Below are 144,179 nucleotides of genomic sequence, written 5' to 3'. Positions count from 1 at the left end.
TGATTGTGTAAGATCCTCACCTGTCTCGAACTCCGGTGTGACCAAAAAGGGTCCTTGTGGAGCAGCGGGACAGGTTACGCGTGTCTCCACTGATACACCAGATTCGACCCCTTTGCGAACCAACGCGGGAATGTGTTCATATGTGCGCCAGAGGGGAAGACCGCCGATGTCTCAGGGACAGGTTGTTCGGGCTACTGGCAGTACGCCGTTGCCGGGCTTGTCTCCAGTACCTCTTGCGGATTCCACTTCGGTGTCCATGTCGACGCGCTTGCGTACTCTCGCTGAGCATGTCAGGCGTCCGCGTGTACGCTCGAGAACGGGTTTGCGTACGCGCTTCCTATGCCCTTCGCCGACCAGTGATGGGAATAGCACCTGGCCACAAATTCAAAGTAGATTATGGGGCCGGCATTCGTCTAATTGGCCAATGAGTGGAGTGGGGAATGGACACTTGGCGCCCTGGGATTTGTTAGCAGGCACATAAAAGGTGGTTTCCACGGTCGGTCACTGCCGACTGTAATCCTTCCCTTTCCAGATACAGGTCATAACTACTTGTGCTAGTGACTGAAGGTTACCTGGACTCCGTCCTTTCCAGTGGGACCCAGGATCCGAAATCCCCCGTGACGCATCCTTTCGACTGGCAAGTGTGCACAGCGATTTAAAGCACAGATTGGGACTACACCTGGCTTCCCCTCGTTTTCGTATTCCTGTTATTTGTTACCAGTGAAGTTTGCCTGGACTTTGTTTATTTTCTTTAGAATAAACCCCTTACTTCATCTACACTGGTCTGTTTCGTTGGTGCCTTGCATTACAGATTGCTGGGGAAACGCTGCGTGGGGACGTGTGGGGACTTGTTTTTTCTTACAGCACGCTTCATTATTTTTGTATAACTGTCACACTTATCTAGCGCAATATGCTCTTTTTTGTATGATCCTATATTTATCTATTTATGTATTACCTCATTGTAGGGTTTGTATAGGTGATTACTAGAATAGGTACGAGGACAGGGAACCTCCACACTTAGGGTGTGTCCCTGGACTGAGGGTTAGTTAGGGTGGAATAAGGAGAGAGTAGTAAATCCTATACTCACCCTTATACCAACTTCGTATTTGTCATCGTCAAAGATCTATAGACTACCCTCGGTGATCAACAATTCTGTGGATTTATCAATGGTTCTACAAACCATGAGTAACACAGAGAAATGATGAGCCTTCGATTTCATGTGCTCGTTTATATCTAACATGATTTATGTGTTAACACACAAAATGCAATCGCACACTGCAACCAGCACTCTGCCTTGCCTTTATGCTGGATGTTGAATAAGGCATTGGTGTACATTTTGGCCAAAGCGTAATAAGCCACTCACCGCGTCAAGGTTGCCTTCATGAGTGGTCCCTAACACTAGTTCCTACCTTTTATGGGCCATGACAGCCACATAAAGTCCAGGGAGCGCAGGTACAGCATGCATGCCAAGCACACTCTGCTTTTAACCCCGTCCGGTGCCATTACAGCTTTCATCGGATCCAGGGATGCAAGTACTCACATGCATGCTGAGCCCACTTTATACTTCTCCTGGAACCTAATGGTTACTGGTAGGTGCTGTATAAGCAGACTCAGTTTTATACTGACTTTAAAACCAGCCTCCAGGGGGCAGATTCTGGACAGGTGTGCTTGACTGCTTGGAGATCGCCACGCCTCCAATACGTACTACAAAGAGAAAAATATGGAAAATTTCAGCCCGCGGGCTGAAATTTTCCATATTTTTCTCTTTGTAGTACGTATTGGAGGCGTGGCGATCTCCAAGCAGTCAAGCACACCTGTCCAGAATCTGCCCCCTGGAGGCTGGTTTTAAAGTCAGTATAAAACTGAGTCTGCTTATACAGCACCTACCAGTAACCATTAGGTTCCAGGAGAAGTATAAAGTGGGCTCAGCATGCATGTGAGTACTTGCATCCCTGGATCCGATGAAAGCTGTAATGGCACCGGACGGGGTTAAAAGCAGAGTGTGCTTGGCATGCATGCTGTACCTGCGCTCCCTGGACTTTATGTGGCTGTCATGGCCCATAAAAGGTAGGAACTAGTGTTAGGGACCACTCATGAAGGCAACCTTGACGCGGTGAGTGGCTTATTACGCTTTGGCCAAAATGTACACCAATGCCTTATTCAACATCCAGCATAAAGGCAAGGCAGAGTGCTGGTTGCAGTGTGCGATTGCATTTTGTGTTTTTACATGATTTATGTGTTGACAGTTTACCGTTTGCATCAGACTTATCAACTGTATATATATATTGTTTTTTGACCTGTGCCTTAGAGATTGTAGGGCCTGTTTTTGAGGTAAACTCAGCTTTTAGAGGTATTTATTAAAAGTTTAATTTTATATGCAGGAAGGTGTCAATATGTGGATTTAGTTTTTACATATAGCCTGTGCTCCAATGTCCTCCTCCTCTTCCAGTTCAGCCCCCACAGGGCTAATGTGGCCGTGAGATGTAGGCTCCACGTCTCCAGTCCCCGGACCAGCCATATTTACCAGCATCTGTTCCAGGACATGAAGCAGTGGAATGATATCATTAATCCCACAGTCCTGGCGACTGATGCAATAAGCAAGATGCAGGTAAACGCTGACGCCACTTATGCAGTTGGTCAGGATATGGGTGGTTAATAGTCTATAGTTTGTTTGTGACACTAATTGCAATGTGCGCAATGTACTATCACAGGGTCCTCCCAAGGAGTTATAACGCACGTCCCAGGTTAGAAATGCCAGAGTGGTGTAATGGCCTATAATGTCTCTATAGGTGGTGATAATGGTGTCAACGGTGTCTCCTACCTGGGTATGGCTGGACTCCTGGCTCCTGGCTCACTTGCAATAAATTCAGTGTAGTCATAGTAGAAGTAATAGAGGAATTTTGCAGCAGAAATGATGTCCAGACCTTTAGGGGAAGTTCAAACTTTTCTTTACTGATGATAACTTGAATCCAAACATAATACAGCTTTGGTCTTTGGTCACAGCAGGTTTTCAGCAATGGTTGGCAGGAAGAAATCTTCTGCACTATAAATCTGGAGCTTGCAGGATAAGACGTCTGCTTAGTACCTCTGTAACTGTGGCAGGAATTTGTCTTCTGCACTTCTTTTTTTCTTCTGCTTTGTGGGGACAGACTAGCTGAGGAGGAATATGGCTTCTCCTAGGTCTCTGGACTTTACTCACAGATAGGCTCACAGGGAATGCTTTCATCCTGGAACTCTGGAGATTGTCTGCTTGCTTGTCATCCAGCTGAGGCTGCAGGGCTCAGGCTGGGTATTATGATCAATGTCTCAGCCGAGAGAAGACCCTGGTTTTCTTCCGTACGCAGGGGGACTCCTGAACTCTATCACACAGCCTTCCCCAACAGGGGTGGCTGGCACACTGACCCTAACCTCCTTCTCCTCCCATACTCCAGGATGTGGGAACAGTCCACACCTCCACAGAGGGGAAGCTAAGCTGGAATGAACCATTTCAGCCTATATGTACTAAACTGCAACTAGTTCCTTACCAATTCATTGCTGCCACCTGCTGGTGAATATGGAAAATTACAAGGAAATTTACATTTAACATAGTTTTAAATGCACAGTTGTTACGACATGAGCAAAATCATATCAGGTGACAGAGAAAGGTTCTTAGGAGATAGTAGCGGGGTAGAGGCGTGTCGTAACACAACTCTGGGGTGTTACACTGACAAATAACATGGCCTACTCAAAGGGCCTGAGCAAACGGCAGGTGTAACGCATGAGCTGCCACTGGCTGACATCGAAGTTACACAGGGGAGTACTGCTGTCCGCTTGCATCATCAAAAAAATCTTTGATGGCCTTTCTCTGTTCGTATTGTTTGTCCAACATTTGGAGGGTGGAATTCCAACGGGTGGAAACGTGGCATATCAGCCTATGTTGGGAGATGCAGTTCTGCCGCTGCAGCTCAAGGAGGGTGTGCTTTGCGGTGTACGAGTGGTTGAAGTGCATGCAATGTTTCCTGCCCATTTTTAGGCTGTCTTGCAGATGGGTGGAAGACTTCAGGAACCGCTTGACAACCAGATTGAACACATGTGCCATGCAGGGCCCATGGCTCAGCCTTCCTTAATGCAGCATCAACATTTTCTTCCTGTTGTTGGTCACCATGGTTCCAATTTTCAGTTGTCGCAGAGAAAGCCAGGATTCGGTTTCTTGTTTCATCACACAGAGCGATTCCTCCCCTGAGTGATTCCGTTCGCCCAGGCACACCAGGTGCAGAACATCGTGACACCGCAGTGCCCTGCACATGTGGTATGCTGGAGGGGCACTGTGAAGTGTCCCTGCAGTTGAGGCTGAGGACATGGTGGAGAATAAGGAGTCAGGGGCGGACATTGTCGCAGGTCCAACGGTGTGAGAACGTGGAGGCGGAAGCGGTGTGACCTGGCCAAGTTGCTGGTGTGGCTGTGCAGGAACCACATTCACCCAGTGGACCGTAAAGGACATGTATTGTCCCTGACCATAGTTACAGCTCCACACGTCGGCACTGCCGTGCACTTTGGCAGACACCGACAGGCTCAAAGACTGGCCCACCTTCTGTTCTACATATTTGTGCAGGGCTGGTACTGTCTTTTTGGAAAATTTATGACGGCTTGGGACTCTCCACCTCGGATCGGCACAAGCCATTAGTTCTCTGTAAGGAGCAGAGTCCACCACTTGGAAAGGGAGGAACTGCAGCACCAGCAACATGGACAGAAGCAGGTTTAGCTTCTGCGCCGTTGGATGAGTGCATGCATACTGTTGTCTCTTGGCAATCGCTTCGGTGATTGATTGCTGACGAAATGACTAACGAAGAGTAGGAGGAGGAGAAGCAACGGGACCAGCAGATGATGGGACAGACAGACAGCTCCCTTCGGCTGAGGTGGTGGAGCCATGACTGCCTGCAATGGTGTGCGGTGTTCCACTGGGTGATGCAGCGGTTGCTGCGGCCGTCTAGACCACCACATCGGAGCTACGGTTGTCCCAGGCCACTTTATGGTGACGCTGTATATGTAACATTGGCACCCTGGCCACTCTTCACATTCTGCATATGGCCATGTTGACCATCTCTGGCGGCTTAAAAAAAACTGCCACACCGCTGAGTATTTGATTTTCCCTCCAACACTCCGCACTGACTGACTGCTACAGCCGCTGCCTCCGTGGACCCCTGCACCACTACTTCCCAGGCAGGTAGGCTGCTGCGAAGCTGGTGGTCTACCCCAGGGCCGTTTGGCTCCCGACCTCCCACTGCTGCCACCCTGCTGACTCCCAGCCATGCTACCACCTTGCTGGTTCAGACACTACCTCATGGGCAAGCTGCCACCCTCTTCTCCTGATGATGATGAAGCACCTTCTTCACCCGACTCCCAAGTGCGATTGGCTTCATCATCATCGAGTACTGTCACGAGTACTGAGCACGTCACTGATGTCCTCCTCAACGTTCTCTGGGTCAGGAGCTTGACCGCTCGCAACACCACCTCCCATGCCACTTTCCTCATCACTACTTGCCGGCGGATGTCTCCTCCAGATCTTGGCTGGGCAGTAGCTGCTGACTGTCCTCTAGTAGCTCGTCCTCGCTGTATAGTGGAGCTGAGCCCACAGCATACAATACTTCTCTGGCTGAGGGAACAGCAAAGGACAGAGGCAGGTTTAGGACAGGTGAGGGCACAGGGCCTGCTCCCGGGTCATACCAACTAAGGGTTGTGTCTAACAAACCCATGAAGTGGATGACCGAGTTAACCAATCAAGAACCGCTAGGTTGCTGGTCAAGACATGACCGCAAGATGACATCAGGAGCTCAGGCCTCTCGTTGCGACTCCCCCTTACTCTGCTGCGACCTCTGCCTGCGCCAGAAACGTTTAGACCTCTGCCACTCCTCTGTGCAGGGCCTGGCACTTCTCTGTCTGACATACTTTCAGCTGAACTAAATAAATGAAAAGCAAATTAATAGACCCCTGAAAGCGACAAATATGCAGCGAGTATATATCTTTCTGGTATTACTGAAATACGGTTCTATACTCTTTCAACAGAAATTACTGCAACAGTGCAGTGTGTATATATTTCTCTTTTTGTACTGAAATACGGCTCTAAACACTTTCCCCACATATAATTGCAGAAGTGAACTACATACTGTATATATTTTTCTTTTTCCATACATATAAGCCACTAAAGTCTTTTCAACATAGCACTTGCATCCCAAGAACAAGAACGGTTTGCTGGAATTACAGAGCTGTATAATGGCAATTTGGATCCCCAGTCAGTGCAGCAAGGTGTAATAGGATTGTTCCTGTTACCCAGGCTGTAACCTCCCCTATCGAACCCTGCTCTACATAAATGCAGTGAAATGATTCCTCCCTATCCTTTCCCTGCACCTTGAATAATCTTTCCCTGCACTTATTAATCGCTTTTTTTTTTTCACAATCAGGTTTTTACTATTACTGTCCCTAGTACCTGTCACGTCTCTCCCTCAACTCAGAACACAGGATTCTTGCCCCAAGAGGAAGCATGAAGCAAAACGATCGTCGGGTGGCTGCTCCAGACCAGGGTCAGTGCGACATGTGATTTCTTGTATTTCTTTTCCCTCGGCAGTTCAATCTTTTGTAGGGGTGCACGCAGGTTTACACCGTCAGGCATGGATTATGCTTACGTTGCATTGTTATTTACATCCGGTGTGCACTTTGCTATATGAGCCCCACTCATCTGATACTGCTTTAATTGTTGGGAGACTAGTCCCTTATGGCCTGGAGCCTACTCTGTTTTTAATGTTCAATATGAGAACGAATCTAAATCGCACATCCTCATAACTATGCTTTTGATGTAACAAACTTATCAAATATCAGCATGATAAGACATGGCTATACAGCACTAAACTTTCTGTAACACTGCTGTGTTCCCATGACCGCTGCTTTTTTGTAACTTTTTTACTAATGTTTTGTAAATGGATGTTTAATAAAGAACTTATTGATTATAATTACTTGTGTGGTAGCTTTTTGAGCTTTATAGGTGCTATAAAAAGACATCTTAGTTTCCTACTTTTCCATTAGACTTCCATGTCTGAAATCCCCATTTCAGACCTCAGACCGGAACCCCATTAGACTTGTCAGACCCCCCAAATATCAGACCTCAGATCAGACCCCAAATAGACCTCCATGTCAGACCCCCTAATATAAGAACTCAGATGAGACCCCCATTAGATCTGTATGTCAGACCCCCCCCAATATCAGACCTCAGTTCAGCCCCCAATATCAGATCTCCGATCAGACCCCCAATAACCTCCATGTCAGACACCCCAATATTAGACCTCAGATTAGACCCTTTTTAGATCTGCATGTCAGACACCTAATTGACCTCCATGTCAGACCCCCCAATATCAGACCTCAGATCAGACCCCCAATAAATCCTTATGTCAAACTTCCCCAATATCAGACCTCAGATCAGACCCCCCAAGAGACCTCCATGTCAGACACCCCAATATAAATCTCAGACCCGACACCCAATAGATCTTCATGTCAAACCCCCATAATTGTCACAGCCCCTCCCGTGACAGGTGTCAGAAGATCTGAGAGACTGGCTACACGTGATGTGATCTGACAGTCTCTTTGGTTTCACTTTCTTCAGTGTTGTTACTGGTAGCGACCACTTCCCTTGTCTCAGGTGTAGTTTAGTGGTCATTACACCTCTTCTATTTAATGTGACCCCACCCATCTTACCATGCGGTTGATTATTATTGCATCATTCTGGTATTGGAAGAGCTGGTGTGTGGTTCTCTGCTGAGTTCCTCCTCATCCATTTACTATAGAAGATAGGTGTTTCTATCCTTTTGTATTGTGTTGTTTTTCCCCTGCTGTTTGTAACTAGGCCTCAGGGAGAAACTTGTTCATTCATCTGGCAAGGTACAGGTCGTCTCATACCCTGTCACTATTCCTAGGGCTTTTCACGGTCTCCAGGGTCTGAGGTTCCGGTGTATGAACATTCCTACTTTCAAGGTCTGTTCATACGGATAGGAGTCAGGGCTAGGAATAGGGTTCCTCTAGGTGGTGACCGGTTTCCTTTCCCTAGCTTTGAGGCCTAGTTCTGTTTCCCTCGCCTCTTGTGTTTGGTGTGGATTTATCTCCCATACTTCTCCGTGACACCAATATCACACCTCATATCAAACCCCCATTAAACCTCAGATCAGACCCCCATTAGACCTCCAAACTCCCATATCAGACCAGACCCCAATTAACCCTCTCAGACCCCCCAAATATCAGACTTCAGATAAGATCCCCATTAGACCTCCAGATCAGAACTCAGACCAGACCCCCAATTAGACCTCTCAGATCCTCTAAATCAGACCAATCATCAGACTATTCATCAGAATATTTTTTTTAATTGTCTTTATTAATACATTATTCAATATATATAAAAAAAAAGTACAATATCAATTTTTACTTTAAATATCAAATTTCTAACATTGTAATATCCTTTTTAACCTAATTTCCTAAACTGGTAGGAGGAAAGCTGGAAAAAAAAAAAAAAAAAAAAAAGAACTCCATTCAGGCCATATTTTGGACCAATTTTCAGAATGTATTTTGTTTCCGTGTCTGTTCCTTTATTTATTTATTTTTTGCGGATTGGATGAAGACTCATTCATTTCAATGGGTCCGCAAAAAATGTATTGTCCGTTCCGTAGCCCCTCAAAAAATATAGAGCATGTCCTATTTTTGTCCATTTTGCGGACAAGGATAGGCATTGTTACAATGGATCCACAAAAAAACGGATGCAATACGGATGCCAAATGGACGTCATCCGTATTTTTTGCAGATCAGTGATTTGCGGGACGCAAAACACATACGGTCGTGTGAATGTAGCCTTATTCTGTGATTGAAACTTAATTTTTTCATAATTCTTTACTTTATTAATCAAGTTGATCCAGTTATTTACACAAGGTGCAGCTCTAGCCATCCACGGGCAGTAAAAGGACTTCATTTAACCTTGCTAGTTGAACAAGTAAGACTCGTTAGATCATTAAAGGCTACGGAATCAATATCAATAACCCCATATCTTACCGTAATGCAGCACATAATAAAATTGCACTTGTTTGTTTACTAGTATCAGCTTTGCTTCGCATGCTCTCAGAAATGCTCTTCTATGAGATTTGCTCACTGCTGTCATCTCCTGTGAGAATCTGTGGGCGTTCCTGTGGATTTCACATGCACCAGCAAAGCTCTGCTGCCCCGCCCCCACATCCTGTTACATAGCTCAGCCACGCCCCACATCCTGTTATACAGCACAGCTCTGCTGCCCCGCCCCCACATCCTGTTACACAGTACAGCTCTGCTGCCCCGCCCCCACATCCTGTTACACAGCACAGCTCTGCTGCCCCGCCCCCACATCCTGTTACACAGCACAGCTCTTCTGCCCCGCCCCCACATCCTGTTACACAGCACAGCTCTGCTGCTCCGCCCCCACATCCTGTTACACAGCACAGCTCTGCTGCCCCGCCCCCAAATCCTGTTACATAGCTCAGCCACGCCCCACATCCTGTTATACAGCACAGCTCTGCCCCCACATCCTGTTACATAGCACAGCTCTGCTGCCCCGCCCCCACCTCCTTTTACACAGCACAGCTCTGCTGCCACGCCCCCACATCTTGTTACACAGCACAGCTCTGCTGCCCCGCCCCCACATCCTGTTACACAGCACAGCTCTGCTGCCCCACCCCACATCCTGTTGCACAGCACAGCTCTGCTGCCCTGCCCCCACATCCTATTACACAGCACATCTCTGCTGCCCCACCCCCACATCCTGTGACATAGCTCAGCCCCCGCCCCCATATCCTGTTACAGAGCTCAGCCCCAGCCTCACATCCTGTTACAGAGCTCAGCCCCAGCCCCCATATCTTGTTACACAGCACAGCTCTGCTGCCCCGCCCCCACATCCTGTTACACAGCACAGCTCTGCTGCCCCACCCCACATCCTGTTGCACAGCACAGCTCTGCTGCCCCGCCCCCACATCCTATTACACAGCACAGCTCTACTGCCCCACCCCCACATCCTGTGGCATAGCTCAGCCCCCGCCCCCATATCCTGTTACAGAGCTCAGCCCCAGCCCCCATATCCTGTTACAGAGCTCAGCCCCAGCCCCCATATCCTGTTACAGAGCTCAGCCCCAGCCCCCATATCCTGTTACAGAGCTCAGCCCCAGCCCCCATATCCTGTTACAGAGCTCAGCCCCCACCCCCATATCCTGTTACTGTCACAAGTTATGGGGAAGGGAAAACACCAAATATACACAACAACAAATAGACAACAATCTAGGCCTCAAAAGCTAAGGAAGAGGGATGGTGACCTCCTAGTAATCCCTAGGCCTTTCTCTAAATCCTGCCAGTATGAGCAGATCCTGATGGTGGAAATACTCATACGCCAGATACCTAAAGCCCTGCTAAAACTGACGAGCCCTAGGATAGGTAGCAGGGGATGAGACAGCTGGTTCCTTCCCAGATGAAGGAAGCTGCGTCTCCCTGAGGCCTAGAAACAACACACACCAGAGAATCACAAACAGCAAAGGCAACAAGTACTTAGCTTAGAGATGTATAAAGAAGCAGGAGATCCAAGACAAACAAGCTTTAGCAACTCCAAGCAGAAACTATCAATCGCATGGTCAGAAGTGTGAGGCGGATCTAAATAGAGCCTCATCACCGATAACAAGCGGCACCTGAGGAGAGGTGAGAGCCTGCCAAACAACATCATACATAGAGGAAAACCGAGACCTGTCAGATAGCCTCACGTGCAGCAAGTCTATCCAATCTTCTCACCTCTCTCACAGGAGGGACCGTTACAGTTGCACAGCACAGCCCCGCCCCCACATCCTGTTACACAGCACAGCCCCGCCCCCACATCCTGTTACACAGCACAGCTAGCAGCCACTTGCATACAGACTGCTGGAACTTGCAAGTGACTTGGTAGTAAGATTTTATTCCAATCCACAACATGGTGAGTCTTACAGTCTGCTACAGCCTGTAATCAGCAGGTCTATTTCTCACTTTCCTTTCTGTAGAAAGTCCTTTATTTGTAGACACAATAGATATTTCTGCTGGTAACGTTAGTGCAGCGATCTACAGTCAGAACCAGGCGTTATATGCAGGATGTAGATCTCATTACTGACGCTTTTACTACCTGCACTCTCTTCTGATTACAGTATTGTGTGCGGTCTCTTCTGAATACAGTATTGTGTGCGGTCTCTTCTGATTACAGTATTGTGTGCGATCTCTTCTGAATACAGTATTGTGTGCGGTCTCTTCTGATTACAGTATTGTGTGCGGTCTCTTCTGAATACAGTATTGTGTGCGCTCTCTTCTGAGTACAGTATTGTGTGCGGTCTCTTCTGAATACAGTATTGTGTGCGCTCTCTTCTGAATACAGTATTGTGTGCGCTCTCTTCTGAGTACATTATTGTGTGCACTCTCTTCTGAATACAGTATTGTGTGCGGTCTCTTCTGAATACAGTATTGTGTGCGCTCTCTTCTGATTACAGTATTGTGTGCGGTCTCTTCTGAATACAGTATTGTGTGCGGTCTCTTCTGATTACAGTATTGTGTGCGGTCTCTTCTGAATACAGTATTGTGTGCGCTCTCTTCTGAGTACAGTATTGTGTGCGGTCTCTTCTGAATACAGTATTGTGTGCGGTCTCTTCTGAGTACAGTATTGTGTGCGCTCTCTTCTGAGTACAGTATTGTGTGCGGTCTCTTCTGAGTACAGTATTGTGTGCGCTCTCTTCTGAATACAGTATTGTGTGCGCTCTCTTCTGAGTACAGTATTGTGTGCGCTCTCTTCTGAGTACAGTATTGTGTGCGCTCTCTTCTGAATACAGTATTGTGTGCGCTCTCTTCTGAATACAGTATTGTGTGCGCTCTCTTCTGAATACAGTATTGTGAGCGCTCTCTTCTGAGTACAGTATTGTGTGCACTCTCTTCTGAATACAGTATTGTGTGCGCTCTCTTCTGAATACAGTATTGTGTGCGCTCTCTTCTGAATACAGTATTGTGTGCGCTCTCTTCTGAATACAGTATTGTGTGCACTCTCTTCTGAGTACATTATTGTGTGCGCTCTCTTCTGAGTACAGTATTGTGTGCGCTCTCTTCTGAGTACAGTATTGTGTGCACTCTCTTCTGAACACAGTATTGTGAGCGCTTTCTTCTGAGTACAGTATTGTGTGCACTCTCTTCTGAACACAGTATTGTGTGCGCTCTCTTCTGAATACAGTATTGTGTGCTCTTTTCTGAATACAGTATTGTGTGCGCTCTTTTCTGAGTACAGTATTGTGTGCGGTCTCTACTGAATACAGTATTGTGTGCACTCTCTTCTGAACACAGTATTGTGTGCGCTCTCTTCTGAATACAGTATTGTGTGCACTCTCTTCTGAGTACAGTATTGTGTGCGCTCTCTTCTGAGTACAGTATTGTGTGCGCTCTCTTCTGAGTACAGTATTGTGTGCGCTCTCATCTGAGTACAGTATTGTGCGCGCTCTCTTCTGAGTACAGTATTGTGTGCGCTCTTTTCTGAGTACAGTATTGTGTGCGCTCTCTTCTGAGTACAGTATTGTGTGCGCTCTTTTCTGAGTACAGTATTGTGTGCGCTCTCTTCTGAGTACAGTATTGTGTGCGCTCTCTTCTGAGTACAGTATTGTGTGCGCTCTCTTCTGAGTACATTATTGTGTGCACTCTCTTATGAATACAATGTTGTGTGCGCTCTCTTCTGAATACAGTATTGTGTGCGCTCTTTTCTGAGTACAGTATTGTGTGCGGTCTCTTCTGAGTACAGTATTGTGTGCACTCTCTTCTGAGTACAGTATTGTGTGCACTCTCTCTGAGTACAGTATTGTGTGCGCTCTCTTCTGAGTACAGTATTGTGTGCGCTCTCTTCTGAGTACAGTATTGTGTGCGCTCTCTTCTGAGTACAGTATTGTGTGCGCTCTCTTCTGAGTACAGTATTGTGTGCACTCTCTTCTGAGTACAGTATTGTGTGCGGTCTCTTCTGAGTACAGTATTGTGTGCACTCTCTTCTGAGTACAGTATTGTGTGCACTCTCTTCTGAATACAGTATTGTGTGCACTCTCTCTGAGTACAGTATTGTGTGCACTCTCTTCTGAATACAGTATTGTGTGCACTCTCTCTGAGTACAGTATTGTGTGCGCTCTCTTCTGAACACAGTATTGTGTGCGCTCTCTTCTGAATACAGTATTGTGAGCGCTTTCTTCTGAGTACAGTATTGTGTGCACTCTCTTCTGAACACAGTATTGTGTGCGCTCTCTTCTGAATACAGTATTGTGTGCGGTCTCTTCTGAGTACAGTATTGTGTGCGCTCTCTTCTGAGTACAGTATTGTGTGCGCTCTCTTCTGAATACAGTATTGTGTGCGCTCTCTTCTGAGTACAGTATTGTGTGCACTCTCTTCTGAATACAGTATTGTGTGCGCTCTCTTCTGAGTACAGTATTGTGTGCGCTCTCTTCTGAGTACAGTATTGTGTGCGCTCTCATCTGAGTACAGTATTGTGAGCGCTCTCTTCTGAGTACAGTATTGTGAGCGCTCTCTTCTGAGTACAGTATTGTGTGCGCTCTCATCTGAGTACAGTATTGTGAGCGCTCTCTTCTGAGTACAGTATTGTGTGCGCTCTCTTCTGAATACAGTATTGTACAGTATTGTGTGCGCTCTCTTCTGAATACAGTATTGTGTGCGCTCTTTTCTGAGTACAGTATTGTGTGCGCTCTCTTCTGAGTACAGTATTGTGTGCGCTCTCTTCTGAGTACAGTATTGTGCGCGCTCTCTTCTGAGTACAGTATTGTGTGCGCTCTTTTCTTAGTACAGTATTGTGTGCGCTCTCTTCTGAATACAGTATTGTGTGCGCTCTCTTCTGAATACAGTATTGTGTGCGCTCTTTTCTGAGTACAGTATTGTGTGCGCTCTCTTCTGAGTACAGTATTGTGTGCGCTCTCTTCTGAGTACAGTATTGTGTGCGCTCTCTTCTGAGTACATTATTGTGTGCACTCTCTTATGAATACAATGTTGTGTGCGCTCTCTCTGAATATGGCTCTCTTTTCTGAGTACAGTATGTGTGCGCTCTTTCTGAGTACAGTATTGTGTGCGGTCTCTTCTGAGTACAGTATTGTGTGCACTCTCTTCTGAGTACAGTATTGTGTGCACTCTCTTCTGAGTACAGTATTGTGTGCGCTCTCTTCTGAGTACAGTATTGTGTGCGCTCTCTTCTGAGTACAGTATTGTGTGCGCTCTCTTCTGAGTACAGTATTGTGTGCGCTCTCTTCTGAGTACAGTATTGTGTGCACTCTCTCTGAGTACAGTATTGTGTGCGGTCTCTTCTGAGTACAGTATTGTGTGCACTCTCTTCTGAGTACAGTATTGTGTGCACTCTCTTCTGAATACAGTATTGTGTGCACTCTCTCTGAGTACAGTATTGTGTGCACTCTCTTCTGAATACAGTATTGTGTGCACTCTCTCTGAGTACAGTATTGTGTGCGCTCTCTTCTGAACACAGTATTGTGTGCGCTCTCTTCTGAATACAGTATTGTGAGCGCTTTCTTCTGAGTACAGTATTGTGTGCACTCTCTTCTGAACACAGTATTGTGTGCGCTCTCTTCTGAATACAGTATTGTGTGCGGTCTCTTCTGAGTACAGTATTGTGTGCGCTCTCTTCTGAGTACAGTATTGTGTGCGCTCTCTTCTGAATACAGTATTGTGAGCGCTCTCTTCTGAGTACAGTATTGTGTGCACTCTCTTCTGAATACAGTATTGTGTGCGCTCTCTTCTGAGTACAGTATTGTGTGCGCTCTCTTCTGAGTACAGTATTGTGTGCGCTCTCATCTGAGTACAGTATTGTGAGCGCTCTCTTCTGAGTACAGTATTGTGAGCGCTCTCTTCTGAGTACAGTATTGTGTGCGCTCTCATCTGAGTACAGTATTGTGAGCGCTCTCTTCTGAGTACAGTATTGTGTGCGCTCTCTTCTGAATACAGTATTGTGTGCGCTCTTTTCTGAGTACAGTATTGTGTGCGCTCTCTTCTGAGTACAGTATTGTGTGCGCTCTCTTCTGAGTACAGTATTGTGAGCGCTCTCTTCTGAGTACAGTATTGTGTGCGCTCTTTTCTGAGTACAGTATTGTGTGCGCTCTCTTCTGAGTACAGTATTGTGTGCGCTCTCTTCTGAGTACAGTATTGTGTGCGCTCTTTTCTGAGTACAGTATTGTGTGCGCTCTCTTCTGAGTACAGTATTGTGTGCGCTCTCTTCTGAGTACAGTATTGTGTGCGCTCTCTTCTGAGTACATTATTGTGTGCACTCTCTTATGAATACAATGTTGTGTGCGCTCTCTTCTGAATACAGTATTGTGTGCGCTCTTTTCTGAGTACAGTATTGTGTGCGGTCTCTTCTGAGTACAGTATTGTGTGCACTCTCTTCTGAGTACAGTATTGTGTGCACTCTCTTCTGAGTACAGTATTGTGTGCGCTCTCTTCTGAGTACAGTATTGTGTGCGCTCTCTTCTGAGTACAGTATTGTGTGCGCTCTCTTCTGAGTACAGTATTGTGTGCGCTCTCTTCTGAGTACAGTATTGTGTGCGGTCTCTTCTGAGTACAGTATTGTGTGCACTCTCTTCTGAGTACAGTATTGTGTGCGGTCTCTTCTGAGTACAGTATTGTGTGCACTCTCTTCTGAGTACAGTATTGTGTGCACTCTCTTCTGAATACAGTATTGTGTGCACTCTCTCTGAGTACAGTATTGTGTGCACTCTCTTCTGAATACAGTATTGTGTGCACTCTCTCTGAGTACAGTATTGTGTGCGCTCTCTTCTGAACACAGTATTGTGTGCGCTCTCTTCTGAATACAGTATTGTGAGCGCTTTCTTCTGAGTACAGTATTGTGTGCACTCTCTTCTGAACACAGTATTGTGTGCGCTCTCTTCTGAATACAGTATTGTGTGCGGTCTCTTCTGAGTACAGTATTGTGTGCGCTCTCTTCTGAGTACAGTATTGTGTGCGCTCTCTTCTGAATACAGTATTGTGAGCGCTCTCTTCTGAGTACAGTATTGTGTGCACTCTCTTCTGAATACAGTATTGTGTGCGCTCTCTTCTGAGTACAGTATTGTGTGCGCTCTCTTCTGAGTACAGTATTGTGTGCGCTCTCATCTGAGTACAGTATTGTGAGCGCTCTCTTCTGAGTACAGTATTGTGAGCGCTCTCTTCTTAGTACAGTATTGTGTGCGCTCTCTTCTGAGTACAGTATTGTGAGCGCTCTCTTCTGAGTACAGTATTGTGTGCGCTCTCTTCTGAATACAGTATTGTGTGCGCTCTTTTCTGAGTACAGTATTGTGTGCGCTCTCTTCTGAGTACAGTATTGTGTGCGCTCTCTTCTGAGTACAGTATTGTGTGCGCTCTCATCTGAGTACAGTATTGTGAGCGCTCTCTTCTGAGTACAGTATTGTGAGCGCTCTCTTCTGAGTACAGTATTGTGTGCGCTCTCATCTGAGTACAGTATTGTGTGCGCTCTCTTCTGAGTACAGTATTGTGTGCGCTCTCTTCTGAATACAGTATTGTGTGCGCTCTTTTCTGAGTACAGTATTGTGTGCGCTCTCTTCTGAATACAGTATTGTGTGCGCTCTTTTCTGAGTACAGTATTGTGTGCGCTCTCTTCTGAGTACAGTATTGTGTGCGCTCTCTTCTGAGTACAGTATTGTGTGCGCTCTCTTCTGAGTACAGTATTGTGTGCGCTCTCATCTGAATACAGTATTGTGAGCGCTCTCTTCTGAGTACAGTATTGTGAGCGCTCTCTTCTGAGTACAGTATTGAGTGCACTCTCTTCTGAGTACAGTATTGTGTGCGCTCTCTTCTGAGTACAGTATTGTGTGCGCTCTCTTCTGAATACAGTATTGTGTGCGCTCTTTTCTGAGTACAGTATTGAGTGCAGTCTGCACAGTGAGCGCTCACTTCTCCCACACAGATTAGTACAATGTGACGACGCACAATGCTATGGAATCTGATTGGTTGCTATGGGCAACTGAGCCAGTTCTACATTACTCCAGTTTGATAAATTACATATATATATAAGAAATAAATGTCCGCGCTCTCGGACACTTTCTTCCCTCCTGTGGTCGCGATGTTTTCAGCTCAGTCACAGTCTCTTTTCAAGCTATGAGCTAAAACGTTGCGACTAGTGTTAAGTGATCTTGTGTTTCAAATACAAGGTTCAGGTTATCTAAGAATTCCATTATGGATTCCGCTACCACGAACCATACGGGTCCATTCACACGTCCGCAACTGTTTTGCGGTCCGCAAATTGCGGATTCGCCCAAGATGGACACCGGCCATGTGCATTCCGCATTTTGCGGACCGCACATGGCCGGCACTATGATAGAAATGCCTATTCTTGTCCCTGGGTGCGGACAAGAATAGGACATGATTTATATATTTTTGGCTGGGCTGTAGTGCGGATGCGGACAGCACATGATGGGAAAATGAATGGGTCCCCACCCCTTCCGCAAAATTGCGTAACGGATGCAGACCCATTATGCGGACGTGTGAATGGACCCTTAGTTATGGTCTGTGGTAGCAGAATCCATGGAATTCTTACATAACCTGAACATTGTACGCCAAACTTGAAACACAAGTTCGCTCATCCCTAGTTGCGACCATTGGGGGAAATAAAGTGTTTTTCTTTTCACGCATTTTTGTGAGAGCGCTGCCATTTTAAAAAATGCTGAAAGCCATATTTTTTTATTTTTTGGGGCGATTGTCTTAGGTAGGGTCTCATTTTTTATGGGATGAGATAATTGATAGGTTTGATTGATACCATTTTGGGGCACATATGACTTTTTGATCACTTAGTATTACACTTTTTGTGATGTAAGGTGATTTTTTTGGCACATTCTTTATCTAAAAATTTTTTTATGGTGTCACCAGACGTAGAGCAGGTTGTTACGGACATGACAATACCTAATATGTTAATTTTTTTACTTTATTTTCTACAATAAAAGCATGTTTGAAAAAAAAATGATGTTTTTGTGTCTCCAATTTCTGCAAGCCATTTTTTTTTACTTTTTGGACGATTTTCTTATGTAGGGGCTCATTTTTGCGGGATGAGGTCACTGTTTGATTGGTACTAATTTTGGGTACCTGTTACTTTTTTATCACTTTTTTTCTACTACTTTTTGAGGTGGGGAAAATTGCAATTCCATCATAGTTTTCTTTTTTGTTTTTTTTGGTGTTAACCGTGCAGTAAAAGTAACATGATCTTTTCATAGATCAGGTCCTTACGAAAGCGGCGATACGAAACATGTTTACTGTTTTTTATTTTTAAAATTTTTAACCAATTATGTGTGGATATAGGAAGGTTTTCCTATTTATTTTATTTTTATTATTTTGTTGTTTGACTTTTTTTTTTTTTGGGACCAAGACCCACTTGGTTCTTGAAGATCCAGTGGGTCTGATGCCTCTACAATGCACTGCAGAACACTGTATAGTGTATAGTGTACTGCAGTGTATTGCTATTCACAGTAAGCCTTATCAGGCTTAGATAAAACTCAGCAAGCCGGATGTCTGCAAAGGTGATGGTTAGTCCCTCCATGGACCGATGTTGGCCGTTTCAAGTAGAGTGTCAGCTGTACATTACAGCTAACACTCTGCCCCGTGGGGATGCTGCTCGCTCTGCATCTTGATGAAGGGCAGGAGGGGCTGCGTGCTCTGCATCTTGAAGGGGGGGGACAGAGGTGTTGTGTGCACTCTGCCATCTGTAGGTTGGGGGGTTTGCATCACCACCGCTCACCCATCTATAAAGGGGGGGCATTAACCCTTCAAGCATCGGGCCGCTGCCAGGGCAGAGCAGCAGCCCGATGATTAGCCCCTTCCAGAAAGCGGTCCCTAAGGATCATGGCATGGAAGGGGTTAAACAGTTATTTCAAGCACAGTGTCAGCTGTATATTACAGCTGACACTCTGCCCCACTGGTGCTCTGCCATCCTGAAGGGGGGAAGGAGTATGTAGAGGGAGACAGGGCGCGCTACTGTGTGCACAGAAGGAGTTACAGAGAATACATTGGATGACATATTCTCTGCAAACTCACTGAGAGCAGCCACTGAGCATAAGAAGCACCTGAGGCTGGAGAAGGAAAACGAAAAAAGATAGATAAACACAAAACACAATTAGAGAAATTATTTTCTCCACGAAAAAAAATAAATTAGTGTAAACACATATATATTTTTTTTACAAAGATGTCCATATCCTTTAAGGATGGCCACTTTCAGATCAGACTTTAAAACTAGATTTTTTGTATTCTGTTTCTCTTCGGTTCATTGGGGGAAACACGGCTTGATCTTGGGTATAGCTATTGCCACTAGGAGGCGACACTAAGCACAAGAGAGTGAGCTCCTCCCTCTAGGTCAAGCTCCCCCCTTCCTACAGGGACTAAGCTATAACAGTTTGTGCAAAAGCAGTAGGAGGAGCAAGAACACACAGGAAACCAAACAATGTACAAATCCAGAAACATGTACGCCACAACGAGGCACATAACCAAAAAAAAAAATGGGTGGGAGCTGTGTCCCCCAATGAACGGAAGAGATACAGATTTTACAGTGAGTACAAAAATCTAGTTTTCTCATCCGTCTGATTGTGGGGGGACAGGCTTGACCTTGGAACATTCTAGAGTAGTCCCATGGGTGGGTCATAAATGAAGACGCCAACTGGTCAATCAGAGAACCTCTGTCTGCAAAACTCTACGCCCAAAAGAAGCGTCAGAAGATGCAAAGGTGTGCACTCTGTAAAACTTGGAAAAGGTGTGCCCAGGTAGCCCCCCTGCACACCTAAAGGGCTGAAGCCCTGATGCACTGCCCAAGAGGCCCCCACTGCCCGAGCAGAATGAGCAGAAACCCAGAAGGGTGGAGCCCGGTTGGAGACTTGGTACGCTTCCACAATGGCAAACAAAATCCATTAGGAAATTGCAACCTTTACGCAGCCAGCCCACGTCTCGGTCCCTCGGGAGTGATGAATAAAGAATATGTTCGTCGAAACGAGGATATCTGGGACAGATAGATGCGGATGGCCCTAGTGTGGGTGGAGCAACTGCTCACAAGGATGAGATGGGGCAGGACAAAAGGAAGGGAAAATGATCTCTTCATTGAGCTGGAATGCAGACACAACCTTCGGAAGGAAGGACTGGACAGGGCGAAGGACCACTTTATCCTGGTGGAGAATAAGGAAGGGGGACCGACATGAAAGAGCCGCCAGCTACGACACCCTACGGATGGAAGTAATTGCCACCAAAAAGGCCACTTTGTAGGATAATATGCAAAGGGACACCTGCTGCAAAAGTTCAAACGGAGAGGACTGAAGAACGGTGAGTACCAAATTAAGGTCACCCGTCACCCCCTGTAGAAAGGTACGTACGGCAAAAAGAGATGCCAAATTTCATTGAAAGAGAATGGAAAGTGCCAAAACTTGCACTTTGTGGGAACTACGAGCCAATACCAACTCCATGCCTGACTGCAGGAAAGATAAGGGTCAAGGTAACGAGAACTGTACAGGAGACGACTGGTGACGCTTACACCAACTGAAATATGACTTCCAAGTTCGGTGATAGATCCGGGAGGACGACGGCTTCCTAGCACGAATCATGGTCTGGACAACTGATTCAGAGAAACCCAGAGCTCTTAGTACGGCGGATTTAGCAGCCATGCCGTTAAATGTAGAGACTCTAAATTCGGGTGGAAGATCAGCCCCTGTGACAAAAGGTCCTCCCAAAGTGGAAGACGCCAAGGTTGGTTAGGGAGGAGGGAGACTAAGGGTGCGTGCCACGAGAATGACGGGTAGACCTTCGGACCAGATTTTTCGGAGAAGACGCTGAATGAGAGGAAGGGGAGGGAACACGTAAGGAAATGTGAACTGTGCCTATGGGATCACAAGGGTGTCCAATGCCCAGGCCAGAGGATCCTTGGACCTTGCCACAAAGGTCTCCACCTTGCGGTTGAAGCGGGAGACCATGAAATCCACATCCGGTCAACCCCATCGCTCGTAGATCTCGGGGAAGATCTGTTGATCACTCGCCGGGATCGAGTTTTTCTCGAGTGAGAAAGTTAGCGATCCAGTTGTTGACGCCGGGGATGTGACCTGCCGCCAGCGCTAGGACATAGCTCTCTGCCCAAAAGAGAATGAGCGCTGTTTCCGACATAGCTGCGGGGCTCCTGGTGCCCCCCTGATGGTTTAGGTATGTGACTGCCGTGGCGTTGTTGGACTGAACTCGAACTGGATACCCCCGGAGGCGGTCCGTCCAATGGACCAGAGAGAGACGTATCGCCCGCAGTTCCAGAATATTGATCGGAAGTCGGCGCTCCTCGCGGGAGAAATTGTCCAGAACTCCACCCCCAGCCTTGGAGACTGTCGTCCGTCGTCAACACTATCCAGTGAAGGGGAAGGAAGGAGTGGTCCGACGTCGGCATTGGAGACCTCAACCACCACCAAAGGTCTCAGGGCGGAGAGCGGATAAGCTGATCAAGCGAATCCGGGGAGCAGTCCCAAATGGTCAGAATGCACTGCTGAAGAGCCCAGATATGGAACTGAGTATAGGGCACTGCTTCGAAGAAAAAGACCATGTGACCCAGAGCCCTCATGCACTGGCGAATGGGAAGAGGCTGAGGCTGTAGCAAGGAGAGCACCTGATGGGGGAGCGTATAGAGTTTGTCTAGGGGCAAGCGAATCTTGACCCGGTCCGTGTCAAAAAGCATGCCCAGAAATGTCAGCCACTGGGACGGATGAAGACATGACTTTGATAGGTTCAGAACCCATGCAAAGTGTTCCAAGGTATCCTGGACGTTACGAAGGCTGTCCGCCGTTGCCTGGAAGGACTGACCCTTGATCAGGATATCGTCCAAGTACGGAATCGCCACTATTCCTCTAGCATGGAGCAGAGCCATGACTGAGGCCAGAACCTTGATAAAGACTCTGGGAGCTGTGGCAAGACCAGATGGGAGTGCCACAAACTGATAATGATAAGGTCCCACTGCGAACCAAAAATATTTCTGGTGAGCAACGAAGATGGGAACATGGAGATAGGCATCTTTGATGTCTATTGAGGACTCACCCGGGTCAATGGACTCAATGACCAAACGCAGGGACTCCATGAGAAAGTTTCGGAGCAGAAAGAATCGGTTGAGGCATTTGAGGTCGCCCTCCTTTTTGGGGACTACAGAGAGATTGGAGTAGAAACCGCAAAAACGGTCGTGAGATGGAACCGGAACAATCACTCCCTGCCTCAGAAGGGAGAAAATCGCCTTAGAAAACGAACGGGTGGTGGTGGGATAGGCCGGAGGGAAGAGCGAAAAAAAACAGGGTGGAGGAGGGGACCGAAACTCCAGTTTGTAGCCCTCTGATATGACCTCTTGCACCCAGGCATCTGACACGTGAGCTAGCCAGACCTGCTAGAACAGATGAAGACGACCTCCAACCCAACTGGGAGGTGCCAGAGGCCACCTGTCATGCAGCGAAGGACTTGGGGGCATAGGACTTGGAGCCCTTCTGGGGAGGATGCCAATGGGGGCAAGGCTTAAAAGATGGCTTGTGCTTCTGCTCTGGAGCAGATTTGTCGGCTGGCCGCTTCAGGCTGGATGAACTCCAAAAGGACCGAAAAGGAGGTCTGCGCCTTTTTGACCTGTTAAAGCGTACTCTGCGGCAAATGGGTACTTTTACCCCTGGTCGTATCAGAGATAATGTCATCCAGACGCTTACCAAAAGGTCTGCCACCTACAAAGGGGAAGGACGTCAATGCCCGTTTCGACACATTATCCGCCGCCCAGGACAATAGCCACAGGGTACGACAAATAGCCACCAAAAGAGCTGAAGAGTGTGCCAACAGCCTGGCAGCGTCCAGAGAGGCCTCAAAGATGTAAGAGCTGGCATATGAAAGTTGTACTGCAATATCTGAAAGCTCCTCTGGAGAGTCCCCAGAGGTAAGGCCTTGACGTAGTTTATTTGCCCACTAGGTCATGTGGAGGTGAAAACTGGGCGAAGGGCAGTGCCGATAGCTTTAAAAAGAAGATTTGGCAAAGGACTCTACTTTCTTATCCTTTGGGTCAGAGAAGGCAGCCCCATCCGCCATAGGCTAGACGGGATACCAGAGGGTCAACAATAGGGGAGGACGACCACTTCTTTGTCAACTCCTTTGGGAAGGGATATAAAATGTCAAACCGTTTCGGAACAGTTAATGTGAAATGGGAAACTTCCTGTACCACCATGGCCTGGACCGGGGGGGGGGGGGGGGAAATTTAGACAGAGTTACTAGGAGGCGGCGCATGTTTTGAGCAAGAGGAGACGAGGGAATCAGACTGACCAGATGGAAATTTAGAGTGACAAGAAGCACATGCATAGTGCTACACAGAAGGGACCGCTAGCTTTGGTGCCTGGGAACTGGGTAGGGTCATAGTGAGTACCTGTAGTGAAGGTAGGAGGGTAAGCTTAGCCCTGTAGGAAGAAGGGGAAAGAGCATACCCAGCCTGCATCCCGTGCTGCCGCCTGTTCTGATACTTGAGACCGCGGAGGTCCTTCTAAGCAAAAGATGGGTGAAGATAAGAAAATGGCACGAAAGCTTGGCGCCAGGGAAAGAAGGGGACAAATATGCCCCGCCCCTATAATAGAGTCGGTCATCCGTGCGAGAGATCAGCTCTCTCCTCTTGCCTGTGCGCCATTAAGTGTTCTGGTTTCCCCCCCACGTGGCAGTGCCACCACAAAGAACCCCAGCCAAGCAGAGGCATTGGCCTGGAGATTGGATCTCAGGTAGGCGGCAATAGAAGCTGGGGCCTCGATTTATAGGGGACCCCGGCGGAGATGAAAATTTCATGAAAAACAGAGGGCTGGTGGGATACAACGACGGCGAGGCAGGTGGACGGGCAGGTGGGGGGTGCTGGCGGGTGAAGGGCTTGGGGTAGTATGGCTTTTCGAGCCAGAATGGGAAGTAGGAGAGCTTCCCTTCCCCCCAGAGGCCCCCACTGCCCAGAGAGCACAATGCTAATTAATAACCCTTTCCCCGCCTAGGAGGAAAGGGCTTGCTGGGGTCTTCCTAGAATAACTTGAGATGGGGAGAGGGATTGGAGCCAGGCATACTTACCTGTCTGGCATCTTCTGCCCACCTGGTTCCAGCCGGGTCACTACCTTTGGTGTGCATCCCCTTGGGGAGGGCCGCTATGCAGGAACAGGGGGAATTGCAGTAAGTGCTGTGGTGACCCGATGGCTGGTGGGCTACAGAGGTTTTTACAGGACCTCTGGTCCTCCTTTACTTCTGGAGAGTGGGAAGGAGCAGAGGGCTTGGTGACCGCTTGGTCTCCCGTCTCCTGGGTGGGAGTATTGGCAGACCAGACTGCCTGTAGTCCCGCTGAAAGAAATTAAAAAAATGTAAAAAAATAAAATGTAAAAAATAAAATAAAAAATCAGCAGACCTGCAAAGCAGGAAGGTGTGCCTCCTACAGACACTAAGATAAAACTGTTTTAGCTTAGTCCCTGTAGGAAGGGTATAGCTAAAGGGAGGAGCTCACTCTTTTGTGCTTAGTGTCGCCTCCTAGTGGCCATAGCTGTACCCAAGGTCAAGCCTGTGTCCCCCAATGAGACGGATGAGAAAATAAACGTACTTACCTCTCCTGCTCCGCCACCTCTCCTGGTCCAGCGGTCTCTTCTCGGGCCCCGCTCTGCACAGTCACCTGACTGCAGCGTCAGGTCACAATGCACTCTGTACGTCTTGACTAGGGATGAGCGAATCGACTTCGTATGAAACATCTAAAGTCCATTGGCATAAAACGTCGTTCTTATACTGTACGGAGCAGGAGCTCTTTACAGTTTCAGAATGTATTGGCTCCAATGAGCTGAAGTTATTGCTTTGCGAAGTCTCACAAGGTACCACCGAGTTCGGGAAATGTTTTTTTTACAGTACAAATTAATTTATGAAGTTATTGCGAGACTTTGCGAAGCAATAACTTTGGCTCATCGGAGCCAATACATTCTAATACTGGATAGAGCTCCTGCCCTGTACAGTATTAGAACGAAGTTTTATGGGAATCGACTTCGGATGTTTCATCCGAAGTCAATTCACTCATCTCTAGTCCTGACACTGTAGGGTTACAGCAGTGCGGGCCCCGAGAGGAGTGAGCAGGAGGAAGGGTAAGTACAGCGCTCACAGGGCTTCACCTCCTGCAGACTAGTGAGCACTGCCATAACGGTGGAGCACTGCATCTTATAAAGGGAAAAGGACATCGCTGCTGGCAAGGGGAGAGAACTACAACTCCCAGCATGTCCAGAATGTGATTATGGAATATCAAAGGGGAAACAACTACAACTCCCAGCATGTCCAGAATGTGATTATGGAATATCAAAGGGGAAACAACTACAACTCCCAGCAGGTCCATGCTGTTTTTATATCATAGGACACTATAGGGAAACAGTATAAAATAAAACCACAACTCCCAGCACTTCCTTCGCTCTATAGACAGAGAAAAAATACTCATCAATTCTACACTTTTTTTCTCCGTATAAGGCTGACACATGACGTGACATCATCACAAGTCCTTCCCCACCTCTTCTAGTGATGTCCGGTTCTTTTGAATGGATTCAGTTCAGTGAACCGGAGGAGTCGATTCCTCTGACTGAGCCGATCCGTGTGAAGCCGCTCAGTCAGATAGCAGAGCAGAGAGACGCCGCAGCAGGGAGGGAGGAGTGTAATCCGATCCTAGAGTGGAAGCCAGCCCCGCCCACCCCGGCCTGCAACCAATCAGAGCTAAGTCAGATAGCAGAGCAGAGAGACGCTGCAGCAGGGAGGGAGGAGTGTAATCTGATCCTAGAGTGGAAGCCAGCCCCGCCCACCCCGGCCTGCAACCAATCAGAGCTCAGTCAGATAGCAGAGAGACGCTGCAGCAGGGAGGGAGGAGTGTAATCCGATCCTAGAGTGGAAGCCAGCCACGCCCACCCCAGCCTGCAACCAATCAGAGCTCAGTCAGATAGCAGAGCAGAGAGACGCTGCAGCAGGGAGGAGCGTAATCTGATCCTAGAGTGGAAGCCAGCCCCGCCCACCCCAGCCTGCAACCAATCAGAGCTCAGTCAGATAGCAGAGCAGAGAGACGCTGCAGCAGGGAGGGAGGAGTGTAATCCGATCCTAGAGTGGAAGCCAGCCACGCCCACCCCAGCCTGCAACCAATCAGAGCTCAGTCAGATAGCAGAGCAGAGAGACGCTGCAGCAGGGAGGAGCGTAATCTGATCCTAGAGTGGAAGCCAGCCCCGCCCACCCCAGCCTGCAACCAATCAGAGCTCAGTCAGATAGCAGAGCAGAGAGACGCTGCAGCAGGGAGAGAGGAGTGTAATCCGATCCTAGAGTGGAAGCCAGCCCCGCCCACCCCGGCCTGCAACCAATCAGAGCTCAGGCAAGCAGCTCTGAGTCACACACTGTACAGGAGGGAGTCTAAGAATCGGATGAGTCACAGGTTAAAACTTCATTGATTCTTTGAGAACAGTTTACACTGAGGCCATGACCAGGCTGCAGCAGGGATAAGAGAAGTGACAGGACACAGTTTAAATTACAGGTTGAATTAACCCTTTAGGATCAAATTGGCTTCTCAAGGAGATATATATGTTAAAGGCATCCCTCCTTCTGTCTCATGCAGTAGCTCTATAACTGAGGGTGGGTTCACAGTAGTTATTGTCCTGTGTGATGTCTGTGCGGACTGTGGACTGTTTTATTATCAGCCAGTGTTACTGTTATCAGCACATGCTGTTTTCCCTGTGAATTCACTTCACTTGGTTGTACGGTCAGACTGTCACTGTGGGTGACGATGCACACCAGGCTCCTGAGTCCTGTCCGCTTCCCTTCCCTTCCTCATTCAGTCACAGCTCAGACCAAGTGCCAAGAGCCGACCCAGCGAGTCAGCAAGTGAATAAAAGCATCTGCGCATGCGCACCACCTAAGCTCTTCGGGTCACTTGCGCAGACATCCCAACCTGCAAAAACTCATTTCAGGGAGGTGCACTTCTCATTTCAGGGAGGTTTTCTTTTTTTTTTTTTTCCACGAACTTTTTATTACATTTTCCAAACATATGCAGTATCTGCACACTTTGCTCTATGGTGTGGAGGACCGGGCTCATTAACCTGCCCCAAATTATCCTATTTATATATATGATTAAAGCATCCAGGGGGTGTGAATTTAACACTGGGGTAAATAATATAATTAAAATGGAGGGTTAGGCTACTTTCACACTTGCGTTCGGTGCGGATCCGTCTGGTATCTGCACAGACGGATCCGCACCTATAATGCAAACGCTTAGATCCGTTCAGAACGGATCCGTTTGTATTACCATGAACAAAACAAAAAAATAATAATTTTTTTTTTCTTTTTGTTCATGATAGTGCAAACTGATCCGTTTTGACTTTACATTGAAAGTCAATGGGGGACGGATCCGTTTGAAAATTGAGCCATACTGTGTCAACTTCAAACGGATCCGTCCCCATTGACTTACATTGTAAGTCAGCGTTCAGGTGTCCGCCTGCTGAGCGGAGCGGAGGACAAACGGTGCCAGACTGATGCATTCTGAGCGGATCCGCATCCACTCAGAATGCATTAGGGCTGGACAGATCCGTTCGGGGCCCCTTGTGAGAGCCTTCTAACGGAACTCACAAGCGGAGCCCCGAACGCAAGTGTGAAAGTAGCCCTAAATGTGTAAATGTATTTTTTAAAAAATGCATCTCTCTCAATAGTTCTATAGCTACTGAATGAGACAGAAGGGATCCCTTTAACATATATATCTCCTTGAGAAGCCAATTTGACCCTAAAGGGTTAATTCAACCTGTAATCTAAACTCTGTCCTGTCACTTCTCTTATCTCTCTGCTCTGCTATCTGACTGAGATAAACCTTTCCGGGAGATATTGTTTCACATGCGGGTGTCAGGGAGCCGCTATCTAATAGCGGGAGACTCCCTGAACCTCCGGGAGAGTTGAGATCCCTGCTTGCGTCTCAGCTCGGCAGACTCAGCGAGTGAACCCAAGATTCGATTCATGAATCGGTTCATTTGATTCTCCTTTGCTGAACCACAACCCCTGCACTGATCACATGACAGTGACATCATCACTGATCCTTCACTACTTCCTCTCCCCACTGCACTGATCACATGACAGTGAGGTCACCCCAGGTCCTTCACCACCTCTTCTCCTCTCGACTGCTGAGCCCCGCCCCCTGCACTGATCACATGATGGTGACGTCACCACAGGTCCTTCAGCTCTGGCAGTGAAGCAGATACTGGGCAGGTCCTGGTCGGTAGTCAGGGCTCTTGTTCTCTCTGGTATCAGCCATTCCTCCAGCCTGCAGGTAAGATGAGCTGTGATGAGACAGTGTGGTGGAGAGCTCAGACATGTCACCTCTGGAGATTCTCCTCCATTACACACAAGGAATCCTTCTCCGCTCCTCAGCTTAGTATGATGGGGGGAGTAGTGGGGATAGTGGGGGTTGTCATCATTCGCTGGCCCCTGACTGTCCTGGTGAGGGGCCCCTGCATCCAAGAGGAGAATGAATGGAGCGGGGCCCGGCCTGAGCTCAGCTCTCTCCAGTCTCTTCTCTAGGAGTTCTGGACACAGCTGAGCACAGCCCAGAGGTGGGACCTGCATCAATCAGACATTTATCTCCTGTGGAGCCACCAGAGATCTCCATGTTGGGGCCCCTGACTGTCCTGGTGAGGGGCCCCTGCATCCAGGAGGAGAATGAATGGAGCGGGGCCCGGCCTGAGCTCAGCTCTCTCCAGTCTCTGCTCTAGGAGTTCTGGACACAGCTGAGCACAGCCCAGAGGTGGGACCTGCATCTATCAGACATTTATCTCCTGTGGAGCCACCAGAGATCTCCATGTTGGGGCCCCTGGAATCCATGTGGTGGGAGCTCTGAGAAGCGGGGCCCCTCCAGGCTCAGGAAGTGCGGTTCTGGAGGTGACATCTAGTCTTGTCCCCTGGATGATTTCCTCTCCTCTTCTCATAAAGGCGCCTGCAGTACTAGAAGCCTCCAGCTCCTCCAGTTCTCTCCTCTTCTCCTGAATGACCACCAAGGATGGACAGGAAGGAGATCAGCAGAAGAATATTAGACCTCACCTTGGAGATCATCTCCCTGCTGAGCGGAGAGGTAAACTTTTCTAGATTTCTCTCCTCTTTATTGTATTCTGTAACAAGTCAGACATCGGGAAGGAGAATCCATCATAGGAAGTGATAGGAAGAGTCCAGGGTCCTGGAGAACCTGAAGATCAGCCCCAATATGGTGAGTGATGTGTCATGTGACCAGTGACCAATAGTCATGTTGTAGGAGCAATGAGAAGGTAAGTAGGCACGTTGTACCCAGGAGGAGAGGGCCGGAGGAGAGCACATGGCCCCTGAAGGGTTTATTCCCTAAGTGTCTCTCTCCATCCACAGGAGTACACAATAGTGAAGAAGACATCGGGGACTGTGTGACTCCAATCATCCATCTCCAGGAGTCAGGAGGGCGGAGCAGGACCCCTCACCCCATCACAGAGCCTCCCCCTCACCCCCTGATACATGAGCAGAAGATCCTAGAACTCACCCACAAGATGATGGAGCTGCTGACTGGAGAGGTGACACTGCTGGGAATGCTGGGAAATTCTCCAGTAACAGCACTGGAGGGGTCTGGTTGATGACGGTGTCATTGTGTTGTCAGGTTCCTATAAGGTGTCAGGACGTCACTGTCTATTTCTCCATGGAGGAGTGGGAGTATATAGAAGGACACAAGGACCTGTACAAGGAGGCCATGATGGAGGAGCACCAGCCTCTTATATCACAAGGTAAGAGCCGTCATGTGCAGTGTATACACGTGTGTGCAGTGACATGTAATGGAGGAGCACCAGCCTCTTATATCACAAGGTAAGAGCCGTCATGTGCAGTGTATACACGTGTGTGCAGTGACATGTAATGGAGGAGTACCAGCCTCTTATATCACAAGGTAAGAGCCGTCATGTGCAGTGTATACACGTGTGTGCAGTGACATGTAATGGAGGAGCTCCAGCCTCTTATATCACAAGGTAAGAGCCGTCATGTGCAGTGTATACATGTGTGTGCAGTGACATGTAATGGAGGAGCACCAGCCTCTTATATCACAAGGTAAGAGCCGTCATGTGCAGTGTATACACGTGTGTGCAGTGACATGTAATGGAGGAGCACCAGCCTCTTATATCACAAGGTAAGAGCCGTCATGTGCAGTGTATACATGTGTGTGCAGTGACATGTAATGGAGGAGCACCAGCCTCTTATATCACAAGGTAAGAGCCGTCATGTGCAGTGTATACACGTGTGTGCAGTGACATGTAATGGAGGAGCACCAGCCTCTTATATCACAAGGTAAGAGCCGTCATGTGCAGTGTATACACGTGTGTGCAGTGACATGTAATGGAGGACACCAGCCTCTTATATCACAGGTAAGAGCTGTCATGTGCAGTGTATACACGTGTGTGCAGTGACATGTAATGGAGGAGCACCGGCCTCTTATATCACAAGGTAAGAGCCGTCATGTGCAGTGTATACACGTGTGTGCAGTGACATGTAATGGAGGAGCTCCAGCCTCTTATATCACAGGGTAAGACCCGTCATGTGCAGTGTGTACACGTGTGTGCAGTGACATGTAATGGAGGAGCACCAGCCTCTTATATCACAAGGTAAGAGCCGTCATGTGCAGTGTATACACGTGTGTGCAGTGACATGTAATGGAGGAGCACCAGCCTCTTATATCACAGGGTAAGACCCGTCATGTGCAGTGTGTACACGTGTGTGCAGTGACATGTAATGGAGGAGCACCAGCTCTTATATCACAAGGTAAGAGCCGTCATGTGCAGTGTATACACGTGTGTGCAGTGACATGTAATGGAGGAGCACCAGCCTCTTATATCACAAGGTAAGAGCCGTCATGTGCAGTGTATACACGTGTGTGCAGTGACATGTAATGGAGGATCTCCACAGTTTCTTCTCACATTACATTAGAAGCTACCTGTTCTTTATATGTCAGTCATATCCATAGGGCTCCAGTCACATGATGAGAGCGTGTCCTTCTGGCCTCCATCGGGTTGGTATAGTAGACTATACTACAGAGACGTCTTGTACAATCTGTGTTCTGCATTGTATATATATTGTAGATCATACATGGAGTTTATGGGCAATGTCCGCCCCTGTACGACTGTTTGTCATCGATGTAGAACAGGCGTGTGTTATGTAAGTCGTTGGTGTCTCAATAAAATGTGAAAAAATTTGTAGTAAAATTCTTGTCCGGCATCGGCTTTAAATTGCTAAATGTGACCATGTTGTCCATCACTTCAGCGATTATCTTCTCGTCCCCTTCAGACTGAACGTGTGACTTCTAGCAGTAACTGCATGTCCCAGAATGTTCCAGCTGCATTAGAGCGTGTTCACACAGGGCACATTTATTGTAGACATTTCCATGTATTGGGTTGTTTCTGCAGCAGGTGCATGGATTATTACAAGCCACATTCAGGGCAGCGGGACAGTCACAGAAATGTCTGCAGCTGATCTGCTCTGTGTGAACTTGCTGGTAGATAACCAGTGACTGATCTGTGCTGCTTTTATAATCTGTCCAAAAAGGGGGGATTTTAAGGTTCCACATATAGAAACAACAGGCAGGTTCTGCAGGGGCGGGGCTTACGATGCTCCATTGTGACAGAAAAGCCAACCACTAAGTGGTATAGAGGTAGACAGACTTGTGTAGCTGTGCAGCAGATCTGTCCTCCAGCCCAAGCTCCTGTGATAAATGTGGAGCATCTCTAGATTTAGGCTACATGCACACCGTTTGTATTTTGCGGTCTGCAAATTGCAGATCCGCAAAACAGCGATGGGGTCTGTGTGCTTTCCGCAATTTTCAGAACGGCACGGACAGCCATTAATATAACTGTTCGCGAAACGGACAAGAATAGGATGGGTTATATTGTTTTTTGCGGACCACAGAACAAAGCAACAGATGCAGAAAGCACACGGAGTGCTGTCCACATCTTTTGCGGCCCCATTGAAGTGAATAGGTCCACACACAAGCTGCAAAAACTGCGTCTTGGATGCGGACCAAAACAACGGTCGTGTGCATGTAGCCTTACTCTGTACGTTTTATACAGGATTAGTAAATCTGCCCAGTTGTTTACCCAATGGTTGCAGGGTGTCCAGACCATGAGGCAGCAAAGCAGCTCCAAACCATGATGCCCCACTTCACCAGCTCCAACCATGATGCTCCTTGTTTAATTCAAATGATGTCTAGTTGCTGTTGAAAGGCAAATGTGTTGGCAGAGAGCAGGGCTCGTTTCCAGACATGGTCAGGGTTTTCATTTATTTTTTGTTTTGTTAAGTCATTATTTACTGTATGTAATAAAAGTCATGACCTGGTGTAAACCAGAATCCTGGACTTTGTCAGGAAGGTATAGAAGCTTTATTCTCCTTCCTGCTGGATCAACTTCCAGCCTAATTGGAATGTTATAAGTTTGTCTACTCTGTAGTTTGCAACAAAAAAAAACGTTAAAAAATTTTTCATTTTTATCTTAACAGAAAATCCCAGTAAGAAATGTGAAAATGTCATGTCACCACTAGATGAAGATATAATGCAGCGCTCTTCAAGAGAAAACCTCATTACCCTTAATGTACATCCAGGACTTCACAGTACAGATCTGTCATATAATCCTCCTAATTATGAGGAACCTTCTCCTGACCAATCACAGATTGTTCCCGCAAGTACAAGTCAGAAAAGGATTAAAAGGTTTCATTGTGGTAAAGAATCCAAAAACAGCACAGGACGTTCTACACACATGTATTCATGTTTAGAATGTGGGAAATGTTTCACACAGAAATCAAATCTTGTTATGCATGAGAGAATTCACACAGGAGAGAAACCATATTCATGTTCAGAATGTGGGAACTGTTTTACACAGAAATCACATCTTATTGCACATAAGAGATGTCACACAGGAGAGAAAATGTATTTATGTTCAGAATGTGGGAAATGTTTTACAGAGAAATCAAAACTTGTCATACATGTGAGAAGTCACACAGGGGAAAAGCCGTATTCATGTTCGCAATGTGGAAAATGTTTTACAGTGAAATCAAATCTTGTTACACATGAGAGAATTCACAGTGGGGAAAAGCCATATTCATGTTCAGAATGTGGGAAACGTTTTTTAGATAAATCAAGTCTTCTAAAACATAGGAGATGTCACACAGGAGAGAAAGCATATACATGTTCAGAATGTGGGAAAAGTTTTAGACAAAAATCAAATCTTATTACACATGAGAGGTGTCACACAGGAGAGAAACCATATTTATGTTCAGAATGTGGGAAATGCTTTACAGATAAATCAAGTCTTGTTACACATAAGAGATGTCACACAGGAGAGAAAGCATATACATGTTCAGAATGTGGGAAGTGTTTTAGACACAAGTCATGTCTTGTTACACATGAGAGAATTCACACAGGAGAGAAACCATATTCATGTTCAGAATGTCGGAAATGTTTTACAGTGAAATCACATCTTGTTAATCATCAGAGAAGTCACACAGGAGATAAAATGTATTCATGTTCAGAATGTGGGAAATGTTTCACACAGAAATCATATCTTGTTATACATGAGAGAAGTCACACAGGAGAGAAGCCATATTCATGTTCAGAATGTGGGAAATGTTTTACGGATAAATCAAGTTTTGTTACACATAAAAGATGTCACACAGGAGAGAAGCCATATTCATGTTTAAAATGTGGGAAATGTTTCACACAGAAATCCAATCTTGTTGCACATGAGAGAATTCACACTGGGGAAAAGCCGTATTCATGTTCAGAATGTGGAAAATGTTTTACACAGAAATCCAATCTTGTTATACATGAGAGAATTCACACAGGGGAAAAGCCATATTTGTGTTCAGAATGTGGGAAATGTTTTTTAGATAAATCAAATCTTCTAAAACATAAGAGGAATCGCACATGAGAGAAGCTGCATTCAGAATGAGAAAAATGTTTTTGTTTCTAACATCATAATTAGGGGTTATTAGTGAAGTCACACAAGAGAGAAGCCATATGGCCACAATATAACAAACCAATATATTACTGGGTCATAGACATTGTTTTCATTTCAGGTTGTATATTTGGATATAAAAGCTTAATTGATGTCACATAACAGCTTCTATAAAACATCTGATAAATCCTGTTTAGGAAGACATATATATTCTGTTCATGACCTTTATTTTAAACTTTACAGTTAACCGTTTCAGCCCTGGAGGGTTTTTTGCATTTGCATTTTTTACTCTCTGCCTTTACATAATAACATAGTACATAAGGCCGAAAAAAGACATTTGTCCATCCAGTTCGGCCTGTTATCCTGCAAGTTGATCCAGAGGAAGGCAAAAAAAAAACCTGTGAGATAGAAGCCAATTTTCCCCACTTTAGGGGAATTAAAAATTCCTTCCCGACTCTAATTAGGCAATCGGAATAACTCCCTGGATCAACGACCCCTCTCTAGAAGCTATAGCCTGTAATATTACGCTCCATAAATACATCCAGGCCCCTCTTGAATTCCTTTATTGTACTCACCATCACCACCTCCTCAGGCAGAGAGTTCCATAGTCTCACTGCTCTTACCGTAAAGAATCCTCTTCTATGTTTGTGTACAAACCTTCTTTCCTCCAGACGCAGAGCATGTCCCCTCGTCACAGTCACAGTCCTGGGGATAAATAGATGATGGGATAGATCTCTGTAGTGACCCCTGATATATTTATACATATTAATTAGATCTTTCCTCATTTTGATAATCTTTCAGGGTACTGTAGTTGATTCCTAGATCCTTTTCCATGTCAGTGTTACCGAGTGTTTTACCATTTAGTATGTACGGGTGACTTGCATTATTTCTTCCCATGTGCATAACTTTACATTTGTCAGTGTTAAACCTCATCTGCCACTTATCTGCCCGAGCCTCCAATCTATCCAGATCCCTCTGTAGTAGTATACTGTCCTCTGTAGTATATATACAGTATACTGTCCTCTGTAGTATATATACAGTATACTGTCCTCATCAGTGTAAATTACTTTACACAGTTTAGTGTCATCTGCGAAAATTGATATTTTACTATGCAAGCCTTCTACAAGATCATTAGTAAATATATTGAAGAGAATAGGGCCCAATACTGACCCCTGAGGTACCCCACTAGTGACAGTAACCCAATCTGATTATGTACAGTTAATAACCACCCTCTGTTTTCTATCATTGAGCCAGTTACTTACCCACATACAGACGTTTTCTCCCAGTCCGAGCATTCTCATTTTATATACTAACCTTTTATGTGGTACAGTGTCAAATGCTTTGGAGAAGTCCAGATATACGACATCCATTGATTCGCCGCTGTCAAGTCTAGAACTTACCTCCTCATAGAAACTGATTTAAATTAGTTTGGCATGACCGATCCCTCACGAAGCCATGCTGATATGGCGTTATTTGCTTATTTCCGTTGAGATCCTCTAAGATAGCATCTCTCAGAAAACCTTTAAACAGTTTACCCACAACAGATGTTAAACTTACCGGCCTATAGTGTCCAGGCTCTGTTTTTGGACCCTTTTTGAATATTGGCACCACATTTGCCATGCGCCAATCCTGTGGGACATTCCCTGTCAATATAGAATCTGCAAATATCAGAAATAAGGGTCTGGCTATGACATTACTTAATTCCCTTAGGATACGGGGGTGTATGCCATCCGGTCCTGGCGATTTGTCTATGTCACGTACCGGCGATGGCGCGGGTTGTACTAAAGGACCGGTTCTAAGCAGTTACTGGTCTTCACCAGAGCCCGCCGCAAAGCGGGATGGATTTGCTGCGGCGGTAACTACCAGGTCGTGTCCCCTAGTAACAACTCGACCTCTCTGGCAGCTGATAAGGCGTGGTACACAGGGAGAAGGCAAGAGCGTAGTCGGACGTAGCAGAGGTCAGGGCAGGCGGCAAAGGTTCAAAGGCGAGTAGACGGTAGCAACGGGTTCGGCAACAGGCAAGGCAAACTAACACAGTAGGGAACGCTTTCTCTGAGGCACAAGGCACAAAGATCCGGCAGAAAGCTGTGGGAGGAGAAGGTATATATGGGCAGTGCACAGGTGCAGCCTAATTAAGTCAGCACTGCCTCTCACAAACCTTAACCCTTAATAACCCCTTTGGACCAGGCACCAATCACTGGTGCACTGGCCCTTTGAATCTAAGAGTCCCGGCGCGCGCGCGCCCTAGAGAGCGAGGACGCACACGCCGAGACGCTGGAGTGCTGCCTGGGGGCATACGCTGTGAGCGCTCCGCGGCCAGCAGGGGACCCGGAGCGCTCAGCGTAACAGTCTATTTTAATCTTTTTAAGTCGCTGATGTACTTCTTCCTGGGTCAGACAGGGCACTTTTAATGGGGAATTTATTTCAACATTCGGCATGTCATCTGACATTTTATTTTCCTCAGTGAATACATTGGAGAAAAAAATATTTAACAGCTTTGCTTTCTCCTCGTCGCTCTCTGCAACTTCCCCCTCATTACTCTTTAAAGGGCCGACACCTTCAGATTTATACTTTTTAACATTTATATAATTGAAGAACATTTTAGGGTTAGTTTTACTCTCTTTGGCAATTAATCTCTCGGTCTCTAGTTTGGCCGCTTTTATTTGTTTTTTACATGTTCTATTTTTTTCCTTATAGTTTTTTAGTGCTTCCGTGCTACCCTCCTGTTTCAGTGAATTAAATGCTTTCTTTTTGTCATTTATTGCTTTCGTTACAGTTCTATTTATCCACATTGGTTTCTTTTTGTTCCTTAACCTTTTATTCCCATACGGTATGTACCTCTCACAATAATATTTTAGGATGCTTTTAAAGATATCCCATTTTGTGGCTGTATTTTTATTTGTGAGGACTTTATTCCATTTAGTTAGGCCTATGTCCTCTCTTAGTTGGATAAATTTAGCTTTTTTGAAGTTTGGTATTTTTGTTCCTCCCTGTAGAAACGCTCTTTTGAATGATAATTGGAAGGTTATTACTTTATGGTCACTATTTCCCAGGTGTCCCCCAACCTGCACGTCTGTTGTTCTGTCGGGCCTATTGGTTAATACTAAGTCCAGTATGGCCGTCCCTCTAGTCGGGTCCTGAACCAGTTGGGAGAGGTAATTGTCTTTGGTTATTGCCAAGAACCTGTTTCCTTTATAAGATGTACAAGTTTCAGTTTCCCAGTCTATATCTGGGTAGTTGAAGTCCCCCATAATAACCACCTCATTATGATTTGCCGCCTCGTCTATCTCGTTTAGTAATAGATTTTCTGTGGACTCTGGTATATTAGGTGGTTTATAGTAAACTGCTATTAGTAATTTATTGTTGTTTTTAGCTCCATGTATCTCTACCCACAGTGACTCCATGTTCATGTCCCTCACTTATATCTTCTCGGACTGTGGGCTTTAGACCGGACTTTACATAAAGGCAGACCCCCCCCCCTCCCCCTCTCCGGTTCTGACGATCCTTTCTAAACAGACTGTAACCCTGTACATTAACCGCCCAGTCATAGCTATCATCCAGCCATGTCTCAGTTATTCCCACTATGTCATAGTCCTCCTCACACATCACTAATTCCAGCTCCCCAGTTTTATTAGTCAGGCTTCTGGCATTAGTATACATACATTTGAGAGGTTTATGTATATTTTTTACCCTACACCTTTCCTTCTGAACTGTTCTAGTCCCTCCTTCCATTCCTCCCCCAGTCCCACTACCTCGCCCCTGGTCTCTATCTGCCCTATATTTCCCTCCTATAATGTAATTTTCCGCCTCCCTAGTTTAAACACTCCTCCAACCTTCTAGCCATCTTCTCCCCAGCACAGCTGCCCCTTCCCCATTGAGGTGCAGCCCGTCCCTACGATAGAGCCTGTAGCCGATAGAAAAGTCGGCCCAGTTCTCCAGTAACCCAAACCCCTCCTTCCTACACCAGTTCTTGAGCCACTTGTTAATCTACCTTATCTCCCGTTGCCTTTCTTGTGTGGCTCGTGGTACAGGCAGTATTTCTAAATCCCTGAAATCATTTTTAAGGACTCTCCACCTACCTCTAACTTTGTCATTGGTTCCGATATGGACCATGACCGCTGGATCTTCTCCAGCCCCTCCCAGTAATCTGTCAACCCGATCCACGATGTGTCGAACTCTAGCGCCAGGAAGACAGCACACTGTTCGGCGATCACGGTCTTTGTGACAGATTTCCCTATCTGTTCCCCTAATAATGGAGTCTCCCACTACCAGCACCTATCTGGCCTGCCCTGCTCTCCTGGTTCCCTGCTTACTGGAGACTTTCCAAGACTTTTTTTATTTTTCCTTTTACATAGCCGTATGTGCACTTATGTTCTTTCTCCAGGTCAGTACAATTACGGCGATACCACATTTTTCTTGCATTTTAATACTGAAAAAAAAACTAATATTTTTTTTTTTCCTTTTCATCGCCATATTGTGACCTCTACTTTTTTGTAGTTATGTGTACGGAGCTGTGTGAGGGCTCTTTCTTTAAAGGGGTGACCTGTAGTTTTCATTCATACTATTCTGGGTTATTTTTTTTATAATTTTTTTTTATTAATTTAATTTAATTTTACTTAAATTTTTTTGTGGGAGGTGAAGAGACCAAAAAAAAAAAAAGGCTAATCAACCACTTTGACTTTTTTTTTCCGTTTTGCCATTTGCCATATTTGAAAAATATTTGTATTTTGTTTTAAGTTTCCATTTTTTTATTTACATTTTTGGGACAGAGGGTGATTTATTTATTTTTTTAACCTTTTTTTTTACCTTTTTTTTTTTTTTCCCATAGGGAACATCAGATTGCTTCTCTCATACACCAACATTGGAGTGCATGAGAGTTACAATGTATTCCTATAAAGCTCTGCCACAGGCAGGTGCATCATAGGAGCTAACATGCGGCAGCTTCAGTTTATTACGGAGGACTGAAGCTGCCGCACAATGCATCCGCCTCCCCTGATCCTCATGTTTGACCACAGAATCTGAAGGGTTAAAATTCAGAGATCATTGTTACCACCAGTCACGGACATTAGCTGCTGGTGTCTGCTGTATGAAACATCAGGCACCTGGCAGCTGTGGCGCATGCGAGAGCTTATTGTTCCTTCCGGTAACTAAGTAATACATTCTCAACCTTCCTGATCTCTTTACTCCAAGCTAAATAGATCTCAGGACATCTGGAAAGATCTAGAGCAGGGGTGGCTCGCGAGCCGCATGCGGCTCCTTTCACGTTTATTAGCGGCTCGCTCTGCAGAGCGGGCACGTGACTCAGTCATTCACTGCAGCTCTGCCTCCCCCTTCGGCACAGAAGGCGAAGCTGCAGTGCTTATCTCTGCCGCCCATGTGCTGGCCCCATGCCCCCATCTGTGTGTGACCTAATGCCCGCCCCCAGTCTTCTCAGTGCCAGCCCAGCAGCCAGATTCATCAGACCGAGGGCTGGGTCTGTGGGGGCGACAAGAAGTGGCGCAGCAAGCAAGGAGGACCTGCTCCAGCAGCAGCCAAAGCTTCCTCCATTGTAAATTTTAATGAATGTTAATGATGGGCAGCAGGGCAGTGGGCGTTCAATCACAGCAGCAGTGGCAGATAGACTCCCAGAGTCCAGCAGCTGCCATTTTAGTCAGATTACAGCCACTCTGCAGCTTTGGCTCTAATCTGACTGAAATGGCTGCTGCTGGCCTCGGTCTCTGCCACTGCTGCTCTGCCTCTCTTTTCACAGGTGCCACTGCCCAGCACACCAAGTGTGTTTGACAATCAAAATGGTGGATTATTAATCACACACCAAGTGTAAGATAGAATATCAAATGGTGGTATGATACAGGGATTAATAATCCACCATTTGTATGTTCAAACACTCGGTGTGCTGGGCTGGGCACGTGTGAGGAGAAGGATCAATAGTAATCCACCATTTTGATGTTCAAATACTCGCTGGGCTGGGCATAGGCGGTCACTCATGGGGTCTCATCTGAGCATATAAGGTGTCGTCTAAGCATGGGGTGTCATCTCAGCATGTGGGGTGGTCATCTGAGCCTGGGGTGTCATCTGAGCCTGAGGTGTCATCTGAGCATGGGGCGGTCATCTGTGCATGGTGTCATCTGAGCATGGGGCGGTCATCTGTGCATGGTGTCATCTGAGCATGGGGCGGTCATCTGTGCATGGTGTCATCTGAGCATGGGGCGGTCATCTGTGCATGGTGTCATCTGAGCATGGGGCGGTCATCTGTGCATGGTGTCATCTGAGCATGGGGCGGTCATCTGTGCATGGTGTCATCTGAGCATGGGGCGGTCATCTGTGCATGGTGTCATCTGAGCATGGGGCGGTCATCTGTGCATGGTGTCATCTGAGCATGGGGCGGTCATCTGTGCATGGTGTCATCTGAGCATGGGGCGGTCATCTGTGCATGGTGTCATCTGAGCATGGGGCGGTCATCTGTGCATGGTGTCATCTGAGCATGGGGCGGTCATCTGTGCATGGTGTCATCTGAGCATGGGGCGGTCATATAGTCATGAAGGTGTCATCTGAGCATGGGGCGGTCATCTGAGCATGGGGCGGTCATCTAAGCTTGTACACGTCAGGTCACTGTGGAGAGCACCCCGCTCCTACAGAGCAGCACAGGGGCATGGATTAGGAGGTCTGATGGGAGGCTTATCTTAGGTCTGATGAAGATTGTTTATTTTTTTCATATTGTTCTCCTCTAAAACCTACGTGTGTCTTACATAGGACGAAAAATTATTTGAGGAAACCCAACAAAACTAGGAATCCAAACAAAACGTCAGGTCACTGTGGAGAGGGCGCCTCAGAGCAGCGGCAGCAGAGCAGAGGTACGGCAGGATAAGCCTCCTACACATGCAAAATAGTCCACAGTTTTTTATTGAAGTACTGATCATGGGGGTATTATCTGACATGGGGGTAGTATGAGCTCAGATAAGACTGCCAAATCCTCATCAGACCTACAAAATAATCCCCCCCCCCCAGTGCTCACATCAGACACCAAAAATATGACTACATTACAGGTATTAAAAGTGGTTTAAATACACTTTTAAATGTTTGAAAACTCAATTGCAGTAATACTGTCGTGTGCACGCATATTTGTGTAAATGTATAGCGTGTGGCTCCTGGCAGTCATATGTTTTTTTTCTGGCTCTTTGTGTCTGTAAGGTTGGCCACCCCTGATCTAGGGAATGGAGATGATATTCAACATTACAGTAAGGCTCATAACAGACACTGGAAGGAGGAGACCTATAGTTACCAAAGAACAATCCTTTGGAGTAAGAAGGAATCTGAAGTACAGATCCACTGATGACGAGACTAGGATCTCCCTGTTCTTATGGCAGATGTCATGGCCAGATGGAAATAACCTCTTTAGGTTAGGTATTCATGTGGCCCCTCCTCCAGAGGTTCAAAGGGAGATGATCTTAAAACTTTTAGGACTAAGATCAAGTCCTATTTTGACACAGATTCTGAGTATGGAAGGCTACATCTTAGCAAACCTTTCAGGAACCTTTTGATGAATGACTATTGTGACAAGGATAAACTTGCAGAATGGGCAACATTTTGACTTTTTAGGATGATACTCTAAGGCCTTTTCCAAATTTGTCTTGCAGGAAACCTAAGAGGCTGATAATCTGTGGTTTAGAACTATCCACCCCATAATAGAATTCAAGCTGAATAGATTCATATGATCCTTGTGTAAGCCCTTTAAGTGGAGACCTGGCTGAGCTGAGTGCTCTAGACACACACAATTTGTACTGGGGGAAGTCTTTAGATTCATCCTTGACTCATTTGAATGAGTTGGGATCAAAATAAACTTTTCATGAATTGCAAACCAGAGTGTGGCAAAGATCTTCATGATTTAATCAAAGAGGCTTCAAGATAGTTAAAGTCAAACTGAATCTCTTCTACTAAGACGATTTCCCGTCAGAGGGAGTAATGAATACGGGTGGTATGTACAGTACAGACCAAAAGTTTGGACACACCTTCTCATTCAAAGAGTTTTCTTTATTTTCATTACTATGAAAATTGTAGATTCACACTAAAGGCATCAAAACTATGAATTAACACGTGGAATTATATACATAACTAAAAGGTGTGAAACAACTGAAAATTTGTCATATTCTAGGTTCTTCACAGTAGCCACCTTTTGCTTTGATTACTGCTTTGCACACTCTTGGCATTCTCTTGATGAGCTTCAAGAGGTAGTCACCTGAAATGGTTTTCACTTCACAGGTGTGCCCTGTCAGGTTTAATAAGTGGGATTTCTTGCCTTATAAATGGGGTTGGGACCATCAGTTGCGTTGAGGAGAAGTCCGGTGGATACACAGCAAAAGGTGGCTACTTTGAAGAACCTAGAATATTACATATTTTCAGTTGTTTTGTTAAGTTATGTATTTTGTTTGTTATGTATATAATTCCACATGTGTTAATTCATAGTTTTGATGCCTTCATAGTCATGAAAATAAAGAAAACTCTTTGAATGAGAAGGTGTGTCCAAACTTTTGGTCTGTACTGTATATATTATTATTTAGTCACAGGGTACCTCCTGTTATAAAACGTAGCCTTTAATGTTTATTACATATAAAATAACACACTCCCACAGACAAACAAAACACAGAAAAAAGGAAAGAAAAGAAAAAACGACACATCAGGGGTGGATGTATACTATGTATACTCTACGGCAATGTTCCTGTTCCTTAGTCCATGCTTGAGGACACTGGGATCTGGGCAGGGTGGTCGTATGTTGATTTGGGCCTATCCCTAGATTTGGCCCTATACTGCATGTGCCCTGCCTAAAAACGGAATAGCCGCCCCGATAGGGGCAATCCCGTGTTCAGGAACCTCCTGGAATGCCCTAGACTGACCCTATTGTGGGCAGAGCCATATCGGATGCCCAATTGATGATGGCCTAGTCTAGGTACAAAAAACAAAGCTTCTGTACAAGGAGCAGTAGAACACCACAGCTATAGATGCACTGTGTACTGATCAACAAATGCTCTACACAGTGTGTCATCTAAATGATACAAGAGAGTGATGATAGTCAATATATACGGTTATCTATGTACATTTTCTCCAAAGCTGCTGAGCACATATATTGATATAGTTCACAGTACAGCTGTCTAATAAGATGCCAAACACATTATTGGTATAGATATAATGTTATAAGTGCCTGGAATTGCTGCCCTAGAGCAACAACACATAACTAGGCACCTTGAATCCAACGCGTTTCGCCCACACCAATATCCTGGGGTCATCAGGGGACACTTGATTCGGTGTCCTAATAGGCATCAATACTTGAGTGAAGATAACACAGTATTTCTTCTCATTGGTGACACTAATAAAGTTGTCATTCATAACAAACTGTCAGTCATTGTAACAGTACGTTAAACATTCATGATAGATAACTCTTTTGATATGATATAATAGCTCATCCTGTCAGACAAACGAACCATATCAAACACCTACACACTCGTTTCTAATGGAGGTGATTCCCATGAAACAAAGACCCAGCAGGGCCAAGATGCTCAAAAGGTGCCACACCGTATCAAGGTAGACAGTGCTAGTAGCATACCGGTAAATAGCCAAGTGGGAATGGTAACATATGATTGCTAGTGTGTACCATATCATACAAGATAAACAATGTTACTTGCATGCCCAGACTAAATATGGATGGTCCCATGTGATCACTGAGGTGTGTGGCATGCCAGGGAGGTTCCGATTTGACCCATGGTAGTCTGTAGGAGAACAGGGGAAAATGGACAATTTAGCCAAAACAGTCGCCATATTACTGACCTAATCGCTAAGAGATTTGGGTCATCCTTGCTTCCAAACACTTACCTATGCCCACGCCTCGCTGGACTCTGTGTGAGGTCGCTGGCTTCTATTTAGAATGTGGTTTAAATAGCCCGCCTATTAATACCTCTTCAGGTCTTGGCAGAGTTCAATGTCCTATACACACACACAAACTGCTGTGGGGGAAGTCTCCATTTTATACTCTTGACTCAACTGAATAAGTTAGGAAAACATTTCTTTTGGTACTGTAGATTGAGACCTAACGTGTTGTAGGATCTTCATGACTACATCAGAGAGGCCTCTAGATAGAAATCGAGACTAGCAACCTTCAGGCTGTCGGGCTCAATCTTTCCAGATATTGGCAGAATTAAGTGCCTTACATATAGAGGGTCTACACTGGGGGAAGTCTCAGTAACACCCCTGACTCATGTGCATGTTGGAAACCATGACCTCTCTGGCCTGAACAGTATGATGGCTGTACTTTCGTCTGGTCTAGCCTGATTTTCATCAATACTCAAATTATCATGGAACTGGAGGGAAAAAGTAGGCCAGCCTGAACCTCCAAGGAATTGACAAGGTATCTGCTACCAAGGGATTGTCCGCCTAATAAAGTGAAAGAAATGTTTCCATCTTGGCACTGAACCTGATTCCACTGAGCAATTTGATTGAAGAACTCTGGATTCAGAGACCATTCTCCTGAAAAGACTAGACCTTGACTGTTGGTCAGCAACAATGTTGAAGGAGCCTCAAACAAGTACAGCAGACAGATGGGTCAGGTTTCTGTCCATGTCATGATCTTTCCTACTTCTTTAAAAAAAATGTTTCGGGAGGAAGGGGGGGGGGCGAAGCCTGACCGCTCTAGATGGTGGTCGCTTGATGTGAGCTCTCCCACCAGCAAGCTCCCTAAAGCCCACTCCTTAGCACTTTCCTGAAAGTATGGTGAGACCACAGGCCAAGCCCATGATCTGAGCAGCACAGCAAAGATTTTGAGGAGGACAGCACAGCTGAACAACAAGAGGTGAGCGACCCTCCAGCCCTCACCAAACGCCTGGAGCGCACATTACACAAGGCGTTAGCCCCATTAGCTGCTGACCTCTCATCCATAAAGGCAGACATACTCCATATTGGAGAGAGGGTGGAGGTGTTAGAAGGAGTGCAACAAGATATGCTCACCTTCAACGCAGCAGTGAGAGACACTATGAGAAGCTACAGGGATGCCATCACCCACTCCCTGTTACTCCTGGGAGACCAGGAAAATAGAAGCCGGAGGCGGAATATAAGAATTAGGGGTGCCCCGGAGACAGTGTAACAGGAAGATCTCTTCATAGTTATGGGCAAACTGTTCGCCATGTTACTGGGGCCTGAATGAGCAGGAGCGCTTGTCATTGAGCGAGTTCACATAGCGCTCCACCTGAAATCACCGCCATCTGAAAAACCTAGGGACATTATCTGTGGCCTTCTAATTTACAGGGCACAGAGGCGATCCTACAAAAAGCCAGAGAGGCCAATGAAGTAACGCTGGAGGGATTTAAATTGCAGATGTACCAGGATCTATCCCCATCAACCCTACAGAAATGGAGAGCCTTGAAGCCCCTAACAGATAAATTTAGGGTATCCAAAACCCATTATAAATGGCTGTTTTCCTTCGGGCTCCTTATCACAGGCAACAGGCGCCTAACCATACGCACCCCAGAAGATCTCCAGCAAGTGTGGGAAGTTTTACATCTGTCTCTGGTGGAGATTCCATCCTGGCTCACCTTACCAGACGATATGGAAAATTTTCCATCTTTACCGAGCGCCTCACCGTGGTCGACAACAAAGAAACCGAAGTCCACAAGACGAAATAAGAGTGTTAACACACTGACTGCTACTTGATTCGGGGTACTATAAATCCCTTTATATCCTTCCATACAATAGTGCCTTAGTCTATTGTCAATAGGTCTAAACAGTAAGGAATCTCATTACACAATAGATCGGTTTCCCCTTCTGTTCAGCTTTGTTTCGGGATACTAAGATTTATTACTCGCTATTACTATAGTTATGCCTATAATTGCTAATTCCGGGCTTATATTAGTGGAGCTTGACTGATAAGGTTACACATCTAATATGCATACCACCCCCAACACCAACTCTGTACAGAGCTCACTGTCTCCGGACGTCCGTTTCAGTTCAACAGTATTTCTATGTTTTTGTTTTATGGGTCCCAGATTGTACTGGTAATTCTCATGTCACATGGTAAATATGGATGCATATCATCTTAAATTTGCCTCCTTTAATGTTAATGGCTGCAACTTCCCAGTGAAAAGGAGTAATGTCTTTCAGATATTGAGGAAGGCAAAAGCTGAGATCATTATGCTACAAGAAACACATAAAAAAAAAGGTAGCGAACCAAATCTATCTCCCTCCCAATTTCAACAGATTATTTCTTCATTAGCAGCGGGTGCCTCTCTAAGGTTGTAGAAGCTGATATACATTGTATAACTATATCTGACCATGCGCCCATTACCCTCGGCGTTGGCCCTCCACGAGCTACCTAAAAAGGGAATGGTCGTGGAGACTCAATGCCACTCTACTAGATACTCTTGACACTATAAGAAAACTATCTAGCAAAATGAACAGCTATTTCTCGGAAAACATACTTTCAATAATATCTTGGTCCTTCATTTGGGAAGCACATAAATCAGTTCTGAGAGGAGAATTCATAGCACTTGGCACGCATCTGAAACAATCTAGGATGCATCAAATTTCCTCTTTGCTCAGATTACTAAACTAGAATATACACACAAGAAATCTCTAGCTATAGGTGATCAAGAACTTCCCCCAAACTAAGATCTTCCCTTAGGGACCTCCTAAACATTAAAGCAGCAGGCAATTACCTGAGGGTTAAACACAAATACTATGCAAATGGTGAACGCGGCAATAAGATTATGTCCGCATTGGTTAAAAAGAGGAACGAACAAACCCATATCACACAAATAAGATCTGCGGAGGGCAAACTTATAAAAAAAAACACCCCAGACATAGCTACAGCTTTCTATCAGGCGCTTTACAATCTGCCTCCACATGAGTCTCCAAAAAGCTTAGAAGAAAAACAGCAGCAAACTAAACAATTCTTATCCTTTTTAAATCTACCTTCCTTGATGGCCGAACACATGACAAAACTATTAGCTCCCATCTCCTTAAAAGAAGTACAGCAAACAATAAAAAGCACCACCTTAGGCAAAAGCCCAGGACCTGATGGTTTCCCAATAATATATTATAAGAAATTCTTTCCAGTGCTAGGACCCAGGCTAGTACAATATTTTAACCACTTGCTAAATGGTCATCCAATGGCCAAACAAGCTTTGGAAGCTCATATAGTAGTTCTTCCCAAACTGGGAAACATTCCTTTCCCTTTATTAGGGATTTATAGTACCCCTGAATCAAGTAGCAGTCAGTGTGTTAACACTCTTCTTTAGTCTTGTGGACTTTGGTTTCTTTGTTGTCGACCACGGTGAGGCGTTCGGCAAAGATGGAAAATTTACCATATCGTCTGGTAAGGGGAGCCAGGATGGAATCTCCACCAGAGACAGATGTAAAACTTCCCACACTTGCTGGAGACCTTCTGGGGTGCGTATGGTTAGGTGCCTGTTGCCTGAGGTGATAAGGAGCCCAAAGGGAAACAGCCATTTATAAGGGGTTTTGGATACCCTCAATTTATCTGTTAGGGGCTTCAAGGCTCTCCATTTCTGCAGGGTTGATGGGGATAGATCCTGGTACATCTGCAATTTAAATCCCTCCAGCGTTACTTCATTGGCCTCTCTGGCTTTTTGTAGGATCGCCTCTGTGTCCCTGTAACTTAAAAGGCCACAGATAATGTCCCTAGGTTTTTCAGATGGCGGCGATTTCAGGCTGGAGCGCTCTGTGAACTCGCTCAATGACAACCGCTCCTGCTCGTTCAGGCCTCAGTAACATGGTGAACAGTTTGCCAATAACTATAAAGAGATCTTCTTGTGCCACTGTCTCCGGGGCACCCCTAATTCTTATATTCTGCCTCCGGCTTCTATTTTCCTGGTCTTCCAGGAGTAACAGGGAGTGGGTGATTGCATCCCTGTAGCTTTTCATAGTGTCTCTCACTGCTGCGTTGAAGGTGAGCATATCTTGTTGCACTCCTTCTAACACCTCCACCCTCTCTCCAATATGGCGTATGTCTGCCTTTATGGATGAGAGGTTGACAGCTAATGGGGCTAATGCCTTGTGTAATGTGCGCTCCAGACGTTTGGTGAGGGCTGGAGGGTCGCTCACCTATTGTTGTTCAGCAGTGCTGTCCTCCTTAAAATCTTTGCTGTGCTGCTCAGTTCGTGGCAGCGGCGCGGTCTGTTTCCCATGTCTGGCTCTGTTCTGGTGGGTTTTGGAGTGCCTGTATTGTCTTTGACCTTCTCCTTTGCCTGTGGTCTCACCATACTTTCAGGAAAGTGCTGAGGAGTGGGCTTTAGGGAGCTTGCTGGCGGGAGAGCTCACATCTAGCGGCCACCATCTAGCAAGGTCAGGCTCCGCCCCACAGAAACCCTTCTTAAAGAAATCATGACATGGACAGAAACCTGATACATCTATCTGCTGTACTTGTTTGAGGCTCCTTCAACATTGTTGCTGACCGACAGTCAAGGTCTAGCCTTTTCAGGAGAATAGTCTCTGAATCCAGAGATCTTCAAACAAATTTCTCAGTAGAATCAGGTTCAGTGCCAAGATGGAAACATACCTTTCCCTTTATTAGGCAGACAATCCCTTGTCAATTCCTTGGAGGTTCAGGCTGGCCTACATTTTCCCTCCAGTTCCATGATAATTAGGGTATTGATTAAAATCAGGCTAGACCAGATGACAGTACAACAATCATACTGTTCGGGCCAGAGATGTCATGGTTCCCAACATGCACATTAGTCAAGGGTGTTACTGAGACTTTCCCCAGTGTAGACCCTTGATATGTAGTGCACTCAACTCTGCCAATATCTGGAAAGATGGAGCCTGACAGCCTGAAGGTTGCTAGTCTTGATTTCTATCTAGAGGCCTCTCTGATGTAGTCATGAAGATCCTACAACACATTAGGCCTCAATCTACCAAAATATCATTTTTCCTAACTTATTCAGTTGAGTCAAGCGTATAACTTGGAGACTTCCCCCACAGCAGTTTCTGTGTGTCTAGGACATTGAACTTTGCCAAGACCTGAAGAGGTTTAATTTGACAGTTAGAAGTTTGACCAGCCTCTTTCACTATCTTGAAGCCTCTTTGATTTAATCATGAAGACCTTTGCCATACTCTGGTTTGCAATTTATGAAAAGTTCATTTTGATCCCAACTCATTCAAATGAGTCAAGGATGTATCTGATGACTACCGCCAGTACAAATGGTGTGTGTCTAGAGCACTCAGCTCTGCCAGAACCTGTGGAGACTCAACCGTACTTCCACACTGCCACTATATCAACCTAATGGTCTGTAAGACATAGTCCAGAAGACCTTGTCGTAGCCAGGTCTCAACTTAAAGGGCTTACACAAGGATCAAGTGAATCTATTCAGCTTGAATTCTATTAAAGGTGGATATTTCTCAGCCACAGATTATCAACCTCTTAGGCTTCCTGCAAGACAAATTTGGAAAAGGCCTTAGAGTATCAAAAAGTCTAAATGTTGCCCATTCTGCAAGTTTATCCTTTTCACAATAGCCCTTGATGGAAAAAGTTCCTGAAAGGTTTGCTAAGATGTAGCCTTCCATACTCTGAATCTGTGTCAAAATAGGACTTGACCTTAGTCCTAAAAGTTTTAAGATCATCTCCCTTTCAAGGGAGATCCTAGTCTTGTAATCAGTGGATCAGTACTTCAGATTCCTTCTTACTCCAAAGGATTGTTCTTTGGTAACTATAATCAGGTCTCCTCCTTCCAGTGTCTGTTATGAGCTTTACTGTAATGTTGAATATCATCTCCATTCCCTAGATCAGGGGTGGCCAACCTTACAGACACAAAGAGCCAGAAAAAAAAGGTATGACTGCCAGGAGCCACATGCTATACATTTACACCATGGATGTCAAACTCATGGCCCTCCAGATGTTGCAAAACTACAACTCCCATCATTCCCTGATAGCTGTAGTATGCCCAGGCATGATGGGAGTTGTAGTTTTGCAACAGCTGGAGGGCCACGAGTTTGACATCCCTGATTTACACAAATATGTGTGCACACGACAGTATTACTGCAATTGAGTTTTCAAACATTTAAAAGTGTATTTAAACCACTTTTAATACATGTAATGTAGTCATATTTTTGGTGTCTGATGTGAGCACTGGGGGGGGGGGGATTATTTTGTGGGTCTGATGGCGGTCTTATCTGAACTCATACTACCCCCATGTCAGATAAGACCCCCATGATCAGTACTTCAATAAAAAACTGTGGCCTATTCTGCATGTGTAGGAGGCTTATCCTGCCGTCCCTCTGCTGCCGCTGCTCTGACGCACCCTCTCCACAGTGACCTGATGTCTTGTTTGGATTCCTAGTTTTGTTTAGTTTCCTCTAATTATCTTTCGTCCTATGTAAGACACAAGTAGGTTTTAGAGGAGAAAAATATAAAAAAAAAAAAAAAACAATCTTCATCAGACCTTAGATAAGCCTCCCATCAGACCTCCAAATCAGACTCCTAATCCGTGCCCCTGTGCTGCTCTATGCATGGTGTCATCTGAGCATGGGGCGGTCATCTGTGCATGAAGGTGTCATCTGAGCATAAGAAGTCATCTGAGCATGGGGCGGTAATCTGAGCATGGGGCGGTAATCTGAGCATGGGGCGGTAATCTGAGCATGTACACGTCAGGTCACTGTGGAGAGCATAGTAGCCCCAGTTACAGGGGAAATACAACCCCCAGAGAGGCTGTGCAGCACTATACTGTGCTGTACAGCCTCAGTGCAGGGCTGATCGAGGTCTATAGAAGACCTCACAGCTCCTGCACTCTCCCGGCCCCCGGGTCATGTGACTGCCGGGGCCGGGAGAGTGCAGGAGCTGTGAGGTCTTCTAAAGACTGCGATCAGACCTGCACTGAGGCTGTACAACACAGTATAGTGCTGCACAGCCTCTCTGGGGGTTGTATTTCCCCTGTAACTGGGGCTACTATGTCAGCCCCAGTTACAGGAGAAATCAATAGTGAGCGCTGTGTATACAGCAATCTAAAAGGCGGGGACACCTGGGCACTGTCCCTGCCTTCTCTAAGGGTTGCCCTGCTGTCACTGACAGCGGGCAACCCGATCAGCAGCTGCACGATTAGCGTTCAGGAACGTCCATTCAGAGATATAGAACCACCTCCCGGACGTTTATAGTCTATGGGCGGACGGGAGGTGGTTAAAATATAAGTAATGAACAAAATATATGTCTTCCTAAAGAGGATTTATCACATGTTTTATAGAAGCCGTTATGTGACATCAATTAAACTTTTATATCAAAATATACAACCTGAAATGAAAACAATGTCTATGACCCAGTGATATATTGTTTTGTTATATTTTGGCCATATGGCTTCTCTCTTGTGTGACTTTACTAATAACCCCTAATTATGGCTTTAGAAACAAAAACATTTTTCTCATTCTGAATGCAGCTTCTTGCATGTGTGATTCCTCTTATGTTTTAGAATACTTGATTTATCTGAAAAACGTTTCCCACATTCTGAACACAAATATGGCTTTTCCCCTGTGTGAATTCTCTCATGTGTAACAAGATTGGATTTCAGTGTAAAACATTTTCCACATTCCGAACATGAATACGGCTTTTCCCCAGTGTGAATTCTCTCATGTGCAACAAGATGGGATTTCTGTGTGAAACATTTCCCACATTTTAAACATGAATACGGCTTCTCTCCTGTGTGACATCTCTTATGTGTAACAAAACTTGATTTACCTGTAAAAAATTTCCCACATTCTGAACATGAATATGGCTTCTCTCCTGTGTGAATTCTCTCATGTTTAACAAGATTTGATTTGTGTGTGAAACATTTCCCACATTCTGAACATGAATATATTTTCTCTCCTGTGTGACTTCTCTGATGATTAACAAGATGTGATTTCACTGTAAAACATTTCCCACATTCTGAACATGTATATGCTTTCTCTCCTGTGTGACCTCTCTTATGAGTAACAAGATTTGATTTATCTGTAAAGCACTTCCCACATTCTGAACACAAATATGGCTTTTCCCCTGTGTGAATTCTCTCATGTATAACAAGATTGGATTTCTGTGTAAAACATTTTCCACATTCCGAACATGAATACGGCTTTTCCCCAGTGTGAATTCTCTCATGTGCAACAAGATTGGATTTCTGAGCGAAACATTTCCCACATTTTAAACATGAATACGGCTTCTCTCCTGTGTGACATCTCTTATGTGTAACAAAACTTGATTTATCTGTAAAAAATTTCCCACATTCTGAACATGAATATGGCTTCTCTCCTGTGTGATTTCTCTCATGTTTAGCAAGATTTGATTTGTGTGTGAAACATTTCCCACATTCTGAACATGAATATGGCTTCTCTCCTGTGTGAGTTCTCTGATGATTAACGAGATGTGATTTTACTGTAAAACATTTCCCACATTCTGAACATGTATATGCTTTCTCTCCTGTGTGACATCTCTTATGTTTTAGAAGACTTGATTTATCTAAAAAACGTTTCCCACATTCTAAACATGAATACGGCTTTTCCCCTGTGTGACATCTCTCATGTGTAACAAGTTTTGATTTCTCTGTAAAACATTTCCCACATTCTGAACATAAATAAGTTTTCTCTCCTGTGTGACATCTCTTATGTGCAATAAGATGTGATTTATGTGTGAAACTGTTCCCACATTCTGAACATGAATATGGTTTCTCTCCTGTGTGATTTTTCTCATGTCTAACAAGATGTGATTTCCATGTGAAACATTTCCCACATTCTGAACATGAATACACTTTCTCTCCTTTGTGACGTCTTCGGTGTGGAGAAAGTCCTGGGCTGTTTGTGGATTCTTTATCACAATTAAACCTTGTAATCCTTTTCTGACTTATAGTTGAGGCAACAATCTGTGATTGGTCAGGAGAAGGTTCCTCATAATTAGGAGGATTATATGACAGATCTGTACTGTGAGGTCCTGGATGTACATTTAGGGTAATGAGATTTTCTCCTGAAGAGCGCTGCAGGATATCTTCATCTAGTGGTAACATGACATTTTCACATTTCTTACTGGGATTTTCTGTTAAGATAAAAATGAAAAAAAGATTTAAAGTTTTTTTTATTTTTATTTTTTTTGCAAACTACAGAGTAGACAAACTTATAACATTCCAATTAGGCTGGAAGTTGATCCAGCAGGAAGGAGAAGTGTTCATAAATTTGGAATCCATTCCTGACTTTGGCCAAAAAAACTGCACTTGTGATCCCAGCCTTACAAAGCTTCTATAACGTTCTGACAAAGTCCAGGATTCTGGTTTACACCGGGTCATGACTTTTATTACATACAGTAAATAATGACTTAACAAAACGAAAACATTTTAAAAGCCTGACCATGTCTGGAAACGAGCCCTGCTCTCTGCCAACACATTTGCCTTTCAACAGCAACTAGACATCATTTGAATGAAACAAGGAGCATCATGGTTGGAGCTGCTTTGCTTCCTCATGGTCTGGACACCCTGCAACCATTGGGTAAACAACTGGGCAGATTTACTAATCCTGTATAAAACGTACAGAGTAAGGCTACATGCACACGACCGTTGTTTTGGTCCGCATCAAAGAAGCAGTTTTTGCAGCTTGTGTGTGGACCTATTTACTTCAATGGGGCTGCAAAAGATGCTGTCCGCATCCATTGCTTTGTTCTGTGGTCCGCCCAAAAAAATATAACCCGTCCTATTCTTGTCCATTTTGCAAACAGTTATATTAATGTCTGGCCGTGCCGTTCCGCAAATTGCGTAACGCATGCGGACGCCATCCGTGTTTTGCGGATTCGCAATTTGCGGACCACAAAACACACAACGGTCGTGTGCATGTAGCCTAAATCTAGAGATGCTCCACATTTATCACAGGAGCTTGGGCTGGAGGACTGATCTGCTGCACAGCTACACAAGTCTGTCTACCTCTGTACCACTTAGTGGTTGGCTTTTCTGTCACAATGGAGCATCGTAAGCCCCGCCCCTGCAGAACCTGCCTGTTGTTTCTATATGTGGAACCTAAAAATCCCCCCTTTTTGGACAGATTATAAGAGCAGCACAGATCAGTCACTGGTTATCTACCAGCAAGTTCACACAGAGCAGATCAGCTGCAGACATTTCTGTGACTGTCCCGCTGCCCTGAATGTGGCTTGTAATAATCCATGCACCTGCTGCAGAAACAACCCAATACATGGAAATGTCTACAATAAATGTGCCCTGAACACGCTCTAATGCAGCTGGAACACTCTGGGACATGCAGTTACTGCTAGAAGTCACACGTTCAGTCTGAAGGGGACGAGAAGATAATCGCTGAAGTGATGGACAACATGGTCACATTTTATTGAGACCCAACGACTTACATAACACACGCCTGTTCTACATCGATGACAAACAGTCGTACAGGGGCGGAAATTGCCCATAAACCCCATGTATAATCTACAGTATATATACAATGCAGAACACGGATTGTACAAGACGTCTCTGTAGTATAGTCTACTATACCGGCCCAATGGAGGCCAGAAGGACACGCTCCCATCATGTGACTGGAGCCCTATGGATATGACTGACATATAAAGAACACGTAGCCTCTAATGTAATGTGAGAAGAAACTGTGAAGATACTCCATTATATGTCACTGCGCACACGTGTATACACTGCACATGACGGGTCTTACCCTGTGATATAAGAGGCTGGTGCTCCTCCATTACATGTCACTGCACACACGTGTACACACTGCACATGACGGCTCTTACCCTGTGATATAAGAGGCTGGTGCTCCTCCATTACATGTCACTGCACACACGTGTACACACTGCACATGACGGCTCTCACCTTGTGATATAAGAGGCTGGTGCTCCTCCATTACATGTCACTGCACACACGTGTATACACTGCACATGACGGCTCTTACCTTGTGATATAAGAGGCTGGTGCTCCTCCATTACATGTCACTGCACACACGTGTATACACTGCGCATGACGGCTCTTACCCTGTGATATAAGAGGCTGGTGCTCCTCCATTACATGTCACTGCACACACGTGTATACACTGCACATGACGGCTCTTACCCTGTGATATAAGAGGCTGGTGCTTGTCCATTACATGTCACTGCACACACGTGTATACACTGCACATGACGGCTCTTACCTTGTGATATAACAGGCTGATGTCCTCCATTACATGTCACTGCACACACGTGTATACACTGCACATGACGGCTCTTACCTTGTGATATAAGAGGCTGGTGCTCCTCCATTACATGTCACTGCACACACGTGTATACACTGCACATGACGGCTCTTACCTTGTGATATAAGAGGCTGGTGCTCCTCCATTACATGTCACTGCACACACGTGTATACACTGCACATGACGGCTCTTACCTTGTGATATAAGAGGCTGGTGCTCCTCCATTACATGTCACTGCACACACGTGTATACACTGCACATGACGGCTCTTACCTTGTGATATAAGAGGCTGGTGCTCCTCCATCATGGCCTCCTTGTACAGGTCCTTGTGTCCTTCTATATACTCCCACTCCTCCATGGAGAAATAGACAGTGACGTCCTGACACCTTATAGGAACCTGACAACACAATGACACCGTCATCACCCAGACCCCTCCAGTGCTGTTACTGGAGAATTTCCCAGCATTCCCAGCAGTGTCACCTCTCCAGTCAGCAGCTCCATCATCTTGTGGGTGAGCTCTAGGATCTTCTGCTCATGTATCAGGGGGTGAGGGGGAGGCTCTGTGATGGGGGGAGGGGTCCTGCTCCGCCCTCCTGACTCCTGGAGATGGATGATGGGAGTCACACAGTCCCCCGATGTCTTCTTCACTATTGTGAACTCCTGTGGATGGAGAGAGACACTTAGGGAATAAACCCTTCAGGGGCCATGTGCTCTCCTCCGGCCTCTCCTCCTGGTACAACGTGCCTACTTACCTTCTCATGGCTCCTACAACATGACTATCGGTCACTGGTCACATGACACATCACTCACCATATTGGGGGCAGATCTTCAGGTTCTCCGTCACTTGGAAGGTCTGGAGGCCGTTCTCCAGGACCCTGGACTCTTCCTATCACTTCCTATGATGGATTCTCCTTCCCGATGTCTGACTTGTTACAGAATACAATAAAGAGGAGAGAAATCTAGAAAAGTTTACCTCTCCGCTCAGCAGGGAGATGATCTCCAAGGTGAGGTCTAATATTCTTCTGCTGATCTCCTTCCTGTCCATCCTTGGTGGTCATTCAGGAGAAGAGGAGAGAACTGGAGGAGCTGGAGGCTTCTAGTACTGCAGGCGCCTTTATGAGAAGAGGAGAGGAAATCATCCAGGGGACAAGACCAGATGTCACCTCCAGAACCGCACTTCCTGAGCCTGGAGGGGCCCCGCTTCTCAGAGCCCCCACCACATGGATTCCAGGGGCCCAACATGGAGATCTCTGGTGGCTCCACAGGAGATAAATGTCTGGTAGATGCAGGTCCCACCTCTGGGCTGTGCTCAGCTGTGTCCAGAACTCCTAGAGAAGAGACTGGAGAGAGCTGAGCTCAGGCCGGGCCCCGCTCCATTCATTCTCCTCCTGGAGGCAGGGGCCCCTCACCAGGACAGTCAGGGGCCAGCGAATAATGACAACCCCCACTATCCCCACTACTACTCCCCCATCATACTAAGCTGAGGAGCGGAGAAGGATTCCTTGTGTGTAATGGAGGAGAATCTCCAGAGGTGACATGTCTGAGCTCTCCACCACACTGTCTCCTCACAGCTCATCTTACCTGCAGGCTGGAGGAATGGCTGATACCAGAGAGAACAAGAGCCCTGACTACCGACCAGGACCTGCCCAGTATCTGCTGCACTGCCAGAGCCGAAGGACCTGGGGTGACGTCACCGTCATGTGATCAGTACAGGGGGCGGGGATTAGCAGTGGAGAGAGGAGATGGTAAAAGAACAGTGATGATGTCACTGTCATGTGATCAGTGCAGGGGGCGGGGCTCAGCAGTGGAGAGAGGAGGTGGTGAAGGATCGGGGATGATGCCACTGTCATGTGATCAGTGCAGGGGGCGGGGCTCAGGAGTGGAGAAGAGTTGGTGAAGGACCTGGGGTGATGTCACTGTCATGTGATTAATACTGAGGGCGGGGCTCATCAGCAGCAGAGGAGGTAGTAAAGGAACAGTGATGATGTCACCATCATGTGATCAGTGCAGGGGGCGGGGTTCAGCAGAGGAGAAGAGGTGGGGAAGGACTTGTGATGATGTCATGTGTCAGCCTTATACAGAGAAAAAAAGTGTAGAATTGATGAGTATTTTTTCTCTGTCTATAGAGCGAAGGAAGTGCTGGGAGTTGTGGTTTTATTTTATACTGTTTCCCTATAGTGTCCTATGATATAAAAAACAGCATGGACCTGCTGGGAGTTGTAGTTGTTTCCCCTTTGATATTCCATAATCACATTCTGGACATGCTGGGAGTTGTAGTTGTTTCCCCTTTGATATTCCATAATCACATTCTGGACATGCTGGGAGTTGTGGTTGTTTTTTTAATTTTTATACTGGTTCCCTGTAATGTCCTATGACATAAAAACAGCATGGACATGCTGGGAGTTGTAGTTCTCTCCCCTTGCCAGTGACGCTATTCTTTTCCCTTTATAAGATGCAGTGCTCCACCGTTATGGCAGTGCTCACTAGTCTGCAGGAGGTGAAGCCCTGTGAGCGCTGTACTGTAACCCTACAGTGTCAGGACTTCGTTCTAATACCGTACAGGGCAGGAGCTCTGTCTAGTATTAGAATGTATTGGCTCCGATGAGCTGAAGTTATTGCTTCGCGAAGTCTCGCAATAACTTCATAAATTAATTTGTACTGTAAAAAAACATTTCCCGAACTCGGTGGTACCTTGTGAGACTTCGCAAAGCAGTAACTTCGGCTCATTGGAGCCAATACATTCTGAAACTGTAAAGAGCTCCTGCTCCGTACAGTATAAGAACAACGTTTTATGCCAATGGACTTTGGATGTTTCGTATGAAGTCGATTCGCTCATCCCTAGTCAAGACGTACAGAGTGCATTGTGACCTGACGCTGCAGTCAGGTGACTGTGCAGAGCGGGGCCCGAGAAGAGACCGCTGGACCAGGAGAGGTGGCGGAGCAGGAGAGGTAAGTACGTTTATTTTCTCATCCGTCTCATTGAGGGACACAGGCTTGACCTTGGGTATAGCTATGGCCACTAGGAGGCGACACTAAGCACAAAAGAGTGAGCTCCTCCCTTTAGCTATACCCTTCCTACAGGGACTAAGCTAAAACAGTTTTATCTTAGTGTCCGTAGGAGGCACACCTTCCTGCTTTGCAGGTCTGCTGATTTTTTTTTTCTTTTTTCCATTATTTTTTTTTTCTTTCAGCCATCGGGTCACCACAGCACCTACCGCAAGCCCCCCCTGTTCCGGCGTAGTGGCCCTCCCCAAGGGGACGCACACAGAAGGTGGTGACCTGGCTGGAACCAGGTGGGCAGAAGATGCCAGACAGGTAAGCATGCCTGGCTCCAATCCCTCTCCCCTTCTTAGGTTATTCTAGGAGGACCCCAGGAAGTCCTTTTCTCCTAGGCGGGGAAAGGGTTATTAATAAGCATTGTGCTCTCTGGGCAGTGGGGGCCTCTTGGGGGAAGGGAAGCTCTCCTACTTCCCATTCTGGCTCGAAAAGCCATACAACCCCAAGCCCTTCACCCGCCAGCGCCCCCCACCTGCCCGTCTGCCTTCCTCGCCATCGTTGTCCGCCACCAGCCCTCCGTTTTTCATGGAGTTTTCCTCTCCGCCGGGGTCCCCTATAAATCGAGGCCCCAGCTTCTATTGCAGCCTACCGGGGATCCGATCTCCAGGGCGATGCCTCTGTTTGGCGGTAGCACTGCCGCATGGGGAGGAAACCGGAACACTCTATGGTGCATAGGAAAGAGGAGGGAGCTGATCTCTCGCACGGATGACTGACTCCATTATAGGGGCGGGGCATATTTGTCCCCTTCTTTCCCTGGTGCGAAGCTTTCCCGCCATTTTCTTATCTCCGCCCATCTGCTGCTCAGAAGGACCTCCGCTGTCTCAAGTACCAGAACAGGCGGCAGCACGGGACACAGGCTGGGTAAGCTCTTTCCCCTTCTTCCTACAGAGCTAAGCTTACCCTCCTACCTTCACTACAGGTACTCACTATGACCCTACCCAGTTCCCAGGCTCCAAAGCTAGCGGTCCCTTCTGTGTAGCACTATGCATGTTCTTCTTGTCACTCTAAATTTCCATCTGGTCAGTCTGATTCCCTCTGCTCCTCTTGCTCAAAACATGCACCACCTCCTAGTGACTCTGTCCAAATCCCCCCCGGTCCAGGCCATGGTGGAACCGCAGTGGGTGCATTTCCTGGCTAAGATGGTACAGGAAGTTTCCCATTTCAACATAGCCATCGTGGATATGCTGGGGCGTTTAGCTGCACCACCACCCTCTGACCAGTCAGATTCCAGGGGTCCCTCTGTAACTCCCCATCACGGCCGGCCTGCGAAACGGGCCAGACCACCCTCTCCTCAAAGGACTTCTGTGTCCCCCGTTTCATCCGTCTCCCCCCCCCAGGGAGTCTCACTCTGACGCGTCCTCATTAGAAGAGGCGTGTCCTGAAGAGGGGTTGTCAGACACTGACTTTGTCTCACCGGACAACCAGACTTTCAAACTATTCACCATGGTGGACAATCTCATTGCAGCGGTAACAGAAACCCCACAGGTTGAGGTCCCTATGCTTTCCTCTTCCTGCTCCAGGCTTTCCTTTCGCCAAAGGTGTTCCCCAACCACCCGGAGTTGGATACCTCTCTTTCCAAAGAGTGGAACTTCCCTGACAGGCGTTTAACAGTTCCAAAACGGTTTGATGTTTTATATCCCTTCCTAGAGCAGTTGACAAAGAAGTGGTTGTCCTCCCCTATTGTTGACCCTCCGGTATCCCGTCTAGCCAAGAATTATAATTTGCCTATGGTGGATGGGGCTGCCTTCTCTGACCCAAAGGATAAGAAAGTGGAGTCCTTTTCCAAATCTTCTTTCTCTGCCCTTCGCCCATTTTTCACCTACACATGGGTTAGTAATGCCATGACCGAGTGGGCAAACAAACTACGTCAAAGCCTTACCTCTGGGGACTCTCCAGAGGAGCTTTCAGATATTGCAATACAACTTTCATATGCCAACTCTTACATCTTTGAGGCCTCTCTGGATGCGGCCAGACTGTTGGCATGCTCTTCAGCTCTTTTGGTGGCTATTCGTCGCACCCTGTGGCTATCGTCCTGGTCGGCGGATAATGTGTCAAAACGGGCCTTGACGTCCCTCCCCTTTGTAGGTGGCAGACTTTTTGGTAAGCTTCTGGATGACAATATCTCTGATGCGACCGGGGGTAAAAGTACCCATTTGCCGCAGAGCACGCTTTAACAGGTTAAAAAAGCGCAGACCTCCTTTTGGAGTTCATCCAGCCCGAAGCGGCCAGCCAACAAATCTGCTCCAGAGCAAAAGCGCAAGCCATCTTTCAAGCCTCGCCCCCATTGGCGTCCTCGCCAGAAGGGCTCCAAGCTCTATGCCCCCAAGTCCTTCACTGCATGACGGGTGGCCTCTGGCGTCTCCCAGGTTGTCTTCATCTATTCCAGCAGGTCTGGCTAGCTCACGTGTCAGATGCCTGGGTGCAAGAGTTCATATAAGAGGGTTGCAAACTGGAGTTTCTGTCCCCTCCACCACCCTAACAGGGATCTAAGATCTTTGCTAGAACATATCTTAAATGGGAAGGACTTGAAACAAGTCTTTCCTGTGGGAATCCATTATTTAGCTTGGCGAAGAATGTTCTATCAATATATATAGGCAATCATTTAATGCTTTAATAAATCATGAGTCTTGATTCTTCTGCAGGTAGAATGAAGCCTCACAATATCCTCAGACTACATCTCAATATGAAGATGATCAATTAATTAATTTATTCACCAATCTAGATGGTATAATTTCACCCACACTATCCAATTAGTCTTAATAAAATGAAATATCATTCTTTGTGTCTCTTACCAAGTCCTAGTAGGAATCTCACTTCTGGTCCTAGGAAAGCTGGGTGGTCCATCATCGCGCATCTTACCATGGCTTTCATCTTGATAGACCCTTCTTTATTTCTTTCTTTCCTTTTTCTTTTAATGGGTTTCTCCTTTGTGAGTTTTTCTTCTCCCTCTCTCATGTGTGCTTTCTTATCCAAAAATGTATCACACCCTTCCAGAATAGGGTTTCCCAATCACATTGGATGGGTCTGCTCATATGGTAATGATCCTATGAGATCATATTTACCCAGAATGCAATATTGTTGTGAATGGTGTCATGATATCCACCTGTCTCCAGGTGGCACTTTTAACCTTTCTCAACGTATATCAAAGAGTGGAGATACTTCTTTGAGACTCTGAAGTAATCTTTCCAGACTTACTGGAACCAAATTGATAGTTCCCATACCATCCTATTTATGGCCAGATAAGAAATACAATGGGCCTTACACTCGCACTGTGGGTTTGTTCGGATGGAGTAGAGTTAACACTCCTGTTTTCTGAGATTTCTGAGTTGTGTTATCTAATCTAAGCAAACACCTTCAATTGCTTTTCAGTGGCTTTTGTCTCAAGATAACGCGATGAGTTAAGAAAATTGAGTTAAGAGCTGGAGTGCTAACCCTGCTCCATCTGTATATTCTAACTGTCTAAACGACTGATTCATTATGGTTAGAATAACATCAGTCCCTCTGAGTAAATTCCATTAGTAGAAAACCAATGTAAATGCTTTCCATATATCCTAAGAATACATTTTCTTTTAGTGGGATACACATGGCATCAAGTATATACACTCACCTAAAGAATTATTAGGAACACCATACTAATACGGTGTTGGACCCCCTTTTGCCTTCAGAACTGCCTTAATTCTATGTGGCATTGATTCCACAAGGTGCTGATAGCATTCTTTAGAAATGTTGGCCCATATTGATAGGATAGCCTCTTGCAGTTGATGGAGATTTGAGGGATGCACATCCAGGGCACGAAGCTCCCGTTCCACCACATCCCAAAGATGCTCTATTGGGTTGAGATCTGGTGACTGTGGGGCCATTTTAGTACAGTGAACTCATTGTCATGTTCAAGAAACCAATTTGAAATGATTGGAGCTTTGTGACATGGTGCATTATCCTGCTGGAAGTAGCCATCAGAGGATGGGTACATGGTGGTCATGAAGGGATGGACATGGTCAGAAACAATGCTCAGGTAGCCCGTGGCATTTAAACGATGGCCAATTGGCACTAAGGGGCCTAAAGTGTGCCCAGAAAACATCCCCCACACCATTACACCACCACCAGCAGCCTGCACAGTGGTAACAATGTCACGACCATGTTTATGGCCGTGACTCCTTGGGAGCCGCATACAGTTGCCCGCGGTTTGGGTTGTAGTGTCAACCGCAGCTGGAGGCATAATGTTGTTTGCCTCAAGTGCGGTTGCAGCGGACAACAGGTATGTGTGCGTTTTCCTTGGAGTTGTGTGCGTGTATGTATGCACTTTTGTATGTCTGTGTGCACTCTGTTTTATGTGTGGTGTGCACTGACATCTTCCCTTCACTGTGGTTGCCCGTGGCAACGTTTGGTTGTATGTGTACATGTGGTGGCAGTGTCCCGGCCTATGGGCTGACTCCCAGGACATGGTTGCCACCCATGTCGTTGCCAGCGGCAACAGCCACAGTGTGTTCTTGGATTTGGACACTTCCCCTTTAGGTTGTGTTTTCCCTTCTGTGGTATTGGAAGGGTTAACTCCCTTTCTGTGTGTGTGAGTCACGGGGTGTGTCTGACTGTTGGGTGTGACCTCTTGGCCCTATAAAGCCTCAGTTGTAGGCAGTAGTCAGAGTGGGTGCTTCAGCCATGCTTGCTGGAGACATCCTCCTGTTTACTTACCAACTGCCAGTGGGGGCCATCCTTCTGGTCATAGCAAAAATAATGTCGTTTGGTGTTTAGTTGATGTGTTTGTCTTTATTGCACCTATGGTCCTGGGTTCCCGTGTGACGTGTGTTGTGTGCTGAGTCCTTTTGTTTGTGGATAGCAGTACTTCCACATGGGTTCCAGGCTTTGTGTCTGTGGCAGGTGAGTGTTATGTTTGGGGCAAGTACCTGCCATTGCCATAGGTTGTATTTGTTCTCCCTTCCCTGCTGCTTGGCCAGTGAGACTCCTGTTCCTCCATGTCCAGAAGGAACAGGCCGTCTTACCCTGACTCCTAGTCCAGGGACCGGTCGGAGGGTGAGTTAGGGATCCGAGGTTCCTGAGCATGGGTCCTCCTACCTTAAAGGTCGGCCCATGCAGCTAGGAGTTAGGGTCAGGTTAGGGACACGATAGGAGGTGACCTGCTCCCTAATCCTGTTGTCCTGGTCGAGCAGCGACCATCTTCTGACATCGCACGGCTGAGGATTTTCCCCGTCCTCAGCCGTGACAAACAAGGCATGAAGGATACATGTTCTCATTCTGTTTACGCCAAATTCCGACTTTACCATTTGAATGTCTCAACAGAAATCGAGACTCATCAGACCAGGCAACATTTTTCCAGTCTTCAACAGTCCAGTTTTGGTGAGCTCGTGCAAATTGTAGCCTCTTTTTCCTATTTGTAGTGGAGATGAGTGGTACTCGGTGGGGTCTTCTGCTGTTGTAGCCCATCCGCCTCAAGGTTGTGCGTGTTGTGGCTTCACAAATGCTTTGCTGCATACCTCGGTTGTAACGAGTGGTTATTTCAGTCAACGTTGCTCTTCTATCAGCTTGAATCAGTCGGCCCATTCTCCTCTGACCTCTAGCATCAACAAGGCATTTTCGCCCACAGGACTGCCGCATACTGGATGTGTTTCCCTTTTCACACCATTCTTTGTAAACCCTAGAAATGGTTGTGCGTGAAAATCCCAGTAACTGAGCAGATCGTGAAATACTCAGACCGGCCCGTCTGGCACCAACAACCATGCCACGCTCAAAATTGCTTAAATCACCTTTCTTTCCAATTCTGACATTCAGTTTGGAGTTCAGGAGATTGTCTTGACCAGGACCACAACCCTACATGCATTGAAGCAACTGCCATGTGATTGGTTGACTAGATCAGTGTTTCCCAACCAGTGTGCCTCCAGCTGTTGCAAAACTACAACTCCCAGCATGCCTGGACAGCCTTTGGCTGTGCGGGCATGCTGGGAGTTGTAGTTTTGCAACAGCTGGAGGCACACTGGTTGGGAAACACTGGACTAGATAATCGCATTAATGAGAAATAGAACAGGTGTTCCTAATAATTCTTTAGGTGAGTGTATATACAGTCATGTGAAAAAATTAGGACACCCTTTGAAAGCATGTGGTTTTTTGTAACATTTTTAATAAAAGGTTATTTCATCTCCGTTTCAACAATACAGAGAGATTAAAGTAATCCGACTAACCAAAGAAAACTGAAGAAAAGTCTTTTCCAGATCTTCTGTAAATGTCATTCTACAAAAATGCCTATTCTAACTGAGGAAAAAGATAGGACACCCTCACATGTATTCCCTCTTAAATTGGCTCAGATCTCACACAGGTATATCACACCAGGTGCACATAATTAGTAGATTGTTACTCTGCATGTTGAATGAGGCTTGCCCTATTTAAACCTCAGACATTTAGTTTGGTGTGCTCCTGACTGTTGAAGTGAGAGTGAGCACCATGGTGAGAGCAAAAGAGCTGTCAGAGGACTTCAGAAAAAAGATTGTAGCAGCCTATGAGTCTGGGAAGGGATTTAAAAAGATCTCAAAAGATTTTGAAATCAGCCATTCCACTGTCCGGAAGATAGTCTACAAGTGGAGGGCTTTCAAAACAACTGCCAACATGCCCAGGACTGGTCGCCCCAGCAAGTTCACCCCAAGAGCAGACCGCAAGATGCTAAAAGAGGTCTCCAAAAACCCTAAAGTGTAATCTCGAGAACTACAGCAGGCTCTGGCTACTGTTGATGTAGAAGTACATGCCTCTACAATCAGAAAGAGACTGTACAAGTTTAACTTGCATGGGAGGTGTGCAAGGAGGAAACCTTTGCTTTCCAAGAGAAACATCGAGGCCAGACTGACATTTGCCATAGATAAAGTTGACAAAGACCAGGACTTCTGGAATAATGTTCTTTGGACAGATGAGTCCAAAATTGAATTATTTGGACACAACAGCAGAGGACATGTTTGGCGTAAACCAAACACAGCATTCCAAGAAAAGAACCTCATACCAACTGTGAAGCATGGAGGTGGAAGTGTCATGGTTTGGGGCTGCTTTGCTGCAGCAGGACCTGGTCAGCTCACCATCATAGAATCCACGATGAATTCTACTGTGTATCAGAAGGTGCTTGAAGAACATGTGAGACCATCAGTTAGAAAATTAAAGCTGAAGCGGAACTGGACCATGCAACATGACAATGACCCAAAACATACTAGTAAATCAACCAAAGATTGGCTGAAAAAGAAGAAATGGAGAGTCCTGGAATGGCCAAGTCAAAGTCCAGATTTGAATCCCATTGAGATGCTGTGGGGTGACTTGAAAAGGGCTGTACGTGCAAGAAACCCCTCAAACATCTCACAGCTGAAAAAGTTCTGCATTGAGGAGTGGGGTAAAATTTCCTCAGACCGATGTCGAAGACTGGTAGATGGCTACAAGAACCGTCTCACTGCAGTTATTTCAGCCAAAGGAGGTAACACTCGCTATTAGGGGCAAGGGTGTCCTATCTTTTTCCTCAGTTAGAATAGGCATTTTTGTAGAATGACATTTACAGAAGATCTTGAAAAGACTTTTCTTCAGTTTTCTTTGTTTAGTCGGATTACTTTAATCTCTCTGTATTGTTGAAACGGAGATGAAATAACCTTTTATTAAAAATGTTACAAAAAACCACATGCTTTCAAAGGGTGTCCTAATTTTTTCACATGACTGTATATATATATATATATATCTCAATACCTTGTTATAACATGCGCCAATATAGAATATTATATATATGATTTATCAATTCGTTTATGCTAAAACTAAATAAATCCACTATAACTAGGATATATGGAGAAATGTTTTGTGTTTAACATAATCTGTAAGGAAGCAAGTACTCCCTCAAACTGGTATAATTATAGAGAAAAATATAAAAATACACTTTAGGAACGTGTGGCCTTTCCATAAGCTCACACAAAATGGTGGCCATATCATAAAATGGCAGATGCCACACTATTTAACATAGCATTCATGTTTGATTCATTTTGGGCCTATAATTATCCCGACAGGCTGACATTTCTGGGCATGCTGTTTGACACGGAACGGGGCAAGATTCTCTTGCCCCTGGACAAACTCTCCACGCTCCCCCATCAGGTCCACTCCTTGCTACGGCCTCAGCCTCTTCCCATTCGCCAGTGCATGAGGACTCTGAGTCACATGGTCTCTTTCTTCGAAGCAGTGCCCTATGCTCAGTTCCATACCTGGGCTCTTCAGCAGTGCATTCTGACAATTTGGGACCGCTCGCCGGATTCGCGGGATCAGCTTATCCGCTCTCCACCCAGAGACCTTCGGTGGTGGTTGAGGTCTCCAATGCCGACGTCGGGACGCTCCTTCCTTCCCCTTCACTGGATAGTATTGACGATAGACGCCAGTCTCCAAGGATGGGGGTGGAGTTCTGGACAATTTATCAGTCCAGGGATCCTGGTCCCACGAGGAGCGCCGACTTTCAATCAATATTCTGGAACTGCGGGTGATACGTCTCTTTCTGGTCCATTGGACGGACGGCCTCCAGGGCTATCCTGTTCAGGTTCAGTCCAACAACGCCACGGCAGTCGCATACCTAAACCACCAGGGGGGCACCAGGAGCCCCGCAGCCATGTCGGTAACAGCGCTTATTCTCTCCTGGGCAGAGAGCTATGTCCCAGCGCTGTCGGCAGGTCACATCCCCGGCGTCAACAACTGGATCGCTGACTTTCTCAGCCGAGAAAAACTCGATCCCGGCGAGTGGGCTCTGCATCCACAGATCTTCCTCGAGAGCTACGAGCGATGGGGTCGGCCGGATGTGGATATCATGGTCTCCCGCTTCAACTGCAAGGTGGAGATCTTTGTGGCAAGGTCCAAGTATCCTCTGGCCTGGGCATCGGACGCTCTTCTGATCCCATAGGCACAGTTCACATTTCCTTACGTGTTCCCTCCTATTCCGCTCATTCTGCGTCTTCTCCGAAATATCAGGTCCTAAGGTCTACCCGTCATTCTCGTGGCCCCAGACTGGCCACGTAGAGTGTGGCACGCACCCTTAGTCTCCCTCCTTGCTGACCAACCTTGGCGTCTTCCACTTCGGGAGGACCTTTTGTCACAGGGGCCGATCTTCCACCCGAATTTAGAGTCTCTACATTTAATGGCATGGCTGTTGAAGCCGCCATACTAAGAGCTCGGGGTTTCTTTGAATCAGTTGTCCAGACCATAATTCGTGCTAGAAAGCCGTCTCCCTCCCGGATCTATCACCAAACTTGGAAGTCATATTTCAGTTGGTGTGAGCGTCACCAGTCGTCTCCTGTTCAGTTCTCGTTACCTTGACTCTTATCTTTCCTGCAGTCAGGCATGGACTTGGGATTGGCTCGTAGTTCCCTCAAAGGGCAAGTTTCGGCACTTTCCAGTGAAATTTGGCATCTCTTTCTGCTGTATGTACTTTTCTGCAGGGAGTGGTGCATGCTGCGCCCCCTTATCGTCCGTTGAATCCGTGGGACCTTAATTTGGTACTCACCGTTCTTCAGTCCTCTCTGTTTGAACCTTTGCAGCAGGTGTCCATTCACTTATTATCATACAAAGTGGTCTTTTTGGTGGCAATTACTTCTATCCGTAGGGTGTTGGAGTTGGTGGCTCTTTCATGTCGGTCCCCCTTCCTTATTCTCCACCAGGATAAAGTGGTCCTTCGCCCTGTCCAGTCCTTCCTTCCGAAGGTCGTGTCTGCATTCCATCTCAATGAAGAGATCATTCTCTTTTCCTTTTGTCCTGCCCCATCTCATCATCGTGAGCAGTTGCTTCACACTCTGGATTTGGTTCGGGCCATCCCCATCTATCTGTCCCAGACGTCCTGGTTCCGACGAACATATTCTTTATTCATCATTCCCGAGGGATTGAGTTGTGGGCTGGCTGCGTCCAAGGTTGCCATTTCCTGGTGGATTCAGTTGACCATTGTGGAAGCATACCTGTCACACCGGTGACAGGTTTTAGAAGGTCTGAAAGATTATCTGCACATTAGTGATCTAACAGCCTCTTTTGGTTTTGGTTTCACTTTGTCTGTGTGTTGCTTGTATGTTCACACCTCCTGTTCAGGTGTGGATCATGTGACCTTTACCTCCCCCTATTTAGTCTGACTTTACCCATCACTCCTTGCTCTGGATAGCTTCATTTGGTTTTTGGACGAGCTGGAGTGTGGTTCTAGTTGAAGTCCTGTTCATCTATCATCCATCAGCCTCAGAAGTTAAGTGTTCCGCTTGTTCTTTGTAAAGAAAAAGGATAGTACCCTGAGACCATGTCTGGACTTCCGCAAGCTCAACCGTATTACCGTCCGTGATCCTTACCCCCTTTCCTTTTATTCCGGATTTGTTTAGTCAGATTGTCGGTGCCAAGGCGTTCTCTAAATTGGATCTGTGGGGGGCATATAATCTGGTAAGGATCAAGGAGGGGGATGAGTGGAAGACCGCATTTAATACCCCTGAGGGTCATTTTGAAAACCTGGTCATGCCCATTGGGTTAACCAATGCTCCTGCGTTTTTTCAACACTTTGTCAATGACATCTTTCATCATCTGGTGGGGAGGTTTGTCGTTGTATACCTTGATGACATACTAATTAATTTGCCTAATATGGAGACTCATCAGGATCATGTGAGACAGGTGTTACAGATCCTAAGAGAGAATAAGTTGTATGCTAAGATGGAAAAGTGTGTATTTGCTGTACAGGAAGTGCAATTTCTGGGTTACCTGCTCTCATCCTCAGGTTTTCGTATGGATCCCGAGAAGGTCCGTGCCATGTTGGACTGGGATCGACCCGAAAATCTGAAAGCGCTTAAGCTGTTTTTGGGGTTTACCAACTACTACCGTAAATTTATTTTGAACTATTCATCGGTGGTTAAACCTTTAACAGACATGACTAGGAAGGGTGCTGATATTTCTATCTGGTCTGATGCGGCATTATAGGCCTTTTCTGCTGTGAAATAATGTTTTGCTTCGACTCCTATTCTGGTGCAACTGGACGTGTCTCAGCCATTTATTGTTGAGGTTGACGCGTCTGAGGTAGGGGTAGGAGCAATATTGTTGCAGGGTCCTTCACCCAGTAAATGGCGCCCATGTGCATTTTTCTCTAAAAAACTCTTGACTGCTGAAAAGAATTATGATGTGGGGAATAGGGAATTGCTGGCCATTAAGTTGGCGTTCGAGGAATGGCGACATTGGTTGGAAAGAGCGATTCATCCTATTACGGTAATTACGGATCACAAGAATCTGGCCTACTTGGAGTATACAAACTGAAAAGAATGGTGTGGTATTAGCAGGAGGTGCTCAAACCCACATGCAGTTGTGCATATATATAGGGGAGCAAATCCAGCACCTGTGGCCCGTTGCTAATGATGATCCCCAGCAAAAATGCATACGGTGGAGGATGCCCGCAGCGGACCACAAGTACCACAATAGACATCCTACACAAGATGGCAATTATGTGGATGTGATAATCAATATAACAAAATAATAACAAAGACAGGTGCACTCTGCGGTCTTACTAAACCCTCAAACTGATTTTAAAATTGAGAGATTAGCCAACATGTCCTACGGTGTAGGACATGTCTGAGCCCGAGCCACAAACAACTCACCAGTAACCTCCAGCATGTAACCATGCTTGCAATGGGAGGAGGTAGGAGTCTGCGAGTCCCACTCAAGACTGACTGATATGGCCCAGGCCTCACAGGTGCACCTAAATGTGGCCTGTAGATGGAAAACAGGCACATTTAAATTGGAGTTTATACACCTCCAAAAATCTCTATATATACACACTGAAAAGAATGGGGTGGTATTAGCAGGAGGTGCTCAAACCCACATGCAGTTGTGCATATACAGACGTGGACAAAATTGTTGGTACCCTTTGGTCAATGAAAGAAAAAGTCACAATGGTCACAGAAATAACTTTAATCTGACAAAAGTAATAATAAATTAAAATTCTATAAATGTTAACCAATGAAAGTCAGACATTGTTTTTCAACCATGCTTCAACAGAATTATGTAAAAAAATAAACTCATGAAACAGGCATGGACAAAAATGATGGTACCCCTAACTTAATATTTTGTTGCGCAACCTTTTGAGGCAATCACTGCAATCAAACGCTTCCTGTAACTGTCAATGAGACATCTGCACCTCTCAGCAGGTATTTTGGCCCACTCCTCATGAGCAAACTGCTCCAGTTGTGTCCGGTTTGAAGGGTGCCTTTTCCAGACTGCATGTTTCAGCTCCTTCCAAAGATGCTCAATAGGATTGAGGTCAGGGCTCATAGAAGGCCACTTTAGAATAGTCCAATTTTTTCCTCTTAGCCATTCTTGGGTGTTTTTAGCGGTGTGTTTTGGGTCATTGTCCTGTTGCAAGACCCATGACCTGCGACTGAGACCAAGCTTTCTGACACTGGCTAGTACATTTCTCTCTAGAATTCCTTGATAGTCTTGAGATTTCATTGTACCCTGCACAGATTCAAGACACCCTGTGCCAGACGCAGCAAAGCAGCCCCAGAACATAACAGAGCCTCCTCCATGTTTCACAGTAGGGACAGTGTTCTTTTCTTGATATGCTTCATTTTTTCGTCTGTGAACATACAGCTGATGTGCCTTGGCAAAAACTTCGATTTTTGTCTCATCTGTCCACAGGACATTCTCCCAGAAGCTTTGTGGCTTGTCAACATGTAGTTTGGCATATTCCAGTCTTGCTTTTTTATGATTCGTTTTCAACAATGGTGTCCTCCTTGGTCGTCTCCCATGTAGTCCACTTTGGCTCAAACAACGACGGATGGTGCGATCTGACACTGATGTTCCTTGAGCATGAAGTTCACCTTGAATCTCTTTAGAAGTCTTTCTAGGCTCTTTTGTTACCATTCGGATTATCCGTCTCTTAGATTTGTCATCAATTTTCCTCCTGCGGCCACGTCCAGGGAGGTTGGCTACAGTCCCATGGATCTTAAACTTATGAATAATATGTGCAACTGTACTCACAGGAACATCTAGTTGCTTGGAGATGGTCTTATAGCCTTTACCTTTAACATGCTTGTCTATAATTTTCTTTCTGATCTCTTGAGACAGCTCTTTCCTTTGCTTCCTCTGGTCCATGTCGAGTGTGGTACACACCATATCACCAAACAACACAGTGATTACCTGGAGCCATATATATAGGCCCAATGGCTGATTACAAGGTTGTAGACACCTGTGATGCTAATTAGTGGACACACCTTGAATTAACATGTCCCTTTGGTCACATTATGTTCTGTGTTTTCTAGGGGTACCATCATTTTTGTCCATGCCTGTTTCATGAGTTTATTTTTTTACATAATTCTGTTGAAGCATGGTTGAAAAACAATGTCTGACTTTCATTGGTTAACATTTATAGAATTTTAATTTATTATTACTTTTGTCAGATTAAAGTTATTTCTGTGACCATTGTGACTTTTTCTTTCATTGACCAAAGGGTACCAACAATTTTGTCCACGTCTGTATATATGGAGCAAATCCTGCACTTGTGGCCCGTTGCTAATGACGATCCCCAGCAAAAATGCATACGGTGGAGGATGCCCGCAGCGGACCACAAGTACCACAATAGACATCCTACACAAGATAGCAATTATGTGGATGTGATAATCAATATAACAATATAACAAAATAATAGCAAAGACAGGTGGACTCTGCGATCTCACTAAACCCTCAAACTGATTTTAAAATTGAGAGATTAGCCAACATGTCCTACGGTGTAGGACATGTCTGAGCACGAACACCACGCCAAGGTTTCTCAAGTACCTCGGGGGCCTAACACTCACCTACCTGTGCCGTATGGGCATTACCAGGAGCCTTTTTTCCATCTACAGGACACATTTAGGTGCACCTTTGAGGCCTGGGCCTCATCAGCCAGTCTTGAGTGGGACTCGCAGACTCCTCCCTCCTCCCATTGCAAGCATGGTTACATGCTGGAAGTTACTGGTGAGTTGTTTGTGAGTTGGCCTCATGCTCCTGTAATTTGCCCACTGGCTCCTGGTAATGCCCATACGGCACAGGTAGGTGAGTGTTAGGTCCCCGAGCTACTTGAGAAACCTTGGCGTGGTGTTCGGGCTCAGACATGTCCTACACCGTAGGACATGTTGGCTAATCTCTCAATTTTAAAATCAGTTTGAGGGTTTAGTAAGACCGCAGAGTGCACCTGTCTTTGCTATTATTTTGTTATATTCCTACTTGGAGTAAGCTAAGCGACTGAACCCAAGGTAGGCCAGATGGTCATTGTTTTTCACCAGATTTAAATTCATCGTCACTTACCGCCCTGGGGTTAAGAACGTCAAGGCGGATGCTTTGTCACGTAGCTTTCCTGGGGTGGGTGAGTCTAATGACCCTAGTCCCATTTTATCTGAAGGGGTGGCTATATCCGCTCTTTATCCTGATCTTAAGGCCAGGGTGTTGGAGGCACAGGAGGATGCTCCTGACTCTTGTCCTCAGGGGAAGTTGTTTGTTTCCTCCGAATTACGTCACAAGGTGTTCGAGGAACATCACTGTACGGTGCTTGCTGGGCACCCTGGGAGTAGATTGACTGTCGATCTCATCTCTCGCAGATTCTAGTGGCCGGGGTTACTTAAGTGTATTGAGGACTATGTGTCAGCCTGTGGTACCTGTGCACATGCTAAGGTGACACATACTCAGCCTTCTGGATCTCTGCTTCCATTGCCCATTTCGTCCAGACCTTGGACCCATTTGTCCATGGATTTTATTACAGATTTTATCGGGAAAGACTGTGATTCTGGTGGTTGTCGATCGTTTTAGTAAAATGGCACACTTTATTGCATTACCTAGTCTACCCAATGCTAAAACTCTTGTGCAGGTGTTTGTCGACAACATTGTGAAACTACATGGCATTCCCTCTGATGTGGTGTCCGATAGAGGGACTCAGTTTGTTTCCAGATTCTGGAGAGCGTTCTGTACTCGTCTGGGTGTACAATTGTCCTTCTCTTTGGCTTTTCATCCTCAGTCGAATGGACAGACGGAGCGCACTAATCAGAATCTGGAGACTTACTTGAGATGTTTTGTTTCAGAGAATCAGGAAGAGTGGTCTTCATTTTTGTCGTTAGCTGAGTTTGCTATAAATTACCGTAGACAGGAATCCACTGATAAATCGCTTTTTTGGGGGGCATATGGGTTCCATCCACAGTTTGGTACATTTTCTGGTGCTCATAATTCTGGCATTCCTGAGGAGGAATGATTTTCCTCTTCTTTGTCTTCTATTTGGCGGAAAATCCAAAATAACCTGGAAAAGATGGGCAACAGGTATAAGCGTGCGGCTGACAGGAAACGTATTAATGGTCCGGACCTGAGAGTGGGTGATTCTGTGTGGCTGTCTACAAGAAACATTAAACTTAAGGTACCTTCTTGGAAGTTGGGACCAAGATTTTTTGGTCCATATAAGATCACTGCCATTGTTAACCCTGTAGCCTTCCATCTTGAACTTCCTCAGGCATTGAACATCCATAACGTTTTTCATAAATCGTTGTTAAAGAAATGTGTTGAACCTGTTGAGCCGTCCTCCTTGCCTCCGGCTCCTGTCATGGTGGATGGCAATTTAGAATTTCAGATCAGCAGGATTGTGGACTCCCGAGTTCTCCGGAGATCCCTCCAGTATCTCGTTCATTGGAGAGGGTACGGACCAGAGGAGAGGATGTGGGTTCCAGCGACCGATGTTAATGCTAGTCGTCTTGTGAGAGCATTCCACAGAGCTCATCCTGATAAGGTCGGTCCTGGGTGCCCGGAGGTCACCCGTAGAAGGGGGGGTACTGGGGTACACCAGTGTGACAGGTTTTAGAAGGTCTGAAAGATTATCTGCACATTAGTGATCTAACAGCCTCTTTTTGTTTTGGTTTCACTTTGTCTGTGTGTTGCTTGTATGTCCACACCTCCTGTTCAGGTGTGGATCATGTGACCTTTACCTCCCCCTATTTAATCTGACTTTACCCATCACTCCTTGCTCTGGATAGCTTCATTTGGTTTTTGGAAGAGCTGGAGTGTGGTTCTAGTTGAAGTCCTGTTCATCAATCATCCATCATCCATCAGCCTCAGAAGTTAAGTGTTCCGCTTGTTGTATTTTGTATTTCCCCCACCTTTGTTGTTTGCTAGGCCTCAGCGAGACTCTGGTTTCTTCACCTGGGAAGGAGCGGGTTGTCTCTGCCCTGTCATTACCATTAGGGCATCCGAGGACCACCAGGGTTTTCTAGGTTTCTGTGTATGGGCATCTTTACCATCGGGAGGTGTGCAGCACGCCAGACCTGCAGGGTATAGCGACAGTGAGGTCACGGTATGGGCAATCGAGGGTTACTCACTTTTCTGAGGACCCTGGGCAGGCATGCAGCAGTGAATGAGAGGCAGACACTAGTTCCTCTGGGGCACACTCTGGGAGTAGAGACCTGGCCTGATGTTGGGTGAGGTGCCCTGGTTGTTGCAGGTGTTTAGAGTGCCTGAGGCAAGGTCCCTTTAAGGATCGTGACGCCAGTGCCTGTAACGGTGGCACACCGGTTGGTAAGAAATGTAATTGAGGTACACAGATTGTAGGGTGAACCAAACGTAACTTTACTTGGTAAAACAGTCCAACTTTGTACAGTCGATTACAGAGGGTAATGATGATGATGCAGTCCCTTGAACAATATGTCCCAAACAGGCTTACTTCACAATGATGGCAGGTATTAATCATGCAAGATACTTGGAGGGCAAACAGTTAATGCTTTGCAGTGCAATGCTGCTCTATCCCCTCAGCTATTCTAGCTGGCTGGATCCCAAGGCCCGGATGCCTAAGTGCTGGCTTAAATCCTTGGTATAAATTCCTTCCTCCAGTATAGACCCTTGCTCTTCACTTTATAGTGTTCTGCCCATCAGGTTACTTATCTGTACTTGGTTGTATTCTCCTCTCTTGGTAGGGAAACTGCAGGTTGCTCCCAGGAGGTGTTCTCCTACTACTGGGGTATCTCAACTGAGCTAAGCTTAGCCTCAGGAGCTTCAGGCTGACGAGGTAACTCCTCTAGTCCCCTGGAGGTCTCCAAGCAGGCTGCACTCCTTCTAGCCTCTTGGTACAGCTAGGAACCAGGACTGTCCAGCTGCATGTCAGGAGGAGGCCCTCAGCATATCCTGGGCTGGTGCCTTCTCACTTCTGTCTCCACAGACTCCTGACTATGACCTCCTCTTCCCTGTCTGGGCCTGGACATTTATACTAGGGGCTCCCTATCTCCCTCTAGTGTCTAGGATGTCTAACTACACCCAACTAGGCCTGATAAACATATAACAGGGAAATATACCAATGCAAAAACACATAGGAAATACATTACAATGCATGGAGAAGGATAACATCACTGTCCCTTGTGAGTAGAAGTAACACGCTACCCAATTGACCCTTGTGTAGTGCCCACTCCTACCTAGTGGGACACTACATACCCCCACGCTATGACGTTGCCCGTCCTCGGCGCAACCTGAAAGGGGCCCTGCCCAGCTGGATACTGCACCTGTAATAGAAAAATAATGCAAAGCAGGAAAATACATCTACATTTGCGAAAATACATTATATGTATACATCAGGCAGTTCCACTGGCTAAGGAGCAAGTTCGGTGAAAAGGGGCGTCGTTCTCTTCTCTCAGGATCATGTAAGGGAACAGGGGCGCTGACCTGGTGCAGCGTATCAAGGATACCAGGATTAGTCCATATAAAACTTTAAGTGCAAAGTGTCCATAATAGAACAGTAGAAAAATGTAAAACAATTAAAAGTTCTTGGAGGCTCAAAGAACAAACATGAGTCCGTACCCAGGTTCCTTTCTTATTCATAGCAAGTTTCCAAGACAGCGAGGATAATACCACAAGGGCGAAGATATAGGATCACAGAGGCTCACATACGGTGGAGTCCATCTCTGGGCACATTTCTTTAAAATAGCAATATCTCAGAGGCTCTTGTGCATTAGAGTCTATCCCTGGGCACATTTCTTGGAGTTTAAGTTGCACAATAAAATGACAGCACATAAAAATAGTCCACATTATTTAAATGGCATGTAAAAATAAGTGCTGCAATACCCTTAATCAACCTGAAAAGGGGGTTAAAGGGTTAAAGGTGCAACATAAAAATAAGCACAACTTGGTTCAGATGTTGCAGAAGCAGGCAGGAGGTCCTGTAAACAATATGGCCTTGCTGCACTTGGTATTTCAGTGGTTTACCGCCTCCACTGAGCCGTGGGTAACTGGCAGCAGCAACAGAGGGCCAAAACAACAAAGGACTCCTGTCCTGAAAGGGTTAATCAACTTTATTTAGGGTCCCTTGGCAAAATAAATCAAATGATGGCCTAGCAGGCCAATTCACAGGGGCATATCAAATCCACTAGGCATCTCAGTGGTGCTCCCTGGCTCCATTTGTAGACTGGGCCTGTACTGAGAATCAACAGGCGGATGTGCCCACAACACAGTATTAGGGGGCAACTGCAGCATGAAAGGACCCCTAATAGGTATTGGCCCCATAGGCCTAGGGATAATCAGGGTTGCTGACCGCACCGGTGCAGGCATGACAATTGGAGGTTGCTGCACTGGCCTGGGTACCGCTGCTGCAAGCGGTCCGGTGGGTTCCTGGACGACTGGCTCTGTGCGCCGGTGCACAGCGTAGGAGGACCTCACCGCAGGTGCTGACACTAAAGAGGACCGGCTGGAAGGGACAGGTACTCTCACCTCAGACCCGGAGACGTCCGAGTCCTTAAGTCCTTTTTCTTTCAGGTCAGGTGGAGTCTGGATCCTGGCGGAGGCAATCTGGCGCAGCTCCCTTAGTTTCTTCTCCAGCCGCACGATCTAGTCGTCCAGGCTTTCGGAGTCGGGATCGCTGTCCTCCGCTGTCGCCGCTGGCACTTGTAAGGTGGATGGCACGTCCTGCGCAGCCGCTGCAGGTTCAGGTGAGGCGTCCGCTTTTCTTCCTCTTCTGATGTTGTCCAGGGCAGCACGGAATCTTTCGGCATCTTCCAGTTCACGGACAGTCTTCTCCCTGCGAGGCAGCTCAGGTGAGGGCCATGGGCTTACTCTCTTATCCACCACTGTAGGTTGCCAAAAGACGTTCGGGCCAATGAAGGAGCCCCGTTCTTGGAAGGCATGATGGGCCGGTTCTGGAGAGCGTACAGGTTCGCGCTCGCAGCCAGGATGGTCCTCATCAAGGTCCCAGTCCTCCGTTTTCTTTTTAGGACGGGACACGGCAGTGGCATAGGGGCCTCGCAGGCCCTCGGCAGGGGTGAACTCTACTTCCTCTCCCTCGCGGAGGTTATGCAGATGCTCTGGGAGGTAACTCCACTTGACGGATCTCCGATTCACGTATAAGTCTCTGCCGGTAATATAGTCTTTTATGAAACCGAAGCCTCAGTCCTTGTCAAAGGCCACAACCAACCCCATTCTCCTTTACAGGCGGGGTTGAGTGTCAGTGTGGCGCTCATAAACGGTCTTTGCCAGTTCTTCATAGTAGATTTTAGTTTTAGTAGTCTTCTTTATTGCGGCCTCCCGGATCTCTGCCATCAATGCTGACCACTTGAATGAGGGCTGGAAAAAGTCTCTCCAGGAGCCATAATAGGTCTCCGGTTGCGTCCTCGGTGGCGGGCAGGTGGGTCTCTCCGGTCCAGGAGAGTAGGCCGGTGGAGCGTCCTCTTGCTCTACACCCATAACATTCATCTTTAGCAGATCAGGCGCAGACATCCCAGCAGAGCAGTCTTCACTCTTCAACATGCTCGATCCTTCTCTGGAGAGCGACAGGGTGGCGCCAACAATAGCAGACAGATCCTTCCATTGCACTGGGAGGCCGCCCCCCAGGTACTCCAGTATGGGGAGGCGGAGTCCATTTCTGCAGACATACAAATGTTCAGACAGGGCGGTGGAGCGGACATATAGCCTTTCCCGCACTTTTCAGCAGAAGGCGCCAATTTTTACCGCCAATTTAGTATGAAGATGCAAAACAAATCCCGTCAAGCTAAGCGGCCATCTTTGAGAAAAATCGCTGTCTATTCACTGACAGCAAGCGGTGGCTTAAATAAGCAGCAAACAGTCCATACAATATAATCTTCACACCGCAATTATCACAGTTCACTTTGGCCCAGCAATTTTCAATAAAGCAATTAGGGCTTGTCACTTTAAGGCAATTAACAGCACACAGTTTTTGTATCCGCAATGGCGCAGGAATGATCGTATCCTGTTCGTGACGCCAATTTATGCAGCACGCCAGACCTGAAGGGTATAGCGACAGTGAGGTCACGGTATGGGCAATCGAGGGTTACTCACTTTTCTGAGGACCCTGGGCAGGCATGCAGCAGTGAATGAGAGGCAGAGACTAGTTCCTCTGGGGCACACTCTGGGAGTAGAGACCTGGCCTGATGTTGGGTGAGGTGCCCTGGTTGTTGCAGGTGTTTAGAGTGCCTGAGGCAAGGTCCCTTTAAGGATCGTGACGCCAGTGCCTGTAACGGTGGCACACCAGTTGGTAAGAAATGTAATTGAGGTACACAGATTGTATGGTGAACCAAACGTAACTTTACTTGGTAAAACAGTCCAACTTTGTACAGTCGATTACAGAGGGTAATGATGATGATGCAGTCCCTTGAACAATATGTCCCAAGCAGGCTTACTTTACAATGATGGCAGGTATTAATCATGCAAGATACTTGGAGGGCAAACAGTTAATGCTTTGCAGTGCAATGCTGCTCTATCCCCTCAGCTATTCTAGCTGGCTGGATCCCAAGGCCCGGATGCCTAAGTGCTGGCTTAAATCCTTGGTATAAATTCCTTCCTCCAGTATAGACCCTTGCTTTTTACTTTATAGTGTTCTGCCCATCAGGTTACTTATCTGTACTTGGTTGTATTCTCCTCTCTTGGTAGGGAAACTGCAGGTTGCTCCCAGGAGGTGTTCTCCTACTACTGGGGTATCTGAACTGAGCTAAGCTTAGCCTCAGGAGCTTCAGGCTGACGAGGTAACTCCTCTAGTCCCCTGCAATACAATCGGTCTCCAAGCAGGCTGCACTCCTTCTAGCCTCTTGGTACAGCTAGGAACCAGGACTGTCCAGCTGCATGTCAGGAGGAGGCCCTCAGCATATCCTGGGCTTCCCTGTCTGGGCCTGGACATTTATACTTGGGGCTTCCTATCTCCCTCTAGTGTCTAGGATGTCTAACTACACCCAACTAGGCCTGATAAACATATAACAGGGAAATATACCAATGCAAAAACACATAGGAAAGAAGTAACACGCTACCCAATTGACCCTTGTGTAGTGCCCACTCCTACCTAGTGGGACACTACAGGTGCACATACGGATAGGAGTTAGGGCCAGGAGCAGGGGTTTATAGGTGGAGATTCTTTTCCTTCCCTAGCGGGGAGGCCTAGTGTCTTTTCCCTTCTTTCTTGTTGTCTTTTGGTTTTCTCCCCTACCACATCGTGTCTCCAACCGGGCTCCGCCCTTCCGGGTTTCTGCTCATTCTGCTCGGGCAGTGGGGGCCTCTTGGGCAGTGCATCATAGGGCTTCGGCCCTTCCAGTTTGCAGGGCGGCTACCTGGTCGTCTTTGCACACATTTTCCAAGTTTTACAGAGTGCACACCTTTGCATCTTCTGACACTTCTTTTGGGTGTAGTGTTTTGCAGACAGCGGTTCTCTGATTGACCAGTTGGCGTCTTCATTTATGACCCACCCCTGGGACTGCTCTAAAACATTCCAAGGTCAAGCCTGTGTCCCCAATCAGATGGATGAGAAAACTAGATTTTTGTACTCACCGTAAAAACTGTTTCTCTTCCGTTCATTGGGGGACACAGCTCCCACCTATTATTTTTGGTTATGGGCCTCATTGTGGCCTGCATGTTTCTGGGTTTGTACATTGTTTGGTTTCCTGTGTGTTCTTTCTTCTCTTACTGCTTTTGCACAAACTGTTATATCTTAGTCCCTGTAGGAAGGGGGAGCTTGACCTAGAGGGAGGCGCTCACTCTTTTGTGCTTAGTGTCTCCTCCTAGTAGCAATAGCTATACCCAAGGTCAAGCCTGTGTCCCTCAATGAACCGAAGAGAAACAGATTTTACGGTGAGTACAAAAAATCTAGTTTTTAAGTCTGATCTGAAAGTGGCCATCCTTAAAGGATATGGACATCTTTGTAAAAAGATAAATAAATAAATAAATGTTTGCACTAATTAATTTATTTCATGGAGAAAATAATTCCTCTAATTGTGTCTTGTGTTTATCTATCTTTTTTCGTTTTCCTTCTCCAGCTTCAGGTGCTTCTTATGCTCAGTGGCTGCTCTCAGTGAGTTTACAGAGAATCTGTCATCCAATGTATTCTCTGTAACTCCTTCTGTGCACACAGTAGCGCGCCCTGTCTCCCTCTCCATACTCCTTCCCCCCTTCAGGATAGCAGAGCTCCAGTGGGGCAGAGTGTCAGCTGTAACATACAGCTGACACTGTGCTTGAAGTAACTGTTTAACCCCTTCAATGCCATGATCCTTAGAGACCGCTGTCTGAAAGGGGCTAATCATCGGGCTGCTGCTCTGCCCTGGCAGCGGCACGATGCTTGAAGGGTTAACGCCCCCCCCTTTATAGATGGGCGAGCGGTGGCGATGCAAACCCCCCAACCTACAGATGGCAGAGCGCACACAACACCTCTGCCCCCCTTCAAGATGCAGAGAGCGCAGCACCCCCGCCCCTCTTCAAGATGCAGAGCATGCAGCCCCCCTGCCCCCCATCAAGATGCAGAGCGAGCAGCATCCCCGTGGGGCAAAGTGTTAGCTGTAATGTACAGCTGACACTCTGCTTGAAACGGCCAACATCGGTCCATGGAGGGACTAACCATCACCTTCGCAGACATCCGGCTTGCTGTGGTTTATCTAAGCCTGATCAGGCTTACTGTGAATAACAAGGTTCAAATAGTCTAAGGCTAATGGATTCCCGTTTTTGGTCATTTAACACATAACATTTATTTCCTTTTATTAGGACTAATATAAATCGGGAAAAAAAAAAATATTTTTTTTTAAATTATAGGTGCTGGTGAACACTAGGAGCGTAAACTTTAAGAGGCACAATAAGTTCGTTTTATCATCACTTATGTTTGTTTTAGAACACAATTTTTTTGTTTTTCAGGGACAATTTTATAAACAAATCAATGGGACCGCGATGGGGACGTCATGTGCCCCAACTTATGCAAATTTATTTTTAGGGTGGTGGGAAAACAATCACGTTTTCACGGAGGGAATGTCGTCGTATATCTGCCACATCAATTTTTGGGGCAGATATATCTACGACATTCTCATCCTATGGGATGGGGGTCACTCACTATTTCATGAATTCACTCAGACACTGAATAACAACAATATAGGTATGAAATACACATACGAAATACAGGATAGAGAGATTGTGTTCCTGGATCTAAAAATAAAGAAAATAGAAGGAGGGCAGTTGATAACAGAGGTCTATCGAAAACCTACTGCAACAAATAGCTATCTACATTGGAACAGCTGGCATCCTCCCCCCCTGAAAAATGGAATCCCTGTATGCCAGTATCTGAGGGCACGCCATAATTGCTCAGATGAGGCCTCCTTTGGTAGAGAAAGTGAACAACTCCTCCAAAGGTTCAGGTAGAGAGGATATCCAAATAGATCCCTAAAAAATGCATATAATAGAGCAAAAAGAGTAGATAGAGAAGATCTACTTAAGGTGACAGCACCAAAAAAGAGTGAAGTTATTAGATGCATAGGGCCATACGATGGATACAATGGGGAGATATATGGCATTCTTAGGAAATACTGGCACATAATACAATCTGACAGAGATTTAAGTATGATACTTACTCCAAATCCATCCGTGACATATAGGAGAGGCCCAAACCTAAAAGATCAACTGGTCCGTAGCCATCTAGTGGAGGAGGGAGCCAATACTGGAAAGATAAGGGATAGATATCGAGGCTCATCACCATGTGGAGATTGCTCGTTTTGCAAGTATATCCCCCGTATAAAGAAGTTCATCAATCCTGGGGATAAAGAAGAATACGAAATAAGACAACTTATAACTTGCAAAACACAGGGAGGGATATATATAGCCTCCTGCCCATGTCCTAAATTATACGTAGGCAAAACCATACAAGAACTACGATGCCGTATTTCAGGTCATCTGAGTACAATTGAAACTGAAAAAGATACCCCTATAGCTAGACATATCAAATACTTTCATGGTAATAAGAGCTCCGTCCTACGGTTCTGGGGCATTGCAAAAATATCCTTGAGACCAAGAGGGGGCAACCTGGATAAAAAACTTTTACAAAGTGAGGCTCGCTGGATATACAGATTGGGCACTATGAGTCCACAGGGACTGAATGAAGGATTTTCCTTCACGGCATTTATTTTATGAGATATTTCAACTCTAGAGGAAACCTAGAATACAGTATTAAAATGCTGAAACAATATAGAAATAATGTTGCAGAAGGAAGAAGAAGAGTAATCCACAACTACAGTCATATGTAGTCCAAAAAACCAAATGATAGATGAAATATGCATCTGCGGATAGTATGCGACAAAGTAGTATCAAAACCATACCAGCAAATTAATGTAAACATCCCATATGATAGTAGTCTGTATGACTGAACGTGTGTGTATCAGTGTATACTGAGTGAATATTATAGACCATTGTGTATTAACAGCAAATAATTATGCCAATAAATACATGCACATTACTGCATGATGATAATGCTGTGAAATATGAGCTAAGAAAAAGCACACACATACAGTACAGACCAAAAGTTTGGACACACCTTCTCATTCAAAGAGTTTTCTTTATTTTCATCACTATGAAAATTGTAGATTCACACTGAAGGCATCAAAACTATGAATTAACACATGTGGAATTATATACATAACAAAAAAGTGTGAAACAACTGAAAATATGTCATATTCTAGGTTCTTCAAAGTAGCCACCTTTTGCTTTGATTACTGCTTTGCACACTCTTGGCATTCTCTTGATGAGCTTCAAGAGGTAGTCACCTGAAATGGTCTTCACTTCACAGGTGTGCCCTGTCAGGTTTAATAAGTGGGATTTCTTGCCCTATAAATGGGGTTGGGACCATCAGTTGCGTTGTGGAGAAGTCAGGTGGATACACAGCTGATAGTCCTACTGAATAGACTGTTACAATTTGTATTATGGCAAGAAAAAAGCAGGTAAGTAAAGAAAAACGAGTGGCCATCATTACTTTAAGAAATGAAGGTCAGTCAGTCCTAAAAATTGGGAAAACTTTGAAAGTGTCCCCAAGTGCAGTCACAAAAACCATCAAGCGCGTCAAAGAAACTGGCTCACATGTGGACCACCCCAGGAAAGGAAGACCAAGAGTCACCTCTGCTGCGGAGGAGAAGTTCATCCGAGTCACCAGCCTCAGAAATCGCAGGTTAACAGCAGCTCAGATTAGAGACCAGGTCAATGCCACACAGAGTTCTAGCAGCAGACACATCTCTAGAACAACTGTTAAGAGGAGACTGTGTGAATCAGGCCTTCATGGTAGAATATCTGCTAGGAAACCACTGCTAAGGACAGGCAACAAGCAGAAGAGACTGGTTTGGGCTAAAGAACACAAGGAATGGACATTAGACCAGTGGAAATCTGTGCTTTGGTCTGATGAGTCCAAATTTGAGATCTTTGGTTCCAACCACCGTGTCTTTGTGCGACGCAGAAAAGGTGAACGGATGGACTCTACATGCCTGGTTCCCACCGTGAAGCATGGAGGAGGTGTGATGGTGTGGGGGGGCTTTGCTGGTGACACTGTTGGGGATTTATTCAGAATTGAAGGCATACTGAACCAGCATGGCTACCACAGCATCTTGCAGCGGCATGCTATTCCATCCGGTTTGCGTTTAGTTGGACCATCATTTATTTTTCAACAGGACAATGACCCCAAACACACCTCCAGGCTGTGTAAGGGCTATTGACCATGAAGGAGAGTGATGGGGTGCTGCGCCAGATGACCTGGCCTGACAGTCACCGGACCTGAACCCAATCGAGATGGTTTGGGGTGAGCTGGACCGCAGAGTGAAGGCAAAAAGGGCCAACAAGTGCTAAGCATCTCTGGGAACTCCCTCAAGACTGTTGGAAGACCATTTCAGGTGACTACCTCTTGAAGCTCATCAAGAGAATGCCAAGAGTGTGCAAAGCAGTAATCAAAGCAAAGGGTGGCTACTTTGAAGAACCTAGAATATGACATATTTTCAGTTGTTTCACACTTTTTTGTTATGTATATAATTCCACACGTGTTAATTCATAGTTTTGATGCCTTCAGTGTGAATCTACAATTGTCATAGTCATGAAAATAAAGAAAACTCTTTGAATGAGAAGGTGTGTCCAAACTTTTGGTCTGTACTGTACATATAAAGGATAACATGAAGAAAAAAGGAAAAAATAAGAAGGATGTACATTACTTAACCCTCTGTACAAAGGTGAAGCTGGAGACTAAGTGATAATTCATGCGCAGTAGAATCGTCATTGTGAATTGGTTTACTAAGATCCAGCGCATGCGCATCCACTTAGAGTCGGAAGCCTAGTGGTAAATGCATATGATTCGTAATACACACGCAGAAAGAATCTTACAATCATAAATAAGTATAAAGTCCTTGCGCATGCGTATGGACTTAGAAGAAACTAATCTCGATCTATAGGACATGCGCAGATCAAAAACACGATCGTAAATAAAAAGCTCCTGCGCACGCGTACGTACTTAGAAGAAACCGCACTCGATTCCCAGCGCATGCGCAGAATAAACTTACGATCATCAATAAAAAGATCTCACGCATGCGCATGAACTTAGAAGAAAATGCACCTGATTCATGGGACATGCGCGGAACAAATGTGCGACTACAAATAAAATCAAAGTTCTTGCGCATGTGCACTGACATAAAATACATTGGCGATGCGAAAGTATGACGAAACAGCACTGACGGCGGTGAGTGGTCAGATTGTCTCACTGTCACACGAGCGCCTAGTATTGATTGGATGTATGATAAGGAAAGACCCACCCACAGTAGTTAAATACACTGGCCCACCTGGCGCTCGTGTTGACAGTAGCTGCATTTACCCTAAAGACGCCATATCTGTGGTGAAACATGTTGGGGGAGCTGCAATCCGGCTTTTAGTTTAGGTGCGACTGTAACTCAGTGTCCGAACTTGGAGTAACTGCAGACACACCTCGTGTAAGACACACAAGCGGCAGGGAGTCGCAACAGAGTACATACGAAAAAAGTGAAGCTAGGGACTGAGAATTAATGCGACTAGATATGCGGGTGATAGGGGGCGGGACGGACCCGCCGCGCACGTCTCCTCATCGCGGCCGGCGTCCTCGGTTTCCCCAGTAACCAGAGTAAGTCTGAGCACTGAGCTGGGCACTCGGTGCTCAGCTGTATGCAGCAGGGTGAGTCATGTGACGCTGGCCACGTCACATGACCCCTGCTAGTCAGTATTTAACAGGCAGCCTGCTGGCCATTGGTTGGCTGTTATTTAGGTTACACCTTCGATTGTGTCTGACCTGGCGTACTTACCTCCTGCTGATATCCCACGATCCTCTGCCTGCTCCTTGTGTACTTTTGCTGCTCTCCTAGTATTCTGACCCCGGCTTCTCCTGACGGTCCCCTGCTGACTCCTTTGGTACTTCGCAACTCTCCTGGTATTTCTGACCCCGGCTTCTCCTGACTATTCTCTGCTTGCTCCATTTGCACTTTGTTGCTCTCCTGGTATTTGACTCGGTCCGTCCACGTTCTGTTGTATGTCTGGTCTGTCCTCCCTGCACTGTCCCCTGTCATTAGGACTTGCGAGGCAAGTAGGCAGGGCCAGGGGTGAGGGTAGGGCGCAGCAGTCACTTCCCTCCACCCTGTGTGTGTGTGTACGCGACCGTTACATTAGGTATCGTCATGTCTCATCCCGCAAAAAATGAGACCCTACCTAAGACAATCGGCAAAAAAATATGGCTTTCAGCATTTAAAAAAATGGCAGCGCTCTCACAAAAATGAGTGAAAAGAAAAACACTTTATTTCCCCCAGTGGTCGCAAATAGGGATGAGCGAACTTGTGCTTCAAGTTTGGCGTACAATGTTCAGGTTAAGATGATAAAAGGTTGGATGGTTCTCCAATCGGATATCGTGGGTGTTAGGAGATGGTTCCCAAACCAGATATATGCAATATATAAAGACTCCTGTACTCCACTTGAGTTTCAATGCAAAGCTTTTATTTAGTGCGGTTCCAGTCAAGAACGTTTTCGGCTAAGAAGCCTTCTTCAGTGTAACTGGAGAAGTATACAAAGTGTCAAAGATGAATATATAGTATTCACAATAGGTATAGGATCAATTATGCAGTACATGCAATGTCGCACTTGTAGATAAATTACAAAAAGTATATCGAACAAATTATAAATAAAGTGAGGACGTGTCGATATGGCACGTAGAGAGAGCATTAGCTGTCATCTGGGGATCCTGGAGGATCATCACCGGAGTGGTCATGGATTAGCTGGTGGTTTAAGGTCGTCATCTGGAGTCAAGTTGTTACGTTTTTTCTGTGGTGAGGCGTTGTGGTAGTGCACCGGTAGGTAGTCAATCAACAGGTGGTAGTGGGTGGGGTTAAGGAACACACTTGCAGAGTAGGACAGAGATTGTGCTAATTGCATTCTATGAACCATATATTAGGCATCAAAATTAGGTAAGTGAATATTGATAGATCTTATCTTATCACAGCATAATCTTATCCATGCAACAAAGGAAAAAACAAAGGAAGAAGCAAAAGAGAAAAGCCTTCACATGAGGGTTAAGAACAATCTAGCTGCATGCATAATCCGTTGAGGTAAGGATATTGGTACATATTGAGACATGTTCAGACAGATTAAGTATGGGTCACACAGCATAATTGGATAGGTTAGTGATACACCATAGGTTCCATGCAGTGGAATGTTACAGTTACTGTTGATTCTCATAGTCATTCCTTACCCGGATTATGGCCGCAACGAGTCCAATAAAAGCTTGAGAGACAGAGTTAGTTTCCTCTGCGGTCAGCAGGGATGCTGCTGTTGGTGTGGGAGCTGTGTCCCTGGGTGGCATACGGTCCGGGAGGCTAAGGCCTGTGCTCCGGATTGCCATGTTGCCAGCTGTGTCTCCGTTCCCCTTATACGGGATCCGGCCGCGCTGCGTGGCTGGGGGGGCGGGTCTTGGCTGACGTGTTTCCGGGTGAACAAAGATGGCGCCCGGGGTTCGCTAGGTATCATTGCGCATGCGTGCGCTGCGTTCATGACGTATTACCGGGTTAACAAAGATGGCGCCCGGGGCTTGCTAGGTGTCATTGCGCATGCGTGCGCTGCGTTCGTGAGGCTGCTGAATTGATCAGCTGTTTATGGCCACTGTGAGCATAGGCGCATGCGCTGGGACACGATTCTGCTGTCAGCTGACTGCTAGGGTAGCGGGGAGGCGCTGGTATTGCAAATTGAGAGGGTACAACTTGCATGTTGTCACTTTGACCTATGGGGGTCCTTGAGGGCAGTCTCAGTCATAGTTACCTCTGGTTGATAAGTAAAGGAGTCGTTTGTCTATGGATGTTATATTTACCTATGTGTGTCCAGCTGAGGAGTAACTGTCATAATTACCTCTAGATGTTAGCCAATGGAGTCATGCCATAAAGGATATGATCTATTCAGTTCCCCAATAGGAATGTAGGTTGGGGTCAGTATCTGCTCTGGAATAGGAATAGAGGAGTTGTTAGCAATATTATTATAAGTAACCGTCATTGTCAGCAAGCTGAGTTTGTGTTCCCTATGGTACGGGGGTGGTTCATGTAATGGATTTGCACCTGAATAATGCTGTGCGTAGTGGAGTTAAAATGTAATGGTGGGGGCTCCTTGCACATGAATGCCTGTTGGCACCGTTGTTGCCAACGCTTTGTGTTTAAATCTTCTTACCAAGGGGTTATATAAAGCTCCCTATATCATAATCCCGATTGAGACCCTTGGGTTCAAGTGTTTGTAGGCGGTGTATCCACATGGCTTCCCTGTTCATGAGGAGGCGTGATAGATCTCCGCCCCTTCTGGGAACTGTTACTTGTTCTACTACCTGGAACCGTAGTTGGGCGATAGTGTGGCGTTTGGCTGTAAAATGTGCGGGAATGGGCAGGTGGTTGTTTTCACATCGGATGTTAGACTTGTGCTGACATATTCTGTCCCTGATGGTCTGTGTCGTTTAACCTACGTATGTCAGGCCACACGGGCATTTGATGGTATAAACTACGTTGGTTGAGTCGCATGTGAAGTAACCTCGTATTGGGATCCCCTGTCCTGTGAGAGGGTGGAAGATTTTGTCCCCTTTTGTGACATGTGAACATTGCGTACAATGTAGGCAGGGGAAGGTGCCCTTGCGCTGTGTTTGTAGTAATAGTTGTCTTGGGGTCCTGATGTTGGAGCCCACATCAGCCCTCACTAGCATATCTTTTAAATTTTTGGGGCGTCTATTACATGGTAAAAACGGAAGTGAAAAAGCCTCGATGTTTGGGTAGGCCTGATGCAAAAGGTGCCAATGTTTTCGTAAGATGTGTTGGATCCTCTGGGCAAAGGGATGGAATGTGGGCACGAAGGGTATCCTTTGGGTCTGCTTTTCCTTGTTTTTTTGGCTCGGTTGTAGGCATTGTTTTATTACAGTGTTGGGATAGCCCCTGTTGAGGAAGCGTGTGGACATCTCGTCCAATCTCATTTCCTTTGTTGCCGTGTTGTCTACTATACGGGATATTCTTTGGAACTGCGATCGTGGGAGGGACTTTTTCATACTGGTGGGGTGAAAGCTAGAGTAATGTAATAGACTATTAAAATCGGTCGGTTTAGTGTATAGGTCAGTATGGAGGATGCCGTTGGGATCTTTGGAGACTGTGGAGACTGTGGTGTCCAGGAAATTGACTGCTGTACTGCTATGGTGTAGGGTGAACTGGAGTTCAGGCCAGATGGAATTTAAGTATAAGAGGAAGTTTTGCAGTGATTCGGTTGTGCCGTTCCATATACAGAAGACATAGTCTATATACCTTTTCCAAATCACTGCGTGTTGTTGGAATTCTGTATTCGTGTAGATATAGTCCTCCTCTAGTGTGGCCATGTAGCAGTTGGCGTATGGTGGTGCCATGTGTGCCCCCATTGCGGTCCCTTGTTTCTGAATGTAGAATGTGTCTTCAAAGAGAAAGTAGTTCTGGGTAAGTACAATCTGGAGGAGGTCCATGCATAATGAGGAGATTTTGGGTTTGGTACCCGTAGACTCGAGTAGTCTCTCGGTGGCAGCTAGGCCCTTGCTGTGTGTTATTGATGTGTATAGACTTACCACATCGAGGGTGGCCAGGATGGAGTCTGGTTGTACCTGTTTGATGTCCCTTATGATATGTAAGAATGTAGATGTGTCCAGAAGGAATGACTTGGTGGTTTTTACTTTAGGTGTGAGAATTTTTTCCAGGAATTCAGATAGATTCCACTACGCACAGCATTATTCAGGTGCAAATCCATTACATGAACCACCCCCGTACCATAGGGAACACAAACTCAGCTTGCTGACAATGACGGTTACTTATAATAATATTGCTAACAACTCCTCTATTCCTATTCCAGAGCAGATACTGACCCCAACCTACATTCCTATTGGGGAACTGAATAGATCATATCCTTTATGGCATGACTCCATTGGCTAACATCTAGAGGTAATTATGACAGTTACTCCTCAGCTGGACACACATAGGTAAATATAACATCCATAGACAAACGACTCCTTTACTTATCAACCAGAGGTAACTATGACTGAGACTGCCCTCAAGGACCCCCATAGGTCAAAGTGACAACATGCAAGTTGTACCCTCTCAATTTGCAATACCAGCGCCTCCCCGCTACCCTAGCAGTCAGCTGACAGCAGAATCGTGTCCCAGCGCATGCGCCTATGCTCACAGTGGCCGTAAACAGCTGATCAATTCAGCAGCCTCACGAACGCAGCGCACGCATGTGCAATGACACCTAGCAAGCCCCGGGCGCCATCTTTGTTAACCCGGTAATACGTCATGAACGCAGCGCACGCATGCGCAATGATACCTAGCGAACCCCGGGCGCCATCTTTGTTCACCCGGAAACACGTCAGCCAAGACCCGCCCCCCCAGCCACGCAGCGCGGCCGGATCCCGTATAAGGGGAACGGAGACACAGCTGGCAACATGGCAATCCGGAGCACAGGCCTTAGCCTCCCGGACCGTATGCCACCCAGGGACACAGCTCCCACACCAACAGCAGCATCCCTGCTGACCGCAGAGGAAACTAACTCTGTCTCTCAAGCTTTTATTGGACTCGTTGCGGCCATAATCCGGGTAAGGAATGACTATGAGAATCAACAGTAACTGTAACATTCCACTGCATGGAACCTATGGTGTATCACTAACCTATCCAATTATGCTGTGTGACCCATACTTAATCTGTCTGAACATGTCTCAATATGTACCAATATCCTTACCTCAACGGATTATGCATGCAGCTAGATTGTTCTTAACCCTCATGTGAAGGCTTTTCTCTTTTTGCTTCTTCCTTTGTTTTTTCCTTTGTTGCATGGATAAGATTATGCTGTGATAAGATAAGATCTATCAATATTCACTTACCTAATTTTGATGCCTAATATATGGTTCATAGAATGCAATTAGCACAATCTCTGTCCTACTCTGCAAGTGTGTTCCTTAACCCCACCCACTACCACCTGTTGATTGACTACCTACCGGTGCACTACCACAACGCCTCACCACAGAAAAAACGCAACAACTTGACTCCAGATGACGACCTTAAACCACCAGCTAATCCATGACCACTCCGGTGATGATCCTCCAGGATCCCCAGATGACAGCTAATGCTCTCTCTACGTGCCATATCGACACGTCCTCACTTTATTTATAATTTGTTCGATATACTTTTTGTAATTTATCTACAAGTGCGACATTGCATGTACTGCATAATTGATCCTATACCTATTGTGAATACTATATATTCATCTTTGACACTTTGTATACTTCTCCAGTTACACTGAAGAAGGCTTCTTAGCCGAAAACGTTCTTGACTGGAACCGCACTAAATAAAAGCTTTGCATTGAAACTCAAGTGGAGTACAGGAGTCTTTATATATTGCAATGTTCAGGTTAAGTAAGAATTCCGTAATGGATTCTGCTACCACAGACCATAACTAAGGGTCCATTCACACGTCCACATAATGGGTCTGCATCCGTTACGCAATTTTGCGGAAGGGGTGCGGACCCATTAATTTCAACACGTCCACATAATCGGTCCACATCCGTTCTGCAATTTTGCGAAAGGGGTGGGGACCCATTCATTTTCCTACCATGTGCTGTCCGCATCCGCACTACCGTTCCGCAGCCCCGCAAAAAAAAAAAAAGCATGGGACAAGACCCAGGGACAAGAATAGGCATTTCTATTATAGTGCCGGCCATGTGCGGTCTGCAAAATGCGGAACGCACATGGCTGGTGTGCATCTTTCGCGAATCCGCAATTTGCGGACCGCGAAACAGTTGCTCCATTGGAAAATGAAAGGAGGAATCTGATTGGTTGCTAAGACCAACTAAGCTAGTTCTACTTTGCACTAGTTTTGATAAATCTCCCCCCTGTGTACTTCTATGTGTACATAGCATTGTGTGTCGTCACATTGTACTAATCTGTGTGGGAGAAGTGAGCGCTCACTGTGCAGACTGCACTCAATACTGTGTTCAGAAGAGAGCGCACACAATACTGTATTCAGAAGAGAGCGCACAGGTGAGAAGATCAGATAGACTTGCTGCACGTGAGGCTATCTGACAGGTCTCTCGGTTTTCCTCTATGTATGATGTTGTTTGGCAGGATCTCACCTCTCCTCAGGTGCTGCTCGTTATCAGTGATGAGGCTTTATTTAGATCCGCCTCACACTTCTGACCATGCGATAGTTTCTGCTTGGAGTTGCTAAAGCTTGTTTGTCTTGGATCTCCTGCTTCTCCATACATCTCTGAGCTAAGTACTTGTTGTCTTCACTGTTTGTTATTCTCTGGTGTGTGTTGTTTCTAGGCCTCAGGGAGACGCAGGTTCCTTTATCTAGGAAGGAACCAGCTGTCTCCTCCCCTGCTACCTATCCTAGGGCTCGTCAGTTTTAGCAGGGCTTTAGGTATCCGGCGTATGAGTATTTCCACCATCAGGATCTGCTCATACTGGCAGGAGTTACCGAAAGGCCTAGAGATTACTAGGAGGTCACCATCCCTCTTCTTTAGCTTTTGAGGCCTAGATTGTTGTCTATTTGTTGTTGTGTGTATTTGGTGTTTTTCCTTCCCCATTACTTGTGACATTATCAACCGCCCAAACGGTTATTCTTTGTTTTATTAGTGCAGCTATGGATACTGTTTCTGCACTGGTAGATCGTATGCAGGGGATGTCTTTGGAGGTGGCTGACTTCCGCACGGTTGTTGCACGGTTTCAGAGACCACAGGCAGTGGGTTCCGGCAGCTGGAACCAGGCCTGCCCTGCTCTACCGGATAGGTTATTCGGGGGAAGTGACAACTTTGTTCGGTTCAGGGAATCGTGCAAATCATACTTCAGACTACGTCCTAACTCTTCTGGGGACGGGAGTCAGACAGTGGGGATTATTATTTCGTTGCTAAAAGGTGACGTTCAGTCATGGGCTTTCTCTTTGCCAACCAGTTCACAATCCCCCCGGTCGGTAGATGAATTTTTTTAGAGCTCTGGGACTTATCTACGATGACCCAGATCGGGTTTCCCTGGCCGAATCTAAGTTGCGTGGCTTGCCGCAGGGAGAGCGTTCTGCTGAGTCCTATTGCTCTAAATTTAGGAGGTGGGCAACTGATTCGGAGTGGAATGACCCAGCTCTCTGTAATCAATTTTGTCAAGGACTGTCTGAGAACCCGAAAGACGCCTTGGCATTTCACGCAAATCCAGAGTCATTGGAGGCGGCCATGTCTCTGGCCGTGCGTATTGATAGACGCCTGAGGGAGAAATCTAATGTTTCTCTCGCCTGGGACGTATTCTCATATGCGGAAGCGGTCTCTTCTGACACTCTGGGTAAAGAGACACTCAAGCTCTTGTCTGGTGATGTGTATTTGCGGTCCCAGAAGTGCAATTCCTGGGGTACCTACTCTCATCTTCTGGTTTTCGCATGGATCCGGAAAAAGTCTGTGCTGAGTTGGACTGGGATTGACCCGAAGATCTGAAGGCACTCATGCAATTTTTGGGGTTCCCCAACTACTACCAAAAATGTATCTTGAATTACTCAACTGTTGTTAAACCATTAACTGATATGACTAAGAAAGGCGCAGATTTATCAGTCTGGTCTGAAGATGCATTACATGCTTTTTCAGCAATAATGGAATGTTTTGCTTCTGCTCCTATTCCGGATGTGTCACAACCATTTATTGTGGAAGTTGACGCATCAGAGGTAGGGTTTGGAGCAGTCTTGTCGCAGGGTTCTTCTCCTAGCAAATGGCACCCTTGTGCTTTTTTTCTCTAAAAAACTCTCTTCTGTCAAATAAATTATGATGTAGGTAATAGAGAGTTGTTGGCCATTAATTTGGCTTTTGAAGACTCGTTGGACCTGCGACAATGTCCGCCTCTGCCTCCTCATCCTCCACCATGTCCTTAGCCTCCACTGCAGGGAGAAGTCACAGTGCCCCTCCAGCATACCACATGTGCAGGGCACGGCAGTGTCACGCTGTTCTGCACCTGGTGTGCCTGGGCGAATGGAGTCACACAGGGGAGGAACTGCTCTATGTGATGAATCAAGAAACCGAATCCTGGCGACAACGGAAAATCGGAACCATGGTGACCGACAACAGGAAGAAAATGTTGTCGGTGCTGTGTCAAGGAAGGCTGAGCCATGAGCCCTGCATGGCACATGTGTTCAATCTGGTTGTCAAGCGGTTCCTGAAGTCTTCCACCCATCTGCAAGACATCCTAAAAATGGGCAGGAAACATTGCATGCACTTCAGCCACTTGTACACCGCAAAGCACACCCTCCTTGAGCTGCAGCGGCAGAACGGCTTCCTCCAACATAGGCTGATATGCGACATTTCCACCCTCCATATGTTGGACCAACAATACGAACAGAGAAAGGCCATCAATGATTTTTTGATGATGCAAGTGGACAGGAGTAGTCCCCTGTGTAACTTCGATGTCAGCCAGTGGCAGATCATGCGTGACACCTGCCGTTTGCTCAGGCCCTTTGAGGAGGCCACGTTATTTGTCAGTCGCCAGGACTGTGGGATGAATGATATCATTCCACTGCTTCATGTCCTGGAACAGATGCTGGTAAATATGGCTGGTCCGGGGACTGGAGACGTGGCGCCTACATCTCACGGCCACATTAGCCCTGTGGGGGCTGAACTGGAAGAGGAGGAGGACATTGGCGCACAGGCAATATGTAAAAACTAAATCCACATATTGACACCTTCCTGCATATAAAATCTAACTTTTAATAAATACCTCTAAAAGCTGAGTTTACCTCAAAAACAGGCCCTACAATCTCTAAGGCACAGGTCAAAAAACAATATATATATACAGTTGATAAGTCTGATGCAAACAGTAAACTGTCAACACATAAATCATATGTTAGATATAAATAAGCACATGAACTCGAAGGCTCATAATTTCTCTGTGTTAGGCTTCATGCACACGGCCGTTGTTTTGGTCCGCATTCGAGCCGCAGTTTTTGCGGCTTGGATGCGGACCCATTCACTTCAACGGGGCCGCAAAAGATGCGGACAGCACTCCGTGTGCTGTCCGCATCCGTTGTTCCGTTCCATGGTCCGCAAAAAAAATCTAACCTGTCCTATTCTAAGAATAGGCAGTTATATCAATGGCTGTCCGTGCCGTTCCGCAAATTGCGGAACACACACAGACGCCATCCGTGTTTTGCAGATCCGCAATTTGCGGACCGCAAATCACACAACGGTCGTGTGCATGTAGCCTTACTCATGGTTTGTAGAACCATTGATAAATCCACGGAAATGTTGATCACCGAGGGTAGTCTATAGATCTTTGACGATGACAAATACGGGGGTTGGTATAAGGGTGAGTATAGGATTTACTACTCTCTTCTTATTCCACCCTAACTAACCCTCAGCCCAGGGACACCCCCTAAGTGTGGAGGTTCCCTGTCCTCGTACCTATTCTAGTAATCACCTATACAAACCCTACAATGAGGAAATACATAAATAGATAAATATAGGATCATACAAAAAAGAGCATATTGTGCTAGATAAGTGTGACAGTTATACAAAAATAATGAAGCGTGCTGTAAGAAAAAACAAGCCCCCACACGTCCCCACGCGGCGTTTCCCCAGCAATCTGTAATGCAAGGCACAAACGAAACAGACCAGTGTAGATGAAGTAAGGGGTTTATTCAAAAGAAAATAAACAAAGTCCAGGCAAACTTCACTGGTAACAAATAACAGGAATACGAAAACGAGGGGAAGCCAGGTGTAGTCCAAATCCGTGCTTTAAATCGCTGTGCACACTTGCCAGACGAAAGGATGCGTCACGGGGGATTCCGGATCCTGGGTCCCACTGGAAAGGACGGAGTCCAGGTAACCTTCAGTCACTAGCACAAGTAGTTATGACCTATATCTGGAAAGGGAAGGATAACAGTCGGCAGTGACCGACCGTGGAAACCACCTTTTATGTGCCTGCTAACAAATCCCAGGGCGCCAAGTGTCCACTCCCCATAGGTCCTGAAACTGCCCTACACCTGTGTACAAGGCCTTGGCCATTTAGACCAATACTAGTCATCATTATTCTATTTATCGCGATTAATAAGCAATTTAATTATTCGCGTATTGCGATTTTTAACTGTATAAGACAACTTTCCTATTGGTTTGCTAATGCTATGTGTATTTTACTAATATTTGCTATATTGCTATTTATTCTTGTTTTAGAATATGACGAATATTCTAAAATAGAAGTTATAGCAATATAGCGAATATATTAGTTATTTAGAATATTCGTCTTTTTTTTTCAATCTGTACTGTTATTCCACTTTGGCATACTCCTCCCCGACAAGCATCCCTGTCACCATGGGAACGCCTGTGGGTTAGAATATACCATCGGATCTGAGTTTTCTCGATCTCAGGTAAAACTCAGATCCGATGGTATTTTCTAACCCACAGGCTTTCCCATGGTGACGGGGACGCTTGTCGGGGAGGAGTATGCCAAAGTTTATTAACAGTACACATTGAAGATAAAAAAAGAATATTCTAAATAACGAATATATTCGCTATATTGCTATATATTCCTTTTTTAGAATATTCAGAGATATTCCAATAAAAAGAATATATAGCAATATTCATCCGATCTCTAATAGTTTGATAAACAAAAATTTGGCTAGACGGGCTTAGACTATTACCTTGGTCAGCCAGGCCAAGCAGGAATAAGCACCAGTACGGCAACGGCCGGGTGCCATAAACAAAATCATGTTTTTTTGTTTTGTTTTCGATTAATATTCGATTTATTATATTTGTTTATAGTTTATATTTTTTAGCTACTTTAGACACTTACGCCACCTGCACACAACCGTTTGCCCTTCGAGACATACGGTTCATGAGCATACCATATGTCCCGCAGCGCGCAGCATCATAGGTTACTATGCCAATAATGTATATTAACTATAGGTTACTATTGATGCTGTGCGCATCGGCCATCCGCGGGACGATTGTCCTGCACTCATATGAACACAGGACTATAGTCCCACAGGTGTACGATGCAGAGAGTATCATAGTAACCTCTGCTGCTGTGCGTTCCCATGTGCACGATGTATGCCACTCCGGGACATATGGCATGCTCATGGACCGTATGTCTCGAAGGGCATACGGTCGTGTGCAATTGGCGTAAGTGTCTAAACTACCCAAAAAAATAACATTAAACTGTATCCGAACTATCTCTAATCCAAAAAAAGACTATAATGACCATAAACATGTGTAACTTCTGGATTTTGATGTAAATCTGAAGTGTTTATACACCGACTCCACACAATGCACTAATTGTCTGCTTAACAAAATAGCATTAATATTTTATTTTAAACATACAGTAATCTATAAATGCCATCAACGAATGGGCAAGTTCCAGAAGGAGCATCTAAAGGATCAATTGGCTCTCCATAAGCTGCTGCGGCGGGTTTCGAAGAAGGTTCAGAAGATGGATAGGAGAAACCGTCAAATAATGAAAGATATAGTGGATTTCCATGACAAACTAACAAAGTAGCCCGAAAGGACAGTTATTGTTAAAATCTTGTAAATGGTTATTGTTAAAATGTTATTAAAATATTTATCTGCCACAGACTCGATGTGCCCGATCTTGAAAGTTCTAGCAGTCGGAGGAACGCGTCATGCCGTGTGTAGCTAATTTTGTACTTCTTTTTCTTGTTGTTCAAAAAATGAATTATTTATTTAAAAAAAAAAATTGAAAGTCAAATAGTGTATTTTTTTTCCATGTTAGCCCATTCCTGCTGCACACTTACAACATGATGCTGTCAGATGTGTCTTGGTTTATTTTTGGTGCTGTCCTGGTCTGGTGGGGACCTATTCCTGGAAAACAAATTCCTGCTGCACACTTCGAACCTGCTGCTGGCTGTCGTGCTGAGTTAGGCTGAGCTATGTGTAGGCCTTATACTGGACCCTTAACATCTACCTGCTGCTAATGCTGAAATATGTTCTGACCCTGATGACTTATGTGTGGGCCTTATACTCCATTGTTACCGATACTTGCTGTTGTAGGTCCTGACACTGCTGAGTTATGTGTGGGCCTTATACTCCACCGTTACCGATACTTGCTGTTGTAGGTCCTGACACTGCTGAGTTATGTGTGGGCCTTATACTCCATCGTTATCGATACTTGCTGTTGTAGGTCCTGACACTGCTCAGTTATGTGTGGGCCTTATACTCCATCGTTATCGATACTTGCTGTTGTAGGTCCTGACACTGCTGAGCTATGTGTGGGCCTTATACTCCATCGTTAACGATACTTGCTGTTGTAGGTCCTGACACTGCTGAGTTATGTGTGGGCCTTATACTCTACCGTTACCGATACTTGCTGTTGTAGGTCCTGACACTGCTGAGTTATGTGTGGGCCTTATACTCCACCGTTACCGATACTTGCTGTTGTAGGTCCTGACACTGCTGAGTTATGTGTGGGCCTTATACTCCATCGTTATCGATACTTGCTGTTGTAGGTCCTGACACTGCTGAGCTATGTGTGGGCCTTATACTCCATCGTTAACGATACTTGCTGTTGCAGGGCCTGACACTGCTGAGTTATGTGTGGGCCGTATACTACAGTGTTACCATGTACCTACTTGCTGTCTGTTCTGCTGTCTGTCCTGATCAAGATGAGTTTGACCCTGGAATAAAGTGGCCTTACAACTAACTTATAAAATTATACCGTAACATTACATTAAAATAAATGAAAGCACGCTGTATCAAACTGAAGAACGGTATTTATAACAAACATAACAACAAAACATGCCTCTAGGGCAACTTTTTGAGCTCCGATTATAGCTCATCCATTCGGTTAAATCTAAGAAGCTACTTTTGATCCATTTCCCTCTCTTTCTTACTGACTCGCTGACGCAGCATTTTCATTTCCAGCATGTCTTTTTTATAATCTTTTTAAGTTCTTCCAAGTGCTTTCTGCACTTGTTCACTACTGAAAAAAAAAAAATGTCTTTCAATTACGGTTACTTACAAGACAATTAGTGCATTGTGTGTAGTATGTGTTTAAACACTGCCTATTTACATCTAAATACAATAACTATAGATCTTTGTATAATGTTATTTATTTGGTTAGTTAATAGTTTTCTGGTAGTTTACAGAGCATGTCACATTTTTTTTAATTTTCCTATTACACTAGTTTCTGTTGTTCCCTCATTGTTGCCACTTTTAACCACTTCAAGGCCGGCCATTAAGAGTAGGCCTCAGCGGGACGTGACTTGACGCAGAGGGACAATCTATTACGGACCAACAGACACCCTTCCCCCAGGCATAAATGTTTTGGAACCTGGTGCAAATGCTGCTCAGCTAAACAGGCAGCCATGTTAACTAAGGGCTGTTATTTTTCAGAGTGATTACACATTTACATTGAAGCTCCGGAGATGCAGGGTGGTGGGGGGATCGTGGGATGCTTGTGAATATGTTATGTATACCGAATTATAGTAATGTGTGCACATATTTACCCTCCTGGTGTAGACCACCTCTTCCTCCTCCTCTTCTGGAGCAGGGGGGGCCGAATCTGGTGGCTGGGAAGTTCCGGCCTCCTCCGTCTCAATATCCTCTGTAGAGTTAACATCTGGGGGGGAAGTGGCCTCAATATTTTCTGAGGGTCCTTCATCTTCTCCCTCCGCCTGCTCCTCACACTCCTCCTCCTCCTCCATGGACACCTCCTCTAATTTATTTTTATTTTTTTGTGGTGGCTGACGTAGGGAGCGGGTTGACCTGTAATAATGACACAATGTTAAGAATTTAGACAAACAACTCAGAAATCATAACAAAGGTAAAGATCAAGAAATTCAGATATGGAGGAATCTGCATGGGATTATGAATTATATCAATAGTGGTAAATAACATGCCAAAACCAGTGTTATAGATGGGTAGAACTACAGGGTGGGCCATTTATATGGATACACCTTAATAAAATGGGAATGGTTGGTGATATTAACTTCCTGTTTGTGGCACATTAGTATATGTGAGGGGGAAACTTTTCAAGATGGATGGTGACCATGGCGGCCATTTTGAAGTCGGCCATTTTGAATCCAACTTTTGTTTTTTCAATAGGAAGAGGGTCATGTGACACATCAAACTTAGTTTCAGGTGCTGCACATCTCGTATCTTCACAGCATATGCAGCTGTGCAGCACCTGAAACTACGGATACTGGAAGCCTGTGCTGGCATTTCTCCTGCGGTGTTGCTATCAGTGTGTGAAGAGGGTTGCATTGACAATCCAACACAATGGGCAGCACATTGAACACATTTTATAAGTGGTCAGAAACTTGTAAATAACTCATGAAAGAATAAAGTTACGTTAAAACCAAGCACACCATTGTTTTTCTTGTGAAATTCCCAATAAGTTTGATGTGTGACATGACCCTCTTCCTATTGAAAAAGTTGGATTCAAAATGGCCGACTTCAAAATGGCCGCCATGGTCACCACCCATCTTGAAAAGTTTCCCCCCTCACATATACTAATGTGCCACAAACAGGAAGTTAGTATCACCAACCATTCCCATTTTATTAAGGTGTATCCATATAAATGGCCCACCCTGTAGTCTAAGTTACAAGGTAGGATGAGGTAACAGGGGATTTGTTAGGAAGGTGCCCAATAGGGTATTGTGGCTGGGTTATTGATGTTTAGGGAAACCAAACAGTTCGGAAATTAGATAAGGGGTTATTGGTAGGGATCGACCGATTATCGGTTTTACCGATATCATCGGTCGATATTGAGGATTTTGACTGTTATCGGTATCGGCATTTATTTTGCCGATATTCCGATAACTTATTGGGAACACAGATCGCGCTGCTCTCAGCACTCTCCGTGTTCCCTCAGCAGCACAGGGGAGAAGGAAGCAGTGTCTCCCTCCCCCCTGTGATGCTGCTGCCGCTGCCGCCAATGAGAGGAAGGAGGACAAGAGGAGGGGAGGGGCTGTGGAAACTGCGCCACCAATGAAGAGAAATCTCTCATTCATTCAAATTGAACAGGAGGCGGAAGCTGGCTGTAGAATCACATAGCCGGCTCCCGACCTCTATGAGCGGTAGCTGCGATCCGCGGTAGTTAACCCCTCAGGTGCCGCGGATCGCAGCTACCGCTCATAGAGGTCGGGAGCTGGCTATGTGATTCTACACCCAGCTCCCGCCTCCTGTTCAATTTGAATAAATGAGAGATTTATCTTCATTGGTGGCGCAGTGCGCCCCCCCAAGCCCCCCAGTATTAATCATTGGTGGCGCAGTGTGCCCCCACCCCCACATTAAAAACATTGGTGGCGCAGTGCGCCCCCCCACCCAAGCCCCCCCCCCCAGTATTAATCATTGGTGGCAGTGGCCACAGGATCCCCTCTCCCCTGCTCCTCCGATCGGAGCCCCAGCAGTGTAATCCTGGGGCTCCGATCGGTTACCATGGCAGCCAGGACGCTATTGAAGCCCTGGATGCCATGGTAAGCTCCATGCTGCTGTGTGCACAGAGCACAGAGCAGCAGGGACAGTGTGAGCTCCTATTCACCCTGATGGAGATCTATCAGGGTGAATAGGACAAGGGTTCTAGTCCCTAAGGGGGATAAAAGTTAGTAAAATTACAAACAAAAAAAAAGTTTAAAAAATAAAAATGAAACACCAAAATATTAAGTATAAATAAAAAAGAAAGATTTACAAAAAAAAACCACTACACATTAACAATAAACATACATTTTCAGCAGATTTGTGTGGGAATTAAAAAACTTTTTCAAAAATGAAAATTCCCAGAATATCAGTATAAATTATCGGCTATTGGCCTGAAAGTTCACAAATTATCGGTATCGGCCCTAAAAAATCAATATCGGTCGATCCCTAGTTATTCGATGGTGTTTTGTTGGGTATATAATTTTTTATAGCTGCCAGCGTTATACTGTCTGCCAAGCCGCATTTTGAAGATCTGCTGCCAGCCCGCCCTCCCTGTTGATTTAGTTGTCACGGTCACTTTTTAATTAGGAGGGGTAAAGTCTCCCCTTTAACTGTGACTTTGATGGTGACCGCTGCTTTAACATTGACTTTGATGGTGACCGCCCCTTTAGCAATGACTTTAACGGTGACCAGCCCTTTAACAGTGACTTTCAAGGTGACCGGCCCTTTAACTGTGAACTCCACAGCGCCCTTCAGTTGGCAGTTAGGATTTAAGTGAAAGGCTGGCAGGCTTATATTGGATAATGCAGGTCATTTTTGGGGAATATCTCGGGAACGGTACGTCCTAGAGAGCCTAGACCCCCGCAAGATTTATTTCCAGGTAGCAAGGGATGTGTATACCAAGTTTCGGTGAAATTGATGGTTGTGTTTTTGAGTTTTTGTGGAACATACACACATACATACAGTATATAAGCAATCATTTAATGCTTTGCTAAATTATGAGTCATGATTCTTCTGCAGGTAGAATGAAGCCTCACAATATCCTAAGACTACATCTCAATATGGAGATGATCAATTAATGAATGTATTTATTTATTCACCAATCTAGATGGCATAATTTCACCCACACTATCCAATTAGTCTTAATAAAATTAAATATCATTCTCTGTGTCTCTTACCAAGTCCTAGTAGGAATCTCACTTCTGCTTCCAGGAAAGCTGGGTGGTCCATCATAGCGCATCTCACCATGGCTTTCATCTTGATAGACCCCTTTAGAGAGCTCCACTTGTCTCTCTCTCTCTTTGTGTGGTTTATGATCACAAACTTATCAGTTAGACGCACCTTCCTAGTTTGGAACTTTCCAATCATTGTTGGATGGGCGTGACTATTGATAAGAAATATGACATCATAACCTTACCCAGAACGCACTTTTGCTACTGTTGTAATGTCACCTACTCATACCTAGGTGGCACTGCTATATAAGCTATTTGTATCATAGTATAAAGGGTTAACTTATGTAAGTCTTAATAAAACATATTCTATACATTTGACCTTACAATCTTTAATTCAAAGCTATAGGGATTAGTTCTGACACTTGTAGCATTTAGAGACAGACCTCTAGGCGTCTCTCTGAATGTTCTCACATGGTGATTTATGGACCGAAATGATATGAATGGCCTTGTTTTCTCATAGAGATATCAGTACCTCCTTTGTGATACCAAAGATGTGATTAATTGTTACAAAACACACATCTTCACGGATACTCTTTTAGAGAGAAATATTCTCCTAATGAGAAATATATATAATATACTGGATACATGTTGTCTTCATAACATATAACAATATAATATTAAGTAATATATATATGTCCTACTGATTGTCTTATGCTAAGGACTAAGGCTCATTAAATGAATACATGAATATTATATATTTAGCTTTATTGATAATTCCTAATTGTATAGGTAATTATCACCAGCTGCATAGAGCTCATCTTTATCTCCCATCATAAATTAATAAGTAGACAAGGAGGATTCTTCTCAGACTGGTACATTCATGAGAAGAATAACACTAAAGAGCAGAAACCTTTGTGCGACCTTACTTTGGCCTACTCAAGACATACAAAATTGTAACTATAGTCGAGCATGGCTCTTAAAGGCAATAAACATCCATCTTGACTAGAATAATTGGATATCAATGCATTTAACTATGAAAAGGCACAACAGGACTCAATGATCATATTTCTTATGCCTGTTTAATTGATTAATACATTGATTTCTATCCTTGCTGCTAGCTTAATGCGGGAAAATATATACAAAAAACGGTGGCCCACACTGTATGAGGTTTTTTCTGCCAAATGGACATGAAGTTGTAATTGTCCTGATGCCCCCTGTGCTCACTTATCCTGGGTTATGCTTTTCGTGCATGCATCTATATCTGTGTATACACGCATATTTATTATACCCCTTCAGCATGCAACTTATATATTTTGTGGACACATAGATCTGTATGGACATTGTGCATGGCCCGTTTGTTATTATATAGATTGTATTGTTCAAGGTTGGCGTATGCATTTATGCCTATCCTTGTGAGCAATTGTTTTGGCAGGATATCGCCTAATATTCATTCAGCATTGGTCCTCGCTGTGCTCCCACTATTACTGCCACTAAGTTTTACTTGTCCCATTCCTTTGCTTTTACCGGGGTGTCATTTAGGGTCCTATGCCTAATTGATCCCTCTTTACCTTTACCATGTAGGTGAGCGACTCAATATGAGCGGATGATTCCGCCTCGCTTCACTCTCATTGGCCGCATGTCTGCCCAGCCTCTTGGGGGGGTGTCCATCCCCTTATATATAACCACGCGGCTGTTTCAGGGCCGTCATAGCGCCGGTTGCGCTCTCACACACCATCGGTGTGGCAGCGTTTTGCTATAATGTTCATGTGCACCTTTTTTTTGATTTTTTTGCTCCTGACTATTCAGATTGATGAAACGCGTTGCGCTACATTATAGACGCCATAAGTGGGAGTTTTAGCTTTAGTTTGGGCAGGTAGTTAGGGTATTGGGCTGGTTAATTTTGGGCTGGTCGCAGCTCACACGTGACTATTAACCACTGATTGGCAGGGTTGTGAGTCTCCCCATAGCTGGGGTTATACACTGACTCTTCCCATACCTGTTTCTACTACCCACCCAGCTACCTTCATGTCCGCACTGTGTGACCGTGATTTGGTGACAGGTACCAGTCACCATCGGTTCACAAGATAACAATAGATCAGTGTGCGGCTCCTTTGATACAAACTGTGGAGTTTAGAATAATAGAGTTTATTCTTTAGGAAAGATTTGATTCACAGTCTTTCCTTTTGATACTCCTCAGCCTATGGCGCCTCAGATGTCTTGTTATAGATTATTTACAGTTTGAGGATTTGTGATATTCCCCCGCTTTTAAATAGTTACAAATAAAGTAAATCATTTTTAGCGCCTCCTTTCTATCCGATATTTAGCCAGTTATACAGGCCTGAAGCTGAGTACTTTGCACTCCGATGAGGGCAGACACATTCACCTCAATAGATGATTCACTTTATGCAGATGAAAGATCTGACGACGTCTACACTTCCACAGAAGAAAACTGAGCAGATGACTTGTTGGCCTTATTCTCTCAAGTAGAGCAGCTCCTGAGTAGAGGTGAAGGTCCCCAACCCAGACCAGAACAGCTTCCCACATTAGGCAGGAGAAGACCTGTTCAGTAAGGAGAGGCGGTCTATAGTGAATCCGGACTGAACTGGATCATTTTCAGGATGTTTGCATTCGGCCATCATAGCTTTTTTTCAAAGCTTCAACCACTTTGAAGGCCCTAGAACCCTACAGGTGGAGACCCCCCGGTCATCATCCTGGTCCCCCAACCGGTCGGACATGAACAATCTCTTTGTTACTTTCTTCCCTTAGAAGGAATATTCCCCTCTTTATTCTTCTCCTCCTCAGAGGAGGAAAACAGTTTATCCTGAATTCTCCATCAGGGGCTTCCTCTTCAGACCTGCATTCCCGGGAACAATTACATCTCAGTCTTTTATGTCGTCCGTAGGAGACTCTAGAGAGGTGACCACAGCTCTGTACAGACTGTTATATCAGAGAACTACAACCCCCAGCATGTCCAGACAATAATATATCAGAGGAGAGAACTACAACTCTCACAATGTCCAGACTGTTATATATCAGAGGAGAAGAGTACAGAATGTTATATGATATCTCAGAAGTAACACTCCAGGTTGTTATTGTAGGTTTCAGAGGCGAGAACTACAACTCCCAGCATTTCTCCAGTTCTGTAGGAAAGAAATCATAAAATGCTTTCTCCATACAAGGATCATCCCTCACATGTCACATGACCACAATTACAGCTCCTCCTCCTTCTTATCTCCGCTCTACAGCAGACCCCGCCCCCTTCACTGATCACATGATGGTGACATCATCACAGGTCCTAAACAACCTCCTCTTACCACTGCTGAGCCCCGCCTCCTGCACTGATCACATGACAGTGACGTCACCCCAGGTCCTTCTCCTCACCACTGCTGAGCCCCGCCCCCTGCACTGATCACATGACAGTGACGTCACCCCAGGTCCTTCAGCTCTGGCAGTGCAGCAGATACTGGGCAGGTCCTGGTCGGTAGTCAGGGCTCTTGTTCTCTCTGGTATCAGCCATTCCTCCAGCCTGCAGGTAAGATGAGCTGTGAGGAGACAGTGTGGTGGAGAGCTCAGACATGTCACCTCTGGAGATTCTCCTCCATTACACACACGGAATCCTTCTCCGCTCCTCAGCTTAGTATGATGGGGGAGGAGTAGTGTGGATAGTGGGGGTTGTCATCATTAGCTGGACCCTGACTGTCCTGGTGAGGGGCCCCTGCATCCAGGAGGAGAATGAATGGAGCGGGGCCCGGCCTGAGCTCAGCTCTCTCCAGTCTCTTCTCTAGAAGTTCTGGACACAGCTGAGCACAGCCCAGAGGTGGGACCTGCATCTATCAGACATTTATCTCCTGTGGAGCCACCAGAGATCTCCATGTTGGGGCCCCTGGAATCCATGTGGTGGGGGCATACTAAAAGGAATGACAGAATGGAATGCCTATAGAGTATAATGGGAAGCAAAGTATCAGATAATTTGTAGACAAATCTTCCCCGTGTATAGTAACATCTTTTACACCTGAAATAACTTTGGATTTTTCCTGTTTTCTATGGAATGACAGGTGAATAGAACAATGCCCATAGACTATAATGGGAAGAAAGATGGGCCGCGGAGACAAGAACCATATGACAAATCAAATAAATCTTCAGCAGGCATGCTCTCCGAACACAGCAGCATTGCTCTATATTGAGATTGTGTGGGATTATTATTATTTTCTAGAGTAAATGACATTATGAAACGCCCATAGTCTATAATGAAACATAGAATGTGTCGGCAGATAAGAACCATTTGGCCCATCTAGTCTGCCCAATATACTGAATACTATGAATAGCCGCTGGCCCTATCTTATATGAAGGATGGCCTTATGCCTATCCCATGCATGCTTAAACTCCTCCACTGTATTTGCAGCTACCACTTCTGCAGGAAGGCTATTCCATGCATCCACTACTCTCTCAGTAAAGTAATACTTCCTGATATTACTATTAAACCTTTGCCCCTCTAATTTAACACTATGTCCTCTTGTAGCAGTTTTTCTTCTTTTAAATCTTCTCTCCTCTTTTACCTTGTTGATTCCCTTTATGTATTTAGCAGTTTCTATCATCTCCCCTCTGTCTCGTCTTTCTTCCAAGCTATACATGTTAAGGTCCTTTAATCTTTCCTGGTAAGTTTTATCCTGCAATCCATGTACCAGTTTAGTAGCTCTTCTCTGAACTCTCTCCAAAGTATCAATATCCTTCTGGAGATATGGTCTCCAGTACTGCGCACAATACTCCAGATGAGGTCTCACTAGTGCTCTGTAGAGCGGCATGAGCGCCTCCCTCTGTCTACTGGTAATGCCTCTCCCTATACACCCAAGCATTCTGCTAGCATCTCCTGCTGCTCTATGACATTGTCTGCCTACCTTTAAGTCTTCTGAAATAATGATCCCTAAATCCCTTTCCTCAGATACTGAGGTTAGGACTGTATCACTGATTTTATATTCTGCTCTTGGGTTTTTACGCCCCAGGTGCATTATCTTGCACTTATCAACATTACATTTTAGTTGCCAGATTTTTGACCGTTCCTCTAGTTTTCCTAAATCCTTTTCCATTTGGTGTATCCCTCCAGGAACATCAACCCTGTTACAAATCTTTGTGTCATCATCAAAAAGACACACCTTACCATCGAGGCCTTCTGCAATTTCACTGATAAAAATATTAAACAATATGGGTCCCAGAACAGATCCCTGAGGTACCCCACTGGTAACAAGACCTTGGTCTGAATATACTCCATTGACTACAACCCTCTGTTGTCTGTCCCTCAGCCACTGCCTAATCCATTCAACAATATGGGAGTCCAAGCCCAAAGACTGCACTTTATTGATAAGCCTTCTATGTGGGACAGTATCAAAAGCCCTACTAAAGTCTAGATAAGCGATGTCTACTGCACCTCCTCCATCTATTATTTTAGTCACCCAATCAAAAAAATCTATAAGATTAGTTTGACATGATCTCCCTGAAGTAAACCCATGCTGTTTTTCATCTTTCAATCCATGGGATGTTAGATGTTCCACAATCCTCTCCTTAAGTATGGTTTCCATTAATTTCCCCACTATTGATGTCAGGCTTACTGGCCTATAGTTGCCCGATTCTTCCCTACTACCTTTCTTGTGAATCGGCACAACATTTGCTAATTTCCAATCTTCTGGGACGACTCCTGTTGCCAGTGATTGGTTAAATAAATCTGTTAATGGTTTTGCTAGTTCACCGCTGAGCTCTTTTAATAGCTTTGGGTGTATCCCATCAGGCCCCTGTGACTTATTTGTATTAATTTTAGACAGTTGACTTAGAACCTCTTCCTCTGTAAAGACACCTGCATCAAAAGATTCATTAGTCTTCTTTCCTAACTGAGGTCCTTTTCCTTCATTTTCTTTTGCAAAAACTGAACAGAAGTATTCATTGAGGCAGTCAGCTAGTTCTTTATCTTCTTCCATATACCTTCCTTCTTTTGTTTTTAATTTGGTAATTCCTTGTTTTAGTTTCCTTTTTTCATTTATGTATCTGAAGAATGCCTTATCGCCTTTTTTCACTGACTGAGCTCATTTCTCTTCTGCCTGTGCTTTAGAAGCTCTTATATCTTGTTTGGCCTCTCTCTGCCTAATCTTATAAATTAGCCTGTCATCCTCGTTTAGTTTTTTTTTTATAATTCCTAAATGCTTTCTTTTTGTTTTTAATGATTTTGGCCACTTCTGCTGAGTACCACAGTGGTCTCTTCTTAATGCAATTTTGCCTTCAATAGTGCCACTTTTAAGTAGTCCCATTTCTCCTGGACTCCAATGAAACTGTTCCAATCTGATAGGGACTCGTATACCACTAATCTAATTTTAGAAAAGTCAGTTTTTCTAAAATCTAAAACTTTAGTTTTTGTGTGGTGTGACTCAGTCACTGTACTTATAGTAAACCACACTGACTGGTGATCACTAGATCCCAAGCTTTCCCCTACAGTAATATCAGATACCAAATTCCCATTTGTGAATACTAAATCTAAAATGGCCTCCTTCCGGGTTGGCTCCTCAACTACTTGCTGTAGAGATAATCCCAGTAGGGAATTTAGAATATCTGTACTCCTGGCAGAACTAGCTATTTTGGTTTTCCAGTTTACATCAGGAAGATTGAAGTCTCCCATAATGATAACTTCCCTCTTCAATGTTATTTTAGCTATTTCCTCAACTAGTAGATCATCTAATTCTTTGACTTGGCTAGGTGGTCTATATATAACACCTACACGAGTTACCTGATGATTATCAAGCTGCAAGGTGACCCAAACTGACTCTAAATTGTTCTCGCTAACTTTTTTAATTTTATACTATCTTTAACATACAGGGCCACCCCTCCCCCTTCTTGCCTTCTAATGGTAGAATAGATTTACCATCTAGGCAGAATTTCTTGACACTTAAAATAACTTTTGAGCAGATGTGCCGTTCATCTCCGTATCGGGTTTCAGAATTCAGATGAACAGGGTTTATCATTGTTGTCTTTTGGAAAGACAAGCCTGGTGACACGATGGAATGTCCATAGAGTATAAAGGAAAGCAAAAAATAAAAAATGAGCTCATTTCCAGGCAAATGTGTGTGGCGTAGAAAATTAATCTTTTATTTACAGATGTTCCCCAAGTGCTAAGATTGAAATTGTCTGACAGCATTTTTTTCTTCTAGGGAATAACATGAGTTAATACGGAAGTATTTTGGGAGAGAAGGAAATAGTCCTTGGGAGGTCTTTTAAAACCTTTAAGTCATCCTTTTTTCCACCATGTTGCCTTATCCAGGCATCTACATCTCTCAATATATGGTTTGTGCAGTATATGTGAGGTATGTATGGAAAATATGTCTGGAGAGGTTCAGCAATACCCCTTTCTCTGTCAGTAACGCATGGAACGCTTGTAATCCTGTTCCCATCCAAACAGTTTAGAAGGTCACACAGAAATTCACTATGGCACGCTTAAAATGTTCTCTCATGAAGAAGAAAAGCCACAGGAAGAATCGGGTTACCAATTAATGTGACATTTCTCATCACAAATGTGGACAGATAAAAGTCGCCAACATTAAATGTGGTATCATAGGATAAAAGCTGCGGCAAAGAAACATCTTGATTTGATATCCAAATAAGCTTCCTAACTCGACTTATTATCTCCGGGTGGCCAAACGATACCAGAAGATCTTGAAAATTTTTATTTTTTTCATGTAATCTTGAAGGTGGACTGCCAGTTCAAGGAGGCTGAATATTTCATCATTGCAGATTCTTTGTTTCTTCTTTTCCTGGTAGTTTCTAGGAAGGTCCACACTCATGTGCTTGTTAGATCCTTGGAACGAATATTGGCTTAGCATGTGCTCGTAACTTTTCATTGGCTCTCTCTGTAGCACAGACTCCTTTATTTTCATAGTGCCAACAAAAGTTTTTTGGAGTGTTTGCTGTTTCCATGGCATACTGCTCGATGTAAACTCTCATCACCCAAGTAATGTAGAACGTACAGCTTCCTTGCGGTTTTACGTTCTACGTGTTACCAAAAACCATACAGAGAATCTTTTGTTTTTCCATTTGGATGCTTTAAGTAGTAGTATCTTTTAAGTACTTCCGGAAAATACTTGCTCTTACCATGAAAGTTTGATCCTTTGGATATCCATCTGTACTGATCAATCGGAAGTCATGCTCATGATCAGGATTAGCATCTGGTGGGCAATAAACATACACCTCTCCACATCTTGGTAGTACAGGTGGCAGTGAAATCAGTTGACTTTCTTGAAATTCTGTGTTACACAGAATTTTGGAGACTTCTTCTAGTGATAGGTCATCATTACGGCCACTCATATATGCCTCGTTACAAGAAGCCATTGCAGTATCGAGGTCGTTCAAGAGGGAAGGGTTTTAGAGTTCAGGTGAAAATCCTTACTTATTCTGGTGTGGAAGACCACTTTTAACAAATGCTGGGTTTCTTTCAATGAAGAAAAAGCAAGGGTGTGACATACAACTCGGATTCCGCTTCGCCAGTGACGAGACCCGTAAGCAGCTAGTTCAGGATAGTGAACTCTTTCTCCATCCTCGATTACAGACAGCAGCACTTGAGAACGACCTCTAAGCCCGGGGGTTGCAGTATTCCATATAGCAACTGTCTGTTCTGCTACTCAAAATCTCACTTGTCCAAGACATAAGTCAGTAGAGCCGAAAACCGACAACTGTTTTTTAAGGAGAGAAAAACATATTAATATGAAACATGAAAACCGAATTCACTTAAGCAATGGGGACTTAAAGAGAACTTTATTACATAAAAAAGGTAAATGTACACTGAGCATGAATTCCGATAAACGCTAGAGTATGAAATGACAGATTATTATAAACTCATAATGATATGCAATATTAAAGGCTAAGTTCACCTTTTTGACCAAGCTTCTTGTTACATCCATATTTGTTATATTGTTATATTCATATCCAGTCACTTGGGCTACAAGACTCTGCTCTCTCGTGGTTCTCCTCCTTTAGCGTCACCTACAAATCTAACTCCTCCCTTCCTCTTTCTGTAGGGGTGCCCCAAGGCTCTCTCTTTGGACCCTTCTCTTCTCTAGCTACAACTCCTCCCTTGGTCAGTTAATAACCTCCAATACCACATCTGTCTGGATGTCGCGAAAAATTCTTAAAACTCAATCTTTCAAAAACAGAGTTCTTGATATTTCCTCCTGCCCGTGCACCTTCCCCCAACTTTACCCTTGAGATTGTTACCACAACTATCCAGCCCTCCTCCCTTGCCAAGGCCCTAGGTGTCATCCTTGACTCGGACCTCACCTTTCTTCCCCACATTCAATCACTACCCAAATCTTACTGCCTTCACCTTCGTAGCATCTCCAAAATACGCCCCTTCATCACCAAAGACACCGCAAAATTATTCCTCCACTCACTTGTTATATCACATCTTGACTATTGCAACTCCCTCCTCATTGGCCTTCCGCTACACAGGCTATCCCCCCTTCAGCCTTCATGAATGCAGCTGCTAGACTCATCCACCTAACCAACCGCTCAGTGTCTGCAACCCCCCTCTGTCAATCCCTGCACTGGCTTCCAATAGCCCAAAGAATCAAATTTAAAATATTAACAATCAGTTAAAAAGCCATCCACAACTCCGCCTCCGGCTATATCTCAAACCTGGTCTCAAAGTATCACCCTAACCGTCAGCTCCGCTCATCCCAAGACCTCCTGCTTTCCAGCTCCCTTGTCACTCCTCCCATGCTCGCCTCCAGGACTTCTCTAGAGTCTCTCCCATCCTCTGGAATTCTTTACCCCAACCCGTCTGTCTGTCGCCCACCTTGACTAGACTCATCTCTTCAGGGAAGCCTATCCCACCTTAAACTAACTGCTCAACCATCACACGCAGCTCCCTCCTCATGTATCACTTCCCCCTCCCTTTTAGATTGTAAGCCCTCAGGGGCAGGGCCCTCCTTACCCTCTTGTCTTGATTTGTATTGTAATTGTAATGTCTTCCCTATATTGTAAAGCGCTGTGCAAACTGTTGGCGCTATATAAATCTTGTATAATAATATTTAGGGTGTATGACGGGCCAGGTGTTGTCCCGACCGCTTACCTCCATCAGAATCCAGCTTCCTCCACTCTGGAACCAGAAGATCGTAATTACAGCCCAAACCTCCGCAAATACCCAGGCAGAACTAGTACATATAAGGGTAGGACCAAGAACTGAGTTTTTTGACAACCTGTACAGCATTAATACAGTTCTGGAGGTCTATAAACATAATGCAATCACACATTAACACAATGCAAGGTCAGACATTAACACAAACTCCTCCCCAGTGCCCTAATCAAAGACTAGGAAGAGAGAAGACACATAAGATGGGATTCACTATATCCTGAGTGATTCACTATACACCTACACCTAGAGTCAGCTATGTTAATCCCATCCATAACACAATGAAACAAATGGACGAAGAGACTAACAAGTTAAACATGAGTCAAAGGCCAGAGTTAATCTGGATTCACACCATGTAGCTTTACTGGACACAGGGGTGACTTAAACAAAACACCAGAGGGAAGACACAGCACATCCACTCCACACATAAATCTGGGATGATAGTTCCAAGGGGTACAAATACATGGCAATCCCCGGGGGTCCCAGGAAGAGTCCCTCAAGTCTTAGTTCCACGAGCAAGGGTATCCTGGATAATCCCTGACCAGCAAAGCACTCAGGCAAAGTGATACAATTCTAGAATTTTATAATTGTAAATGAATACAGGTCCTTCTAAAAATATTTGCATATTGTGATAAAGTTCATTATTTTCTGTAATGTGCTGATAAACATTAGACTTTCATATATTTTAGATTCATTACACACAACTGAAGTAGTTCAAGCCTTTTATTGTTTTAATATGGATGATTTGGGCATACAGCTCATGAAAACCCCAAATTCCTATCTAAAAAAATTAGCATATTTCATCCGACCAATAAAAGAAAAGTGTTTTTAATACAAAAAAAGTCAACCTTCAAATAATTATGTTCAGTTCTGCACTCAATACTTGGTCGGGAATCCTTTTGCAGAAATGACTGCTTCAATGCGGCGTGGCATGGAGGCAATCAGCCTGTGGCACTGCTGAGGTGTTATGGAGGCCCAGGATGCTGCGATAGCGGCCTTAAGCTCATCCAGAGTGTTGGGTCTTGTGTCTCTCAACTTTCTCTTCCCAATATCCCACAGATTCTCTATGGGGTTCAGGTCAGGAGAGTTGGCAGGCCAATTGAGCCCAGTAATACCATGGTCAGTAAACCATTTACCAGTGGTGTTGGCGCTGTGAGCAGGTGCCAGGTCGTGCTGAAAAATGAAATCTTCATCTCCATAAAGCTTTTCAGCAGATGGAAGCATGAAGTGCTCCAAAATCTCCTGATAGCGGCTGCATTGACCTTGCCCTTGATAAAACACAGTGGACCAACACCAGCAGCTGACATGGCACCCCAGACCATCACTGACTGTGGGTACTTGACACTGGACTTCAGGCATTTTGGCATTTCCCTCTCCCCAGTCTTCCTCCAGACTCTGGCACCTTGATTTCCGAATGACATGCAACAGTCCAGTGCTGCTTCTCTGTAGCCCAGGTCAGGCGCTTCTGCCGCTGTTTCTGGGGAATGCGGCACCTGTAGCCCATTTCCTGCACACGCCTGCACACGGTGGCTCTGGATGTTTCTACTCCAGACTCAGTCCACTGCTTCCGCAGGTCCCCCAAGGTCTGGAATCGGTCCTTCTCCACAATCTTCCTCAGGGTCCGGTCACCTCTTCTCGTTGTGCAGCGTTTTCGGCCGCACTTTTTCCTTCCCACAGACTTCCCACTGAGGGGCCTTGATACAGCACTCTGGGAACAGCCTATTCGGTCAGACATGTCTTTCTGTGCCTTACCCTCTTGCTTGAGGTGTCAATGATGGCCTTCTGGACAGCAGTCAGGTCGGCAGTCTTACCCATGATTGCGGTTTTGAGTAATGAACCAGGCTGGGAGTTTTTAAAAGCCTCAGGAATCTTTTGCAGGTGTTTAGAGTTAATTAGTTGATTCAGATGATTAGGTTAATAGCTCGTTTAGAGAACCTTTTCATGATATGCTAATTTTTTTAGATAGGAAATTTGGGTTTTCATGAGCTGTGGCCAAAATCATCAATATTAAAACAATAAAAGGCTTGAACTACTTCAGTTGGTGTGTAATGAATCTAAAATATATGAAAGTCTAATGTTTATCAGCACATTACAGAAAATAATGAACTTTATCACAATATGCTAATTTTTTTAGAAGGACCTGTATATGTATACAGTGCATAACATTCACTAAGTCAGGCATATGTTAAAAATTGAACGTTTACTTTTTAGAAAAAATTATAAATGCACATTACATAAAATAAGTAATGTGAATTTATTGGGGTGGGGGTGAGGGGCAGGAGAGTGGAGAGGTGTTCCATCTGCTCATGTTCCATCCTGTCACGGAACCCACTGTGACCTGGAGACTAGCCTCTTCGGAAAATTGACTTGGGATTATGGATCCAAGGGGGGGTCTCCATTATGGATTCAAGGGGGGTCTCCATTATGGATCCAAGGGGGGATTATGGGGGGATCCCTCTTGGATCCATAATCCCAGGTCTCCATTATTGAGACCCCCTTGGATCTATAACCCCCCCCCCCCCCCTTGGATCCATAATGTTCTTTGCCGCAGCTTTTATCCTATGATACCACATTTAATGTTGGTGACTTTTATCTGTCCACAATTGTCATGAGAAATGTCACATTAATTTTTCCTGTGGCTTTTCTTCTTCATGAGAGAACATTTAAAGCGTGCCAAAGTGAATTTCTGTGTGACCTTCTAAACTGTTTAGATGGGAACAGGATTACAAGCGTTCCATTCATTACTGACAGAGAAAGGGGCATTGCTGAACCTCTCCAGACATATTTTCCATACATACCTCACATATACTGCACAAACCATATATTGAGAGATGTAGATGCCTGGATAAGGAAACATGGTGGAAAAAAGGATGACTTAAAGGTTTTAAAAGACAACATAACACAACTGACTGACTCAGGATCACTGTCAGCGTTTGACAGTCTTTACCATTCGTTCAGAAGGAAACGAGGTAAAGAATTTAGAGACTATTTTGATAAACAGTTAAAGAATTGCATCTCCAAATATTCTGCAAAGTTTGTGACGTCTAAATTTGCCGCCTTTGTAAACGACAAAAACGCCACAAACGACATCAGTGAGAGTTTTAATAAAGTTATAAAGAACCAAAACGAATGGCAAGAACGGGCTGCTGATGTAGTCGCGCTTGCAATGTTTTACATGCAGTGTTATTACAGGAATGAATTTGAAAGAGCAGATTGTGAACTGGGAAACTATGAATTGACAAAACATAATTGATAAAATCAAAAATTCTGATCCAGAGCCAGTCAAAGGAGTGGAAAAGGGGAAACATTACCGAATGAGTCAAAGGTCTCTGACAAAATACTGCCTAGAATCTGGTGGCGTTACACTCTGTCCACATTTGTTGTACGCAGCATTTATGGCAAAAGAATACATGCAGCAAAACTTCTTCCAGAACCAGCTGTTTGTTCTTGTCCCAGCACAGGGCAGCTCAAACGTCAGTGGGATGGAAGGAGGCAGTGGACAAGCAAACATACTCATTGTCTATGCTTTGCAAGAGAAAACCAACGAGGCCGACCAAAGAAATCAGGAAGGGAGAAACCAAGGAAAGGAGATTATGATTATGATGTGGAGCCAGCACCAGATTCATTTCTTTACTTTTCACCGGAGAAAGGACATTTACAAGAGTAAAATTCGGGAGAACAATTATATCATTCCATTCTGTCATTCCTTTTAGTATGCCCCCAGCTGAGCACAGCCCAGAGGTGGGACCTGCATCTATCAGACATTTATCTCCTGTGGAGCCACCAGAAATCTCCATGTTCGGGCCCCTGGGATCCATGTGGTGGGGGCTCTGAGAAGCGGGGCCCCTCCAGGCTCAGGAAGTGCGGTTCTGGAGGTGACATCTGGTCTTGTCCCCTGGATGATTTCCTCTCCTCTTCTCATAAAGGCGCCTGCAGTACTAGAAGCCTCCAGCTCCTCCAGTTCTCTCCTCTTCTCCTGAATGACCACCAAGGATGGACAGGAAGGAGATCAGCAGAAGAATATTAGACCTCACCTTGAAGATCATCTCCCTGCTGAGCGGAGAGGTAAACTTTTCTAGATTTCTCTCCTCTTTATTGTATTCTGTAACAAGTCAGACATCGGGAAGGAGAATCCATCATAGGAAGTGATAGGAAGAGTCCAGGGTCCTGGAGAACGGCCTCCAGACCTTCCAAGTGATGGAGAACCTGAAGATCAGCCCGCAATATGGTGAGTGATGTATCATGTGACCAGTGACCAATAGTCATGTTGTAGGAGCCATGAGAAGGTAAGCAGGCACGTTGTACCATGAGGAAAGGGCGGGAGGAGAGCACATGGCCCCTGAAGGGTTTATTCCCTAAGTGTCTCTCTCCATCCACAGGAGTACACAATAGTGAAGAAGACATCGGGGGACTGTGTGACTCCCATCATCCAGCTCCAGGAGTCAGGAGGGCGGAGCAGGACCCCTCACCCCCCATCACAGAACCTCCCCCTCACCCCCTGATACATGAGCAGAAGATCCTAGAACTCACCCACAAGATGATGGAGCTGCTGACTGGACAGGTGACACTGCTGGGAATGCTGGGAAATTCTCCAGTAACAGCACTGGAGGGGTCTGGGTGATGACGGTGTCATTGTGTTGTCAGGTTCCTATAAGGTGTCAGGAGGCCATGATGGAGGAGCACCAGCCTCTTATATCACAAGGTAAGACCCGTCATGTGCAGTGTATACACGTGTGTGCAGTGACATGTAATGGAGGAGCACCAGCCTCTTATATCACAGGGTAAGAGCCGTCATGTGCAGTGTATACACGTGTGTGCAGTGACATGTAATGGAGGAGCACCAGCCTCTTACTTATATCACAAGATAAGAGCCGTCATGTGCAGTGTATACACGTGTGTGCAGTGACATGTAATGGAGGAGCACCTGCCTCTTACTTATATCACAGGGTAAGACCCGTCATGTGCAGTGTATACACGTGTGTGCAGTGACATGTAATGGAGGAACACCAGCCTCTTATATCACAAGGTAAGAGCCGTCATGTGCAGTGTATACACGTGTGTGCAGTGACATGTAATGGAGGAGCACCAGCCTCTTATATCACAAGGTAAGAGTCGTCATGTGCAGTGTGTACACTTGTGTGCAGTGACATGTAATGGAGGAGCACCAGCCTCTTATATCACAAGGTAAGAGCCGTCATGTACAGTGTATACACGTGTGTGCAGTGACATGTAAGGGAGGAGCACCAGCCTCTTATATCACAAGGTAAGAGCCGTCATGTGCAGTGTATACACGTGTGTGCAGTGACATGTAATGGAGGAGCACCAGCTTCTTATATCACAAGGTAAGAGACGTCATGTACAGTGTATACACGTGTGTGCAGTGACATGAAATGGAGGAGCACCAGCCTCTTATATCACAGGGTAAGAGCCGCCATGTGCAGTGTATACACCTGTGTGCAGTGACATGTAATGGAGGAGCACCAGCCTCTTATATCACAGGGTAAGAGCCGTCATGTGCAGTGTATACACATGTGTGCAGTGACATGTAATGGAGGAGCACCAGCCTCTTATATCACAGGGTAAGAGCCGTCATGTGCAGTGTATACACGTGTGTGCAGTGACATGTAATGGAGGAGCACCAGCCTCTTATATCACAAGGTAAGAGCCGTCATGTGCAGTGTATACACGTGTGTGCAGTGACATGTAATGGAGGAGCACCAGCCTCTTATATCACAAGGTGAGAGCCGTCATGTGCAGTGTATACACGTGTGTGCAGTGACATGTAATGGAGGAGCACCAGCCTCTTATATCACAAGGTAAGAGCCGTCATGTGCAGTGTATACACGTGTGTGCAGTGACATGTAATGGAGGAGCTCCACAGTTCCTTCTCACATTACATTAGAGGCTACGTGTTCTTTATATGTCAGTCATATCCATAGGGCTCCAGTCACATGATGAGAGCGTGTCCTTCTGGCCTCCATCGGGCCGGTATAGTAGAACAGGCGTGTGTTATGTAAGTCGTTGGTGTCTCAATAAAATGTGAAAAAATTTGTAGTAAAATTCTTGTCCGGCATCGGCTTTAAATTGCTAAATGTGACCATGTTGTCCATCACTTCAGCGATTATCTGCTCATCCCCTTCAGACTGAACGTGTGACTTCTAGCAGTAACTGCATGTCCCAGAATGTTCCAGCTGCATTAGAGCGTGTTCACACAGGGCACATTTATTGTAGACATTTCCATGTATTGGGTTGTTTCTGCAGCAGGTGCATGGATTATTACAAGCTACATTCAGGGCAGCGGGACAGTCACAGAAATGTCTGCAGCTGATCTGCTCTGTGTGAACTTGCTGGTAGATAACCAGTGACTGATCTGTGCTGCTCTTATAATCTGTCCAAAAAGGGGGGATTTTAAGGTCCACATATAGAAACAACAGGCAGGTTCTGCAGGGGCGGGGCTTATGATGCTCCATTGTGACAGAAAAGCCAACCACTAAGTGGTATAGAGGTAGACAGACTTGTGTAGCTGTGAAGCAGATCTGTCCTCCAGCCCAAGCTCCTGTGATAAATGTGGAGCATCTCTAGATTTACTCTGTACGTTTTAAACAGGATTAGTAAATCTGCCCAGTTGTTTACTAGTGATGAGCGGCATGGGCTATATTGGAATTCGCAATTTTTTACAAATATTTAGTAGAATATTTGTCATATAGTCGCGAATTTTCAAATAATTTTTATTAATCGCGAAAAATCGGCAATGTAATATTTGCTTAATGCACGTGAAATACAGGTGTGGGTCACTATAGCTACATTTTTCAAGCTGCTAGAAGTTTCCTGAGACTGGAGAAAATGGTCGGCAGAACATTACAATAGCTTTATATGCAGATAGAGGGCTCCAATATATTCGCGATTGTGAAATCGGCACTAATGATGCAAATATTTTGGCACAATACGAGCAACTTCACTTTTTAACAAGTCTGGCTAATTATTAGTGATTTGTGCACTAAGTATTGTTGTGAACTTGTGACACTATGTCTGTATTTATGGACAGCAGCAGCTACACTATATCAGGATATAACCTGCACTGACTATCTCCCACTAACTATCTGTATTAGCTTATATATATATATATATATGTATATATAAGCTATCTAATGTGACACAGGAAAGCACAGAGCACAGCAATGACACTGCTCTCTCTCTCAGATCTGCAAAATACTGCATACAAGGGCTGCTGGGGAGGTTCTTATATAGTAAAGGATAGGCAACTTTCCAATTAGTTGCTAGAGATGTTGCTAAGCTCAGATAAAGACATTGCAGCCTTCTCATTGGCGCAAAAGCAAGAAGGGAGGTTACTGATGAAAAAATATCTTATTTGAAATTACGAATATATATCACTATATTTTAAATATTCGCGAATTCTCGAAGTGCCGATATTCGCTATTCGAAATTTCACACCCAACACTATTGTTGTGCCAGACCATGAGGCAGCAAAGCAGCTCCAAACCATGATATCCCCCTACCAGCTACAAATCATGATGCCCCCCACCCTCCACCAGCCCCAAACCATGATGTCTAGTTGCTGTTGAAAGGCAAAATATGTTGGCAGAGAGCAGGGCTCGTTTCCAGACATGGTCAGGCTTTTCAATTTTTTTTTGTTCTGTTAAGTTATTATTTACTGTATGTAATAAAAGTCATGACCTGGTGTAAACCAGAATCCTGGACTTTGTCAGGACGTTATAGAAGCTTTGTAAGGCTGGGATCACAAGTGCAGTTTTTTTGGCCAAAGTCAGGAATGGATTCCAAATTAATGAACACTTCTCCTTCCTGCTGGATCAACTTCCAGCCTAATTGGAATGTAATATGTCTACTCTGTAGTTTGCAAAAAATAAAACTTTAAAACAATTTTTTTTTTTTATCGTAACAGAAAATCCCAGTAAGAAATGTGAAAATGTCATGTTACCACTAGATGAAGATATCCTGCAGCGCTCTTCAGGAGAAAACCTCATTCCCCTTAATGTACATCCAGGACTTCACAGTACAGATCTGTCCTATAATCCTCCTAATTATGAGGAACCTTCTCCTGACCAATCACAGATTGTAACCGCATGTACAATTCAGAAAAGGATTAAAAGGTTTCATCGTGGTAAAGAATCCACAAACAGCTCAGGACTTTCTACACATCGAAGACGTCACAAAAGAGAGAAAATGTATTCATGTTCAGAATGTGGGAAATGTTTTACAGGCAAATCAAATCTTGTTAAACATGAGATAAGTCACACAGGAGAGAAACCATATTCATGTTCAGAATGTGGGAAATGTTTTAGACACAAATCACATCTTGTTATACATGAGAGAAGACACACAGGAGAGAAACCATATTCATGTTCAGAATGTGGGAAATGTTTTACGGATAAATCAGGTCTTGTTAAACATGTTAGAAGTCACACAGGAGAGAAGCCATATTCGTGTTCAGAATGTGGGAAATGTTTTACACAGAAATCAAATCTTGTTAAACACCAGAGGTTTCATACAGGAGAGAGGCTGTATTTATGTTTACAATGTGGGAAATGTTTTGTGCAAAAATCAGATCTTGTTAGACATGAGAGAATTCACACTGGGGAAAAGCCGTATTCATGTTCAGAATGTGGGAAATGTTTTACGGATAAATCAGGTCTTGTTAATCATGAAAGACGTCACACAGGAATGAAGCTGTATTTGTGTTCAGAATGTGGGAAATGTTTTTTAGATAAATCAAGTCTTCTAAAACATAAGAGGAATCACACATGAGAGAAGCTGCATTCAGAATGAGAAAAATGTTTTTGCTTCTAAAGCCATAATTAGGGGTCATTAGTGAAATCACACAAGAGAGAAGCCATGTGGCCACAATATAAGGAAACAATATATCACTGGGTCATAGACATTATTTTCATTTCAGGTTGTATATTTGGATATAAAAGCTTAATTGATGTCACGGCTTCTATAAAACATCTGATAAATCCTGTTTAGGAAGATATTAGTGTTGATCGAGCACCTAAATGTTTAGGTGTTCGAGTAGAACATCTCGGGATGCTCAGGTGCTCTACCAAGCACCCGAGCACAATGGAAGTCAAAGGGAGAACCCGAACATTAAGCTGGGTTCAGACCTAAGCGTTTAACAGCGTTCCTACGCGCTGTGGGGGATTAGCTCTTCTTAGGGGGTCATTCTCACAGGTTACTTCACCAGACACGGATATAATGTCCAAACAGTGCATTTATTGTGCAACACCAGCAACAACAAAATAATAAACACTCGCCCGTCCAGGCTCTAACTAAACAAATGGATCCCTGACTCACCTAAGTCCCTGTTCACACCCTGTGAACACGTGCGGCTTTCTGAGCCAATGTCCCACAGCCTCCTGGCTGTACAGAGCGCAGTACGCCCACTGCCTCCAGTCCAGTGTCTCTTGGGGAATCGTGGTCTGTCAGCCCTCCTGGCTTGGACCACACAGAGCCTCCAGGCCTCTGTCCACAGGCAACACACTCCCCCCTTTCTGACACTCTGGGAGGTGCCTTATGCCAGGCTGATTACCTCCAGCTTCTCTCACCTGAGGTGGAACAGGGGTGTGGACCGCACTATCCACCCCTTCCTTACCTCCAACCTGCGTGAGACCTGTCACTGTCTCACATATCCCCCCCCCCTTTGTTCAAGCCTGTGAGGGTGAACACCTGCATAACCACGGGAGGCTGGCGAGAGGGCATCCAGGCCTGGACGTGGGGAACAGCCACCCACCCTGCTCTTTGGCTGCTCCCAATAAGAACCGGCCCAGCTTGGCTTTACAGCCACACTAAGTAACCCAGTGTCAGCGAGCACTAGCTGCCGCTGACATATAAATTTACCGGTTCTTATTTCACCGAGGCCAGGAACCTCGGTGACACGTACCTTCCCTTTGTTCTGCCAGACCCAGGACAACAGCGCTTGGTTTATCACCCAAACCATCCTCTTGCCCAATCTAATCTGCCTAAAGGCCTCATGTCCTTTCTTGGACTGCTGCAGTTCTTGCCTGAACCGTTCCCAGTCATGGTCATGTCCCGACACTTTCTCCTTTGCTTCTTTTACGTGCATCTGGGTCACCTCTTCCTTCTTTCCAGCAGTAGTTACCCCAGCTACGATGGCAGTTTCAGAGACCTCTGCTTCTCTAGCGGCTTTTTCCACTTTGGCCGCGGCTCCCTTTGGCTTAACTTTGGTCTCTGCAGCACCTGGGGACTTCATGTCAACCAACACATCGGCCTTAACTTTTTCAGCCTTTGTCTTCTCAAAGTCTCCAGTCTCTTTGACCGCCTTCTCAGACATGGCACCATACACTTGCCCTGTTAACTCCTGCCCCTCTTTCTCACCAAGGCAGGAGGCACCAGGGTCTTCAGCAGACTCCTCGTCTTCTGTCATTTTCCCCAGAGGCTCACCCAGGACACTGTTCTCCTTTTGGGGAGGAGTCAGGACATACAGCCCATCGTAATAGCCCGGATCCAAAAACTGATCGTTCACCTCCTCGTATTTCTTCCCCAGCATGCTGATGGCTATTTGGAAGGCCTTGTATGCAGAGGGGACATCTTCCAGGCCTGGGCTACACGCTCCCACGGGTCTGTGGTCTTCGGCATCCACATCAGCCCCATCAACTGGTTCAGCAGAAGCATCTTCCATCTTCTCTGCCACAGCCAGCACCACAGCGCCACCATCTCCAGTACCATTTTTAACAGGCTCTGGCTTCATGACGTCTTGCAGAGAACTCTCCTCTTCAGGTTTCTCACCTTCTCCCTGCTGCTCGAGAGTACCCTTAGATTTCTCAAACTCATCTTTTAAGCTCATGAGATTTTCAGTCTCTGCTCGGAGTTGCTTGTTCAGCCTCTCAAATTCAGCATGCTCCTCAAGCGCTTCTTCCAGGGCTCTCTTTGTTGCAGGACAGCTGCCTGCCGTCGTGGTTGGTTGCACCTAGCACCCGCATTACGACTCCTCCGGACATCCTTTTCTTCCCGACGGTTGCCCTTGGCAACGGCACACATTACCTTTTTGACTGCTTTTTCAGCCGCATCACCGACACTTTGGACTTTTACAAATTGTTCACTCAGCTTTTCAGGTTTTTTCTCCAGGGCCCACTGCAATGGCGTCCTCAAAGCATCAGCACAGCTGTTACCCTGGGAAACGCTTTGGGTTAGGAGTTCTCTTTGCCTTTCATAATCCTCCATGAGTTTTTCATGCTCCTGCTGCCACTTCAAGTGCCTTTGGGTAGCCTCCAGATTGGCCTGCCTCAGCTGCTCGGTGAGATCCTCCATCCACCCCATAGCAACAGACAGCCCAGGCACCAGAAAAATTTTCAGCAACAAGTCCACTAACAGAGAGCCGGCCTCCAGGTGTCTCACTCTCAAGAGACAATTTCAGCATTCAGTCTCTTTTGCATTGCAGACATTAAAGTTTCTTTCCCAGGGCTGCTGGCCCTTTAAATCCACACAGCAATTTCCTTTGCAACATAGCAGAATTCAGCAGCACCTGCTCTTGCCGTTGCCCCTAGCAACCAGTTGTGTCCTTTCAGCAGGGACGCTTGCCCGCATCCTCCACCATTTGTGGGGGATTAGCTCTTCTTAGGGGGTCATTCTCACAGGTTACTTCACCAGACACGGATATAATGTCCAAACAGTGCATTTATTGTGCAACACCAGCAACAACAAAATAATAAACACTCGCCCGTCCAGGCTCTAACTAAACAAATGGATCCCTGACTCACCTGTTCACACCCTGTGAACACGTGCGGCTTTCTGAGCCAATGTCCCACAGCCTCCTGGCTGTACAGAGCGCAGTACGCCCACTGCCTCCAGTCCAGTGTCTCTTGGGGAATCGTGGTCTGTCAGCCCTCCTGGCTTGGACCACACAGAGCCTCCAGGCCTCTGTCCACAGGCAACACACTCCCCCCTTTCTGACACTCTGGGAGGTGCCTTATGCCAGGCTGATTACCTCCAGCTTCTCTCACCTGAGGTGGAACAGGGGTGTGGACCGCACTATCCACCCCTTCCTTACCTCCAACCTGCGTGAGACCTGTCACTGTCTCACAGCGCTGTAAAACGCTCAACAGGCAAGAACCAATGATTCCCTATGGGAATGGTTCTCACCTGAGAGTTTTACAGCGCGTACGATCGCGCTGAAAAAAAGCCCGACGCCCCAAGAAGTACAGGAGCTTCTTTGGGGCGTCTTGTCGCGCGTTCCCGTACATAGACTTCCGGCAACGCGCGACAATGGGCGTTCGCTTGTTCCGGAGCCGTGATTGTAAACGCGCATACAATCGCGCATAAAGGACGCTCCATCCCGAACGCTCAGGTCTGAACCCAGCCTTAAACCAGGCGCCCCCTGCTCTGAAGAGGGGAGGGTGTCTGGTTCACATGAAAAGGTCAGAAATTAATGGAACCACCACTGAAATGGTTCAGAAACAGCATGGGGAGGATGTCTGGATGCATCTTGGACTCCCAGGTCGCTGCTGGGAACGATGTTGTCCGAATAGTATGGCAATTTTATAGACTGACAATAATACGACAAAACCTAAGATAAAATCGATTTTAGAGGAAAAATTGTTAGGAAACATTCTTTCCTGTATATTTACTTGTATATAAAGTGCTGCCAAAAATTACAAGAGGCACTCCAGTTGACATATACAACCTGTATATCACATAATGGAGGGCCTCATTCACATTGTGGTACAATTGTTCAGGTAGTGGGATTCCTACACTCATAAAGCCTATGCACTAAGTGAAACAGCTGCCAAAAATTACAAGGAACCAGCACTCCAATACACCCTTTATTACACATAAAGGAGGGCATCATACACCCTTGAAAAATTATGATTGATGGCCTGCTGGTGACCCTCTAAAACATTAGGGGCGAGAGCCTGCTGCTTAGCTGACAATCTAAAACATTAGGGGTGAGGGTCTGCTGCAGAGCTGACTCTCTGACCCTGCTTTCACACCTGAGCGTTTCTCAAACGCGCGTTTTACGCACGTTTTTGTCTCACGTTTTTATGCACGTTTTTTGTAATAGTAAACGCGCATTTGACGCGCATTTGTGTGATTGACTGCAGAGTGCTATGGCCACAAACGCGCGTCAAAACGCCCCAAAGAAGCTTAAGTACTTGATTATGCGTCGGGCGTTTTACAGCGCGATCGTACGCGCTGTAAAACGCCCAGGTGAGAACCATTCCCATAGGGAAGCATTGGTTTTCATGTGTTGAGCGTTTTACAGCGCGTTTGAACGCGCTGTAAAACGCTCAGGTGTGAACTTAGGGTAAAACATTAAGACTAAGAGCAAGGGCCTGCTGGTTACCCTCTAAAATATTAGGGGTGAGGGCCTGCTGCTGAGCTGACCATCTAAAAAATTTGTGGTTAGGGTCTGCTGCTGATCTAACTTTCTAAAACATTAGGGGAGAGGATCTGCTGCTGAGCTGACATCTAAAAAATTAGGGGTGACGGTCTGCTGCTGATCTTACCATCTAAAAAATTAGAGGTGAGGGTCTGCTGCTGATCTTACCATCTAAAAAATTAGAGGTGAGGGTCTGCTGCTGAGCAGACCATCTAAAAAACTGGAGGTGAGGGTCTGCTGCTGAGCTGACCATCTAAAAAATTCAGGGTGGGGGTCTGCTGCTGAGCTGACCATCTAAAAAATTAGGGGTGAGGGTCTGCTGCTGATCTGACCTTCTAAAACATTAGGAGTGAGGGTCTGCTGCTGATCTGACCTTTAAAACATTAGGGGCGAGTGCCTGCTGCTATGCTGACCATGTAAAAAATGATGGGCGAGGGCCTGCTGTTGAGCTGACCATCTAAAACATTAGGGGCGAGTGCCTGCTGCTGATCTGACCATGGAAAAAATTATGGGCGAGGGCCTGCTGCTGATCTGACCATCGAAAAAAATTATGGTTGAGGTCCTGCTGCTGAGCTGACCATCTAAAACATTAGGGGTGAGGGTCTGCTGCTGAGTTATCTCTCTAAATCATTAGGGGCAAAGTGCCTGCTGCTGAGCTGACCATCGAAAAAATTATGCTTGAGGGTCTGCTGGTGAGCTGAATCTCTAAAACATTAGGGCGAGTGTCTGCTGCTGATCTGACCATGGAAAAAATTATTGGCGAGGGCCTACTGCTGAGCTGACTATCGAAAAAATCATGGTTTAAGGTCTGCTGCTGAGTTGACTCTCTAAAACATTAGGGCGAGTGTCTGCTGCTGATCTGACCATGGAAACAATTATGGGCTAGGGCCTGCTGCTGAGCTGACCATCTAAAAAATTATGATTGAGGGCCTGCTGCTGAGCTGACCATCTAAAACATTAGGGGTGGGGGTCTGCTGCTGAGTTATCTCTCTAAATCATTAGGGGCAAAGTGCCTGCTGCTAATCTGACCATCGAAAAAATTATGCTTGAGGGTCTGCTGGTGAGCTGACTCACTAAAACATTAGGGCGAGTGTCTGCTGCTGATCTGACTATGGAAAAAATTATGGGCGAGGGCCTGTGGCTGAGCTGACTATCGAAAAAATCATGGTTGAGAGTCTGCTGCTGAGCTGACTCTCTAAAACATTAGGGCGAGTGTCTGCTGCTGATCTGACCATGGAAAAAATTATGGGCGAGGGCCTGCTGCTGAGCTGACCATCTAAAATATTATGATTGAGGGCCTTCTGCTGAGCTGACCCTCTAAAACATTAGCAGCGAGGGCAGCCTAATAAGCATGTTGATATGATGGAGGAGGACGAGAAAAGGAAGATTAAACCATATACACTTTTTGTGGTGGAATATAGTATATTCAATACACCATAAAAGCCACATTTAAAGTAGCTTTATGTTCAGCCGCTTTCCTCTGGTGGAGTCGAGATGTCAGGGGCAATCCAGGCCTTGTTCATTTTTATAAGAGTCAACCTGTCAGCATTTTCAGTTAACAGGTGGATGTGCTTATCAGTTATTATGCCCCCAGCAGCAGGGCTGGTGCAAGGATTTTTGCCACCCTAGGCAAAAGCTAATTTTGCCGCACCCTTGACTACGCCCATTGACCACACCCTTTTACCCGCCCCTTTTTCAGCCACCTATTGCATGCAACATTTAACTATGGTCGTGTACCCTGTGCCAGTCTATAGTCATTTCTACCCCTCATGATTCATGTCCATTTCTTGCCTCCCCCCATCATTTCACATTTCTGCCCCTCATGATTCATGTCCATTTCTTGCCCCCTCCATGTGCTAATATCATAGTGCCATCCTCTCCCCCTGCCCACTAATGTGCCAGTATCAAGTGCCTCTCTCCTCCCCCCTTCATGTGCCAGTATCATGGCGCCAATAGCCCCCCTCCCCGTGGCAGTAAACTAACAGTCCGGTGTTTAAAAAAAAAAAAAACACTTTCAGAAAAGTTTCTCCTGGAATTCGAATTCATGACCTTTCACATCAGAGGCAAGGCATTTACCCACACAGCTATGAGAGCAGTATAGCCAGTTACTTAAAAAAAAAACTAAAGTAACAGTCAGGTATTTAAAAAAAAAAAGAAAAAAGAAAAAAAAAATTCTGAAAAGTTTCTCCTGGGATTCGAACTCACGACATTTCACATCAGAGGAAAGGTATTTACCCACACAGCTATGAAAGCTGTATTGCCAGTAACTTAAAAAAAATAAAATGTAAGACTTCTACTGTAGGTAACTTTGATACCTAGTGTACATCCATACACATGACAGCTGCCCCAACATACCCAGCTCTGCTACATCCATACACAGTGTACTGGGGCAGCTGTCATGTGTATGGATATACACTATCAAAGTTACCTACAGTAGAAGTCTTATATATATATATTTTTTTTTTAAGTTACTGGCAATACAGCTTTCATAGCTGTGTGGGTAAATGCCTTGCCTCTGATGTGAAAGATTGTGAGTTTGAATCCCAGGAGAAACTTTTCTGAAATACAGGCTAAATGAGATTTAAATACACCAAGGTCTCGTAGCTGTGTGTCAGCTGCGTGCCGCTCGCTCTGCCTGAAGTGACTGAACAAACTCATACTCGCAGCTGGCAACAGAAGGAGTCAAGGAGATGATGTCAGATGGATCACAAGTATGGGGCGGGGCGCAGGGATACGGACTCCAGACTGTCGGCGCCCCCAGGCAGAGTGTGCTCTACGTGGTGGCCTACTCTGCTTATGGGTGGCGCCGGCCCTGCCCAGCAGCACAAAATACCCGCTCTGACAAAAACACAGGCCAGCACCTCCAATGCGTAGAGCGCCAGTTCGTGCCACGTGTCCAGCTTGGACACCCAATAGTTGTAAGTCAAAGAGGGATCATTGAAGACGCAGACACGGTCTTCTTCCAAAATGCTTCCCTGTGACAGTAGGCCAAGCATCAGGGTGAGGGTGCTGGCGGGGTGTCATGAAACTGTCCCAGGCCTTGCCCAAGGAACTACGTACTCTGTTGTCAGCTGGAAATGTGGGGATTTTTTCACAAGGACCTTCTGGTATTGCACCATTTTGCTAGTCCTTTCCACCATAGGAATGAGAGATGAGAAGTTCTCTTTGCAGCGGTGGTAGAGAAAGGTGAACAAAAAGTAATTGGTGTTCACTAGAGTTGAGCGGACCCCTGGATGTTCGGGTTCGGCCAAACTTCACAAAAAAGTTCGAGTTCGGCACCCGAACTTGACCCCGAACCCTATTGAAGTCAATGGGGACCCAAACTTTTGAGCACTAAAATGGCTGTAAAAATGTCATAGAAAGGGCTAGAGGGCTGCAAATGGCATCAAAATGTGATTTTCTCAAGGAGGCATAGAAGTGGGATAGTCACGCTGAGAACGGCGTTATCGGCACTGGCCATGTTGGTGGAGTACTCGAAACAGCGCAACAAGGAACACAGGACTCGCATAGAGGCCCAGTCATTGGTGGTGAAGTGGTGCTGTTCCGCAGAGCGAATCACCCGTGCGTGCTGCAGCTGGAACTCCACAGTCTGGCCAGCATGTGCAAGGTGGAGTTCCACCTTGTGGGCACGTCGCATATGAGGCTGTGAGCGGGAAGGCCGAAGTTACGCTGCAGCGCTGACAGACGAGCAGCAGCAGGGTGAGAACGCCGAAAGTGCGCACAGACGGACCGCACTTTATGCAGCAGTTGTGACATATCGGGGTAATTTTTTAGGAATCTCTGCACCACCAAATTCAGCACATGCGCCAGGCAAGGGATGTGTGTCAAACCGGCTAGTCCCAGAGCTGCTACGAGATTTCGCCCATTATCGCACACACCACCAGGCCGGGCTTGAGGCTCACTGGCACCACTCACTCATCAGTCTGTTGTTCAAGGCCCATCCACAGCTCCTGCGCGGTGTGGGGTTTGTCCCCCAAACAGATACGTTTTTAAACCGCCTGCTGTCGTTTACCCCTGGCTGTGCTGAAGTTGGTGGTGAAGATGTTACACTGACCGGATGAGGAGCTGGTAGAGGATGAGGAAGCAGAGTAGGAGGAGGAAGCAACAGGAGGCAAACTGAAGCGCCCTGCAATCCTCGGTGGTGGAAGGACATCCGCCTCAGGCCCAGCTGCCACTGCATTTACCCAGTGTGCTGTTATGTAGATATAACGTCCCTGACCGTGCTTACTGGTCCACGTATCAGTAGTGAGGTGCACCTTGCCACAGATGGAGTTGTGCAGTGCACACCTGATTTTGTCCCCTACTTGGTTGTGCAGGGAAGGGATGGCTCACCTGGAAAAGTAGTGGTGGCTGGGCACGACGTACTGTGGGACAGCCACCGCCATAAGGCCTTTAAAACTATCCGTCTCCACCAGACGGAATTACAGCATTTCAAAGGCCAGTAATTTAGAAATGCTGGCATTCAGGGCTAGGGATCGCAGGTGGGTAGGGAGGTACTTCATCTTCCTCTCCAGTGTTTGGAAGATGGAGAGCTGAACGCTTCCTTGGGACATTGTGGAGATGCTTGGTGACCCAGGTGTTGGTGTTGCTGCCAGATCCTCTGTTTGCGGGGTGGCAGGTGGCACTGTCACTCCAGAGGTGGATAAAGAGGCAGAGACTGCAGCAGAAGAGGAATCAGGAGGAGCCAGAGACCTTTCTGGGTTTTTGAGGTGTCTAATCCACTGCAGCTCGTGCTTTGCACTTAGATGCCTGGTCATGCAGGTTGTGCTCATGTTGAGAACGTTTATGCCTGACTTCAGGCTCTGATTGCACAGCATTCAAACCACTCGTGTCTTGTCGTCAGCACATTGTCTGAAGAACTGCCACGCCAGGGAACTCCTTGGAGCTGGCTTTGGTGTGCTCGGTCTCTTGCTGCGGTGGGCAGTAGCAGGCGTACTGTCTAGAGGACGGCCGCTCCGCTTTTGCACCCTGCTCCCTCTTCTGCTGTGCTGGTGGCTCTGTGCGACCACCGCCTCTTCCTCCGAACTACATAGGTCACTCGCATGACCTTGATTACATGTGGGGTCAAGGACCTCATCGTCCTCCACATCATCTTCCAGCCAGTCTTCACCCCCTGCCCTCCTTGTCAGTCTGCACACTTTCGAAAGCCCCAGCAGTTGGCACCAGTGTTTCGTCATCATCCGAGACGTGCTGCGATGGTCCCCCATGTCCTCATCCTGAAAGATAAGTGGTTGGGCATCGGTGCACTCAATCTCTTCCACTTCTGGGGCAGGGCTAGGTGGATGGTCCTGGGAAACCCTGCTAACAGAGTCATCAAAAAGCACAAGAGACTGCTGCATGACTTGGGGCTCAGACTGCTTGGCTGATTTGCAATGGGTGAGGTGAAACACTGATGGACATTGGCTGCAGGTGCCAACTCTGATCTTTCAGCAGGAGACTGGGTAAGATCTGGAGGCACTGTCAGCAACCCAATCTACTATTGCCTGTACTTGTTGAGGCCTCACCATTCGTAGAGCCGTATTAGGCCCGACCAAATACTGCTGCAGGTTCTGTTGCCTACTCGCACCTGAGGAAGGGGTTTCACTTGTGCGTGTAGCTGGCACAGATCGACCACGTCCTCTCCCTCCAACAAGAGCTCCCTCAGCAACACCACGACCTGGGCCACGTCCCTTATTTGACGCTCTCCTCATATTTCTCATATTTAGGATCTTGCCCTAAATGGGTGTTTAATTAATAGCAGAATAGAACGACAGTATGTAAAGGGTGTATCTCACACATCCTGATCTAGACTAGGCCTCAATTAAATTTGTTTGCCCAAAATGGCTGTATTTCAAATACCTGAATAGAACCACAGTATCTAAAGTGTGTATCTCACAATGACATATGCAGCAAAGGCTGCAAAATTAACTTTTTTTTTCCCCAAAAGGGTGTTTGTTTAATAACAGAATATGACAGCAGTATATAACCCTGTAATTTCACACGTGCTGATGCTGCAAGGGCTGTAAAATTGTGTATTTTGGAAAAAAAAGTGTGTTTTTAAAAACCCAGAAAATTATGGCTGTATTTCTAGCTTAAATTGCACACTCACTAATCCAGATGTATATTGCCAAAAAAGTGTATTTTTTTTACTAACAGAATATGAAAGCTGTATATAACGTTTGAATTTCACACGTCCAGATGCAGCTAGGGATGTAAATTGCACACTGACTAATCCTGTAAATGCACCAGATGTTGTATATTGCCAAATAAGGGTGATTTTTTACAACCAGATTATTAGTGCAGTTTTCTAAGATTGGATTTCAATGCCCCAAAAGCTCAGATGCAATGCTGGTGCACTGAGCTTGCATAAAATGGCCGCCGCCGCCGCCCATCTAACTAACAGATATTTTTTTTCGGTCACTGGGCTCAGGGCAGGGTAAATGATTCCCACCCACACAACTAAATGTATGTCGATCTCTGAGTTAGATTCAAGTTCTGAACAAAGATTCTCTCCTATTCTCTCCCTCACAGCAGCTGCAACCTCTCCCTACACTAGTAAGAGCAGAGTGACGGGCGGCGCTACGTGACTCCAGCTTATATAGAGGCCGGGTCACATACTGTACTGGTCAATTACAGCCATGCCATCAGTAGGCATGGCTGTGATGGCTTCTAAGGGCACAGAGTTCAAAGCTTGTTGGTTCGGGTCCAGGGTCCAGAAATCCTAAAGTTCGGTACGAACCCTAACTTTACAGTTCGGGTTTGCTCAACCCTAGTGTTCACTAAAATGCGAACAACGCAAGGGTCACGGGAAAGGCAGCATAACATAAAGTCAGTCATGTGTGCCAGAGTACCAACAGACAAGATTTTGCTGTCCTCATCAGGAGGATGACTCTCAATCGCCTCATCCTCTTCCTCCTCTTCTGCCCATCCATGCTGAACTGATGGAATAAACCTGCCATGGGTACTACCCACTGACTGGTGCTGCAAGATGACAATTCAGAGGGGGAAGTGGAAGAAACGGAGGAGGAGAAGGGGGGGTTGCAGCCACTAATGTAGGTGGTGGTGGAAATCCTGATGGAAGTAGTGCCTGCAAACCTTGGAGTCGGTAGCACCTGTGCCTTCCCAGGGTACGACTCGCTCCCAGCCTCCACAATGTTCACCCAGTGTGTCGTCAGGGAAATGTAGCGTCCCTGGCCACAAGCACTTGTCCATGTGTCCGTGGTTAAGTGGACCTTCCCAGTAACTGCGTTGGTCAGGGCACGGGTGATGTTACGGGACACATGATGGTGTAAGGCGGGGATGGCACACCTGGCAAAATAGTAGCCGCTGGGGACTGAGTAACAAGAGACAGCCGCCTCCATCAGGCTGCGGAAAGCCTCAGTCTCCACAAGCCTAAATGGCAACATTTCCAGGACCAGCAATTTGGAAAGGTGCACATTTAGTGCTATGGCCTGTGGGTGGGTGGCTGGGTATTTGCAATTTCGTTCAAAGGCCTGTGGTATGAACATCTGTACGCTGCGCTGGGACACAGAAGTGAATGTGCTAGCTGATGGTGCCTGCGAAAGTCCAGGTGCAGGGCAGGAGGCATCCGGTCCTGCGTCTTGGACAGGGGATTGGCCAGCCCGTAACATAGGGGAAGAGGAGGCAGTGATGTGACCCGCAGACACAGATTGTGGACACAGGCATTCGGCCCACCTATTAGGGTGCTTTGATGCCATCTGGCGGATCATGCTGGTGGTGGTGAGGTTGCCCCTACGCATTTTGAAACGGCACAGGTTGCAAATGACAATTCTTTTATTGTCCGCATTTTCATTGAAAAAGCGCAAGACTATGAAACACCTACACCTTGGCAAGGGAGATTTCCTAACACTATGAAACCAATAGATGGCGCTGTTCATGACATAAATGGCTCCATCTATTGGTTTCATAGTCTTATGACAAGATTATTAGTTTAGCCTTTTGCATGGAAAATTCGTGATAAAAATTTGTGATTAGAATATTCGCAATCTACACTACTTATGAACAGCACCATCTATTGGTTTCATAGTCTTATGACAAGAGTAATAGTATTAAGTAGAAAAGATCGGCACTCGACTAGTATGCCGCACAGGACAAGAGCGAACTCCAAGACAATAATAAAGGAATCCCAGCGGACCACGGCTTCTTCAATCAATATTCTTGATATTTATTCCATAAGTGAGTACAATAAGGACGCGTTTCGGCCCATCCAGCCTTCGTCAGCAAGCATATCTCAAAATGATACAGATCTTCAATTTATAGTGACTCCCCACACACACGTGGGATGACGTCAGACGCCCAGGTCGGGCAGCCATAGCCATTTGTCAATCACAAATAGTAGGCGTATACATCAGCCTACACAGCACATAATATAATCTATATTTATATAAAGTATAAACTGAAACTTATATCTAATCAAATACAAACTTGCCAAATAATAATGAAAATGAAATATCAGAGATAAATAACGATACCGCAAAAATCACAAGCGTCATCTTGATTGCGCCGTCTGAAAGGGAAATAAATAACCATTAGTGCATTATACACATCATATAACATCCAACTGAGTGATATCATAATCTCTATTAAGTCCCCTGGGTTGCAAATACCAGCTCATTTTCATAGTGCGTGTCATTCAGTCTCTCAATTGAGATTCCAAGTAGTGGAGCAGGTCACAAGACATAGGAGAGGTGGAGATATTAAGAAACAGTTACTACGTAGGGAAGCTTATTGGATCCATACCCTGGGTACTTTGCAAGCAGTTCGGCCGAACATGCTCGCTCATCACTATCAGTGACTTCATCGTCCACCACCTCCTCTTCCTCACTCTAGTCATCCTCCTGACTTGTTGACCTAACAATACCTCACTTATTGACAACTGTGTCTCATCCTCATCATCAACCTCATGAGACACTAATTGCGGTTGACTCAATGGCAACTGTGTCTCATCATCATCATCCACCTCGTGAAACACTAATTGCCGTTCCCCACTGCCATCTTCTTCTGACGTTGGATGCTCAAGAGTTTTGGAATCAGGGCACAAGATCTCCTCATGTCCCTCTTCAAGCGGGCTTGGCGAGAGACCCAAATTAAGGAATGGCGCTGAAAAGAGCTCCTTGGAATATCCGAGTGTGGGATCACTTGTTTGCAAAAACTCTCTATGTTGGGAGGAAGGAGGATCCTCTTGGCTACTGAGACTGGACTTTGTGGAAGACAGGGTGGTGCTTAACTGACTGGAAGCATTATCTGCTGCAATCCAACTGACCACCTGGTCACACTGGTGAGATGTCGAGAGTGGTGTCCTGCGCCGCTCTGCAAACTGGGACATGAAGCTAGGTATCGTGAATGAGTGTGTTTCGTGTGCTCTGGCAGCAGGCACAGTTTCAATGCGCACAGGGCCATGGCCTTTGAGTGCACCATCAGCAGCACGGCCACTTGCCAATCCCTTACTGCTTGCCTTCCACATATTAAATGGTATTTATGCTTGCAAGTATATCACACGGACAGTAGAGCAAGTTTTGTACGTGTATGCGCAAATAAATTAGACGGAATGTCACTGATATGTAGGATGGGCAAACGTTATACAGGAGATGTAGCGCAGGTAATGTTTCTGCCACCAGCAGCGAAAAAATTCGACTAAATATCACTGATATTTGCATGCGCTAACGTTATACTGGAGATGTAGCGCAGGTAATGTTACAGCGGTAATGCAGCGGCAAAACAATTGCACCCAATTTAGCGCAGGTTGAGCTAAAAATAAATATTGCTGCCCGATACAACAATAGTCCTTAAAAGGACTTTTGGGTCTCTAACATAAACCCTGCCTAACAAAATTTTTTAATTCTATTAAATCAATTCCCTACACTGTCTGTCCCTTCTACAGCACAGCTCTCCCTGACTAACACTGAGCTGAACCACGTGTCATTGGGTGCTATATAGCACCCGATGACGCGTTTCGGGCAGCCAATCACTGTAATGCCAGTAAACAACATGGCTACGGCATTACAGTGAATGGCAGTACTTACCTGCACAAAAACGTGCGGGGAGGAGACTTGAGCATCGCGCTGGAGCACACGCAGTATTTGGCAGAACACTGCGATGAGCAGAGCATCGCGATACTCGAGCCAAACTGGTGTTCGGCCAAGCATGCTCGATCAACACTAGAAGACAAATATTCTGTTCATGACTTACATTTTAAAAATTACAGTTAACCCTTTCAGCCCCGGCTGGTTTTTTGCATTTTCGTTTTTTACTCCCTGCCTTTTCAGGACTTTTTTTTATTTTTCCGTTTACATAGCTGTATGAGCGCTTGTTTTTTGCGGTACAAGTTGCATTTTCTAACTCCACCGTTTAATATTGCAAACATTGTAGTGGGGAGATGGAACAAAATTCCACGTGGGGTGAAATTGTAAAAATAACTCAGTTACGCAACAGTTTTATGTTTTGTTTTTATGGCGTTCCCTATAAGGTAAAACTGACCTGTTACTTTCATTCTTCAGGTCAGTACAATTATGGAATACATTGTAACTCTCATACACTTCAATGTTGGTGTATGAGAGAAGCAATCTGATTGTTGCTTTTTATAGTTCCCCCAAAATGTAAATAAAAAAATGGAAACTATAAAAAAATACGAATCATGTGTACTGAGGGCGTAAGGGCCCATACTTTTAAATTATTAAATATTTATCAGATACGGCAAATGGCAAAATGGAAAAAAAAATCTAAATGGTTGATTAGCCATTTTTTTGGTCTCTTCACCTCCCACAAAAAATGTAATAAAGTAAAATTAAATAAAAAAAAATAAAAAAAAGTGATATACACAGGTCATCCCTCAAAAAATGAACCCTCACACAGCTCCGTACACATAACTACAAAAAATTTATAGAGGTCACAATATGCCGATGAAAAGGAAAAAAAGCTTTTTTTTTCAGTATTAAAATGCAAAAAAAATTATACATTGGGATTATATGCTTGCATCTTCATCCTGTAGCGCATGTTGGAGTAGGGCAATGACCGGACCTGGGTCCATGCTGAGAAGCAGGCCATTGTGGCAGTGGTCTAGCACTGGAACCAACTCCCCTACCACGACCATGGCTGCCGACACGCCCACGTGCACTCATGATGTGTTTTTATATACAAAAAAATATATAAGGAAAATAATTAGGGAATTTGGGCAAACTTTATTGGGTTGGGGACAATGGGCCAAAAAAGGTAAAATAAGGTAAAAAGGTAAAACAAAATATACACGAAACCCTAAAATACTTTTTTTTGTTTGTTTTTTTCACAGAAAAAAAAGACGTTGACACTAATCACTACCCACATGAAACTCTAAAACACTAACCCTAAAACACAGAAAATACTTTTTTTGTTTTTGTTTTTTTTTCACAGACAAAGGACGCTGACAGTAATCACTATCCACACAAACCCTAAACACTAAAACACAGAAACAAACATTTTTTATTTTTTTTTACACACATTAGGCATTCACCTGACAGAAAACATCAAGTCATTATGTGGCTGGAGGTATATTAGATGGTCAATGGATATCAATTTTACTGCAGGCCAGTGGAGTACAGGCCCCAAACATTAGGCATTCACCGAACAGAAAACATCAAGTGATTATATGGCTGGAGGTATATTAGATTATCAATGGATATCAATTTTACTGCAGGCCACAGGAGTACAGGGCCCAAACATAAGGCATTCACCGTACAGGAAAGAACAAGTGATTATGTGGCTGGAGGTATATTAGATGGTCATCGTATAACAATGTTACTGTTGGCCAGTTAGATTACATGCCCCAAAAATTATGCATTCATTGTATAGAAAAGATCAAGTGATTATGTGGCTGAAGGTATATTAGATTGTTAATCAATATTAATTTTACTGCAGGCCAGTGGAGTACAGGCCCCAAACATTAGGCATTTGCCGAACAGAAAACATCAAGTGATTACGTGGCTGGAGGTATATTAGACTGTCAATGGATATTAATTTTACTGCAGGCCAGTGGAGTACAGGCCCCAAACATTAGGCATTCACCGGACAGAAAACATCAAGTGATTACGTGGCTGGAGGTATATTAGACTGTCAATGGATATTAATTTTACTGCAGGCCAGTGGAGTACAGGCCCCAAACATTAGGCATTCACCGGACAGAAAACATCAAGGGATTATGTGGCTGAAGGGATATTAGATGGTCATTGGATATCAATTTTACTGCAAGCCAGTGGAGTACAGGCCCCAAACTTTAGGAATTCCCTGGACAGAAAACATCAAGTGATTATGTGGCTGGAGGTATATTTGACGTTCATTGGATAACAATTTTACTGCAGGCCAGTGGAGTATAGGCCCCAAAAATTATGTATTCACTTTACAGAAAAGAACAAGTGATTATGTGGCTGGAGGTATATTAGACGGTCATCGTATAACAATGTTACTGTTGGCCAGTTAGATTACATGCCCCAAAAATTATGCATTCATTGTATAGAAAAGATCAAGTGATTATGTGGCTGAAGGTATATTAGATTGTTAATCAATAACACGTGGTCGGCATAGGTGTTGAATTCCTCCGAGGCCCCAACAATTAGGCATTCACCATACAGGAAAGAACAAGTGATTATGTGGCTGGAGATACATTAGCTGGTCACCGTATAACAATTTTACTGTTGGCCAGTTAGATTAAAGGCCCCAAAAATGATGAATTGAATTAAGGCCCCAAAAATTATGAATTCATCGTACAGAAAAGATCAAGTGATTATGTGACTGGAGGTATATTAGACGGTCAATGGATATCAATTTTACTTCAGGCTAGTGGAGTATAGGCCCCAAACATTAGGCATTCACCGGACAGAAAAGATCAAGTGATTATGTGGCTCGAGGTACACTATGCGGTAAATGGATTTCAATTTTGCTGCAGGCCAGTGGAGTACAGTTCCCAAACATTAGTCATTCACCGTACAGGAAAGAACAAGTGATTATGTGGCTAGAGGTACATTAGGTGGTCATCGTATAACAATTTTACTGTTGGCCAGTTAGATTACAGGCCCCAAAAATTATGCATTCATCGTACAGAAAAGATGAAGTGATTATGTGGCTGGAGGTATATTAGATAGTCATTGAATATCAATTTTACTGCAGGCCAGTGGAGTACAGGCCCCAAACATTAGGCATTCACCGTAAAGAAAAGATCAAGTGATTATGTGGCTGGAGGTATATTAGACGGTCATTGGATATGTATTTTACTGCAGGCCAGTGGAGTCCAGGCCTCAAACACTAGACATTCACCGGACAGAAAAGATCAAGTGATTATGTGGCTTGAGGTATATTAGAAGGTCATTGGATATCAATTTTACTGCAGGCCAGTCGAGTACAGGCCCCAAACATTAGGCATTCACCGGACAGAAAAGGCCTTTTATGCCACTGTAATTACATAAGACAGGGAGTATTCTTTGTTCTGAATGGTAGCGGATATGTGTGGGCTGCCATGAGAAAATTCAATTAAACGTGTCCGTCACAGGTGTTGAATTCCTCCGAGATCCATGCCTCATTCATTTTTAGAAATGTAAGGTAGTCCACACTGTTGTGAGCTAGGCGAGTGCGTTTATCAGTCACAAATCCCCTGCTGCACTGAACGTCCTTTCAGACAGGATACTCAACGAGGGGCAAGCCAAGAGTTCCATGGCAAATTGTGCCAGCTCTGGCCACAGGTCAAGCCTGCATACCCAGTAGTCCAGGGGTTCCTCGCTTCTCAGAGTGTCCACATCGGTCGTTAGCACAATGTAGTCGGACAACTGTCGGTGTAGGCGTTCCAGAAGGCAGCAGTCGAAGGGTTGGCTGCAAGAATGATCTCATATCCTAAGTGACCAACACATCTTTAAACCGCCCTCTTTTTGCATCCGGCAACTGTTTCTCTGTGGGTGGAAATTCCTCTGCCAGCGCTCACAACAGCAGAATGCAGCATCTCTCGCAGCAAGGCCTGGAAATGCTGCATTCTGACAGTCCTTTGTGATGCTGGTAACATGTCTGCCATTTTGTGTTGGTACCGGGGGTCTAAATATGTTGCCACCCTGTACTGGTCCTTGCCCTTTATGCTTTTTTATACGGGGGTCCCTCTTCAAACACTGGAGCATGAAGGCCCCCATTAGCACTAAACTGGAATCGTCCCCCTCAAAGACTGCTCTTCTTGCTCATCCTCCTCCTCCTCCCCCCAGCCACCATCCTCTTCTGACTCCTCTTCAGATTCCTGCTGACTTGTCTCAGATGGAGTAGCCCCCCCTGGGAATTCATTCAGCATTGCGACTTCCTCATCTTACAGCTCCTGCTCCTTGTCGGCTTGATCAATGACATGACGCAATGCACGCTCCAGAAAGAAGGCGTAAGGTACAATGTCACTGATGGCGCCCTGTCTGCGACTGACCAGTTTGGTGATCTCATCAAATGGCCGCAGAAGTCTGCATGCGTCGCGCATGAGCATCCACTGGCGCAGTGGAAAGAAACCAAGCTCCCTAGAACCTGTCCTGCTGCAGAGTTCGTACAGGTAGTCATTAAAGGCACATTTCTGCTGGAGCAGCCTATCAAGCATATACAAGGTGGAGTTACAGCGCGTCGGGCTGTCACAAATCAGACGTCTGACGGGCAGTTGGTGTAGCCGCTGAACGTCAGCAAGGCGAGCCATGGCAGTGTAAGATCTTCTAAAATGGCCAGAGATTTTCCTGGTCTGCCGCAAGACGTCCTGGTCCCCAGGCTATTTGGCAACGAATCGCTGCACAACTAAGTTCAGGATGTGTGCCATGTACGGCACGTGTGACATTTTGCCCTGTTTCAGCGTGCTCAGCAGATTGGCACCGTTGTCGCACACCACTTTACCAACTGTCAAATTGAGCGGGGTTAGCCACTGATCGGCCTGTGACCGCAAAGCTGAAAACAGTGCATGACCAGTATGGCTCTTGGCTTCCAGGCACAACAGTTGCAGAACAGCATGGCAGCGTCTCACCTGGCATGTCGAATAAGTTCTGCGGAGCATGGGGGTGCAGCGGAAGAGGCGGTAGCAGTGGAAAAGGAGGAGTCAGCCGAGGAGGTGACGGAGGATGGAGTAGGAGGAGGAGAATAAGAGGCAGGCCTGCATGCAATCCGTGGCGGTAACACCAAATCCACACGGGTGCTACAGGTTGCATGCTTGACAGCCATCAGAAGGTTCACCCAGTGGGCAGTAAAAGTTATGTACCTTCCCTGCTCGTGTTTGCTAGACCACGTGTCTGTGGTCAGATGTATCTTGGCCCCAACACTGTGTGCCAGAGATACATTCACTTGCCTCTGAATGTGGCCATATAGCTCTGGGATACCCTTCTGGGAGAAATATTTCCTTCCGGTGACCTTCTATTGTGGTGTGCCAATGGCCACAAATATTCTAAAGGCCTCCATGTCCACCAGTTTATATGGCAGTAGTTGGCAGGCTAGCAGTTCCGACAAGCCAGCGGTCAGCCGTTGGGCAAGAGGGTTATCCGGCGTCATCAACTTTTTACGTTCAAACATTTGGGCCATGGAAGCCTGCCTTTTACCATATAAACGCGATGACGGTATGGTGGAAGGTGGAGTGGAGGACAAATGGGAGGAGAGAGGAGAAGGAGAAGAGGCAGGATGTGGAGTGCCGGGAGTGTGGCTTTCTGGGTTCTGATGGTGTTGCTCCCACTGGGCTCAGTGTTGGGAGGCCAGGTGCCTTCTTAAGGCGGTCGTCCCTAGGTAAGTGTTGGGTTTACTGCGACTTATGCATTGACAGCACAGGCTGCAGATGGCAACACTATTGTCAGCATCTGACATGTTAAAAAAAGCTCACATTGCGGAGCCATGTGCCAGCATCCTGGGAGCACCAGATGTAACCGTGCATGGTGGATGGCTCGCTCCAGATACATTTGCAGTCTGCTTTTTGCCTCCTGTACACTGTGAGTTCTGCCTGCTTCTCCTGCTTCTACCCCCTATCTGCTGCTCTGTCTCTCCCTCTGAACTCCCCTCCTCTTCCTCTCTTGTGGGTACCCACGTGACATCCATCAACACGTTATCATTGTCACCTTCACCGCCACTGACATTAGAGATCTCAGAGTAGGCAGCAACAGCGGGGACCTTCGCCCTTAGTCTCGGAATGGATGGGAAAATAATTCCTCTGACTTGAGTGGAGGGGATATGGTGGTGGTGGTGGTGTCTTTGGGGGTGCACACAGCAGAGAGTGAGGAGGGTGCAGATACAGAGGATGAGGAGGGTGCACAAGCGGAAGGCTGAGTGAGCCACTCAACCAACTCTGGTGCATCCTTTGATGTAATCGCACGCACCTTCTCCAACTTCTCACTTAGGCTCCGGCCTGGTGCACCTGCTTGGCCCCTACCACCTCTGAGGAATGGCTTGCCTCTTCCTCTGCCTGTCATTTTCAAAATGACCCTGTGACAAAGTCCCTATAGAAGAGCAGTATTTGTGGAAGCGGGTATATTGCAGGCCTCAATCAATATTTGGTGGAAGCCAGTATATCAATACCCTGTATCAGTATTGTGTGGAAACAGGTATATAGAACCCCTTAATGAGTATTTTCTGGAAGCCGGTATATTAAACCCCATAAAAAATATTTGGTGGAAGCTGGTATATCGCAGGCCTCAATCAATATTTGGTGGAAGCTGGTATATCAATCCCCTTTATCAGTATTTTGTGGAAACAGGTATATAGAACCCCTTATTGAGTATTTGCTAGAAGCTGGTATATCAAACCCCTTAATATTTTGTGGAAGCCGGTGTATCACACCCCTCAACCAGTATTATGTGGAAGCAGGTATGTCACACCCCTCAATCAGTTTTTATTGGGAGGCAACAGGTATATCACACCAGTTGCAATTAGTTATTCCAATAGCGTTTGTCCCTCTGTATAGCTGCAGTATCGCAGCAGAACCGCACACAACTGCTGCACAATACAAATGCACTATAATATACTTTCTATGTTAGTATATCACACCCTTCAGTAAGTCACACCTATTGATAGCACACATATACCAGTCCATAAATGGACTTTTGTGACCCTATTAGTGTCACCACCAGACATCTAAGAAGCTCTGACAGATGCCTTTCAGAACCTCCTCCTTGAGCTTCCTTTGTTTTGCTTTCAGTTCCTAATCTCGTTAGCCTCTCTCAGCTGTCATGTAGTTGTACTGATTGCATACCTTTAAATCCCTCCCCATAGTGCATCAGTTTGCGGTTTATATTACTTCCTGGAGTGTGTGTGCATGCTGATCCTACTTCCCAGTCTTCTACAAGATAAGTGTTGTGCATTTATTTTGTGTTTTTCTGTTTGCTGGATCCCAGTTGACCCTGACTCCCTCCGTATCTAGTGTAGGGAGGGGTCTTCTGGTTTACCTGATGAGGACAGATTCTCCTCGTCTTTGTCATCTATTTGGCAAAAGATTCAGGATAATCTAAAGAGCATGAGTGAGAGATATAAGCATGTGGCGGATAAAAGACGTGTGCCTGGTCCGGACCTGAATGTTGGTGATCTGGTGTGGTTGTCTACTAAGAATATCAAATTGAAGGTTCCCTCCTGGAAGTTGGGTCCTAAGATTTTGTAAGGCCCAATAAACTTGTCTGTCATCAATCCTGTTGCCTACCGTCTTGATCTTCCTCAGACTTGGAAGATCCATAATGTTTTTCATAAGTCCTTATTAAAACCTTATGTCCAGCCCATTGTACCCTCGTCTTTGCTCCTCCTCCGATTATGGTTGATGGTAATCTTGAATTTCAGGTCTCTAGGATTGTGGTTCTCTCCAGTACCTCGTTCATTGGGAGGGTTATGGTCCTGAGGAGAGGATGTGGGTCCCAGTGACAGACATTAAGGCCACTCGTCTCATCAGGGGGGCGTTCCATAGGTCCCATCCTGAGAAGGTGAGCTCTGAGTGTCCGGAGTCCACTCTTAGAAGGAGGGGTACTGTCACCACCAGACATCTGAGAAGCTCTGACAGATGCCTTTCAGAACCTACTCCTTGAGCTTCCTTTGTTTTGCTTTCAGTTCCTCATCTCGTTAGC

General features: G+C 45.6%; 2 protein-coding genes across 3 annotated transcripts; one reads left to right on the top strand and one right to left on the bottom strand.

The window, feature by feature from the left end:
• The first annotated feature begins 29,786 nt into the window (after positions 1-29,786).
• Positions 29,787-121,783, top strand: LOC122924960 (gastrula zinc finger protein XlCGF57.1-like). The gene is made up of 3 exons (XM_044276504.1): positions 29,787-29,837; positions 32,587-33,993; positions 121,021-121,783. The coding sequence occupies exons 1-3, from the start codon at positions 29,804-29,806 to the stop codon at positions 121,542-121,544; spliced, it is 1,965 nt and encodes a 654-aa protein (XP_044132439.1). The 5' UTR covers positions 29,787-29,803; the 3' UTR covers positions 121,545-121,783.
• On the bottom strand, positions 51,263-56,227 carry LOC122924963 (zinc finger protein OZF-like). 2 transcript variants are annotated; one of them, XM_044276509.1, is made up of 2 exons: positions 56,194-56,227; positions 51,263-53,082 (listed from the first exon to the last, which is right to left on the bottom strand). In XM_044276509.1, exon 2 carries the CDS (start codon positions 53,051-53,053, stop codon positions 51,443-51,445), a length of 1,611 nt encoding a protein of 536 aa, XP_044132444.1. In that variant the 5' UTR covers positions 53,054-53,082; positions 56,194-56,227; the 3' UTR covers positions 51,263-51,442. The 2 variants fall into 2 exon arrangements, with proteins under 2 accessions (XP_044132444.1, XP_044132443.1); XM_044276508.1 differs by lacking the exon at positions 56,194-56,227 and adding an exon at positions 55,494-55,543.
• Positions 121,784-144,179: the final 22,396 nt, after the last annotated feature.

This window comes from Bufo gargarizans, chromosome 1, assembly GCF_014858855.1.
Source record: "Bufo gargarizans isolate SCDJY-AF-19 chromosome 1, ASM1485885v1, whole genome shotgun sequence".
Taxonomy (NCBI): Eukaryota; Metazoa; Chordata; class Amphibia; order Anura; family Bufonidae; genus Bufo; species Bufo gargarizans.
The sequence above is the reverse complement of the archived record's forward strand: the minus strand, read 5'-3'. Positions and strand labels throughout refer to the sequence as shown.

Coding starts and splice junctions, on each gene's coding strand:
- LOC122924960 (XM_044276504.1), top strand. CDS start 29,804: ATGATGGAGGAGCACCAGCCTCTTATATCACAAG. Junction 29,838..32,586: donor CCAGCCTCTTATATCACAAG/GTAAGAGCCGTC, acceptor TTATCTTAACAG/AAAATCCCAGTAAGAAATGT. Junction 33,994..121,020: donor TAAATCAAATCTTCTAAAAC/ATAAGAGGAATC, acceptor ATCTTGTTAAAC/ATGAGATAAGTCACACAGGA.
- LOC122924963 (XM_044276508.1), bottom strand. CDS start 55,527: ATGATGGAGGAGCACCAGCCTCTTATATCACAAG. Junction 53,083..55,493: donor CCAGCCTCTTATATCACAAG/GTAAGAGCCGTC, acceptor TTATCTTAACAG/AAAATCCCAGTAAGAAATGT.